This window comes from Chrysemys picta, chromosome 9, assembly GCF_011386835.1.
Source record: "Chrysemys picta bellii isolate R12L10 chromosome 9, ASM1138683v2, whole genome shotgun sequence".
NCBI lineage: Eukaryota > Metazoa > Chordata > Testudines > Emydidae > Chrysemys > Chrysemys picta.
The window spans coordinates 25,991,935-26,114,386 of record NC_088799.1 but is presented as its reverse complement, the minus strand read 5'-3'; the positions used below and the strand labels follow the sequence as shown (position 1 = coordinate 26,114,386).

Genomic DNA, 122,452 nt, shown 5'->3' with positions numbered 1-122,452 from the left:
CCTTCCCTTTGTTGGCTCTTCCACCACCTGAGATCTCTGTCATGAGTATTGTACTTGGCTAAGAGTTTGCTTCCCCTGAAGTCAGTGTTAAACTTCCTATTGACTTTAAATGGTGCAGGATTAGGGCCTAGATGCATTATGGGAAATTTTAGCTGCCTTCTTAAGAATCAGACACAGATAGTTGCACACCAGGCACATAAGACAAGTTTGTGGCTGGTCAAGTGTATGTTTGGTGTTAAAAGGTGTGGGAGGGGGCGGGGAAGAGAGAGGAGAGAGTGTTAAGACAGGGAGGAGAAGGCACCAGCAGCTTTACCCTCTGGTTGTGGCTGGTGCTTAGATAATCAAGCTGGGAAGTGCAGGCTTGGTATTATGTTAGTGCTGCTGCTAGCTTCCCCAAATGGGATGAGGCAAAGTGAAGGTAGGACCATCGCCCAGCCCCTGGTGTGTGTGTTTGGAGATCAGTGGGAGAGGAACCTCAATCCTCATCCTGCAAAATAGAGCCATATTCCTGCTGCGGCTGCGCTCCCTCCTAGCCCCTGGAGGAATTCTGTTTGAGTCAGCAAGAATGCCACTGGGGAGTCCCATGGTTCTGCAGCCCCTCCATGCACCTCACCAGTTCAGCCAATGGCATAAAACCAAAATTGGATCCAAAGACTTTATAAATATGAACATATCGAAAGTTCACATAGCCCTGCTGTAAGGTGGCAGTACAAAATCCTTCCATACAAATATGCATGGGATTGTAGGAGCATATTTTAAACTGCGTATTCTCAAGAAACTAGAATGGTTCCCTCAGGGCTTTTCTGCTCTATCACTTACTTACATATTTATATATGCTTTAACTATTAGATAATTTATTTATTCCTATGGCCATTAAATATTTGTGACTTGAAAATCTTTATAAAATATTCTTGAAAAACAATTACTGCATATACTCAGTAACCATTTTTTAAGGTAAAATACTTCAGAGGATTACAAAGATTCAAAATACAAAAAGTTATGTATATAGTGTCTAAAGTATGCTAAGCACTTTACAGGACATTGAAAAAATATAATTCATGCTCAGACTTTATGCTAAAATACTTTTAATGCAAGCAGATGATTGGATAATGCAAGCACAAGCCAGAACTAAATCAGTAAACTTCTATTTTTGTACTGTCATAACTTTAAAATACTTTAAAAAAAATCAATAGTCAAACATTGTTTCTGGACCTTGAATATCAAACATTTGAATCCGAATTAAGTTATTTCTGCAAGCCAGAAATCCTTGAAATGGTGACTTATAGAAGGCTTGGCGCAACTTCTTCAGCATAAATTACAATGTTCATTCAGTCTGAGAGTTTCCTCTCTTGGTTTTGGTACTGAGAGACTTGCCTCTTGTTACAAATTTGGGAATAGTTTCTGGAAAGCCAGTTGGCTAGTTTAACTTGAAATAATATCTGATGGAGGCATAAGATTGATAGGAATTCTTCCATTATACCACTGGGCTGTATTATTTCTATTTTTAGAACTATACACACTAAACTGAAAATGCTCTATCCCATTTACTTTTAGGAGGCTCCCACGTGAAGAGACTGTTCCTGGCATGCAATATCTTACAAAGATATGTTATTTTGCCTCATTAGCTTGACAAACATTCTGATTACAGAACTTAGATTCAGCTGTCTGGCTGTTTTCATTGTGCTCCTAGCAGAAGAGTCATTAAAAAGGTGCTGCTGGAATATTTCACAGAAATTAGATAGGGAAGACACTTACCTCTTCATTTGTTTTGATTTTTGTTTTGTTTTTATATCTTGTTAAAATACTCAAAGTAAATTGGGAGAAATAGGCCTGAAGATGTAACGGGTAAATAACTTTGCAGTCCCAATGTTAATATTCAATGAGTCCTAGCATTTAATGACTATTGTACCATAATTCCTGTAAAACTGGAAACCAAACAAGCAATAATATAGACCAAACCATGGGTGCATAGATAGCCGAGAGAGGAGGGTTTTGGATTCATGAAGTATTTGTTTGCTTGTATGGTCTCTACTTGCAGGCTGGTGCCCCCTTCTCTCTAGACTCAAAATGGATGGTGTGGTAGACTAACTTTAAAATTAAGTGGGGACAGAAGAGAAATGGGAGCTCTTGTCTAATATAAATGATCAGTCATACTTCAATATACAAAGTATGGCAGAAGATAAGTGTTCTCAAACGTAAGATGAAGAGTAATGCACTGAAGTTTCAGTTCACAAATGCAAGGAGTTCATAACGTACACAAGAGGAGCTAGAACTTATGCTGAATGATGGAGACTGATTTTCATAACTGATTATTAATATAGATGTGCAATTAATACAGCAGGGACAGAATGGGAACAAGAGATGGAGGATGTTGTGCTTTACAGCACAAGTATGTACAATTTCAGCAAGATGCAATTTGACAATGAAGCGTGCATTGGTGAAGTTCTGTAGGTGAGAATATAAGAAACGAAAAAACAATAGATAAGTTAGTGTGTATCTACTATGGACCACAGGGACTTGAGGAAAGAAAGAAAGAAATGTATGTATGAGTAGTTGTAGATAACTATGCAAAGGAAGTGATGGAAGCCTTATTACTTGGGACACTTAAAAATGAACAGGACAAAGCACTAGCAAATATATCCTGGGGGAGAATACATCTGTGCTGCCAGACTAAATGATCCCATGAGTCTTTACTATATCTAACTTCTGGGGGATAAATAGGAATCATTGCTCTCCAGGATTGTTTACATAGAAAGGCGGAGGGTCTGGCTGCTTCCATGGCACCATTATCCCCTAACCAAGGGTCTGCACAGGACAAAGCATTGGAAGGGGCTGACTTGGGGCCACAGTTGGGAGTGGGACACAAATCATTTCTTTCCTCTTACTCCCACAGTTCTACAGAGAATACTTGCAAATGGTAGTATAGCGAAATCCGCCTTTGGGAATGTGTCCCTGGGGATCCCAGGATCTGAAGAACTTGGGGGGTTGGACTACCTGCTTCTTCCATGGTGTGGAATGGGAAACCAACCCTTCCCCCTTAATGGATCAATTTGGAGGAAACGCCACAAGGTTTTTCTCCTCAGAAGGTACAATCCTAGCCTATGACTTTATTATTCTAAGATGTACAATTTATTTTTAACGTAGTTAATGTAGATCCTCATTTGTCCCACTTTCATAAACTTCTTATTCCCATTAAAACCTTATTTGTCCCACTTTTCAGCAAAGCTTCTATTAGTAGAATGTAATAATCAGAAGAGTAACTTTTCCCACAGGGAATAATTGCCCCCTGCTGGCAGGAGGCTTCCCTGCAACTGGCTCCCTGCTGATCAGCCATTTGGTGGCTATCAGAGGAAGGAGAGGGGAGTTTCTTGAGATTGCTGCAGTCAGCAACAGGCACTGCCCTCTGCTGCCTCCTGTATCTCCCCTTCAGCTGGCAAAAAGTTGGTTGGGGGGTTATAAATACACTATTAGATTGAATTCTGTCTTTGAACACACATGCATAACTGATACTGATGTCAAGGGATATTGAGGGCAGAATGTGGGCAATGCTGTATAATACCCTATATCTTTCCTTGTATGAAAATAACTGAATATTGGTTGACCTAGGGTCAGGTTCTGATCTCTAACTGGTGTATATCTAGAGTAAATCCATTTAAGCCAGTGGAGTAACTCCAGTCTTATACTAGTGTAACTGAGATCAGAATGTACTCCTCTCCTCACTTCTCTTCTCCCACACCCTCATTATCTCCTACAGGCAGATGGCTAAAGGAAATGCAGACGTTACAAGCTGGAGACTCATTTCCTTTTGTATGATACTCCTGGGTGGCTTGCAGTCACTGCAGATTTTAAACAGCCAAAATCCTCCACAAAGAACAAAATTATGTTCAAAATCAAAAGCAGCCCTTACTTCTATGAGAGGTCTTTTACCGTCTTTACTCCTACAAGTAGGCTTGTTGCAACTTATTGAACTTCTGGGGAAGGAGGGGCTATTTGAGTGAGTAAGCCTGCAGGATCAGGCCCTAAATAAGAAAATAAACCCAGAAAAGACTTAATTGTTTGGCAGTCAATCTGAATGTCACAATGAATGATGTTTCTAAGGCCTTTTCTGAAGTGCAGTCCAGGTACATTATGCACCCAAGTGCTGTTTAGCATGCTCGATAAAACACTTAGCTTCAACTCAGATCAAAATTCTTGACAATCAATCAACTATCCTTTTTCCAGCTTCTTATTGTTCAAGCAACGGTATAACTGATTTATATGGAAAGTATATATTAAGGAGGTTGGGTCTTGTCTCCACACAAACTTACACCACTTTAACTAAAGTTGTGATTTTTTTTTATGTAGATAATTTTTCTTAATTCAGTTTGAGTTACTTATTTCAATTTAATGTAAAGAGGTAAAAGAAGTGGATTAAGTTAAATTGAAGTAAGCCATTACACACATTGAATCTATTTCCCATGTTAAGTATCCTCACACCTTCTTGTCAAATTATCTGAAATGGGCTATCTTGATTATCACTACAAAAGTTTTTTTTTTCTCCTGCTGATAACAGCTCATCTTAATTAATTAGCCCCTTAGAGTGGGTAGGGCAACTCCCACCTTTTCATGTTCTCTGTATGTGTGTGTGTGTGTATATATAATCTCCTCATTATCTGTTCCATTCTATGCAGCCGATGAAGTGGGCTGTGTTGTCAGAGGCTACCGGTGTGGTGCTTCTGCTTTCTCCTGTTGATATCACTCGGCTGCGTGCGTGTGTTCCCTCTGTGTGCTGCCCCAGCTCTGCGCAGATAGCTGACACAGCAGACCCGACGAGAACCCCCAATGACCACAGAATCTAGTAAGGTACAAAGGCACCTCGGCCAGGTTTATTGCGATCTTGGACACAATTGCAGTTCCCCGTAGATTACTTAGTCTACCGGGCATACTACTAATAGATGCCTCTTGGCAAGGACCCGGCTCAGTGGCGGGACTTTCCACTGCCCCCATGGCCGGACAAAGACACCACCCCAGGGATACATTTTTATACACAGGTACAAACAAGTTACACATCACTCCTGACGTATTGAGGTGCAACCCCTCTTCGTAGCAAGGTACAACCCCTTTACGTAATAAGGTGCCGCCTCGCACCTTGTACCTGTTGGTTCGATCAAAACAACTCTATCCATCATTTTACCCTTTTGCCCCTGTCATTGGGATGTAGGGTGACCAGACAGCAAGTGTGAAAAATCGGGACAGGTGGTGTGTGTGTGTGGGGGGGTAATAGAAACCTATATAAGAAAAAGACCCAAAAATCGGGACTGTCCCTATAAAATCGGGACATCTGGTCACCCTATTGGGATGGGTCGGTCTGTTCCCTGTTATCTATGGAATGTTCTGGTTATAGTGTATCTTGGTACCATGTTTATACTGTAACTATGCTAAATGAATATGTATTTCTGCAACATCAGCCCTTTCCTTGCCAACTTCTGTGAGCAGGGCCTGCCTCTTGCTCACAGCTTAACTTTGCTTCATATTAGCGAAGTTTTGACCATTACTTTAGTTCAGGCCTCATACTGGGCCTTCATTAGGCCTTTACTTTACTACATTGCCTTCACGTACTACAGGCTGTAGCCCATGAAAGCTTATGCTCTAATAAATTTGTTAGTCTCTAAGGTGCCACAAGTACTCCTGTTCTTCAAACCACTAAGTGTCTACACAGAGCTTTACAAAATTGGTTTAAAAACTGAGTTAAATTTGAACTGGTGTAATTTCTGTGTTCTGACAAGGCCTCAAAGTTTTCAATCACAGTTAGCAATATCTACTGCTGCAAATGATTAACTCATAAGACTATTTGTTTTATCTTTTGTAATCCCCTTACAAAAGCATCCCCGAGCAATCTCTTTATGTGCTCAGCAATCTGTACATTCCTATGACGGATGGCTTGGTCTGTCTTACAAATAGGTTTCAAATAAATCCGCACTGAACAGATCACTCTACATCTGAACCAAGTCTTAGACATGGCTTAGACAAGTCAGCTCTGTCTTCTGCCATTGCCCCCGCATATGCTGAATTTATGAGAAGTCCTCAGCTGTGGTTTGGGTCACCACTCATAACTTCCATCTTCTGTGTGAAAACAGGCATGCCATGTAACCATTCCCAGGCTTGGTGTAAGAAAGGGAGCTGTGATTATTCACTGACTCATAGACAAAGTGAGTACAGAAGTGTAAGACATGGGAATGAGACAGTGACATGGACTGAAAAGAGTCCAAGATCAGTAAACTTAGTGAGAATGATGCTACTAGCATAGGATCAGAGATGGGTCAGCTCCTGCTTTGGTGGGAAAGTGAGAGCTAACGGGGCCTCCTTCCTTTGGGCCCACCTTGCAGAGACCAGCCAAAGCTGTAACCTGAGTGGAAGGACTGGTCCTGACTAACACCACTAAACCACAAAGGGGTACAGGAGGAAGGGAGCCAGGGATTCACCCCCTGGCACCAGCCAGCAGAGCTGGCCAACCACAGAGCGGAATGCATGCTGTATTTAATGGGAGTAGCAGCAGGAGATATGCTCATCTCACCGGGGAGCTTCGGGGGTCTTCCCCATCCTGAACACAGGCCCATGCCTGCTGATGCAGTAGTATGGTTAAATCTAGTTAGAAACAAGGTAGTTGTCATCTTATTCTGTGTGTAACTTTTAATTTACTCAAGTGGGACGAATAGTGAGAATTCTTTACAGAGTAAAGAGAAAAAGATAAGCAGCAATATCCTAGAAACTGAACATGCTAAAATTAGACCAAGCGGGAACTCTAATGTGCTTAATCCTAATGTACAGTTCAACACACACATTCCTTTAGAAGTCAAATTCCTTTCTCAGGCACCAACAAACATATAGCTTGCACAAAGTGACTAATTGACTGGGTAAACAGTCATATAATAGTTAGGGAGAAATTTTAGCCCTTTAACAACATTTTTCTATATACACCTCTACCCCAATATAACGCGACCCGATATAACATGAATTCGGATATAATGCTGTAAAGCAGTGCTCTGGGGGGGGGGGACAGGCGCACGGGGGGCTTCACACTCCGGTGGAGCAAAGCAAGTTCGATATAACACGGTTTCACCTATAACGCAGTAAGATTTTTTTGGATCCCGAGAACAGCATTATATCGGGGTAGAGGTGTAGTAACATTTGCCCAAATGACTTCTACAGTAATATAGTAAAGGTCAGGATAAGTTCCTCAGCATGGAAGAACTATGTTTCCTTGCATTGCATGGAAGACTGGGAGGTGTACAAGCAGACATACAGGAAGACTATGCTTTCCTCTGCAAAACTAGCCTAAAAATCTTAATCTACTCTGCATAAATCAGCACAGGAGTAGGTTTAGGATGGAATAAGTGATGAGCATGGGTGTGGGCAGTGACTCTATGATATATGGCTCCACTGATCAATAAGGCCCTGGTTCAGCAAGGTTTTTAAACACAAGCCTAACTGTAAGCATATAAGTAGTCCATTGGTTTCAAAGGCACATGCTAAGTACCTTACTAAATTGGGGGCCTCACTGCTGTGTAGGGACTGAAAGCCCAAGGACTGAATAGCAGCAGTGGATTACTGGGGGTTGACTGTGCTCTTTGTGCCAGTCTGGGAGTTAAAATCCATCCCCACGAATCCCTGTATAATTCCTGTGTACAAAACTTGTTTATTCAAGTGTGTGTGTAGAATCACATAAATGTAGTGCTGGAAGAGACTTTGAGAAGTCCTCTTGTCTATGTCCTCTTTATAACAGTCCTTAACATGTTTGAAGACTGTTATCAGGCCCCTCCTCAATTGTCTTTTCTCAAGATTAAACATGTCAGTTCTTTAACTTTCTTCATAGGTCATATTTTCTAAACATTTTATCATTGTTGTAAAGATGTAAATTTGTTCACATCTTGCTTAAAGTGTGGCACCCAAAACTGGACAGAATAGACCAGCTGAGGACTCACCAGAGCTGAGTAGAGTGGAACATTCCTGCTAATACACCCAAGAATATTAGCCTGTTCTGCAACTTCAACCCACTGTTGATGTACATTCAATTTGTGATCCACTGTAACCTCCTAAGATCCTTTTCAGCAGTACTACTGCCTACCCAGTTATTCCCCATGTTGTATTTGTGGATTTGAATTTTCCTTCTGAAGTGTAGCACTTTGCACTTGTCTTTGTTGAATTTCATCTTGTTGATTTCAGGCCTATTCTGAATATATATATATGGGAGGGAGAGAGAGAGACACACACACCATAGAGTTTACTATTGTATGGATTCATTTATTTTATATTGTCAGTAAACTGTGTCAAAGCTTACTGTATAGATCATGTGTCATAATATTGGTCATTTGGGGCTCCTTTCATATTTGTCCTTGGACTTTTAAAACTTAGTAAATGCTTGGGAATAAGACCAGTGCTGAGAATGTGGGAAGCATTAGAAATGAGACAAACTTTAAAAAGACAGAAAAAATCCCATGGAAAAATAACGAGATAAATGCTGCAGCAGAATTTCATGTCATTTCTGACAGAGCTAGGGACACCTGGCATTTTTGATCATAGAAAAGCAGGAGAAATGTTTCAGACTAAAGTACTGTAAAATTATGCATTTGACTAATTCTTTACTTGATCAATGAAAGTATACTTTGTGCCAAGGTCAAGAGTTAAATAGACATTTGTGTAAAATCAATCATTTACTTCCAAAAATATGATTATTTAAACATTCTGCAGTGGAGAAGTGAAATGTAATCCCAGTTATATAAGTAAGAAGGCCAAATCTCAGGTTGGTTTGTTTTTTAAAACAAAAAACAAGCACCCATTGGGAGCTAGATGCTAACTCTAAAAGTGTATGGATTGTTCTCTTGGCATTGTTCAGTGACTGTTTAGGAGAAGACATCTGTTGCTAGGTTCTAACAGCTATCTTTCACCAGTTTTTTCTGAAGATCAGAAAATTCTATTTGTGAATTGATGCAGAAGCAGAGAAGGCTCTGTTAATCCCCAACAGGTGGATTTATGTTTGCATGAGACAACTTCTGTGGGTATGAAAGGTAGCAAATCAGTGTGTGCAATGTTTTAATCTTTCATTATATCTATATCTCATCAAAAGCTGGAGACCTTGACCTTATCTGCCCCAACCAATGTGTTTTCTCCCTTCCCTCTGCAGCTCCCAAAGGTCAAGAGACTAAAAATTCAAACTAATCATAGTAAGGATTAACTACTAGGAGCATGTCATATTTATGTGATATGACTGCAGGCATGTTTTGTTGAAATGACTGAACTTTTTGTTTTTTACTTTCTTCCTTGGTAAGCTGCTTTTCACCAATGGCTTCCACTTCTCTTACTCCGCTTCTAATCAAAAATGGTTGTAAATGTTGTTGTTCTTTTCCCTTGTGATCTATAAGCCTGCTCTGAATGCGACAGATATACCAAAGGGAATAAAGATCAGGAGGAAACTGAATCTGCTAAGGCCAATAGGTATTTAATAACAGCGTTGTAGACATACAGTACTCAAACTTATGGAAAACCTGATTGAAAGTTAGGAGACTAGATGCTGCAGCAAACGATAATGTAGTTTACCTTGGAGTTTTATGAAGTTTCAAATATACCTCATCCAAGAGGTGGCTATTTGAGTAAAAATCCTAAATAATAGTTTTGTAGGCTATACCAAAAAAGACTTCCCCGCCCCTCCCCCCCCCAAAAGTCTTCAAATTGCTTGAAAGTCATCACATGCTCATCGTATGCAAGGTGAAAATAAGATAAAAACACACTTTCACTTAAGGGGCAGCTTTAAAATTAGGATCTGAAGCTAAATATTTAGGAAGTGCAGAGCATAGTTTTGGTTCAGTTCTGGATAGTGAAATGTATTTCTTTCCTTTTTAAAAAGGGAGCTTCAGTACAGAGTGCCTCAGATCCTGGGAATTACTAGTCTGTTAAATAACTAAAGTTATCATTTCATTTCAAATAATATGAAGCCTAAAAGTCTTTGAATAATCTGTAGCTATCATTAAAATTGTTACTTGGATAACAAACATAAATGTAAGATGGTTTAGATCCAAATGATATTATAGAACTCTCTGCTTCTTGGGACCGGCAATTTCATTTTTATATCTTTACTCCTTTCAATGCCATAAGCCTTCAGAGTTGTAGGCCTGGTCTACACTAGAAACTTACTTCGGTATAGCTGTATCTCTCAGGGGTGTGTGGAAAAACCCACATCCTGAGAGATGTAGCTTTACAGAAATAAGTTCCTAGTGTAGAACAGTGCTAGGTCAAAGGAAGAATTCTTCCATCAACCTAGCTACCGCCTCTCAGGCAAGTAGATTACCTATGCCGATGGGAGAAGCTCTCCCATTAGTGTGGGTAGTGAAGTGCTACACTGAAACGCTACAGTGGCTGCAGTATTTCAAGTGTTGACAAGCCTGTATTTTAAATTATTCCATTAGTGTGATTTTTAAAATTTAGCGAAACATTTTATTTGGAAAAGCAGTATCGTCATAGCTGTGTTGGTCCCAGGATATTAGAGGGCAAGGTGGGCAAGGTAATATCTTTTATTGGGCCAACTTCTGTGGGTGAGAGAGATCAGCTTTCGAGCCAGATAGAGCTTCTTTTCCAGACCTCAAGTAGTGCTCTGTGTGGCTTGTTTCTCTCACCCACAGAAGTTGGTCCAATAAAAGATATTACCTCACCCACTTTGTCTCTTTTATTTTAAAATGGTCATTATTGTTAGATCAAGGATTCATAGTCTTGTGGTTTAATTATGACTTTCGGAGACTATAAGAACTGCCCACCCCACCCCCCAATTTTCCCATGAGGTCGTGCATTTCCTTAATTAATATTTGCAAGACCACATTCTTAAAATGGCCTCATCATGGTTTCTAAATTCATGCATGCAAATCAGACAGATGGACATCAACTAGGATTTGTGCATGCAAATGTGGGTATGCATAGCCTATTTGCATATGCAAATTCAATCATAATTGTACATGCAAATGAGCATCTGCTAATGAAGAAGCTATTTTATGGAGTCTTCAGGTAAGACAATATAAATCCACTAACTATCCCTTACTTTCATTCCTAACCCAGCCCCTGAGAAAGAGACATCCATGCTCTCCTGTGGAGCTACTCAATTGAATCATAGAATCATAGAATATCAGGGTTGGAAGGGACCTCAGGAGGTCATCTAGGCCAACCCCCTGCTCAAAGCAGGACCAATTCCCAACTAAATCATCCCAGCCAGGGCTTTGTCAAGCTGGGCCTTAAAAACCTCCAAGGAAGGAGACTCCACCACCTCCCTAGGTAATGCATTCCAGTGCTTCACCACCCTCCTAGTGAAATAGTGTTTCCTAATATCCAACCTGGACCTCCCCCACTGCAACTTGAGACCATTGCTCCTTGTTCTGTCATCTGCCACCACTGAGAACAGCCGAGCTCCCTCCTCTTTGGAACCCCCCTTCAGGTAGTTGAAGGCTGCAAATCAAATCCCCCCTCATTCTTCTCTTCTGGAGACTAAACAATCCCAGTTCCCTCAGCCTCTCCTCATAAGTCATGTGCTCCAGACCCCTAATCATTTTTGTTGCCCTCCGCTGGACTCTTTCCAATTTTTCCACATCCTTCTTGTAGTGTGGGGCCCAAAACAGGACACAGTATTCCAGATGAGACCTCACCAATGTCGAATAAAGGGGAACGATCACGTTCCTTGATCTGCTGGCAATGCCCCTACTTATACAGCCCAAAATGCCGTTAGCCTTCTTGGCAACAAGAGCACACTGTTGACTCATATCCAGCTTCTCGTCCACTGTGACCCCTTGATCCTTTTCTGCAGAACTGCTACCTAGCCATTCGGTCCCTAGTCTGTAGCAGTGCATGGGATTCTTCCGTCCTAAGTGCAGGACTCTGCACTTGTCCTTGTTGAATCTCATCAGGTTTTTTTTGGCCCAATCCTCTAATTTGTCTAGGTCCCTCTGTATCCGATCCCTACCCTCTAGTGTATCTACCATGCCTCCTAGTTTAGTGTCATCTGCAAACTTGCTGAGAGTGCAGTCCACACCATCCTCCAGATCATTAATAAAGATATTAAACAAAACCGGCCCCAGGGCCGACCCTTGGGGCACTCCGCTTGAAACCGGCTGCCAACTAGACATGGAGCCATTGATCACTACCCGTTGAGCCCGACGATCTAGCCAGCTTTCTATCCACCTTACAGTCCATTCATCCAGCCCATACTTCTTTAACTTGGCGGCAAGAATACTGTGAGAGACCGTATCAAAAGCTTTGCTAAAGTCAAAGAATAACACATCCACTGCTTTCCCCTCATCCACAGAGCCAGTTATCTCATCATAGAAGGCAATTAGGTTAGTCAGGCACGACTTCCCCTTGGTGAATCCATGCTGACTGTTCCTGATCACTTTCCTCTCCTCTAAGTGTTTCATAATTGATTCCTTGAGGACCTGCTGCATGATTTTTCCAGGGACTGAGGTGAGGCTGACTGGCCTGTAGTTCCCCGGATCCTCCTTCTTCCCTTTTTTAAAGATGGGCACTACATTAGCCTTTTTCCAGTCATCCGGGACCTCCCCCGATCGCCATGAGTTTTCAAAAATAATGGCTAATGGCTCTGCAATCTCATCCGCCAACTCCTTTAGCACCCTCGGATGCAGTGCATCCGGCCCCATGGACTTGTGCACATCCAGTTTTTCTAAATAGTCCCAAACCACTTAGTCCACAATCTCCCTATTAGTCCCCAATCTCTCAACTCCCTCCCTCTTTCCCCCATGCTTATCATTAAAACTATATATGGTTTTAAAAAACCGGATGAAACTTTTTCTAAAAATAAAAGGTTGTGGGTTTTCTTTTTTTTAGACCACACTGAATTTTTTTCATAAATTAACAAACAATAATAATAAGTAACATTTTGGCTTAAAAATTGTGTTCCAATTCAGTTTTTGGTTTTCAAAAACTGGGGAAAAAATTACCCAAATCACTTCTTAAACACCTAAAGTTTTGTTGAAAAGCCTGAACATTTTCACACACAACTTTTTTTTAAAGTTACCACAAAAATAAGTAATATTTTACCAGCTCTAATTAACAGTGCCTCTTGTAGGTAGATCTACATCATAAAAAATAAACATAAACAAATAAGGGTGTGCTGGGACAGTCTGGGGAAGGAGTGGAGGCTGAGAAGAGCAGCAAGGTCAAGAGTGTGGAGGAGTAAGGAATATGCTCTAGCAAGCCCTCTGGTACCCTACCTTGTCTAATCCTGGAGCCCCCTTATGACCCGAGATTCTGCACGCTTTCAGAAACAGTCCTGCAGCCTGTAAGAAATTATCCCCTTGACTGGAATTAAACATACAAGGTACATCAAAATAACCAATCTCAGAACATCAGCAGCACACAGCTGGTCGTGGGGGGACCAGCATCAAACTTTTTTTTATAGAGGATAAGGAGAAATTATAGACCTTATTCACAAGAAAGAGGGATCAGAATCTAGAATGAAACCTGTTATTCAGAAACCTGATTTTTTGCAGTCCTTCCTCATGCAAAACTCCTATTGACCCTAAGCATGCAAGAGGGGTACTGGATCAGGCCGTCAGAAAGGAAAAACAGAGACCTAAGGCAATGATAAACTGATCAGCTTTGCTCATTTAAACAAAAGATAAACATATCAAATGCATGCCAATTACTGTCCAAACGGCTTTCAAAACAACAATTTTACATGGCTCTCTATAATTGGATTGTACATCAAAGTTATTGAACTGTCAAAAGTCAATGAAACACTGGCTGAGGAAGGTCCCCAGGAACAAACTCTGCAATTAGCACATCCTGTTTATAGTTTGCATTCTGTTTTCCAATCTGAGCTATTGTTAGCAGCTTGTTTAGTTGGGGAAAAGTTTACGTTTAGGACCAGATTGTGCCCGGCCCTTGAGAGGTTGCAAAGAGCTTTTGCCATTTGCATCTTCTACACAGGGACCTGGCACATTGCATCCTGTGCTTTGAATACAGGACTGCACCTCACTGTGCCAAAGTGGCAAGGAGGAGACAGGGCCTCTTTTATAGACTAGACAGTGGAACTGGAACTGGCTGTCTGCAGAAGGGAGAGCATGCTGAACAGAACTGGGTGAATAACCAACTTTTTGGTTCATATGCAATTTGGGTAAAACAATGTGTTTCAACAAAATTGAAATGTTGTGATTTGATTTTGAGCATTTATAGGTTTTAAAAAAACTAAAGGAGATTTTTGAAACAAAATAGTTTCAAACTGAAAAACTGAAGTATTTCATTTCAAAAAAAGAAGAAAATGAAACATTTAGACTCTTCACCAAATTGTTGGTTTAGAGGGAAGAGGAAAAAAAATTCTGAAGTTGATATGGATTGTGCAATGTTTTGGTATTCCCAAAATCTGCGTTCTTCCCCCTTCCCGCCCCAACGCCCTCCCCCCCCAAAAAGGGCTAGTGTGAAATCTTGCAATCCTAGGCTGAAGGGAATTTTCCCCCACTCCCCAAAGCTCCCCCAAAAATAGTGTGGTTTCATGCAGCCCTGTTAAGGGCCTGTGGCTTGATGGCGCAATCTGGATCCTAGTGTGCATGAAAATCATTACTAATTATTTAACTGTTCCCAGGTTAATAGAAGTCAAAGCAAGGAAGTGAGATTTAGACTCAAAAATGTCAGTGTCTTTTTCGCTGTATCAGCTTGTTCCCAAAGGACAGCTCAGTGGGCAAAAGTAGCACCTTCAAAGAACAAAATTAGACTCCACATGAAATCTATTTATACTCACTGTGTCCAACCTACAGATAAGACATTTGACAACAACTGAATGCTACAGATCCCTCTCATCCAATATCCTTATTCATACAAGGGTTCCTGTTTTATTTGTTTGCTTACTGTAGGATGGTGACCATATAAAACAATGGTTTGCAATTGGCTCTTGATAGATCCTCTTAAAGGTATGCTCCCTGCGGAACATAATGATAAATAAACATTAACATAATAGAGTGTCAAGTACTTATAACCAACCTGCTTACTAAACTAAGTGCTCAATTAGTCCTTGAGGTTCCCTGTGCTGTCACATCTGCCTGTGGGTCTCCCAGGAAATACTGGCACCTTTGCAGACAGGAGGGGGCAAGTCCACTTTTTGTAGTTGTTCCATGTGCTGGGTCTCTGTCTCACCCTGCTGTGATCGTTACCTGTCTGTGACCTCTTGGGCAAAATGGCAGTGTCAGTTACCCTTACCAGTTCCTTATCTCCAGCTCTTCTGGGATTTGGAGAAGTTGTCACCTATTTCTTTGGAGTAGGTGTCCATTTGGTGTGATAACCTCATACATCCATAGACAACTTCTTGTGACACCACTGCTGGTTGTGATGATTGTTTTCCAGAGAACAGATTTTTCCTGTGTCACCAACAAGGGCTCTTTCCCTTGACTTAGCTTGTAGTTTTGGTATCAGTGACAAGCCTAAACAGCTTCCTCAGTGTTGCTGTTCAGTATAAAACATATACCCCAGATTCCTCCTACTTCCTGTCCTCTAAATTCCTCCTGCCTCTTGCACATCCCTGTACATGTCCCAAATCTCTCCTACCTGTCCGCCACACTTTTCTCTGTCCACACCTGCCACACTTTGCCCAGCACACATGCACCAGTTTCTTCCATCCTCCTTCAAATGCACACCCCTAGTTTCCCCCCTCCTATCCTCTTTGTTGAGTAGATCTGATGCAGCAAGTAGCTTTTTGAAAATAACTACACCTCTACCCCGATATAACGCTGTCCTCAGGAGCCAAAAAATCTTATCGCATTATTGGTGAAACCACGTTATATCGAACTTGCTTTGATCCGCCGGAGTGCACAGCCCCCCCCCCCCCCCCCCCCGGAACGCTGCGTTACCGCGTTATATCCGAATTCATTTTATATCGGGCCGCATTATATTGGGGTAGAGGTGTATTTAGGATTAAGAGTCACTTTTTATCATTATTTTTCATAACTGAAAGCTTGTCAGCAGAGACTCATGCATAAAAATCTCCATCAAGGAAGATTCTTTCAAAGTGGCTGCCAACTCCCATTGATCTCAGTGGGACTGAGATCACAGCTGTCCTCATTTAAAGTGCCCTCTGAAAATGGCAGCCACTTTCTACTGTTTCCAGTGAGTGTGAAGTGAGCAGCCACCTTTATTAACAGCAGCCTGGTTGCTCAGTCTCATTGGGATGAATGGGAAATGGCAACCCTTTTTCAAAGAGGGCAGTTCTTTGTGCCATTCTCTCTTCTAGGACATTATTGGGCAGCACTGCTGAAGAAGCTTTCAGTTATGAAGAATAAAGGGGAAATTACCATTACTTCTTTAAAATAAATAGCCTTCAAATGGATCTCTGATGGATAAAATGTCAGTGAGTTTTATAAGAGATTTCTGAAGCATCATTTAGGACGAAAAATGGTGCTAAACTTCGTAAAGGGCCCAATTTTAAATTAGTTTCCACTCTTACTCTTAAACAAATTTAATTGTAAAGTCTCAGAAAATTCATTCAGTATTCAAAAAGTACTGTAATTTGGGGGCAAATATACTGTGTTCTTCATACACAACAAAAAAGTTGAATTTCTGCATTGTGTAAAATTCAACTCCACCTTTATTATGGAACAGTAAGTGATGCTTCCATAATACGCTGCTGAGTTGCTCGTTTTTCTCAGTTAAATATTTTCACTAAATTTGTGTAGCAAAAAATAACCATAAGAGGCCACTGTAGAAAGGGAAAAGCCCTGCAAAGCTTCACAAGCCCAGAGGCCACGTCTACACTACAAAGTTCAGTTATGTTGGTGTAGGGCTGCCAAGTTTGTGTATCATGTGGGTGTGTGCACACTTGGTGGCTTGCATTGGCCCTGTGCTGTACCCACCAGAAGTGCATCAACATTAAGTGTGGTGCATACCAGGTGGGTATCCCAGTGTGCCACATGCTGTTGTCTGGCACAATGCCAGATGGAACACATGTGCAGTACTTTGTGATAATAGCGATTCACCCAGGGATTTCTGGGAGTTCTCAATCAAGTTCCCACCATGCTGTTTTCTCCATCCTGTAATTTTTCACTCCCACAGTCCCATGTGGTGCCTCTCTGTCTCCATCATCACTCTGACAGAAGCATTGATCCTCCAGAGCTTGTAACAGTTCTCATGAGAATTGCTGATACATGATGCATGATTATCCAGTATTTGTAGCAGTGCTCCCTCAAGCTCCACAAAGAGGACTGTGACAAGGAAGATGCGGAGATCTTTGAACAGAATAACTGGATGCTGATGAACATAGCAGAAGGAAAAAAATAATAATTCCATATAGTGGAGTGCCGGTTCTGGGCCTGAGAAACAAGCACTGACTAATTGGATTTCATCGTAATGCATGTTTGGGATGATGAAAGGTGGCTGCACAACTTTCAGATGCAAAAGTTCCTAGATCTGTGTGCCAAGCCCACCCCAGCCTTCTGGCACAAGGATGAGAGCTGTATGGACATCTGGGAAGCGAGTGGAAACTTGCAACACCAGCTTTCTGCTTGTCAATGGGCAATCATTTTGGAGTTGGAAAATCCACAGTGGGAGGCTATTGTGATCCAAGTGTGAAATGCCATTAAATGTCTCCTGCTACACAGAACTGTTACTCTTGGCAATGTACTGGAAATAGTGGAATGATTTACAGCAATGTGGTTCCAGAACTGTGGTGGGGTGACAGACTGCACACACTTCTCTATTTTGGCACCTACCCACCTTGCCCCACAGTACATCAACAGAAAAGGCTTCTTTTCTATGTTATGCATGCACTAGTGGATCACCATGGCTACTTTACTGATATCATTGTGGGCTGGTCAGGAAAAGTTCATGACACTTGCATTTTTAAAAACACAGGATTTCTTGAAAAGCTGCAAGCATGGACGTTCTTTCCTGACCAGTGGATTATCATTAATGATGTTGAAATGCCAGCCCTTTCTGTAGCTGACTGATAGAACTTTATTTTAAAGCTTCCCTCAGCTGCATAGTTCCATGGATGGCTCTTCTAATAGCTCTTGAGTCTGGCTGTTCAAATTCAGCAAACCACCTTCCCCCTCCAGCTGGTGGCAGCTTTTCCCCCTTTGCCTCACAGATATCATGTAGTACACAACGTGGAACTATAACCATTGGATCTCAGTGAGAAAAAAATGATTCTGCATCTGCTAAAATAGTAGCTGAATCTTTTTTGCTCTCTTGCTTTCAGGAAATAGTGTCTGTCTTGTATACTTTAGGTTATATATTTGCCTGCCGCTATGAATTCGGTAATGCTTGATGTATGTTTATAAATATGGTTGGGTTTTGCCTCCTCCAATGCTTGGTGTGAACTAAAAGATACTCTGACTTTCCAAAAATAGAACAGTATTATGTACAAACCAGCAGTTAACAAAATTAATGCGCAAACATAAACATACAAGGGTACAAAAATCTTACAACACTGTTAACGGGGTGAACCTTAGTTTACAATCCCAAGTGAAAATGGAAGTAAACAATGAACATTTATATCCAGGTATGTAACTGATGGTTCAGTGTAGTCCGTTGTGGTTACATATACATTGACCTGTAGTTTCCCACAAGTCAGAATATGTGTAGCTATGTTTCTCCTTGTTTATCCCCTGTGGATTGGTAAGGGTAAAGATGTACATTGTGGTGCCATGTAGTATGTTAGGGAGCAGTGATTATGGAGCTCTCCATGGAGCACAAAGTTGGTTGAGTCAAGGATCTTTGGGCCGGTAGGTCAACCATACTCTGCAGCATTTGTGTTTGTTGCCTGAACAACCCGATTATGTTCTGCTGCATTTTCCAATGCACACCCCAGTCCTTTTGCCTCTCCTGCAGCAACTGCTCTGTCCACTCTTGATCGTTTTTCATGGTCGTGTTATGATGCAGGCCCTCCAAGAACCTACGACAATGGTATGAGGCATAGTGACTTGAAGAATCTAACAGAATGTATCCTCCCTACTTCTCTTCCTTCTCCTCCTGATCAGTCAGACATTCAGAGGTCATGGAGGCAGCACCTCTCCAGGCCACACCTGACTGAGGAGAACAATACTTCTTACCTGCTCCAAGCAGGAGCACATCTAGTAGCTCTGTGTGTTGAGCAGTCGTATGCAAGCAACAAAGGTGAGCTGCTAAGTGTGCTTGCCAATGTAGGTTATCAGGAAAAGGCATTTCAAAAACACACTGGGGTTTTAAAAAGGGCAAGTAGGGTGGGCTTCCAGTCTGTGACCCCTGGGCAGTGAAGGTCAAAATTGTGACCAAAGTGTTGCAGGGAAAGAGGTAGTGTAAGACAGCTGCTGGTGACTGTTAGGGTTGACCATAGTCTGCATCTTTCAGGGAGCCGGTGTTACTGAGTGGTTGTAGCTGGGTACTTACGTTTGCAGGAGACAAACTTAAGTGTAGACACATAACTAGGTTGATGCAGATCAGCTTATGTGGACCTAACTTTGTAGTTAAACCATGCTGGAAAATTGCTGAGCTGTGGGGAAACATGCCATACTGAGAATATGGGATAAAACTGTGGCTGAATTGAAAAGCATACATTTTACCAACTGATACCATAAGCAGTTAACAGCACATAAAATATCAAATGGGAGATTGATGAGTTTGTGTGTCCTATGCCATGGTATGAGAGCCATTCTGCTCCCACAATAGATACTTAAGAGGAATTTTCATAGCCTTTCTATGAGCAAGTTTAATTATAACATTTGTGCCTGCGTGATCTCAGGGTTTTTTTTTTTCTTATTGAAATATAGTATCAGTTTGTACTGATTAATTTTCAAATAATATAAATCAGTGCATTCTTATCTTGTGTGTCACAGCAGATGGCTGACTATGTGCCTCTTAAGGTGATTTAAGGAAGCAAGATGTTATTTCAACTACGGGATTTATTTTGGAAAATGGGTACAGTCTGTGCTATTTTGTCTTTGTAGCTTCTGATCTAGCTCAGGGGACGGCAACCTTCGGCACACGGCCCATCAGGGTAATCCGCTGGCGGGCCACGAGACATTTTATTGACGTTGACTGTCTGCAGGCACGGCCCCCCGCAGCTCCCATTGGCCGGGAACGGCAAACTGCGGCCACTGGGAGCTGCGGGGGGGGGGGCCGTGCCTGCGGACGGTCAACATAAACAAAATGTCTTGTGGCCTGCCAGCGGATTACCCTGATGGGCTGTGTGCCACAGGTTGCCAACCCCTGGTCTAGCTTTTTAAAAAGATATGGTTTGTACCACTTCTACAGTCAACAAATGAGGGTAAAGAAACATGCAACATATACACAATCCACTATCATAAAGTTTCAGACTCTTCAATGTGACTTTTATAACTTAACATTGTACTCCATTTTCAAATGAAATATTGCAGAAACCACCATCCCATGGCTTCCCAACCATAAGTAATGGATAAAAATCCACAAGTGTTTTCAGTAATATCCTGATCATAATGTTCCAAGAATCTCCAAAATACAGGTTTTAGCATAGTGAGTACATTTATCACGTAGATAAGGTTTATGTTCTTTTAAGAAATGGAATGTGCCTGAAAGTGTCAGGCATGTTAAGAAAAGCTACAATAAAGAATTAAGCCGCTGATCCCAAATACTGTAAGTCTGGATAATCACACTTCTGATCTGTGTTTTTAGTTCCAGAGATGTCTATTTCAGTCAGATTTATCTCTGTTCACAAAGCTTCAGGGGTCAGCCCACTTCTATGAATGTAAAGTTATTAACCTTAAAATGCTGAATGGTTAAACAGATAATAGATACTGGGGTTTAAGGTGAAAAGCAAACCCCATCTACATTACTTAAAGCTGCCTACATTCTTGCTCTTATCTCATTTTGGAATTTGTTCTATAGTATCTAATACTATTTTACCCTACAGTCTACTGCAGAACACACAGAAAGCCCCTTTGAAAAATGAGTCCCATACTGTTCCCACTGAAATCAATAACATGTATCAGGCAAGATCCTACTGGCATATCTAACATATTTCCTTGGAGCCTATCTAGTAGGCTATAAACTGACTTCTGAAGATGTGCTGGTAAAGATTAAAAACATTTTTACATGAACTTCATGAGAACTAATTTCTCATACCAGGCATTACACGTTTAGCATTAAACCTGAGCTCTGCCTCAGAGTGAGGTGTGCGAGTGATAAGCTACTGTGCTGAATGTTGATCTAACTAGTCAGGATTGGATCAGGTTTTTGAGACTGCACTGTGCTGGATGGCTTGTCAATGAGAAGACTATCGATGCTAGCAATCCCTTCATTGGGGAGGGACAGTTTTGTGAACAGAATATCTCCTGGATATCAAGATTTCAGCCAACCATTTAGCCAAGTCTTGGCCAAACATTTAGTGAACCAGTTATGAAAAGTTCTGGGGGAAAGGTTTGGAGGAGAGAGAGTGGATCAAACCTCCCTCCACTCCCAGAATGGAAAGATGGTTTCTAGGTTTATGATGGCACAGGAGAGAACTATAGTATTATAAATTGCTATTCCAGATACATGGCATTTATCCAGCTGGCACAGAGTAGACCTCTATGTGTTGCACTTTAGTCACTTTTTTAATCATTATTGGGCAATCATTGTGACTCAGTATGGCCAATTAGGCTTTTATATCTTTTGAAAAGACTATGCAACTGCCTGACGTTTCCTCAGAGCAATACAGAGAAGAGAGGGTGGTGTCAAATTTTACACAAAGCCAATCAATCAGTCACAAACTCACATTTTAACATTTAGTTATGTGCACCTTTTTCCCAGAATATATACAGCCTTGGCTATATGGGTAAGTGACTATCACTTCAGTAAATGACTGCAATTGGAAGAGGAAAGATATATGTATTGGACTGAGTTAACGTGCAAGCTGAGCATGTGCAGGACTGAAGTTTAGAATGGAAAAGAGTCAGGAACATTATCCTGGACCCTCCCACAGCATGTAGAATGGGAGAGGTGGGGACAGTACACCAGAGCGTGCAGCCGCTTTTTAAATTTCCTTCAGAAGATAGAGATGGCAGCAGCAGGGGAAAGAGAGACTCATGTTTATATATCAGTTGGCTGCTTTGTGTATTTCTTTCCCTGCCTAAGTTCCTCTATATAGACCCAGCTGCGGCTTCTTCCTGCTAGTCAACATGTGAAGGGGCTTGGCCTGCCAGTCTCTTTCTCTGGCCTCCAAGGAGAACCCCATGTCCCCCAAAGGCAATAAAGGAGGAGGCCACCCCAACTATCTGCTCTAGCACTTTTACACTCACCTCAAAGGGGAGAGGAACAAATGGAAGATAGGAGTGTGAAAGGAGATGGAGGGAACATGAAAATGGAGAGAGAAAGGAGGGAAAAAGTAGAAGTTAAGATGGTATACGGTGGGTAAAATTAGAAACTCCATTCCAGTTTTAGAGAGATTCTCGATTCTTCAAATTAAATTCCTGTATACCAGCCAGAAGGGAGGAAGGTGCACCTTGCAACATTCCTGCAATATTGCTACCTTAAGGCTGTAGATACTTCTTTTCCAAACGTAAAGGAAGATTAAGTTAACAGGAAAAAATGCTGTGAAAGGAAAGGTTCCTGTCAGAGGGTGAACTCAAAATAGGGAATAGGTAGCCAGAAAGAGTACTCCCTAGTCCCAGGGAATACTGAGATGACTTAATACAAGTCTTATGCTCCCCACTTAGACACTTTTGAAAATCCTACCTGAAATGTCTAATTCTGAGGGCTAGTCATACAAGTATAAAATATCCTGGATTTTCCAAATCCCAAACTTTGGATATTTATAATAATTATGTCCATTTGCTTTACTTATGATGTTGTGCTCACATGGGATCACAATGGGATTTTTTTAAATGCACTATGCATTTGAAGTGAAATTCCAGGGAAAACCCCAAACAAGCAGGTATTCACTACTAGGGTTGGGTAAACATTGCCAGAAAACAAAAACCCAAACCACCTTACAACTATTTGTTTGAATTTTTAAACAAATATATTTTGACTGTTTTGTGCTCTTTTTTTGTCTTTTGGTTCTACAGATACATTTCTGGCAATCATGGTTGAGAAAATAGTGATTTATATTAAATATTGTTAAATATTCACAGCATTCTGAATTCATGTGAGTATTTGTGCTGGAAATATTACTGTAGGAATTGTACTCCTCCAGTCTGGGAAGGTGATGGTATATTTCTTTGTGTTCAAACTCCCCTAACCATTACAATTAATGTTTTGAGTACTTGCAACAAACCACTCATGAACAATCTTGAAATCAGAAATTTCTTAAAGTTTGGCAAATTTCAGATAGCAAATGAATTCAAGAAAATCAATCCTCAAAGGGCAATTCATGGGGAGGTGGGAGAGGTAAAATGAATTGACTAAATGTTATGAATTATTCTCCCATCTCTGTTTAGCAGCACATTTATGTAGTGTCTAGGAAAGGGTGAGTGCTGTTTCCTCACTTTAGCTTACTAGCCAAGCACTTGGTACAGCTGAAGACCCCAGTCCTAAAAAGTATTACACATGTGCTTAACTTTATGTACTGTGAGTATTGAAGGCAGTGGAACTACTCAGGGCAGACAGCATGTGTGCAACCTTTAGAGGATCAGGGCCCAAGTTTGCAGAGTTTGTTTGTATTTTTATTTATTTAGCTAGTTAGTTATTTTGTCCCCTTTCTCTGAAGCATCAGAGATGGCCTCAGAAGGAGACGGTGCACTGGATAGGGGGATTTTGGTGTTCTGAGATGGTACTCAGCATTCTCTCAGGTGCTTGGCCAGCTGGTTATTGCTCATGTGCCCAGGGACTGTGATCACCATAAGTGGGGCTGGAAAGGATTTTCCCCCCATGTCTGATTGGCAGTAACCCTGGGGGTTTTCACCTTCCTCTGAAGCATGTCGGTCTGGATCTCTTGCTGCGATCATCAAGGTAAATCTCTCTCTCTCTCTCTCTCTCTCTCTCAATCAACTCTATGCCATTGCAGGGATCTCAAGCACTGATGAGCCTCAATCCCTCCTAGTCTTACCACTTGGCACATAATAGTCTAGTCTCCTGTGGTATGTAATACTTTTGGTCTAATTCCCATTGTTGGGTTTAGTATGCTGGTGATGGTGGCCTGTGATATACAGGCGCTCAGATTGGATGATCTGGGGTACCTCCTGGCCTTAAACTCTATGATTCTATCATACTTTGCAGTACAGAAGGATTTTGGCTTCTTCCCTATGAAGTATCACAATTCTCATATGCTGTCTGAAGTCTCATAATTCTGATATGTAATGAGGGCAAGTATCTTGGTTTCAAAGCACTTGAAAGACTTTTACTTCAGAGCACCGCTGCAGCATAATCAAGTGGATTATTATAGTTTACATCTTCTCCCAGAGGTAATTGTTTGATTATAATGCAAACTATTTTAATTATCACTAAATTCACGGTGGCTAGAATCAGAGATACCACAATGAACAAATTATATGCCACTTAATCGGAAAGTTCATAACTATGGGCAATGTTTCTATTATTTTGCGAACTGTAACTGTTTGTGTCTCATAATTATAACTGGAAATAAAACCCTATTATGGAGTAATTACATGGACACCATTCACTCTATCTTTCCATTTGCACAAGCCATGCTGTCAGCTAATAGTTTCAAGCTTAAATTTTTTTTTAAACAATAATAAAATCATCACTATATTACTATTGTAACACACCACTCACTCCCCTCATTCTGTTTTGTTAAATAATCAAACTGTCCAATTGGGTAATTAGCACATCAGCTTAATGCTGGAGCTATATAACGGCATTACAGGTGGCATTCTAGCAGGTCCTTTCCTAGATAGCTGGAGCTGTGGTTTGTACTAAATGTGGCAATTTGGAATGCAAAGCAGCACTGGGGAACTGTTTCAGTCTAGTGTACATTTCAGCTGGTACTCTGCGGTTAGCACTTCTGAGAGCTGAGTGATCTTTCCTTTATTTCTTGTATGTACATTTACCATCCATTTAAAGCAATGAAAATAAGTGGCTAGATTTTCCGAAAAGCATTTAATATGCTGAACTTTTGGCTAAATCTGGCCATAAGCCACCTGAGCTGAAAGCCAGCTCCCATTATCTGTCTAGGGTAACGCTGACAGTAACTTAGTAAGGTGTAATTGTCCTCAGGTCGGGGAGTATAATCTAGAATTAATAAGGTAGCAGGAACCCGAAGAAAACTGCTAAACTTTATGCAATTTCATTTTTAACATACATTTAATAGCTGTTCCACAGAGTACTTTTTCAGTGAGGTTGGATTAGAAATGACTAGTTGGCCAGTATTTCTTGATGATTTAAAACTACTTTGGGATGTGCCCAGTGAAATTTACTGGAATTTTACCATTAACTTCAATGACAGAAGCAGGCCTCTTTATTGCTATAATTGTTCTGCCTTCTTTAAAAAAAATTTTTTTCACACAGTTGGATTCTACAATTTTCACAGAGTGAATAATCCTCACTCATGCAAGAAACCCCTTTGACACCAATGGGACCAGCTGGAGAAAGTCTTACTCAACAAATAAGTGTTTCAAGTTTAAGTGTTGAGTTATCTCTTCATTGTAGATGAGATTACAATTTGAATAATAGACTAAATATTATTGAACACAATCATTTAATTCTTCCTGCTCACATTTATAAGATTCCCCCTTCTCTCACCTTCTTAAAACCACCTCTTCAAATAGTCTCTCTTCCCTTTTTGTCATAATTACAGGTGAATTACTTTATTTTAGCGCACTGTAGCATGAAAGCACATTTGGGAACTAGCTTGTTTATATTACAATTTTCCAAGTATAAGCTTACACTCTACTTTGTTCATAGGCTTTGGTCTGACCCTGTGGTCTTCACTGACTAAACTGGGATTTTTGCCTGAGTGAAAACTCACTACATTAGGGGCTCTCCTAATGTAGTTTCATCTTGTTAGCTGGCTGATATTCTGTAACAAAAGCAAACCTCAAACACCACACATCTTACAGGGGAGGAATCACAAAACAGTTCATCTTCGATATTATTCCTATGAACTCCTTCCATCTTAATCAAATGTGCACTGGAAGGCAGGTTACCACCAAAGTCTTAGCGCTGCTGTTGCTCTCTCCTGTGTTACCAGAGCAGCATTCATTAAGAATGACAACCGCTGAAAGACAGCCTTGTACTATTGTTATCGATCAGACCTGGAAAAGCCTTGCTGTGGAAGGAACAGCAGCAGCAAAGCTTTCCTTCCCTTTCCTCCTCTGCAGCTAACGGTGGGTGCGGGGGAGGAGGAAGGGCGTAGGGAAGAATGCCAGAACCTGCTGTCAAGCTGAAGAGACTTTGAAAGAGGTGCGACCACCTGTGTATAATTTATCTAATTGAAGCCAAAACAATGAGTTACCCTGGTGTGAAGAAGGATGGGGAATCTGCTTTCATCCCACTCATGAAAAGAAAGAGAAGAGACACGTGGATCTACTCTATGGCTCAAGTCTGGCTGTGCTCATTATGGTTATGAAGGATTCTTATTATTGCAGTTAATGCCAAAGGACAGCTAATGTCATTCTCACACCAGTACCACTAAAGAACTGAGACTGTGCTCATCAAAGATTTAATCATTAAATCTATGTACATACAAAAATTCAGTCATTTGAATTGGCTACATAGATTAATGGGAAGCTGGCAATATTTCGACTCTTCTTACTCCACTATGGGATAAGCCAGAAAGATCAGACTGAAATTTCACTAGGGGCTGTCAAAGATGGAAGGCTGGTAGGGTGAGACTAATGACTGACTTCACAGGTTTCCCTTGTACAAGATGCAGAAACACAGTAATTGTAGTTGTAAAGAACCACTATACTTACTGTGTTAGGGGCATATCTAATTAGTAATGCACGTTTTAATCATTTGGCACCATTAAGTAATTTAACAGGGGGTGGGGGGGAGACAGGGTTTTGGTCAGCCTCAAGTACATTTTCAGTTCAGTTATTGAACAGCCCCTTATGGGTCACTTTAATGGTCAAATCGTGCCCTCTCATTGGCCTCACTGAATAAGGACAGACTGCAAATTTTGATTCTAAAATATAAAAAGGTAACTTGTATTGGGACTAAGGCTAAAAGTAAATTCAGTAACAATCTGAATTATGTCAATAAAGAACATAGTCTCCATTCTCATGGTCCATTTAGTCTGGGTATCTTGTCTTTGACCGAGACCAATATTGGATATATTATTTATGATAAAGGTAGAAAATACTGATGCACCCGGGTAGTTATGAGACAGGGAAACAAGAAATAGCAACATATTACAACACAAGGGACAAGGCAGTTCTTTCACAACCCCCAAAATATACTTGAAAGAGGCCAATTTCACTTGTTAAATTATTGAAAGTTCTCATTATCTTAAGTTCGCTAGTGCTCTTCCCCCCACCCCCATTAGCCTTCTTGCTGAAGCATGAGTTTTGGTGATTGTAATAACATTGTTTTGATTTATGTAGCTGCACATGTCGTTGGTTAGTTATCCAGTCCTCTTTTTAAAAACAAAAACAGCGCTGATACTGTTTGTCTTGGTGACTTTATGTGGCAGTGAATTCTATGGAGAGAGTTCATGAGATTTGAAATCTCTGCCAAAAAAATAACTGGGATCAGGTGTTGAATGCAATGAAAGTGTATATTACCAGTGGACATAGCTTAATCTAATTTAATTTTGTGGCTAGGGTATACTTTACACTTACCTTAAAGTATTACAACCTCATTTATCTCAAATTTAAAATACAATGAGGCATCTCCTAGCATATTTAGAATTTTTTGATAAAATTTCTGGAATGAAGTGAATATTATAGTATCAAAATTAATTAAAAAGTGTGTTGACCTAGATCCAATTCTAGGTATTACAAACGCAAAACAATAGAGTGGCGCTTGCATCAGCTTAGCTTTTGTTGTGCCTCTATATTAGAAATATAAAAAAGCTGCCTAATTGAATGTCTCTAAGGACTGGAGAAAGTAAAATTTAAGGGAGACCACATGTGGAAGAGAAATATATTTGCAAACACAAAGTAGAGAGTGCAACTTCTTATTGATACTAGCAAAGGAAAAATTCCAGAACTTGCTCTGGTACCGTTAACTTGTTACCAGTCTATCAGTAGACTGTAAGCTCTTTGGGGCAGGGGCTCTCTTACTCGGTTTGAAGTGCCCAGCACAATGAGGCACCAAATCCAAACTGGGGCCTTTAGGCAATACTACATAACTAAGCTAATGCTACAGCATCTTTAGTTGTGCCCTAAGTAGAACTGGGCAGGAGTTTTAAGGAAACACTGTGTTGCAAAATATCAGTTTGTTGAAACAAACTTTTTAATGAGAATATACCAGTTTTGATTAAACTTTTGTTGAGAAGGTTTTTCTGGTCTGGGGTGGAATTTGTGGTCAGAGAGACAGCCAACCAAAATCCCAGTGGTTAGAGCACTGATTTGGAGTAGAGACTTGAAACTGGGTATCTCACATCCCAACCGAGTGCCCTAACCAGCAGGCTAGTGGTTTTGAATATCTTCCAATCTTTCCTGCTGGAACAGTTTCACTCTCTATAAATAATTATACATAGGGCTGGCAGAACTGACTATAGCCCAATGGTTCAGGCATGTATGTGGAAGACCCAGATTCAAGTCTGAGTTTCCCACATCGCAGGTGAGCACCCTAAACACTGGGTTATTGGCTTTTCTAGTGTAGATGTCTGTCTCTGGTTTGTCATGGGAAAAGGTCATGGTCTCCATTTCATGCTGATGCAGAACAGGAAGAAATTTTGAAATCCTTTACTCTTTTCATGGGACCAAAAAAACAGTCTGCCACCAGCTCTAGCTGTAAGATATTGCTATCTTTTCAATATCAGAGTTGCCAACTTCTTGGAGGGCTATCTCATGATTCTTGAATGCTTGGGATTGACAACACTAATACAGACCAGAGAAAACATGTTTTCATGTGGAATTACTTTTATTTTAGATGGGGGGAAACCCCACAAATAAACAAATGCAAAGTCTCCTTGATAGAGAGGGCACAAGGTCAGCATGGGAGACTCACTCTGTAACAGCAGGAATCTTGAATTGGATCTGCTGTGAGACGCTGCAGCCTGGAAATTCTTTAAAAATGTAATGACTAAGATTATGTGTTATAAACCATTACATCACCCCTCCTATAATCAATAAAGATTCCACATTATGTCCAGACATGGCTCTACACCACAGAACACCTAATCTATACAATGATGCCAGCTTTTGATTTTACGATGACTCTGTGGTGTTTTTCTTCCAGCCCCAACTCCTGATGCCATGTGACTGAGAAGCTCAGCTTTAGTTTTTTTAAGAATTAAAGTTTCTAGATGCTGTAGTTGGAAAGAAAAGCTTGAAAACATGAAGCCAGAAGGCAAATAAAAAAGGACCCAACTTTTTTTTATTAAAAAATCTGATGATTATTAATCCAATCTCATGATTTTTTGGGAGCTTGAAGGCTTGAGGTTGGCAATGCACAGAATGCTTCCTCAGAACCAATGGCAGATTTCCAAGTGAAACATATGCAGCAGCACCATTGCAAATTCTACTTGTGTCGGGGGTGGGGGTGTTGGATTCTAACCTTAGCTGTGCACTATGTCCATATGACACTTGGGGCAGCCATGCTACGAGGGGGTAGGGATTGGGGAATAATACAGAAGAACTAGCACGTCAGGTGGATGCCCAGAATCCACAGATTTAGGACCTGATTTTGTTATGAATCCTTAGCCTGCAACCTCATGCAGGCAAGGTCCTGCTCTCCTCTGCCAGGTTCAAATCTCTTTCCCCCAGCAGTAAACCTGTAGCAATTCTTTAAACGTTAAAAACTTTAAACTTGCTACACACAAAAAAAGGTCCTATTGAAGTTAGTGGGACTCTACATGGAGTAAGGGGGTGCTGAGCATGAATGTCAGAATTTGGCCCTTAGCTAGTATTTTGTCTACTCCTGTTTTATATAGATAAGATACAGGGCTTCCATTACTTTCCTTGAAATTATTCTATAGTCTAACATCACTCTGTCTATCTGGAGGTTTTTTTTTCTCAATAGTCATCATAACTTTTCATTTGCGTAGTTTTGCCTTGTTACTATTTATGTCTCAGGTTACGTAAGTCTTGACTGCCAGGTTCAGGAGAAGTCAATATCGGCTTAGGATATTTAGAGGTCTCTGTGTTCTTTGGTTGCTATTTGTTTTAGTTTTTTCCCTTGTATTTCCTGTAAACTATCAATAAATAATGTATAAATATGACTAAGTGAAAAAGCAGTTGAGCGATATGACTGTTATCTGATGCATACATCTCATAGTTTGTTGCTGTGAGTTATGTGGGGAAGCAAATATTTATACCCAAATATCATAGAAATTAGGAAATTAACCAGGAGCTAAGTAGCAGCATAACAAGGGGATGTAGCATGAGTGCCTCTAGTAAAGCTAGCAAGTGTTTCAGCAGATGCTTTCTTCTTTCAAATTCCTCCTCCTTCCTCCCACAAAACTCCTTTCTCCCACAATATTAAAAAATAGGAGGACAGGAAGAGGTTCCAAGTTAGAACCTGTGGGTCTCCTAGTGATTTGTGGTGGTCACCTATTTAGATTACAAGTCTATCTCCAGAAGGGTAAGATAGTATCTTCTATTGGGCACAGCACTTAAATAATAAGCAAATACAGAAAAGTGAAATTTTGGTGGAATCCAACTGCACAAATCATTTTTGAGTGTTGGCAAGTCTCTTCTTCTGCACCCTCCCATCCCCAATTCAGGATAATTTGTACAATCCAGGATTAAATGTCTTCAGTACCAGTTTATATCTGTTGCTTATTAAAATTTTTTAATGACTGTGCTGAGCATACCAGTAGATTTCAGAGCTGTCATGGTCTGTGTAAATGTGTATATTTGTTTTTCGGGTCACTTTGTCATGTATATTTAGAGTTATTTGAAGGGCAAACGCTGACAGAGCAAAACATCTTTAGCATTGTTCCACTACAAGCAGATTCCGTTATGAATTCACAAGTACAATATTACAGTTCTTAGTCATACAATTACCCCTAACCACCACGAGGTGTCCTCTATTACCAAGTCTACTTCTGTAAGTAATGGAGCATTCTCATCATGTCAGAGTATTTGTGCTTTTAGAACAGATGGATTACTTTTAGTACTTAGTACTATTGTAAGTACAAGTAATTTCAGGGTCTAATATTTCTACCACATTACCTCAACTTACTCTATTGTTGACATAAGTGATTTCTACCCCACCGCTGCTTCTCTTGCTCATTCTATCTGTAGTTTTTGCTACGTCTACGGCACCAACTAAAATCCTTGTGATTTCCTAACACCTGGAACTGAGATTTTCAAAATTATCTCATCAGCTGACAACTTCTAAAAGTTGTTAGCCTTTGTGCTGCATTCCTTTGCATTTCCAAATTGAATAATCCTTTATTCTTTCATTGGTTTTCTTGATTTCTACAAAATTCCTTGTCACTGGAATTTTGTCACCATAAACTAATTTGTCACCAATCCTTATTTGTCACAGAAATGTCCTTATTTCCGCATGTACTACCTTCACTTATAATTACTACCTTCACTTATAATTTCTCTGTGAAAGAGAAGGAGAAGCTTAGCTGTTCTATCAAAGTAGTGCCATTGTTTATAATAAAAGGTTTACAGTTTCTCTTGCCCATTAGTTTATAGGTGTGTCTATTATTGAGGACTTTGCCCTGCGAAAACAACTCTATTTGGGCTGGGGGCGGTTTCTGTGTCTCATGGCAACTGCTGTGAATTTATTTTAACCAGTTCACTAACAGTAGGAAGAGTTAAAGGAGACTGCTTGCCAGTAGCTGTTTCCTGAAGTCAGCTGTAGGGCGCAGTGCCATACAGGTTATCACTAGTGACAACAGAGCACTAACAACTATCTTTCTGAGACTGCTCCTCCGCTGAGCAACCAGAATGACCCATGAGTCACAGGGAGGGCAGCTCAATAGAGTGGGAGGCAGTATGTGCTAATGGTCTAAGCAAGGGACTAGTTCCAGCTCTAATACTGACATCTTCTGTCAAACCGCACAAGGCAACGGTTGCACATAGTGAAGTGCTGAGCACGGTCAGCTACGTGGGAGGAGTAGGGAGGCATTCCATGTACCTGCTTTCTCCCCTCTGTTCCTTCCACTCTGTCCCAGCAGGTTGTTTGGAGTTTTGTTCTCCTTCATACCATGAAGGAAGAAAATTGATTCCCCTCCTCTGTGGAAGAGGATTTGTCTCGGGGGGTGGGGAGGGATAAGTGTAAATATGGCTATTAAGGAGAATGATCAGATAGGTGTAATCTAGTTTATTTTAAAACAAAACTTAATGAGTTTGATGCTAAGGACCACGTCTACACCAGACACTTGCCTCTCAGTTTCCCACCATTGTTACATTCAATCTGTGGTAGCAGTTGTTGTGAGCTCGAAGACAAGACCTGGGGCTGGCAATCATCAGTGTTTTACCATGTGCCATCTAGAATTGTTCAGAGCAGGGTTAGACAGTGCTATGCTTAGAACTTCAGCAGTTGGTTTACACAAGTGCTCCTATGGTTGCTACCATGGGAAGAGCTGACTGGTGGTAGCTACTCTGGGAAATTTGAAAGGGGGAAGAAACTATCTATGACAGACACAGCCAATGAAAGATGGAAATCCTTGGAGTCTGACATTTTCTGTCTACTCGGTGTGGACAGTGACAGAGCTAGCCTCTCCCACACCAGCCTATCAACGTATGTCTCATCCTTTACCTGAAGGGGACATCTCTATGAGTAGTTCACTATCCATGTCCCAATTAATCCTTGACCTCTCTATCTTACAACAGGGGTGCCAATGGACTGAAACCACCTACTCTAAAGCTAAAACACCTTTCACTAAAGCTACTGAACAAGCATCAAATAGAAACTAATTCAAATTACTACCAACCCAGCCCAGATTCAAATTGGTTACCTAGAAGTGAAAGCTCTGTCCCATATTCAATTCCTAGAGTCATTTATAGCTTTTAAAAAAGTACATGTGCAAATCAATTTGAGTACCTCTGTGCCAAGTACTAAAAATAGTCCTCAATAAACAGAACCATTACTGCATTATTATTGCTGTTGCTCTAATCCACATGTTCTGCCTTCTGCCATTGCTCTTTTGGCGCAATTTGAAATGAACAGAACAGAACATTTCAATGATAACTATTTTGCAAATAATTTTACTTTCCAGGGGCTGAAGTAAAATTGCAAATAGGAAAAGTCAAACATGATTAACTGAGGTTCTAGCCGAAAGATTTGAAGGGGAAGCTAATAAGCAAAGACTTGTCAATATAGGGACTAAGACTAAGCTCTTCAGACGTTGCACTATTACAAGCAAGGCAAAAATGGAAGCTCAAAAATATATATTTTTTTGGGGCAGGGGTCGACAGCGCTCTTTGTTAAGACAGCCTTTGAGCCTTAAAATTGTGACTAGCCAGTGTGGGGGCAGGCCTTCTGCCCTGCAGGGTTAGGACCACGGAATAATACTGATTTCCTGGATATTTTTTTTTTAAGCCTTCCTTTTCTAACAGGAAATCAGTATTACTCGGTTGCTATTAACTCTGCAGGGCAGAAGGCCTATTCCACAGTGACTAGCTGCAATGATAAGGCTCAAGGACCGTATCTGTATTTATATGTCAGATTTGCATTCCCCTCAGTAATACTAGCTATTATTATACTCAACTAGTAATTACAGATGTCTAGCTGATAGTAAAGATTAAGGAGAGAATTACTCTCATTCAGGAAAGTATTACAAACACATACCAATTTTAATCATAGTAATCAAATGTATTATTTTGCAAGTCATGCAAGTTTTACAAAGTGCTGTGCAGATCTGTCTTAAAGATCCAAATGCTGATCTTAATGCAAAATAAAGTTATACAATTTAGCATAGACAAATCGAAGTAAATGAGTTTTTCAGTGGGAATAAAAAAAGCAGAAAAAGGTAATGTTACAGAGAAATTATTTCTGGATCAGTGGACCAGAAAGAGAGAAAGTCTTGAGTGTGTTGGAGATAATGTGATCTGACTGGAGAGGAAAGATGCAGAAGAGATTGTCCGAGTAACAGAGGAGACAGCCAGGATTAAAAACACTCAAAGGCTAGTCACTTAGCAAAGAGCAAGACCACAACACTGCCATCATAAAGGAACAGTAAATAGAGCAATTTTTGCTATGAAACAGAACAAGGTGGGTGAAAGGAGATTAACAAAGGAGTTGTGATGTTTTGCTGGAATCTAAATAAGCTTTCTAGCAGCACACTTAAAAAACTGTAACTTGTAAGAAGTAAATGATAATGAAATCAACAAGGTGAATGGAAAAGTATCTTTCAGTAACTTTAACAAAGTTAAATGGTAAGTGGGTCAAACAATAACGTTGGATTTGAGTGTATTGGCAATATCAATATAGTGTAGCTATATTAAATCCATAGTGTTTTATTTTTGGTAAGATGTATATCTCCTCAACCTTAATAGTGTCCTAGCATTGGCAGAAGGAAAAATGGTATTGTGACCCAATAAATAACGTATCCTGGATGATACAAGTACTGTCTAACAAACCAATTAGCAATATGGGTTTTATCTTCCCTTCAGCTAAAGTAATGCACAGGTAGAACTCCTATTTAGATATTTAAATGATCTAGGCACCTATCTCTCTCTCACACTATTTGACACTGATTTGATCTATTGCCTTATATACATGGATTGGTTTCTGACTTACTCTTTTCCTTTTAATATGTATTTTTAAAGAATGTAAAGTGTACTAGCACATAGCACTTTGTTTTTTATTTGGGATTTTACACTGCCACCTATTACTGTGAGAGCTAGGCACCTAAATACCTGTAACTTCGATAGTAATGGGTGGCAGTGTAAAATACCTGAAAGAAACCACCTAATTAGTGTACCTCTTGATTGGAATTAATCCTGCTAGTGATTTAAAGCTAATCACAATGCACTTTTCGGAACTGACAGCGCTAATTAGTATTAAACCCCATTTCTATAGAAACAGACTCACTACCACCTTGGCTGCCAAAAATGGCTGAACTGCCTTCATATCTCTAGGCGGGTTCTTGATGAACCACTCTTTCCACTTCCTTGAAAGAAAATATTTCAAAAACATTAAAAAATAACTCTTCCAGCTGGTAGCTGTTTGATACTCTATTTGAAATGAGTGGGAAGTCTAAATCCAGCTTATAGGGGACAGGTGTGTGCAACCACTGATACAAATTGCTACCTTTATTGGCAGTTTCAGAAGGAAAAAACAATGATTGAATGAGGACAGACATTGTACCCTCTCAGCAACAGAAAAAGGTTCCTGAAGGCCAGGGTTGAAAGAGGCCAGCTGTGACACTTTATATGCAACCATTCCTGCCTCATTTGTTCTTTGGATAACTACAGGATTTCAGTCTGAGGAGCTGTCCAGATGAGCCCTTACATTCTTACACTGATAGCATGGCTCAGTGCCTAGGATGCTGAACAGGAACTTAGACTGGAGACCTGGGTTCTGTTCCCAGCTCTATCCCTGACCTGTTCTGTGACCTTAGGCAAGTCACTTCACTGTACTTCAGTCTCTCTGACATAGACATAATAATGATTTCCCACCCCTTGACAAACACTGTACTCAAAACGTTGAATAAAGAGAAAAGGAAGAGGACGTGATGCTTGCCTGGATCTGACTGCAGGAGAATGGGGGATGCAGGGCTGTCCTTATATCTCCTCAGCCAAAGTGAAATTTCACTTGAGGAGGATGGAAGGAGATCCTGAGAGCAAGGACCTAGTCATATCTACCAGGCATGGGGAGCTGGAGAAGCAGATGACAGTGACTGCCACTGACCTTATGTTGAGGGGCTGAGGAGAGAAATGGGACAGATGGGCAAGGCTACCCTAGGATGGATATGACCAGTGTGAGTGTCAGCAAAGGGGACATACGTCACTAGTTGGAGAGGGCTGCTGGCCAACGTACGGTTGGGCCAGCAGTCAGCCCCAACACTGCTCAATTGGCAAAGAGAGGGGAGGAGCAATCCATAAACTAGGAGGGCACTCTGGAGCCACTTTAGATGCAGCACTGCTGAATGGAGAGTGTGAGAGAGCTATGGAAGCCTAACTTATGGGCCATCACTCACCTACTGTACAGTAGTTTTTGTCCTAGGAATGTTTATCAATGATTCTTCTATTGTTGCATATGATAATTATTCTTATTTAACATTTATATTATGACCTCTGCAGTATTATATAGCTTCTAGCCTTTTAAAAAACCAGTAAAGCAAGTTTGGTACTCTCCTTAACTATTTCAGCATCCCTTAAAAACAATACAAATAAAAATAAAACCCAGACACTCCAGGAACCTTAACTTCATAAAGTCAATAAAGCCACTTGGAGGCCAAGACAAACACACCTGAGTGCACTCTCATGAGAGCCACTCAAACTGTCCTTCGGGATTCCTTAATGCTGTTCAAACTGGCAGCCGTGAATTAGCATTCCATCATATTAGATTAAAATTATTGAATGGAGTGACATTTGTTTCCAGGCAGCATATTTGGAAGACCTCTTAACAGCTGTTGTCCTAAAATTCAGCCACTACTAGGATTGATTGCTAGAAGGAGGTAAATGACTAGACCAATGGCTATTTCTTGGATAACGGTATGTGCACTTGGGTGAAATGGACCTTGCTGCCCCAGAGAATCTCCTTGTGACATTGCTATTGTTACCTCTCTGGAGCACCTCTTGGAGCGCTGTCACTTATCTTGCTTGGTGTATTCCTCTGGATTCCTGCCTGGATTCCCTGGGCATCAGTGACTTCAATGTCCTAAACACTCTCCTTCACCAATATGAAAACACATGTAGCAAACCAAACAGCCTTCTGCCCCACCTGGTATCTTACTGCGGTTCCAGGCACTTCATCAACTGAACAAAAACACCAGCTCACTTCTACCCCTATGAGTTGCGATCTCAGCTTCTCTTCCAATTCCCCTTTGTCCTCTGTCCTGTTGTCAGGACACCAAGCCATACATTAATTTCCTTCAAGTCCTGCCCCTTTCTCTAGGGCCCTCTGCAGAAACGAATCCTGGCTCCTGAAGTTTATTCCTCTTCTCCCCACCCCCATGTCTGGTTCCTTCAGTCTCTCTATCCAGGAGGAGGGTTCCACTCTCTGCCTCTTCCCAGGGCCTTCTTCTTAAGAGACCAAGGTGCTTTACACCTGGGTATCCTCTTGCTACTGTTCTGAATGTCTTCCTTTATGGCAAGCAGCCACCTCCCTCCCAGTTGGGTCTGATACTGAACTGAGGCTGACATGCCCTCCAGGTGCAATAGGTGGCCTAATTGGGCTCTGTCTTCTATTAGCCCTTTGTGGGGTTTATACAACCCATCACAGTTGGGAAAACAGCTATAGGAAACCGATCAATCACACTGTGGTCCTTAATACTGGTGGTGGTTTAGGGTATGTCTACACAATGAGCTGGGGAAGAAGAGGTATGATTCCCAGCTCACGTACGCATACTCGTACTGGCTCAAGGAGAGCTAGAATGAGTTTAAATAGTACTGTAGCTGCAGTAGTATGGGCAGTGGCAGTGGAAGCTTGGCTTAGCTATGCCAAATACAAACCTGCCTGAACCTCGTGGGTACATACTTAGCACAGCTAACCTGTGCTGCTGCTGCCTGCACTACCATGACTACACTACTATCTATACGTGCACTAGCTCTCATTGAGCTGGTATGGATATATGTATGTGAGCTGGGAATCACATCTCTAGCTCATAGGGTAGAAGTAGCCTTACTGAATTCAACAATAGGCCTGGTTTGGGTGCAGGAGAGGGAATAATTTACAAATATATAATTTGCTTTGGTGAATAACTAGGTAGTATAGTATCAGAGAGGTAGCTGTGTTAGTCTGGGTCTGTAAAAAGCGACAGAGTCCTGTGGCACCTTATAGACTAACAGACGTATTGGAGCATAAGCTTTGGTGGGTGAATACCCACTTCGTCAGATGCATGTAGTGGAAATGTCCAGAGGCAGGTATAAATATGCAGGCAAGAATCAGTCTAGAGATAACGAGGTTAGTTCAATCAGGGAGGATGAGGCCCTCTTCTAGCAGTTGAGGTGTGAACACCAGGGGAGGAGAAACTGCTTTTGTAGTTGGCTAGCCATTCACAGTCTTTGTTTAATCCTGAGCTGATGGTGTCAAATTTGCAAATGAACTGAAGTTCAGCAGTTTCTCTTTGAAGTCTGGTCCTGACGTTTTTTTGTTGCAGGATGGCTACCTTTAAATCTGCTATTGTGTGTCCAGGGAGGTTGAAGTGTTCTCCTACAAGTTTTTGTATATTGCCATTCCTAATATCTGACTTGTGTCCATTTATCCTTTTAAGTAGGGATTGTCCAGTTTGGCCAACGTACATAGCAGAGAGGCATTGCTGGCACATGATGGCGTATATTACATTGGTGGATATGCAGGTGAATGAACCGGTGATGTTGTGGCTGATCTGGTTAGGTCCTGTGATGGTGTTGCTGGTGTAGATATGTGGGCAGAGTTGGCATCGAGGTTTGTTGCATGGATTGGTTCCTGAATTAGAGTTACTATGGTGTGGTGTGTGGTTGCTGGTAAGAATCTGCTTAAGGTTGGCGGGTCGTCTGTGAGCGAGGACTGGTCTGCCTCCCAAGGCCTCTGAAAGCAAGGGATCATTGTCCAGGATGGATTGTAGATCACTGATGATGATTTGGAGAGGTTTTAGCTGAGGACTGTAGGTGATGGCCAGTGGAGTTCTGTTGGTTTCTTTCTTAGGCTTGTCTTGCAGCAGGAGGCTTCTGGGTATACGTCTGGCTCTGTTGATTTGTTTCCTTATTTCCTCATGCAGGTATCGTAGTTTTGAGAATGCTTGGTGAAGATCTTGTAGGTGTTGTTCTCTGTCTGAGGGGTTGGATCAAATGCGGTTGTACCTCCAGCACTTGGCTGTAGATGATGGATAGTGTGGTGTGTCCGGGATGGAAGCTGGAGGCATGAAGGTAGGCATAGCGGTCGGTGGATTTTCAGTATAGGGTGGTAGTATAGTCTCTCCCTTTCTCTGCAAAGTCACTGAGGTGAGAACTCACCACAATAAGCTTCACCCTGTAATTGTTTAGACAAGTCACATCTTTTGTGTACTACATTGATATCAACGGTTGATGAAATTGATTAAAAAGAAAATGGTCAAGATGTGGGGAGAAGGGTATGGAAGAACAAGATTTCATGCTGATGCCTCCCCTTTTCCCCTCATTCATATGAAGAGCTGGCCACAGCGTCTATATGAGGGGCATAGTAGACCTGGTCATTCCTGGGCTAACCAGCCCTTTTTCCCTCCATGCAGCAATTCTGCAGCAATTCTCTAGAGGGGCTTCATACCCTCCCACTAATATGGGCCTCAGCCTTGCAGCCCTAAATAATGGGCAGCTGTTTGCCCTACTTCCCTGTTTCCCAGGACCACTTCATCTGTTTCATAGCACTGGTGAGACCTACCGCAATGGCTTCCCAGTACACAAACCCCTCCCCAGAATCCTTTTAGAGCCCGTATCTAGAGCTGCTCTCTGGACCTTTTCCAGGGCTTCTTCCTATAGCCTCTCCTGGGCTGCTCACTGCAGGTCCTGCCAAGACTTCTGTCACCTCCATGTGGGGAGAGCCAGATGTCAGTCTGGTGTCTTCCTCCTGGGCCTCTTGCCTGGAGAAATCCCAAACAGCTGCCTGTCACCATGGCTTCTTCCATGTTCTTCTTAAGGCACAGAGAGGCTCAATTGTATTTAACCACTATATTATTTTTATTTAAATATTACTTGACTCTAACACAACAACAACCAGAGTCCAATATTGACCTCAATTCCTAACAGTCCAGCGCTCCACCTTCCAAAATACAGGATGATCTTAGGACTCTGCATCCACCTCCTTAAAAGACAATAGTATCTGCTCCACACATCTTCCCTGGCTCCCTCAGTAGAGTTCCACACCTCCTCTTCCCTCAACCTGGATCTGATCTTGACTGTACCAACACCTTTCCACATACAGTCCTGCAATCACACGGCCTCCTTGTAAAGATTTGGGGAATCTCTCTATACAATTTATGAATACAGTGTGCAATTATGAACTATATGGGTCTGTACCAAGTTGTAAACCCCTTTCTGAAGGTGCAGCCTTTTGTTCTCTCTGTTGTCCTTTCACCTCCACATTGGGCTGAAATTCCAACAAGGGTAGTGGTAAAGGCCTAACAATAGCGGGTCAGTACATCTTGTTGGGCCTGTATTCAAAAAGAAAGCACCCTTGACAAAAGGCTGGCCCATGCCCAGAAGGACTGGTTTAGCAGGGGAGAGATCCTCTTGCTAGGGAGAGGTCTGTGGTTACCTGCTGAGGCTGACCAGGGAGTGATCTGATAGAGAGGTTGGCAGATTATAAAAGGCAGAAGCTATTCTATTTGCTCTCTTCTTTGGCCATTTTTCACCAGGTTAAGATGAAGCTGCTGCAGGACCCAGATGAGTAAAAGGGAGAGGGGAATCCACGTACCCCTGAACACAGATGATTCCCCAAGGACTTCCTAGGGAAGGGTGAATTGGAAAGGGTTTGTACATTAGGGTTTTGTTATTGGCTTTTTTTTTTTAACTATTTTTTTTTTGGTGATTTAAGTAATTAACAACAGCATTGCAGAACCCTGTGCAAAGTGTGTCTGTGTGTGGTATGCTACCCCTACCACGTGCCCCCGAGAGAGTTAAGTTGTAACCCAGAAAGCTCACCCCTTCAATGGGATTCTGGGAGAGGGTATATTTAGGCTCCAGGGGGAGTCTGAGGAGTCAGTAGTGGTTCCAGTTGAGCCACATGGTTAGAGCCCTGCAAACCTGCGGATATCCGCAGGCCATTTTTGCGGATAGTGGATCGGATGCAAATACAACTGTGCAGGGCTCACTCACCAGGGTGCTTGGCCTGCGGTGTCCAGCTCGGGCAGCCCGGGTAGCACAGCGCTCTCAGGGCTGGTGGCCAGCAACCAGTAGCTGGGCTGGATGGCAGGTTGGAGTCGGGGCTGTCCAGCACCTGCTCGCTGTGCCGCTTCCTGTACAGCAACTCGGGTCCCTTGGGCAGCACCAGTGTACCCACCATGGTGGGCGGCCTGGCAGCACTGGCCAAGCTCCCTGTCCTGGGCCTGGCCCGCTGGCTCCTAGGCAGCAGGGCCTGCCCTTGGCCATGGGGATTGGAGCCCCCGGGAGCAGCACGTGATGCGATGCCCCTTCCCTCCAGATCCCCCCTCCGCACCACTCCTTCTCTTTGTGACCCTGCCTCCACGCTGTCCCTTACCCCCAGTCCCCACCCTCATGCTGCCTCTTCCCTGCAAGCCCCACCTCCCCACTCACTCCTTTCCCCCCCTTTTTGTCGCTACCCCTTGGGAGACAGCTTGCTGCTGTGGGTGCGCAGCACGGATCGCAGGTTGGATTGCAGGTTGATCCTGGCGGATGTGGATCAGATGCAGATCCATATTTTTGTATTCACACAGGGCTCTATACATGGTTTCTGCTGTTAGGAGGGGGTTCTAGACAGTGGGGCTCACCCTGTAGTATGCCTAGGGATGCCAAGATGGGGACAGTACCTGGTCTCTATTCCGATTACAGAGGCTTAAAACACCTGGGAGTCACAGCAGTTTGTGGGCTGTGGGCAGGGGGAGCCTGACTAGATCTGTAGCACCCCTCTGAGCCAGTACTTATTTCCAGCTTCCAGTAACATGGTCTCTGGATTATAAATCCCAAGGTCTGTGTGGAAACCAGGGCCAGGTGGCTCATCCAGTTCACCAAAAGACCCAACTCACCCTATGACAGACTTCCTCACCCCACTGCATAACTTCACCAACCATCCATCTGAAATTTTACCTGGCTCTTTTAACCCCAGGTAAAAGGGGTGGTTGTGGGGAAACTAAAGTAATGTCAACAGATATTTTCACCTACATGAAGAATAGCATAATGTATTAATAATGGAGGGGATGCAGAACAGTTACGCCTTTAAAACAGGGACTGAAGCATCAACAGTTACGCCTTTAAAACAGGGACTGAAGCATCCTTTCATCCACTATACGGTTGTTAACTGACTGTGCTCCTGCTTTTAGAAGCAAGGTTAAGGGAAACTTCATCATGCAGTGGGTTGAATTTCCTTGTGTTGGGGGAATCACCATGATATGTAGACAAAGAATGCCCATACACAGGGGAACTTTGCCTTCGGTGATAAAGCGTACCTGGCATCTGCCTAGGTGTGACCTAGTGCCAAATTCCCACTCCTCTTCCCACCCCAAGAGAGGAGAGAATTGGCGAATGAGTGTACGTGTGAGCATGTATTTGAATGAGTTCTGGACACTATGGTGATTGTTGCAGTTGTAAGAACCTAGAGAGAGAGTGTGTGTAACTTAGGGTATGTCTATACTTACCCGCTGGTTCGGCGGCCAGCAATCAATCCCGGAAGTGCTCGCCATCGATGCCGGTAATCCTGCTCTGCGAGAGGAGTAGGTGGAGTCAACGGGGGAGCCTGCCTGCCGCGTGTGGACCCACGGTAAGTACCTTTAAGTTCGAACTAAGATACTTCGACTTCAGCTACGTTATTCACGTAGCTGAAATTGCATATCTTAGTTCGAACTGGGGCTTAGTGTGGACCAGGCCTTAGTGTGCGTAAGAATTTGTGTCTGTTAGTGTGTGCATCTGGGTAGTGCTGAGTGTGACTCAAAATATTACATAGACGTGCTAGACAAACAGATGTATCTTTTAAAAAAGAGTCCTAAAGAAGACTTGTTAAGAAAAGAAAAAAAACTTAGAAAGCATGGAAATTCTTAGGTAAGGTTCTACTTTAAAATGAACATTGGAGATGATAGGTCTTATTACACCAGTGGAATTAATTAGAAGCAATGTCGGGAGCAGTGGGGATTGTTTTTGTTTTAAAAAGAGCATTTTTGACATAAGCAAATACTAGTAAAAAGTGACCTTATATAGGTTTAAACTAGAAACCCCATTTGTAATAAGACTGAAGGCAGGAGAACTAGATCACTACTGGGCCACCATTCAAATCTGAAAATTGTTACCTGATGGCTGTTGAGTGGGCTGCGTGTGAAATGAAGTGCTGATCTATGTCCGGTTTCTAGAAGACAGGTATCTGTACTTTTGAAGACCAATAATCACAAAAACACTTCCAGCTACTACAGTTACCATGCTTTATCTATCAGCATTTGTTTCGCATCCTGTTAACTCTGATGCCTGTGTGGTTGCATGTGATTATTAGAACTGGGAGCACTGGCTGTTGGGAGTCTGAAAGGACAGGAAGGAGTGGGGAGGAGTTGAGGAGGCTGGGAGAGTTACAGAGTGTGCAGCTACAGCTTGGTAAAGAGATTTCCACTGTAAATAAAGTTCTGTTGAAGTTTGTTAATACCTTGCTTGGGTGATACAACAGCCTGGAATCACCTTATGATGGCCTCATGACTTTAAAGCTGCAGTCTGTCTTTGTCAGATCTTAAATGTTGCAGAATACAACATGACACAAAAATTGCCATGATAAGAAACATTAGCTGGGACCATGGTGGCAGTTTCAGCAAAAAGGCAAAGGTTTCAATGGACCTTGGGATTTTTAAAATTTAGAAAGAGAGTTTTGTTTTTGTTTTTTTTACCTAGTAGGTTACAGTGGGAATGTAGTATGGGAAAACTATATAGCTGTTGTTCTGTGAATAAAGGACTTACGCTGTAATGCTGTCAGTTTCGCACCTGTCATGAGTGCAAAAATTCATTTAATGTCTGATTGGAAGTCTGTAGGAGCCTTACATTGACTTAATTGGGCTCTGGACTAATTTCTCTAATGTTAGAAAAGAAAAACAATATTGAAGTCAGGCAATACATTTCCCTTTACTCATTTATAATGAATTTTCTAATTTAAAATAGTTAAATGATCTTAGTCACAGTTACTAAAAAATTCCTCAAGAGCTACATATGTTTTTTGGGATAACTTTCAAGGTATCCAGCTGTTCACAGTCAATATTTGATATTCACCTTCTCTGTAAAGTGCTTTCTGATGTACACAGAGAAGTGCTATATAACCAGAGGTTACTATTATTATTTAATTAATTAGTTAATTTGAAAGCCTCCCTAGCTCTTCTTTTGTTCATTATGGAAAGCTACCTTCCAAATAAATAAAAATAAAACACCCTCTGGCCCACAGACAAATTTCCCCAGTGACCTCATTCACAGATTCTTTGTCTGATGTCTTGCCACTAACTTTGAGAAATCCTAGCCCTATTGAAGCCAGTGGGAAAACTTCTCACCTTCAGTAAGGTGAGAATTTCACCCTCTGACTCTGAGCTGTCTGGTTCTAATGGTTAGAGCAGGGTCTCCAAACTATGGCCCGCGGACCGGATCCGGCCCGGGGCTTCCATTTGTCCGGCCCTCCGACCAACAGGGGAGAAGCGAACAGCTGGGTAGGCACGAGCAGGCAGTGGGAGGGACCACCGGCAGCAGCTCACAAGGGGCACCAGCACAGCTGAGCTGTGCAGAGGGGTGAGTGCCTCTGGGAACCAGTGTCCCCTCAAAAGGGGACTTAGGGGAGAGTCATTGCTGCAGCCGAGCAGCCATGGACCCCTGCCTTAGGAGTAAAAATACAAGCCAGATGCTTAATTACATTTCCAATAAATGGAGTAAAGAAGATGGAAATTAACAATTTCATAATGGTTAAATTTTAACTACATCACTAATCGAACCAAACAGTATTTGTATGATACAAATGTGTGAGTTTTTGGAAATAAAATTTAAAAAAATGTGAAATGATTTTTAATGTATTGACAAATATTTTGTGTGATTTCACAGTACCTGCATCGATTAACATTTATACCTGATTTAGAATTTAATGCAACACTGACACAGTAGAATAGTGTTGGTTTTTTAAATGATTTTGCATATATTTGCATATATTTAATTTCCTTCACAGTCGCTTCGGCCCGCGACGTCCCTTCAAAAATCTAATATCGCCCTCGTCTCATAAAGTTTGGAGACCCCTGGGTTAGAGCATGTCCTGGGAGCTAGGACGCTTTGGGCTATACCCAGCTATGCCAAAACTAGTCTGCGATCTTGAGCAAGCCACGTAAAGTCTGAACCAGGAGGCCTTAAGGTCTGATCCTGTGAGTAGTCCCATTCAGTCCCTAGACGAATCTTTGGATAAGTGGAAATACAAAACTCTTGGAGAGAATGATACATTTAGAGAATTTGTGCAACAATCCACCTTTAATGTTAACTGCAAACTCAATATTAATGAAATTTACTTTAAGGTCAAATTCTGACAAATTGACAAGAATGAACACAGGCTGCTGATAATTACTGCAGAGAACGAGATCAGTTTTGTCGGGGTTTAGTTCTGAAGCAGCAAGAGACACCGTTCATTCACATTTTCCCGTTCTTTCTCCTAATCTGTTATAACCAGTTTAGCTATATCCTTTCCTTGTTATTGCCAAATTTATTATAAAAGTTGATGCTAAGAACATCTGTGTCTAAGTTGCTGTTTTTTATTTTCAGGCTGAAAAGGTCAACCTTTTTTTCCCATTCAGATTAAGCCTGATAAAAAATTAAAGCTAACTATTTAATCAAAGGGTTCAAAATTGCTATTTTGGACTCTTAAAAATTTTATCTTCAAAATTCATGTTGATGTTTTCTCTGGCCTGGGCACACAACACTATCTTTACATCATGGAGTGTTCTACCCATTTCTATAAACAGGGACAGCCCAGCTCTATTGAAAGACATCTGGAAAGCACGGCCGGAGTGTCACTGTGTGACCTCCCCCTCCAAATTGTTCTTCTGTGAGGAGTGGGAGAAGGGGTTGTGTCCCATGTGAGGAAGAGCAGCAGAAACAGAGACAGTAGTGTATACTGGAAGGAATAATTGTATCTTCTCTTACTTAACACAAGTAATAGGAAACATGCTAGAGAGGCATCGGAGCTAGTATGTGCCCCTCTCTAACAAGCCAATGTTAATGCAAGTAACAGGTTTCAAAATGGAACCTTCATGTATTGGGTCTGATATATTTACTACATGTAAGCTTAGTTCAACTTTGTCTTTTGCACTTGTATCTCATTAGCATAATATTCCTGCCGGGTTTTTTGCAATGGGAGTGCTCGTCTCTTCTGACATCTCTCATTCCTAATTAAAATTCCTACTACGTAAGCTACCTCTGTGTTATATTGGAAAGAGAGAAAATTATTCTGGCTCCAGTGTTTTGGGAGAAAAAGTTTCTGATTATGTAATCACCATATTGCCTCTGCTGTTCCTTTGAGGCCAGCCTTCCAGTTTCACGCAGCAGACCTGGTCCTGCTCCCATTTAAGTAAATGGGAGTTTTGCCATTGATTTTGGTAGAAACTGGATCAGGCCTTAAATATTGTAAACCTTATGCTTTGAGTAACTCTAAAATCTGCATTTTTTCCCCTTCTCAGTACAATTTCCCAAATACTGATGTTCATACCCGGCAATGTATAGAACTCAGTTTTATCTTTGATTAAATGGTGTGCATTCTCCAAGTAGCTTTCATTTGCTATTTCAGAATCAGTCTGAATGTGTTGCCTCTGCATCCCTACATGTTCAAAATATATTTCAGCAGGCTGGCTGAATTCCACTTTTATTTTTAAATGCCCTGAATTGAGAGGAAAAAATGTAAAAAAACACTTATGTACAGATCCAGTTTCCATAACCGCAGTGTTCCAAGAACAGATAAGAGAAGCATCCATTTCAGTACCAGTTACAGGAAGATAAAGGACTGCAGTACAGGAATAGGATGTTTTAGCTAGTGCTAGTGAGAGCAAAATGATTGCTGGAGGTGTCACTGCATTGCTCAAGTATCAAAAACAGTCTTCAAAAATATCACTAGATGGCGCCAAAGGCATCTGGTTTTCTTTCACTCACCGAAATAGAGAAAAACACTGGGGAACAGTAGAAAAGAGAGCGAAGGGGGGATGAGGAAAGAAGATGGGTAAGTGGGGACAGAAAGGAGACGGGAAAGAAATTCCAGACAGGTGTCACCAGACATGATTCCTAACATCTTCCTTTCAAGATGCAGCCAAGGAGCGCACAAAACCTCCCTCTAAAGTACATAGGGGAAAAAGCCTCCCTTCTCCTCTTTGAGATACATGCTAATGAAGAAACACAAAAAGTGGGAGTGTGATGTTATGCAGTGTTCTGTCTTCTTGCAGAGTTTTTTCTTATAAAATATGCTTAAGACACAAAGTTTGGGTCTGAATCCAGTTCACCAAGGTGTGTGGGTGGTCAGAGCTTCAATTTGGTTCAGTCCTGGCCTGCCTATAGTGAAATGCATCAAGTGAGGAAAGGGCCCAGTTTTGATCCTCTAGAGCTGAGATGTGCTGTCCGCCACTTCCCGCAGCTCCCTTTGGCCGGGAACGGCAAACCGCGGCCACTGGGAGCTGCAGGCGGCCATGCCTGCCTAAGGTCAATGTAAACAAACTGTCTCACAGCCCGCCAGCGGATTACCCTGGTGGGCCACAGGTTGCCAACCACTGCTCTAGAGGGCTTAATTCACATTCTTCATTTTCCTAAAAACCCAGCTTGTCAAAGACTTGTTTGTTTATACATTGTATATAGAAAGGGGGAAATACTTATTCATGCTTTGATGCAGTGTATTTCTGCAGCCTTACCTCTCAATTCACTTTTCCTCTGACTCTGAGAAGACGTTCATGTCTTTTCCCCAGTACCTGTTTCTACGGAGTAGTTGCTAAGCTGCCTCATTCATTCCAGCTATTACTAGTGGCCCTAGATGTGCTATCGCTCACAGCTGTTTTGCTAACTGACATGGCCCTGGCTGGGTCTGATAGGCATTGTGCTTCAAGCCTTTCAATGTATTTAGTTATGACTTTGAAACACCAGGAGTTTCCATTTCCTGTATTTCTGAGATTCTTCAGTCTCACAGGTTATGTCACTCATCAGGTTTTAACCCTGACAGCTTGGCATTTGGCCTTTCTGTCTGTGACCAGCTGGAGAAGGGGTCATGGCTTCTTCCCAAGCCACTTAAAGCCTACGGTACCTGGATGCAACCTAGGGTGACCAGATCACCCAAGACAAATATCGGGACGTGGGGGAAGGGGGGGTGACGTGGGGGGGGGGGGGGGGCAAAAAAAAAAAAAAAAACCACCCTTCCTCCACAAGCGCTGGAGGGAGGCCCGGGAGACTCAGGGGAAGCGCGGGGCCGGGGTGAGTAACAGTCCGGCCTGGTCCCTTGCAGGCAGGACTCAGTTGGGTGGTAGGGCGAGGAGGGGGGTGGCCCGCGGGGCCAGGCGGCGGCTGTTCTCACCCCTGGCCAGCGGGACTCGGGAGCAGCCGCTGCTGCAGCTCCCACTGCCGCAGGGGAGGAAGCAGCCATGGCGCTCCGCGGCTGCGGCGCCTCCGAACCCCCCGAGCCGGGGCCTGCTGCAGGGACCCAGCAGCGCGTACGCTGGGCCCAGCCCCTGGCCAGTCGCGTCTGGGCTGCTGCCCAGCTGGTGCTATCCCGCGGCGGCCCCGGAGTGGGGGCAGCAGGCCCCAGCCCCCCCAGTCCCGCAGGGGAACGAACGGGGCTGGGCTGCCGATGCCTCCGCCCCGGGGCCGCCGCGGGATAGCACCAGCTGGGCAGCAGCCCAGACGCGACCGGCCAGGGGCTGGGCCCAGCGTACGCGCTGCTGGGTCCCTGCAGCAGGCCCCGGCTCGGGGGGTTCGGAGGCGCCGCAGCCGCGGAGCGCCATGGCCGCTTCCTCCCCCGCGGCAGTGGGAGCTGCAGCAGCGGCTGCTCCCGAGTCCCCGCTGCCCGGGGGGACAACAACAGCCGCCGCCTGGCCCCGCGGGCCGCCCCCCTCCTCTCCCAACCACCCAACTGAGTCCTGCCTGCTCGGGGCCAGACCGGACTGTTACTCACCCCGGCTCCGCGCTTCCCCTGAGTCTCCCGGGCCTCCCTCCAGTGCTTGTGGAGGGGGGAGGAATGGTGAGCCCGGGGAAGAGGTGGGGATTCGGGGAGGGAGCCAATCGGGGGAGGAGGGGGTGGAGTCGGGGCGGGGGGGGGGGCGCGAGCACTTCCGGGCTCTAGGCTCCGGGGCATTTCCTTGTTTGTCCAGTGTCCCGACCGCATGTCGGTCGGGACGCGGGACAAACAAGGAAATATCGGGACAGTCCCGATAAAATTGGGACGTCTGGTCACCCTAATGCAACCTCAAATGAGTAAGTGAAAACTTCATCAAAAGACTGCTGTGGAGCAGGCAGGTGGGGAGGTCCGATTTGAGGGGCAAGGGCTGGGGAAGTATTGGGCTTAATGCTGCACTAAAGCAGTGGTTCTCAAAGTGTGGGTCAGGACCCCAAAGTGGGTCACTACCCCTTTTTAATGGGGTCGCCAGGGTTGGCTTAGACTTGCTGGGGCCCAGGGCCAAAGCCCAAGCCTGAGGGCTTCAGCCCTGGGTTGCGGGGCTAAGGTTACTGGCCCCCTGCCTGGACTAAAGCCCTTGGGCTTTGGCTTTACCCCTCCTCCCCCCCATCCCCAGGTGGCAGGGCTTGGATGGGCTCAGGCTTCGGTCCCTGCTCCTGGCGTCCTGTAGTAATTTTTGTTGTCAGAAGGGGGTCACGGTGCAATGAAGTTTGAGAACCCTGAACTAAAGCAACTGTGTGCCTGTTCTGAGGTACAGAAGGGCCCCTTGACTTAAGGAGTTAGGAGGAGGAACTAGTCAAAGTGAGTATTAATAATATCTATGTAGACTTTATTATATGCTGTCTCAATGTACCAATCTTTAAACATGGTTTGTTGGGTTTTTTTGCAAACTAAGGAGGTGGGATGTGTAAGTGATCTTAAGATATACTGGCCTGTCCCTCTCAACCTGCCACAGCGAACTTAAAACGATACAGAATTAATTTCTCAGGCATACATAGCACCTCAGTTTCATAGTCTGTAAATAGTTAATGGCGGAACAAATGAGACAGCATCAGGTTTGTGTGGAATCAAGGTAAATTTACACCTGGCCTATTGACAAGTCTTACGGAACTTGGGGTTTGAGGCGTAGCCCAAATTAGTGATATTTTCTCTGGTTTCAAGCCCAGTTTTCACCTTTTCCATTGCTCTATTTGTCATCTGCTGGATAGAAGGCCCTGCCACCCTCTCCCCACCCTCATATCTGATGTCTTCAAGTCGTCCTCCTGAGTTCTTCAGAGGCAAGTGCGTTGTCCATACTTCCCTATTCTTCAGCAGCTCCAGCAAATCTCCTTCTTTTAATTCTTCACTGCTACTTTTCTTCACTCTAGTGCTCAAGATGCCTTGGAATATATACTCTGTTAATAATGAAATAGAAGATAATCATGGACATGTTAACAAATACCTATTTAAACAGAAATTTACATTGTGGGTTTATACAGTAGGCTGAAAGAGAATAGAAAGTTTGAGGATTTTTCGGTGGAAGACCCTTGCAATGATACTGGAAAATGTACTTCAGAGGCAGAGGGAGAATGGGTGGGTGAGGCTACTTAGATTGCCTGGCACTGGGCTGTACCCCCTTTGATGGCTCCCTGCGTGTGGCTGTCGGATGGGACTGTGGTGTTAGTATATGGAGGCCATGAGGCCAGTGTTGGGCTTGGGGGAATTGGTTGAGGGCTTAGGTTCCTCAATCTTTGGGGGCAATAGAATACAACGTAGGAAGGAATTATGTGTGTGGCCTAGACCATTAATAGGGTAACTTCTAGGGACCCTTTTAACCAGTTTTGACTTTACAGTGCACTTGGATTTCTAAATGATCTGAGGCAGATGAATGAGGAAGATGGTTAGAGCACTGGTGGTTGAAGTTTCATACCAAGTCAGACAGATTGCATCATAAATATATATATATTTTTAATTCTCAGGTTGTGGTTGTGCAGGAGGCTTTTTGCTTCCACCATAGCATATGCAAAGTGTTGATCAGTAGATTTGTTCTGAGCACTGGACAGTTTGGTTAATGTAAGGGGGTTTTATGAGTCACCATACCCCTAAGGGCAGCTAATCATCAACAAGAGCTCTTACCCATTGTCCCTCTGCTTTGGCTGCAGTGGGTTTCAATAGCCTGAGTTCTTAGCTACTAACTGGTCATGCCCCCACCTGATTGTTTAAGGTAGTCAGGAAAACCCTACCTTACCTCTCTGTGTGATTTCAACTATCCCAGATCCAGTACTTGTCTCTGTGACTAGCCCAATACCTTGTACGTATACTCTTCTGATACCTCCATAATGGATGAACCAATAACCAAGGTATACTTTATTTATGAGGGGAAATATAAAAGCAGCATATAAAGGAAGGGGCAAGATAGATTTGAGGGGTACATCAGTAACATTGTACAACCCCCAAGTAACACTACCCCAGGGTAGATTTCCTTGGATTCATGAGTCCAGTTTATTCTGCACTAGTTGGTTCTGTAATATGGAGGAACCCATGGAGCTTGATGAGTTGTTGTAGGCCTGAATGTGATTGAGTACAGCAAGGTGTTGAGGGTGCTGATTCACTCAGGGCAGTAACCTCTCTGCGCCAGCAATAGAAGTTACTCACAGTGGAAAAAGTCCCCATGACCTAGGGGGCCTCCTTGGCATGTCTAAATCCAGGCACAGGGAAATAGTTGGGAAATCCCCTCCCCATTGTCTTAGTCAGCCTTCTATCCCGCAGTGTTCACCCAATCACAAGGCTCAACACTCTACCCCGCCCATTAATGGCGAGGTGAACACACTGCAGTTTTCCCTATCTCTCATCTGCCTAGCAACAAGCTTGACTCCCTTTTTCCTTGGACCCATTAACTCAAATTACATTAATCCAAGCTGTTTTCACTCAGTGGCAGTGATAGAACTTCCTCATCTTTTGAAGATGCTTCTTGTTAATTTGTGAAAAAGACTGAGTGAGGTTGGACCAAGCCATCTGCTTCCTTGGATGCAGGTTCAGACCCGTTAAGTGGTTTATCTCAACAGCAGCATTGGTACTAGTGCTGTTATTTGCATTGGTTGCTAGTCAGACTCCAGAAGAATGTATTGGAGTTTGTCCTATATTGCTTGGGATCTGCCTGCTTCATAGATTATAAAGCCAGAAGGAACCATATGTGATCATATAATCTGACCTCCTGCATATCACAGGCCATAAGTCTTCCCTGAATTCATTGCTGTTTGAACTAGAGCATATCTTTTAGAAGAACCCCCCCCCCATCAAATCTTGATTTAAAAATTGCCAGTGATGATGAATCCAACACAACCCTTGTTAAGTTGTGCCAAGGGTTAATTATCCTCGCTGTTTAAAATTTGCACCTTATTTCTAGTCTGAATTTGTCTAGCTTCAATGTCCAGCCATTGGCTCTTGTTATATCTTTGTCTACTGGATTGCAGAGCCTTCTATTATCAAGTTCTGTTTCCCATGTAGGTATATATAGACTATGATCAAATCACCCCTTAACTTTCTCTTTGATGAACTAAATAGATTGAGCTCTTTGAATCTATTTGAGTGACGGCAACTCTCACTGTGTAATTCTGCCACAGCTCTGGTCAGTGGAGGTACTTGTTGATCTTCAGGGCATTCAGAAAGGGATGTCTATTTTACCAGGATTATGGGAAAGGTCAGGGACAATAAGGACTGGTATTGGTGGGAGAGGTGGTATATTGTTGGTGTGCTATAGAGTAAGCATAGCATAGTGACTTCCTGTGCAGTCTTTATGCAGTTGTCTTGCCTATGATACTTCCTGCTGGGGCAGCAACAAAGAAGCCCGGTACAGGGCAGTTGCAGGCTCCAGCTATACAGAGTAGGAAGGTTTGTTACTTCAATTCTGTATGTAGTTCTGTTCATAATAAAAGGTTTATCTTTACATCAGTCTGCTTGTCAAGCAAGTACTACAGTTGGGGCTAGATTTTACCTTTGACCATTTTCTGAATTTGAAGCTGAAGAGAAGCTGCTGGATTTTATCCTTTATGTGATTGTTTTAAATCTATGTAAAAAGTGCCCTGAATTAGGATAGGCACATTATGCGATTTAAAAAAATGTAAATAGATGTATAATATTGCAGTGCTGAACATTTTAAGTAGGTCAGATGAACTCTGATAATGGTTTGATATAGAACTGAACATTCTATTGGTTATTAAAATAATATTAGACTCTATTCAATCAATATTACTGAATATTAAAGTGCTTCTAGTGCTATTCACTCTGTCCTTGGAGATTTCTTAAGTACAGTTGTATACACAAGGTTTCATTTGTTTCTGGATAATTGCCCAAAACCAGCATATTCGTGTTATTCAAAACATTTCAGCCACTTCAGGGTTCGTGTCCAAGAATACAATAATCCAGTCAAAATTACTAAAGGATTCATATTGTATCTCTCCAAGGTTGAAAATGTGCCGGGTTGTGTCTGCATTTGTTGTCAAATGTGGGGCAGTAGATTATATACGGAATGGGGAGAGTGTTTTAGCAGAAAGATGGTATATATAAAGGATTTCATTAAAACAAAGCTGAAAATTCATCAGGCCTTTTACAACATACACTGTGATAATTCATGACGTGGGTATTTTTGTCTCTCCTTCTCAGTTTTGCAGAACGTTTAGGTATGAAATTGAGAAGATTCAAGATGTAGAGTGACGAGTCCATTTTCAGACATAAGAAAAAAATTCTAACAAGTCCAAGGAAAAATCACTTACATTATCAGCATTTTGGAGTTTAAACTATAAATAAAATAGGTTGTTTACTAGTAGCTACATCTCAAGTAGATTGTCTGCACAGACGTACCTGTGAGTGCAAATGCCCTTAGTATGAGAGTTTGGAACTCTCTAGACAGCGGTCATCATTACGTGCCACACATGTGCCCTGTATCCAAGCTTTGCAAGAAGGCATGACCCGAGCAACCCCTCAGCTCTTCTTCTGCTAATCCAAGCCTTATGGTGAAAGTGCCCAAAGAAATGGGGAAGGGTGGAACTGTTGCTTATAATCAATGTACTCATAATGCTACAGTTACTTGTAGGTATCCTTTCCTCGTTCAATGAGCCCCATTCTTGGGAGAGGAATAGTAACCCACAAACAAGGCAGGTCTGAGGAGTACTACTTACCTACTTTATTACAGGACTCACTCAATATCAGACTTGGGGCTTGTCTACAATTAGAACACTTCAGCGGTGCCACAGTAGCGCTTAGTGAAGACATAGGTATCACACTGCCCTGGGAGGCAGTAGCTAGAATGATGGGAGAAGTCTCCCATCGACCTGGGCTGTCTACCTTAGGGGTTAGAATGGTTTAACTGTGTCGCGTAGGGGTGTGGATTTTTCACTACGTAGTTAAATTGACATAATTTTCTAGTGTAGACCAGGCTTTAGATTCCACACTAAGAGTAATTCTGCAAACATTTATCACTCAGACTCCAGGTAGAACTCATCTACTTCTGTGATAAACATCGTTCTGAAGTATGCTGAAGAGGCTGCTTTGGGGCTGGTATAATGTGCTCTAAAACCTTCTGTGACTGGAACATCTGCAAGGTCCTAGCAAGTTTGAGTACAAGATCTTTGGTTAATCTCTCAGTAGGGAAAAAGATTGTCAGACAGCGTCGGAGACTTGTGAATGGACTGAGTCCTAAAAAGAAATTAACTTAGAACACTATGACTGAAAAATGGGCAGGAATTTCTACTTTGTAGAGTCTTCATATTTGTATATAAGATGACATATGGATATTAACACTCATAAAAAAAGTAGAGGAATAGAGCAACACAGGATCTGGCATATTGAATTGGATCAATGAGCTGTCATGCCCCCACCAATAGTCTCTGCCTGCTTTTTTTTGGTCCCACCCACACTCTGGTCAAAAATCTTGCTTCCTTGATTCATATTAATACTCCCATTAAAAGCAGTAAGACTACTTGTGCGAGTAAAGTGAGAAGCATGTGGCCCTATTATTTATTTATTTATTTAGACTGCTGTAGCACCCAAAATGTGCTATGCTCAGTCCAAATACAGAGGAAGACACAGCCCATGTCCCAAAGAGTGTAGTATTATAAAAAAGCTGTTAAATGTAGTTATGTTAGAACAGTTTGGTCCTATCCACACAGATGAAAACAAATTATTGTTACATAACCAGTTTTTTTAGGTGCTTTAGCCTAGGTAAAGACATTGGATAAAATTCTGGGGGCCAAATCCTCAATTGTGTAAATGGTTGTAGCTCAGTTTAAGTCAATGCAGTTATAAGAGTTTACACTAGCTGACCAGCTGGTCCAAGGTTTTTACTTGGCTTTAACACAGGCTGTCCCCAAAGCTGGACCATGCCATGTTATAACTCCGCTAGACCACAGCAAAGTTTTATCAACTATTGTTAAACTCATTTGTGTTTATAGTATAAAATATAGCAGTAGTGAAAAACCACTATAGCGCACGTATACAATGATGCATTGCTGTACTAAGAGGGACAAATTCCTTCCTGACCCGCCTGGTGGTAACACACTGAAGCATATAATTTAATTACACATATTCTACCATGTGAAACTAGAGATATTACTCATCATCAAATTATCCAGGCCCCTCTTAATTTCAACTACCATCTTTGACTCTATAATCAGATATTTAAATTCAGTTATCGTAGAATCGCTGGCCCAATCTTGCTTCCATTAAAATGAATGGGAGGCTTCCTGTAAGTCCCTATAATGATATTTCTTGTTTAGATAAACAGATACATGTACTCACCTCTCAGGAAGTGCTCCAGTGGGAATGTTTAACATCCGTATTTTTGTTTGACAACCTGTTTAAACACCCTTACCAAATGACTAATCCCTTTAGTTACTCTGATTTTCTTTGTCACCTTGTTTGGTTAAGTGAACAGTTTTTAAAATAGACAAGATTGTAAATAACACTAGCCAATAGTGCTTGAAACCTTTCTGATATGTTGTCTTGACCCTCAATATCCCTATTGTTCTATCTTCATAGGGGAGTGGATAGTGTTGAATTACATCTGCATGTGTCAGACAGGGTTCCAAGGGTTTCAGTTTCAAACGCTCAAGGCTAGTAGTGCTACTTTTGTTTCAAGATGTAAAACCTCAGACTGCATTTGTCCATACTGTTCCTTTAACTAGATAACCGTGATTAGAGTAATTTGCTTAACTTTGTTCTGAAGATGTGTACACTAGTCGGGGCCTACTTGGTGGATTAGTGTTAATATACAAAAAGAACAGGAGTACTTGTGGCTAAGGTGCCACAAGTACTCCTGTTCTTTTTGCGGATACAGACTAACACGGCTGCTACTTTGTAACCTGTTAATGTACAGTGTTTGTAATGTACATTAAAACAGAATATACATATGGAGCATAGCTTAAAAACTACAGACATCTAAGGGTGATCCATACATTTGAAAGAAATGTTTATAAGATGTTAAGTATTAACAAACCATTAATGTGGGTGAGTGGATCTCATTCCAACTCATTATAGAGATGGTATGAGAGGAAAAACAAGCAAAAAGGGTATGACTCAGCAGCTAGCACGAAACTGAACAAGCAGCACTATTAAAGTTCACACACAAATTCTTCTTACATCAAGTGCTTGTCATGTTTGGGACAGAGGATAGAGGTATCAACCATAAATTGGGAACCACCATCAGTTCTGCTATCTCAACTACATCCTTATCTGTGATTCACATGGTGATGATGTAGCCATACTGGGGCGCAGAATGGACTTCCGTTTTGAACTTTCTCTTGCAAGTCTTCTTCCTTCAGCAAGAGTCCCTCAAAATTTGCATCTTCCAAGTTCATTTGTGGCTGGCCTCATGCTCTACTTCCTTCAACCTCCGCTTTATAAACAGTCTGTAAAAATGTACCTTCTGCACATTGGACATGACCCCACCATGGCAGTTGTGTTGTTCTCAATTGGTGCAAAACTGCAACTTGTCAGGATCTTTTAACTCATGCCACTGAGTGCCTAGTGCAGTGTTTCTCAAACTGGGGTCACTGCTTGTGTAGGGAAAGCCCCTGGCAGGCCGGGCCGGTTTGTTTACCTGCCCCATCCGCAGGTCTGGCCGATCGCGGCTCCCACTGGCCGCAGTTCGCTGCTGCAGGCCAATGGGGGCTGCTGGAAGCGGCGGCCAGTACGTCCCTCAGCCCACGCTGCTTCAAGCAGCTCCCATTGGCGTAGAGCAGCGAACCGTGGCCAGTGGGAGCTGCGATCGGCTGAACCTGCGGACGGGGCAGGTAAACAAACAGGCCCGGCCCACCAGGGGCTTTCCCTACACAAGTGGCGACCCCAGTTTGAGAAACACTGGCCTAGTGCTAGTCCCAAGCCTGGATAAAGTGGGAGGGGTGGGTGATTGCCTGGCAAGTCATCCCTGTAAAACATCTGTAGCTTTGACACAGAGAAGAAAAAGGATGCAGGCTAATTGGGCAAAATTTCAGGGAGTTTTGCTACTTTTGTTTTTCTTTCTTTTTTTTTTAATAAAAAGTTAAGTGCCGAGAATTTCGAATTATCTGTGGGGCTCACACTCAAATGGTACGTTTGATTTTCTGCTAATCATTGGCCCACATTCTCTGGTGATTTATATTCTGTGAAATCCCATTGAAGTAGATGGGACCGCACAGGGCAGATCAGTGCAGAATCTGTCCAGTGAAAAAACAAAGTATGAACTTGATGCAAAGTCTATTTACTGAAGCTAATGAGAGTCTTTCCATTAAAATAAAATTTTGCTCCACATGACTGAGCAACCCAAGAAAGGCATGTCACGAATCCAAGACAGAAGGAAAACAAACACTTGTCAAGGGCAAATAGCGAAAATGCTGATTGTTATATGTTAAAGTCAGAAATAGAAAAGTAAGCATTGTCTTTAACCTTATCAGTATGTTTCGTTCATTTATCTCCCTCCCCCCAGCCAATTCAAGACTTAAATTTATTATTATGTATCCTTTTGCAGGCTACTGTAGATTCACATTCCTAAGGTTAAAACAACCCTGCTGGATCTGGTTCATGGAGGTGATATGAATCAAACCCTGAAAGGGGATGTGAAGGGGCTGGTGCTGAGTCATCCCCTGCTGGCTCACTTTGAGGGTCAATATACTTAGATTTGGGCTATGAAAGCAGCCTTTTTCCTCCCCTTTGCTATCTTCTGGCGAGGAGGGCAATTGGGCTGGGCCTCTTCTAAGAGCATCAGATGAAGCGGGATGATGACTGGCACTATGGTTCTATCATAGCCTTTGGAGGGTTGGAGGAGGACATCTCCAAGAAAACAGAAAAAATAATGGTGATATTTGTAGTGTAGATGGGACCTCTGAATCAGAGTTTTCCAGTAGGATAAATGATGAGTAATTGTCTTTCTTTTTTTGAGCTATCCTGTAAACACTCCTGATGGAAGAGGTCTTGCTTATTACATATCCTATTCGCTGAGGCCTTGCTTCTGAGAATGAAGTTTAAAACACGAATGGGCAGAGAACCAACAAAATAGCAAGTCAGTTGGGCTGGGATTTGTCTAAGTTTTAACATTTGTGGTTGTTTTCCAAATTTTGAAAGAATGTCTTTGGACCTGCAACCTACCTGCTATACAGCTTGGGGTTCCCTTCCTCCCGCCCCCCTCTCCCCCCAGGAATTGTATTTGTATTACAATTTCCAAGTAACTATCAAACATGTGGATCTTTGACATTTTGTCCCTAATGCATTAATTCAGAGATATTAAAACAGCCATTTAACAGTAATTTTTTCAGTGAATTTAGATTGGCACATCCAGTGCCCCCTCATGTTTTCATTTGTAGATATGTCTGGCACTTAGTGTGAATTTAGTATTAACAAAAATGCATGCTTTCAGATTTGTCAACATCTGTCACAATTATGTATTCAATATGATATACAGTGTGTGTTCATAACTGCATTCAGCTAGTAGGTACAGTACAGACAAAGCCAGCCCGATCTTACTTCAGTTTCTAACCTAATAATGAGAAAATACTGCACTCTAGGTTGAGTGGAGTAGCATTTTGTATTAATATCCAGGGAGCTTTTATAAACATAGTAGCTATTTAATCTTTGTTTTAAGGTTTTTTGTTTTTTTTTATGCTTGTGTGACTTATTCCTCTAACAGCACTTGGGGAGCTAAAATCTGTTTAGCTCCAGGTCAAATATTGTATAAAGCACAGAACTGTAATAAAAGCTTGTTCAAGCTACCTGCTTGTGCTTTAGGCTTTTTGGTAACAAGTGGTCCATTTTAGCTAAGGTCCTGTTAATTTATCAGTTCTGTGGCTGCCGTTTTATTCTTTAGACAACCTGCTGCACCTCCCCCAAATTCAGCATTTCTGGAAATGAAATTACCATTTTGTCTTCTGCCTCAGCACCTGGCTGAAGCAGATTGAATGGAAAACAGTTTCCATTGTTTTTCTCCCAGAATGGAGTGTTCTCATTTTCGGTGGGTATGCTCGACCTTTATAAAGATTAGTTTCCCAGATAGACTTCTCTGATGGGGCACCTCACGCCAGCATCCCCTTCTCTCCAGGTAAAGAAATTGAATTATGCCTCTTGCTACCAGCCCAAATGCCTTCCTGCCTCTTCTGGCCCTTACACCTGATCTCCACCTTGAATTCCTGGCCCCATTCCCCTCAGTTCCCCATTCATCTTTACTTGCTACTGCCATGTGCCCAGCCTTTTCTCACTGTAACCACTCAACCCGAAGTGTATGGCCCCTTCCTGCCTATTATTATTACTTCTTATTTGTATCATGGCAGCACCCACCTTGTGCAAGGCACTGTAGAAAGTTATAGTGAGAGACAGACCAACCCTTTTAAGACTTCACAATTGAGAAGACAAGAGACAAATGAAGGGTGGGGGAGAGGGACAAACCTACATATTCTTTACAAATTATTGCAGCAACTGTCACCAGGTTTGCCCTCTACTGAGCCAATATTATTGGTTAATTTTCTTGTAGGAATGGATCTGCAGGGAGGGTTTGCATGAGGAGAAGATAACCCCTTTGTGGACTAGTACAGACAGAGTGTTCCATGTGTAACATGGCAGAAAATATAAAGATGGGCTGGAAGAAACAGACAAATAGGGAGCAGTCAAGGGCTGAGCAGAGGGGCTGACACATTAAGGGTTTGTCCACACTGCAATCAGAGGCATGACTGACTGCAGCACAGGTAGACATACCTACACTAGCGTGGCTAAAAATAGTGTGGGCTGCATGCAAGCATGTACTTGCATTGCTAACCCACACTGAAGCCTGCGCAGCTGCATTTACATTATTTTTAGTCGTGCTAGTTCAGATATGTCTACCTGTGCTGCATACATGCCTCAGATTGTAGTTAAATGGGGGCAGGGGTGGGGGAAGATAGAAGTGAAGACTAATTTTAATTGCATGTGGTGAAAGACAAAGTACAGATGTTCAAAGAAAGGAGTGACTTAGAACAACAGGTAAGGAAGATGCCTGTAGCAACTACATTCAGTATGGGCTGGAGGGGAGGTGATGTGGGTGTCAGAAGGCCAGAGAGAAGGAAGTTGCAGTAATCAAGCTGGGATATGAATAGGGCCTCCACAAGAACTTTTGTTTCTGTCTACACAGCTAAAAGTCAGATTTCAGAAAGTCATGGAGGTCAGAGGAACAAGATTTGGGAACAGCCTGAATGTGTGAGTCTGAGTGACAGGTAGGAGGGTGGTATTGTGTTTGCAACAGAGGAAGAGGGGAATGGCAAAAAGTTAAGAAGCTAATGAAAGAGACCAGTTTTGGTCATGTTCAGTTTTAGTTGATGGCAGGAAATAAAGGCCGAGATGTCAGAGACAGGTTGACATGTGGGACTGGATGGAGGAAGACCGGTCAGGAGAAGAGTTAGCTTTCTGAGTCGTCAGCATAGAGATGAGTAGAAGCCATGTAAGTGGATGAGATTCCATAAGAAAAAGGTGTAGAGAGAAGAGGCCAAGGACAGAGCCCTATGTGATCTTCAGAGGGGAGGAAAGAAGCACTGAAAGAACAATCAGGGAAGTAAGATATAAACCAGAAGAGAACAGAAGCCAAGGGATAACAAGATTTCAGGTGTCAGAAGCAGCAGAGGTCATGAAGTGTCTGAGATTTGGTGGTTATGATTTGTACTTAAAATAACTCATTTTTGCAAATGGTTGCTTTTACTGAATGCAAATCACTATATCCTTTGTGCTGGACACTTTTGTAACATGTGGTAATTGTTTCCACAATTACTCAACTGTATTTTGTCTTTATACCTGTGATGGGGTGTTCCAGGCCCTTTTAGAACCCTGGTGGAGACTTCGTGGTCCTACCACACCCTGCCCCAGAAAAGGAGCAGTGAAGGTGGGTCCTCCAGGCCTGCCTAGAAAGGCTGCAGGGAAGCAGCCAATCAGAGCATGGCAGGCTCAGTTAAAAGGAGCTGCAGGGCTAAGCAGGTCAGTTCTTGGCTGAGACCAGAAGGGATAAGACAGAGGAACCTCCAGGCAAGGAGGCCTGGAAGAAATCTTGTGCAAACAGGGAACAGACAGAGAACCCAAGGAGGGTAACCCTACTGGTAATGGGTTAAGGTGATGGGTCCGAGTGGGAAGCATCCAAGGGAATGCTGCAGCAGCAGCTATTAAAGAAAGTGGCACATAGCTGCTATTTGTAGAGTCCCTGAGTTGGGACCTGGAGTAGTGGGCGGGCCTGAGTCATCCCCAGCCCTCTTCCTGCTCCAGCTGCTGGGGAAGTGGCCTAAACCCCAAGAAGGTGATAAGATTCAGTACTAAAAACCCAAGATCGGGGCTAGAATTTAAACAGGTCCAGAAATGGGGCTGAAGACTCTGGAGAGGGCCAACCATTTGTTGGACTTTTGTTACCCTGGAAAGGGTTCCTTAATGCATTTTGACTGTGTGTGACTTGGCCAGAGGCCTGAGTCACTGAAGACCTGCCTGATGAGGGCAACAGCCAAGAGGGGGTGCCAGGCATGGAGAGAGAAAAGCGTTTAGGATTGCACCCGACTGACAGGAGGCGCTCACGAGAAGTGAGTGCACTCTGTCAATGAGATGAGATGTTAATGAGATTCACTTCAGTTCTTAACACTTTAATTTGGGAAGTGCCATTTTCGCTAGTCTTGCAGTTATTCTTTTTTCTTTGCAATGCCCGCTCCACTTCTCTCCATAACCTTGCTTTGACCTATTGTATCAAAAATAGTTTGATCTCTAATTCATCCATCTGGTCAAATTCACTCACACTAAATTCATTTATGGTTAAACTTTATTGTGTGAGATGGTAACATACTGGTCAATGATCTCACCTGGCAGTTGACTTACTGTAACATAAATATGCATTTCTCAAGCGATATTCTTGAACGCATCAAAACATCATTGAAGGTTTTGAATGGCCTTGTCTAGGTTTCTTCTTCTCCTTCACTACTACTTGCTTCCAGGAAAATTTGGAAATGTTGAACTCACCTTCTCCAAATCTCTGCCAGGTTCCCTTCCAAACAGAGAGATACAAGTATCTTTGTTCCATTTTGGACAACTATCTAGTGGGCATCAAATACCATGTAAAAAGGTGGGGCACACCGGAGCCCCAGTGCATAGGTCAGGATTTAGGAAGGGGAAGGCCAAAACCAAACAAAAACATGTCTCCTTTAAGAAGACCTCCAGTCCAAACCCTGTCTTGGAGAGTTCCTAGTTGACTATTGCTCTAGGAGGCTGGTGGATTTTCACCTCTTTCCTTAGGCATCAAGTCAGGGGAGGAGCAATTTAACAAAACTCATAAGGCCTTTATCTCCAAGGCTTGAAACTGCAGTCAGAAAAACAAGTCTCTAGGGTCCAGGGGCCTGCAACTGTAGGCATAGGTGTGGGTATAAGTCTCTTTATAAAGTCCAGCCCCAAGGGCAGGGTGCTCCTGGATTGCTTTTAGGGTGTTTTGACTGTAATCTCCAATCCAGACTATCCTTTAAAGGGATAGGTACATCTTGTCACACCCAGTAAGAAACTGGTCCCAGCCACGGGTCAAGGTTTAAAAAAAAAAAAAAAAAAAAAACACACACACACACAAAAAACCCATTTTGTGACAGAGGCATCTGCTGACTCCAGTAGCTACTGTTATGGTAGACCATACATCCTATTTTGGCTGGGACAGTCCCTTTAAGTCCTGTCCCTGCCATCCTGACTTTTTTTCCCAAAAGGAGGCATTTGTCCCATTTGTTTTTGCTGACTTGATCAGTTGGCAAGAGCAAACAGGACAAATGACCACTTCTGTCAAAAAAAAGTGGGGTGTGGTGCGGAGGGGGGTGAGTGGAAATGCCAGCCTCCTGCAGGGGGGAGGCAGGATTGGGGGGGAGGGGAAGTAGCATTCCAGCATGTGGGGCCCCGCATGTGGGGCCCAGGGTTCCAGCGACAGGGCAACAGCCTCCTGAGGGGGCCCAGTGACGGGCAACAACATGGGGTGTGGGGTCCTTGGGTGAGTGACTGGGGGTGTCCTGTTTTCTCTTTGGGAAATATGGTCATCCTAGTTATGGTAGGGCTGTGTGGAGAATACAGGGTGCAGGTAAAGCTGAAACTCCTAGTATTTGCAGTTATGGGGGGTGGTTGTGTTTTTTTTGTTTTTTCTGGGGAGGGTTTGAGTTTCAGACAGGCATGTGGGAGGCCACCATAATATGATATTTGCACCATCCAGGACTTGTAATGTTGGAAGACCAGCTTTCACAATATTTTGCTTCTTAAACAACTGAGGCATTTCAAGAACCCATTAAGAACAGTACACGAAATAAAAAAGGCAAATAAACAATACACTTGAAATATAAATAACAGACCATGAACGCACCTCCATAGACAGTGAGTTATGAGAACTGTTGACAAACACAAGACCATGCAATTACTAAAACCTAAGTTGCACCTGAGGTGAAAGGCCAGTGCTTTTATCCACTTAGCTATTAACCCCTACTTTAAAGCACAAGAGTAAAAACCATCTGTTCAGCAGAGGACATGGAAGCACAGAATCAATTAGTGCCATATGTACTCAGCAGAATTGTGATTTGGGAGTCTTCATATGTTCAGGGGCTAGACGATGTCATCTGCATTTATTATTTGCTGAAGAAAATAAATATTTCCTTTGGATTATTTGTCTGAATAAAACTTTGTATTTTGTTCCTGTTGTAATTAATTTAAGCGCTGTCTCCTTAATGGAACACAGAAAATGTCTCACCCATTTATCTATCCTGTAAAAGCAATGTGTCATTTGTGGGCAGAAAGAGGAAATGAGCAATTGAATTGCAATGGGATGTTGCTTTTAATTTTTCTTCTCCTTGCATAACAAACACATCACTGTGTATATATTGGATGTGCTGACTGTTGGACAGTAGTCTGTGAAGTAAATAGTCCTGAAACATGGTCAATTATGTGTTATCTTAGCAATTGTTTTTAAAATAGCATTTCCATTGACTTTGTAAAATATCCATGGGTGTTGCTTCTTGAGGCAACATAAAAGAAACCAAAGCCTTTAAAATTAATCAATAAAAATATAAAATAAATGTATTTTCCAGGACTTCCAATTATGCTACTATATGAAAGTACTTGTGCTATATAGCACAAGTATAAAATGACTAGCTGGTTTGCTAGCTTGAAGTTACATGCAGTATTAAGTAGACGGTGCTCCTCATGTTAATTTCAGCTCCATTCAAAATAGGTGGACAAAAACATTTGCTAATTGGAGAAGAATAAAATCAGTGGGCTTTTAAAGTGCATTAACACAAAGGAGGTTGCCAGCATATTAAAAATAACTATTCAGCAGTGGCTTTTTAAGGTTACGTGCTCACTTATGGTGTCACTGTGTGTTGCAAATAATGAGAGAAAAATAATCTCAGCCCACACAACACTTCTCTGCTTCGTCAGAATAATCTACTGCATTTTATTTCTTTCAGGGTCCAGAGTCACAAACTAGGGGGCTGATCCTGCATTCCTTAGTAAGGCAAAACTCCTAATTGTTGCTTGAGAAGCACACAATAATCTTGCTGTGCTCAGAACATATACGGGAAGCAATGCAGTCACCTTCTACACTCGGAAATAAAAGGCGTTTAGCAGCACTCTGTAACAACAATGCTGTAAAGTAGACAGAGGCAGATTACGATTTATTGGAGCCCTGGGCACAAAGAACATTTGGGCCCCACACAGCCGGGGGCCCAGGAAGTGGGGGGGAGCCATGGCCCTTCCCACATATTTAAAGTGGGAGAGGCATGCCTCCTCACTTTTTAACATGGGCGACAGGTAGCTGTGGCTAGTGAGGGGGCACATGTCCCCCTTCCAGATTTCTCAGGACACCTCTGGCATGGACGCCCAGCAGCGAGGAAGCAGTACTCCCCCTGGCAGTGGTGCTCTCAATGTGTCCCTGCAGCCCAGGGACGAAGGAAGCAGCAGGGTGGGTGGCTGGTTTATCATAGTGCCTGGGAGTCATGGACTAGACCCCAGTATGCTAGGCACCGACTAACAGCTTAGTTCCTTCCCCGCCACGTGGGGCTGCTTCCCTTCCCTGCTGCTGGAGTCCCATGCATTGCCCTGACCACAGGTGCTGGCTTCCTCTGAGCCATGCCTCCACCCACCACTTCCCCCAAGCCTCTGCCCCATCTCTTCCCACCCAGTTCTGCCCCCTCCCCTGAGCTTGCCCTGTCCCTGCTTCTCCCCCTACCCCCAGTGCCTCCTGTATGCCACAGAACAGCTGATCATGGTGGCCAGAAGGTGCTGGAGGGAGGGGAAAGAGTTGATAGGCGGGGTCACCGGTGGACGGGAGGTGCTGGAGTGCAGAGGGGAGCTGGCTACAGATGGCCACTAATTTTTTTGCACCCACAGAGTTGGCCCCTATGACTCACCTCAATGGATGGTCTGCAAAGCAGGGAAGACAAAGCAGCCTCGAGTGGTGGGGGAGGAGCTCAGCTGGCAGACAGCCACCCTGCTGCTTCCTCCTCCTTCCCTTGGGCTGCAGGGACACAGGGAGAGCCTCGCTGCCAGGGGGAGTGCTGCCTCCTTGCTGCTTGGCCTCCCCACCAGAGATGTCCTGAGAAATTTCGGGGGTGCACATGACAGGCACGGAACAGCAGCACAGCCCCTGCTAGTGGCTTCAGCCTCTTCCTGGTGGAGAGAAGTGTGAGGTGGGCCTTACCCCCCCTCACTACAGGACCCTGCCCCCCTGGGCTGCTCTGTGGAGTCCTGGACCCTCCATCTGCCCTAGGTGGTACACCCAGGAGGGTGGGGACATGGGCTGGGGGCTGCTCTCCTGGTCCCCTGCCAGGGCTGGTTCCAGGGTTTTGGCTGCCCCAAGCAGCCCAAAAAAAAAAAAAGCTGTGATCGCGATCTACAGTGGCAATTCGGCGGGAGGTCCTTTGCTCCGAGGAGGAGTGAGGGAATGTCTGCAGAATTGCCGCCGAATACCTGGATGTGCCGCCCCTCTCCGGAGCGGCCACCCCAAGCACCTGCTTGACAAGCTGGTGCCTGGAGCCGGCCCTGCCCCCTGCCTAGGGCAGGTGGAGGGTCCGAGGCTCCCTGGGAGGCTCTTATCTTGGCTCGGCTCTGACTTCTGGTCTCACCAGGGGGCAAGGCCTCAAGGTGTGTGTGTGGGGGGGGGGGACAGGGGCAGGGCCCCAGTTCCAGCTCTGGTGGCCCTCTCCCCTTCTACACAGGTTCTGCTGCTCCTGGGGCCCCCAAACTGGCCAGGGGTCTTGGGCACGGACCCTATGGGCCTGTGTGTTAATCCGCCACTGAAAGTGGGAAGTAATGAAGAGTGCCTTGTCCAGTTGAAAATGCAGGCTGGATGCAATTAAGTAACTCAGTTGGAGTTTGGCCAGAACCCGGGATAAATGTGCCTGTATACACAGACGCTGGGCTATATTAATTTCAAGTGTAAACACCATTGAAATCAATCTGGAGGGATTGTCTTGTGCTATATGTTTGCACGATACCCAGCACACACTAACTGGGGCCTCTGGGCACTACTGTAAGGCTACCCCTGAATGGGCAGGTAGAAATCGATCTCTCGGGGATCAAATTATCGCGTCTCGTCAGGACGCGACAATCGATCCCCGAATCGAAGCTTGTACTCCACCAGCGCAGGTAGGAGTAAGCGCCGTCGATGGGGGAGCCATGGAGGTCGATTTGCCGCCATCCTCACAGCAGGGTAAGTCGGCTCGGATACGTCGAATTCAGCTATGCTAGTCGCGTAGCTGAATTTGTGTATCTTAAATTGACCCCCTGCCCACCCTGTAGTGAGGACGTAGCCTAATTAAATGGCAAAAAACTTCTTTAGTACAGAATTAAGGTTGGCCAGTGATAGCTCAGGCCCTTCCAAAACATCTAATTCAGCAAAACTCAAACTTCTGAAAACCAGGAAATACAGGGTTAAGGTAAAGACCCATGCAAGCTTAACTCTGAGCCCCTGGAGCTGGCAGTAGGCACTGGGAATTATCACCATGTACTCAGCTGCATTCATTGTTTTAAGTGTAGCTGTAGGGAAATAATTTGGAACAGCTTGGAAGATAAGTTTCAGAATAGCAGCCATGTTAGTCTGTATCCGCAAAAAGAACAGGAGTACTTGTGGCACCTTAGAGACTAACAAATTTATTAGAGCATAAGCTTTCGTGGGCTACAGCCCACTTCTTCGGATGCATATACAGAAGTGGGCTGTAGCCCATGAAAGCTTATGCTCTAATACATTTGTTAGTCTCTAAGGTGCCACAAGTACTCCTGTTTTTTTTTTTTTTTGGAAGATAAGGACTATGATTGTGATCTAAAGAGATCTGGGTCTGGCTCCTCTATCTTTGCTATCAAAGGAAAGAGATGCATATGTACTGTGGGGTTCCAGTCTGCATCATTTCAATACAGAATTGTGTAGGTTGTGTACTGAGCAGGGCACTGGGGTTTCTTTGTCATGGATATTGCCATTAGTTAGGTGGAATATGAGAGCAGTCTGTGGATTTAATGATGGGTAGGGAATGATGGGTTGGATATGAGCTCACAGTGCCTGGGGATTCAATGGCCACCACATTCCCTCAAAGCCACCAAGGTCCTATAATACAGTTTTACAGATAGCGTCTTTCTGTGCATGCATTCAGGGTTGTCTACACTTGAAATGCTTCAGTGCATGGGCAGCGAGTTCTATGGGCCCACGGGCCCGGCTCCAAACCTGTCTGAGGCCTGGTCTCTCCCTCGGCCCCGTCTTCCGCCCCAGGTGATCCTGTCCTGTGCGTCCCCCGGGCGATTTAAAATAACCCGGGGCCCCACTCACCACCGGCAGTGCAGCGGAGCTGAGCGGCTTCCTGCCTGCACACTCCACATGGATGCCAGCCCCTCCCTGCAGCCCCTGGGTCGGTGGGTATATGTCCTGCCCCAAGCGCCCCTGAAGCCAATGGGAAGCTGCAGGGGCAGTGCCTGGGGGTAGCAGCACATGGAGACTCCCATCCCACCTTGCCTAGGAGCCTCAGGTAAGCACTGTACCTCCCCACCCCCTTCCAGAGCCTGCACCCCCAGCCCCTTCCCACACACCCCCTCCCGCCCGCAAACTCCCTCCCAGACCCTGCATCCCTCACCCTCTCCTACACCCCCACCCCTTGCCCCAGCCCAGAGCCTACACCCAAACTCTGTTCCAGAGCCTGCACCCCCTCCCACCACACCCCCTCCCATCCCCAAACTCCATCCCAGAGCCTGCACCCCAGACCCCCTCTCCCAACCCAAACTCCCTCCCAGAGCCTTAGGCAGGTGGGGGTGGAGTTTGGGGCACCACCAAAATTTCTACAAACCTGCCGCCCCTGCTGCAGTGTAGACGCTACCTTTGCAAACGGGAGGAGTTCTCCCATTGTCATAGGTAATCCCACCTCTCTGGGAGAATTCTTCTGTCTACAGCTGGCGTTAACGGCTAGATCCATTTAACTAGGCCGCCTGGGGTGTGGATTTTTCACACTCCTGAGTGATGTAGCTGGGTTGACCTAATTCATTAGTGTAGACCAGGGTCAGTATAATCTATTAGTAGTGAGAATAAGTACGTGAGGCTAACTGAAGAAGCTAAACGTTTTTTGAAATTTATGTTTTAATTTGATTTCCTCCCAAAGGGCTGGTGGTTGCCATGCATTCTGTTGGGGACACTGGTGCAAAGATCTGAGCCCCAGTTTAATCTCTCTCTATGAGCAAAAAAAGATAACCTGTTTTTTAGGGGTCTGTATCTTGGTGAAATGGCCCCAAATGTGGATCGCTAACAGAAGCCTATGCCCCTATGAGACACAGCATATTTCAGGACAATCCAAGTACCCATGTAGATTTTAGAGCACATAGAGTCAAGCTTTAAACAGACAGCTGGTCTTAACCTTAACTATAGCAGAGCTCTGGCTCTGCTATACTAATGAATAATAAGAACCTGGGGGCAGTGGAGCACATGCTGTGCTGCTTTTGCAGCCCTGGTCTGTAGTAACAGCCGCTACCACTACCCCACCCTCACCCCAAACAGCGGCGTCGCATTGAATTTTTGCAGAATGACTACACATGTACCCTCTCCCCCAGTGCACCCCCAAAGATTCCATGAACACTTTCATGGACTGAGCCTCCTGGGCCAGTAGTTCTTTGTGCTGTGCAGAGCTCCCCTTGAATAGGTTATCCATGGCATACCTCCCCTTGCATAGGAGAACTACCAGGGTGCCATTGCCTTCCAGGCCTGACATGCCCACAGGGCGAGGGGGAGCAGCAGGATTTGTAGGAAGGCAAGCCCAACTCCACCCTGTGTACTACAGAATCCACATTTTGCAGGCTAGTTCAATCCATCCCTAAAATCTGCAAACAATTCTGCCCAGATGGAATGCAAGGAATGTCATCATAGTCAAACACCACCTCTCCCCAAGAAATGAGTGTGCCTGATTTTAGATAAAAAGAGATTATAGATACAGTGTGAATTCCATTCAAGGCTAGGAGATTTTGTTGATGTGGCAGGCTACACAAGTGTTATCAAAGAGTCAGGCTGTGTCTATGCTACAAATTATTTCCGTATAACTTACATTGCTGAGCAAGCCATGTAAGTTATATTGACCTAAGCACCAGCATGGACAGCGCTATGTCAGAGTGAGAGCTTCACCACCTCTTGTGGAGGCAGGAGTTACTAAACCAATGGGAGAGCTCTCCCATCGGCTTAGAGCATCTTTACCAGAAGTGCTACATTGTAAATGATGTAGTGCAGACATACCTGAGGGGTTTGACTCTTAGGCTATCTGTCAGGGGCATGTACAACCCATCCAGGAGGACACGGTGACACACAGCGTTTGGGGTTTGATCCCTTCTGACCATTTGTCATTACTGGCCATTCCTGGTAGTGGCAGGTTGCTAAGTAGTACAGTGCCATCTCTGCTACCTCTCTGTGGGTATCTAGAATCACGTTGTGATGTTGTGCAGTCTATATGGTTTTATAAAAACATGATAATAAGTGAATATAATGTAACTGGAATATGCTTCATGCAAAAGGTCTCTTGTAAGGTATCATTACAAAGCTTATAATCTACTGAGTGTAGTCATCCTATTTGTATAAATGTACCACTCTTGCATCTAAAACTAGAAATATAAAATATAATTCTGAGGGCCTATTGTAATTATGCAAAGTGTGGGCCATTAATAGTGGTTTGGAATCGTGATGACTCACATTAACCAGGACCATTGTCTGCAGATGGCTGTGTTTTACCTGTGTGTCTTCCTGTATATGCGTGTGCTGGCAAGTGGGTAATGAAGTCTTGCAGTGACATGTGATCATGTCACCTGAACTGGAATCCATCTTTAACCTGGTGCTTTTCCAGTGTGTGTGCGTGTGTGGGGGGAAACCCAGAGGGACAAAGGGTTCCCACCTTATGCAAAAGATATATGAAGGGGTGGAAGAGAACAAAGGAGGAGGGAGAGGAGCCATCATGAAGAATCCCCTGAGCTGGAACAAGAGCTGTAGCAGGGGAAAGAATTGTGCCCAGGCCTGGAAGGCGTCCAGTCTGAGAAAAAACTTACTGAAGCATCTCTGAGGGTGAGATTATCTGTATTCAGTTTGATTAGACATAGATTTGCACATTTTATTTTATTTTGCTTGGTGACTTACTTTGTTCTGTCTGTTACTACTTGGAACCACTTAAATCCTACTGTCTGTATTTAATAAAATCACTTTTTACTTAGTAATTAACTCAGAGTATGTATTAATACCTGGAGGAGCAAACAACTGTGCATATCTCTCTATCAGTGTTATAGAGGGTGAACAATTTATGAGTTTACTCTGCATAAGCTTTATGCAGGGTAAAATGGATTTATTTGGGTTTAGACCCCATTGGGAGTTGGGCATCTGAGTGCTAAAGACAAGCACACTTCTGTGAGCTGTTTTCAGGTAAACCTGCAGCTTTGGGGCAAGTAATTCAGACCCTGGGTCTGTGTTGGAGCAGACGGGAGTGTCTGGCTCAGCAAGACAGGGTGCTGGAGTCCTGAGCTGGCAGGGAAAATAGGAACAGGGGTAGTCTTGGCACATCGGTTGGCAGCTCCCAGTGGGGGTTCTGTGATCCACCCGTCACACACGTTCCATACTTAGACCAGTTTTTAATGTAAGCACATTTTTCTTTGGAGGGGGGGCACGGCAGGAGATGCACAGCAGGTCTGCATCCTGCACAGATTTCCAGAGTGTTCCATGCTTGTTTTACTCCAGTTAAGTTCTAATGTACATCAGTGGAGAGTGAGAGTGGCTATGGACAGACTTCGCTGTGTCTGATCCTGGTCCTCTAATTCTAGTGCACAATGGCCACTTTGAGCCAAAGTAGTTAATCCTGCCCAATAGCAATAAGTAATCACAGGCATCCACCAGCAGTTAAGTTATGGAATACAGATGCCACCCACTTGGATGTACATCTTCATCTTTTGTACCACATGTTCCTCCCTGTCTCCTTGATTTCTACCTTTACTAGATGTGGCCTATTAATTCTGATATAACTCCTGGGCAGTACATACTGTGACATACGTATTATGTGAGGAAACTGAGACATGGAGCAAGTTAATGGCAGAGAGGAGAACAGAACTCTGGAGTCCTGACTCCCAGTATCCTACTCTAACCACTGAATGATGGATAGATGAGATAGAAAGCTGTGTTCATTTTCTATCCATTCATTTTTTTTTCAGCCTTTTATTCCCTTTAGGTTGGAATAAAACTTTGCTATTAAAAAAATAAAGATGAAAAATCCTACCAGTTAGTAGCTGATTAGATTGCATAATCCTGGCTACTAGAAAGGATTAGCATAAAGCATTAGCTGAAAAAAGTTCAAATTCTTTAATGGTTCATTATTATGGACCATAGGAAGAAAATTACACAGCAAATGCTTTTATCCACATTCATTGTAATTGCTGGGCTTGTAACAGATACAGTATAATGACCCCATGTTCTGTTTTACCAAGAGATTAAAACAATAGCTGAACATGAATCCAGAATGAATTGATAAATGCCGATAGTTGGTAATTAATCAAATTCTTACCAGCTAGCATATGTACTCTAGTTTTGTTTTGTTTCTTTCCAGGAAGGACTAGACCAAATCTCTCTCTCAAGCATAGCATTTGTATCCCTAAACCATTACAATTAATCTACTTTTTGCTCAGTCTGAGCTGCAGCCATACTTAATGACAAGTAGGGGAGGGGGGGAAAGCCTGTCAAACAGGATTATTCAAAAGAAAAAAAAACCCTAAGTGGATTTAAAATTGCAACCTGTCATTGCCTTCTGCAAGTCATTTTGGAAGAGCTGAAAACTAGAATAACATTTTATCAAACACAAAACCGAAGAAGGGGAAAAAAAGACTTCTGGTGTGTGTGTGTGGTGGTGGTGGTGGTGGGGTAAATGGTACATTAACTGGAATGGTTACTTGATAGCTCAAAAGGATCAGTGTGAAAATGTGCATGTACCTGTCAGTGAGACATACTGAACTAGCTCCTGGCAGAAATATTGTCATAGGGGTATCAGAGGTCATGAGCAGTTCCTGATGAATGGGGATGGGGGAGGGATGTCTGATGCAGTTTCCATAATCAAAGAAGTACAAGGAAGGGTTGAAGAAATAATAGACTTTGAATTCAATTGTAGGGGTGATGAGAACCTTTGATAATAAAGAAGACCCTCAGAAAACCTTTGAGATCGATTGTTAGTGCAGGGCAATTGTGGTAGGTTCAGAAAGTAGTTTGTGTCTGCCAAATTAGTCTGAAGTCCTTGAGTGCTTTTCTGAATTGATAAACAAGGGTGAGAAAGTCAACACAGTTTTTACAGCTTCCTGAAAATAGCAGATGCTATAGCACAAAACACATGGACTGTCAACTTCAGGTAGCATGGCATAAGTGGGTGGTGCACCCACCATTTTCCTAGCACAATATGTAAACACCATGCACACACCCATGTACACACTGAATCTGGTCTAAACTTACACCTTTCCTCTAATTTAAATAACAACAAAACAAAGCATAAAGCCTATCATCATTATTAATAATAAACATATACATTGAGGTAGGGCTTACAAACCAAGCAAGACTGGGTCCTATGGCCCAAGATGCTGTATAAATGCACTGTCAGTGACAGTCCCTGCTCCAAAGAGTTTATAATCCAAGATTATAAACTCTTTGGAGCAGATTAAATTAAAAGATTAGATTAAATTTTTCTTAAAGTTGGCTGTTCCTAGGGATTTTACCCCTCTGCAGGAACCATGTTTCCCTGCCCCTAGTTCTTTCTGCCTCCAGGGAACACTAAACACTTTGTACTTCTGCATTAGAGTTAGTTGGAGTCACCTGCTCTGGTTTTCCAGAGCGAGTCAGCATAAATAACGACATCTCTGGGTAGGGTTCTAGCACATGACATTAGGGTTATGCAGAAGTAGAGCATTGCTTCTCTATACTAGAACCTGACACCCAGGCTTGTAAAATCAATTGAAATCAGCACAAAAGTGGTGACAGGTTATGAGCTAAGGTCAATCTTTTATGCTATCTCTCTGGTGCTCTTGGAGGTAAGGGTGTGGTGACTGCACTTGATACTTACCAACTACAGTTAGGATATTTTTATACTGATGAATGCAGATGTGACTTTTAGCTTGTGAAATCCATAAGCTCCAGCCAGTTTTGAAGATATCCTTCTCCATAACAGCTAGCTACAAATGGGGGAAAAAAGGATATTTCCCCAAGCTATCAGAAGTAGAAAAATCCCATTAGAAAGAAAGGAAGAATGAATGCACCTACCTTTCAGAGAATGGAAAGATACCGCCTTTAATGTGTGTCAGTTACCAGTGAATTAGATCCGGAGCATAATACAAAATGGACACACTATAGAAAATCCACTACCAACATGAAACCTATTTTTAGATGTATTAAATTTGGCAGTGCTTGTATAGCTTTCAGTCACAACAGAGTTACTGCAACAGGTAATTATATGGAGGTGTATTGTCCATCCACCTACAACTCTAATGGAGAGGTCAGAGTGTTGCTTTAATCACAGAATTGTCTTTTCAAAAGCTGTTCTGCTGCTTTCCGAAAGAACTATTGGTAACTTGATTTTTCTGTGGCTTGTTAGGTATTCCTTGGCAGAAAAGCTGTGTGTCAAATTACAGCTCATTCAAATAAATTTGTGGCAGGGATGGTAGCTAGCCTCAGGTCAGCTCTCCCTCTTGAGACTCTCACGGCAGACACTTGGAATTTATTATATGCTATTTTGGAAGTGCAAGTTAAATGTTTTATATTTGTGTTTGCTGTGCTGAGCTGGTGCCCTTTCTGAGATTTCCATGCCAGGGAATTTTCTGGTTTAATGTTTTCTGGTGATTTCTTAAGTAAATATTAAAAACTATGTAAAATCCCATGTTGGGTGACTGTATTCCATCTAATTAAAAGCAGCTCTTGCAGCTTCAATTGGGTCTGGTGTTTTTCTTCTTCTTCCCTCCTAAACTATTGTGTAGCTTTGTTACGTGCTGTTAGTGGCTACACTACAGTGGTACCGTAGGTGATAAGATTCTTTTCTTTCCTGCCTTGCTCCCTGAGTCCTGGAGCCCCTGCGTAAAGCCTGAGCCTCTAGTGGTATTGGGGAGATACCATCTTTCCTTTTCACAGTGTGGAGTACTAGCTTGGTCTCTCCACTGCTGCTGCTATAGCTAATGGACTGTAGCAGCTACGACCGAGCCTTGCCACCCTGATGAACTTTGGCCAGTATGTCCACATATTGCAGACTCACTGCATTTCTCCCTTCTTTGTCTTATCCCTATCCCGAAGGCTGACTTGGAGCATGGCAGAATCCCTCTCTGTGGTCTGATAGCCCCATCCCTCCCCCCATGTAGGAAGCCAGGGTGGCTGCCCTCCGAGCCTGAGGGTAAAGGGCCGCTCGCTCAGCCTGAGTGGGCGGGGCCAGGCCAAGCTCGCTCCACCCCCCCGGAAGGGGAGGGGTGGAACAGGAAGTATAAAGGGCGGGACTCTTATCTCAGTCAGGGCAGCACCAGGGAGGGAGGCAGACGCAGACCGCGGGCTGCTCCCTTCAGACCCTGCTGCCACGCCAGGGGAGGCCCTGGACCAGTGGAAACCTCACCTGGAGGACGGACTGGGGCTGCCAGAACTGCCCGCTGCCGAGTACCCAGAGGGACTGGAGGAGCCTGAGGGGGAGCTGGAGCTGCCAGCAGCCGAAAACCAGGAGGAGCTGGAGGAGCCTGAGCCCGAGGGGGAGAGGAGCTGCCGACAGCGGACTACCCCGACGCACTGGCAGGACCAGAGGGATTCGGACGAGCAATCGGGTAGGAAGTAGCCCAGGGACAGAGCTGCACAGTGGTGAGTCTATATAGCAGAAGGACCCCGCTGACCCAGTGGCAGGACCCTTGTCCGGCCACTGTCAGGGCCCTGGGCTGGAACGCAGTGGTGTAGGGTGGGCCTGCGTTCCCCTACCTGGCCGACCCACACCGGGACCTTTGCCGGCACTCCCCTGCCTGAGGGGTGCGCTACAGACACTGGCTAGCGTCCTTCCCGCCACTAATTCCCCAGTGGCAGAGGCGTGACCCAGGCCGGCCAGTGACGTTGTAGCTCCCCACCGCCCCCTAGCGGGTAGGTGAACCGACACCAATCACACCCCACTAGAAATGGCCCCCAGGAAATACTCTTTTTGCTAAGGAGGACACCTAGAATGTGTAGAGCCAATGGTACCTCAATCTAACCCACCTGTAGGCGTGAGAAGATTTCCAACCTCATTCAGCCCTTGGCCTCTCTGTTGAGATTGCCAATTAGTGCCAACTATATGGGTGATTTTTTGTGTGTGATGTAGACACTAGTTTCCACTAGTGGAAACTGGACTGAGACCATAAAATTCATGTAATGTAAGCAACTGCATAAATAATGAGATGGTAAGGTCTTTCAGTCAGTGGGCCCCACTCCCACAATACGATCTGAATGGGAGAACCCTGACACCTGCACGGAGTCCCACTGAAGTCAGGTTGCAGATCAGATTGCAGAATCTTGACCCTGAATTGGTTGTGAACCAGTGAACTAGTTCCATTATCAATTGTCTGAGTCATCCAGCCTCCCAAACCTAAGCTTTTAGAGTATTTTATACCTAAGAAAATGAGACTTTAGAAAGAGGGAGACAACAGATGGTACATCATTAATACAATCTGCACATCCGTATTGGTATCTTGATGAAAGAAAGGTTCAAAACTCTCAGACGTCATTAGATTCAAAACTCTCAGAAGTCTCTGTTCAAGTTATATGCATGAGCACGTGGAAGAAGCATATGTAGTTTAAGCTACTGATTTTTCCACTGGAAATTGGAAATTTGTAACCAACCTTTGAACTCTCTTCAGGAGCCTGGGCACTGAGCACTGAAGAGTTAATATCCATTCTTGATCAACTTTTGAAATTCTCTGGAACAGCAAAGGTATCTAAACATGTCTTGTAGCTTTGAGGTACAAGGTGGATCCATGGCATTGAAGGAAAAATAAGGAGGTAGCAGGGAAAATATATTGATCAGGAAATAAGGAGTTACTTCAGTTATATAGTCTAGATTTGCAATTCGTTTTGTGTGAAGGCACAGGGCTTTTGCCTAAAACATGGATGAAGAGCGCCCATTCTACTGTTCTTGTATTATATATTGCAGTTAATTACTTTCCCTGGTCCTCACATAAGCAAACATCCCAGGCCATCAGGATTGAGCCTCCTGAAGTACAAAATATAAATGGGGAATATAGATAATATAAGGAGCTACCTTCTTACTGAAGACAATATTAAAAAAGTACCATAAAATAACCTGGATGAATGAATTTTGGAAGACATTAGACACCTAGTATTTTGTCACAATCATCTCCTTTTCATTTAAAATGTTAATAATTACTGTGCTAATGCTACTCTGTGCTTCTTACTGATTCAGCCCAGGCTTATGTGGGCCGCACAGGGCTCAGGTGGTAGCAAAACACGTACCAGAGGAACAATCTTCAGCTGTAGAAAGAAATAACCTTTATTCAATTGTGTGCGTTTCTGGAGGCAGCATAGGCCAAATGAGGCCATGTCTATACGAGCGAGTTTACAGTGGCAGCTGTACTGATGCAGGTGCGCTGCTGTACAATCACTCGTGTAGCCGCTCTATGCTGACAGGACACCTCTCCTGTCGACATAATAAAACCACCTCAATGAGCAGCGGTAGCTATGTCGGCGGGAGAGAGCGCTGTTCACACTACCAGTGAAACTTATATCACTAAGGGGGGTGGGTTTTTTTATGCCCCTCAGTGACATAAGTTTTGCTGGCATAAGTGGAAATGTAGACCTAGCCTGTTTATTGTCCTGGCCCACTGGGGGCACAATGAAGGTGGCTGGCGAGAGGGTGAGCTGGTTCAATAGCTTTAGCTGGTGGGACTCCTTAACTATAAAGTTTCCACACCTTCATGGCAGAGAATACCTCCCCCATCTTCCTTATGCTGGAGCAGGGGTGCAGAGCAGCATAGCTTCATCCAGAGACTGATACTAAAGAATCTGATTCTGCAAGGTAATCAGCACCTTCAACTGCCACTGAAGTCACTGGGTTGAATCCTTCTCCCTTTGAAGTTAACAGCAAAACTCCCATTGATTTCAATGGTGCACACTTGTGCCCATTGAAAGTGGAGGGCTCAATGTCTATCGAGAGGTGCTGCCCCACATAGGATAGGCCCAGTCTTTCCCATTGACTTCAGTGGTAATTTTTCTGCACGAGTCGAGGCTTCAGGCTCAGACCCTGACAGTGTGACATTAATAGTGTTACTTTTATGGTACTGGACTGTAATGGTGCCAATACTGCATTGTGACGTTGATGAATGGAGCAGACTATAAGGGGAATGGCTTCTATTTACAAACCAAGAGCCTGATTCTTTTTGTTTTGGTTGTCAACGAATGCAGGATTGGGCCCGAACAATTTTGAAGTCATCAGAAATAGGAAAGAAAAACAAAGTTCTAACCATCATCAAAATTTAATTGGATGTCAGAATAATACGCTTTTGAAAGCATGAGTCCAGTGGGCTATTTTAGACATTGGCATATCAATCTCTGTGTATTGTCACTAAGTGCAAATGACTATGTTCTTTGAAAGGGAAAGACATTTTTCATTTTACTGCTGCACTGAAAATGGTCACTTTGACTTTTTTGTTTTGTGTTTTTAAGTTGAGTGGGCAGCGTCTCCTCTGTTTTCTGAAATGTCTCTTTTGTCATTAATCAAATTCAAATGCATGCTTCGGCTGCTCTCTTAAATTCTTATCTGTGAACCACAAAGGAGCAATGGTTATCTGCTGGATATTTGCATTGAGTAGTTCTACTAAAAGAATTACAGATATTGCACTGGAAATGTCTGGGTCACTTTGCCACATGCTATCCCAGATTTCTTATCCCAGATTCCATGTTAAGTGTAATTTAGGCACTGATCCTGCAAATAGGACCATACTTAGCATTTATATAATACTTTGCATATTTAATATAATGTACAAACACTAAGTAATCCAAGCCCAGCTCCTGCAAACACTTGCTTAATCTGAGCATGTCTTTTCAGAATCAGAGTCTTATATGGATACTGAAATACCCCCACCTGATAGATATGTTGTGAGGCTTACCCAAGCCTATCTACATTGAGATTGATGCCACTGCAACATGAAAGGGATGTTTGTTACCTTAGGTTGACCATATTTCCTTATGCTGTATACGGGACACTTGGTAAAAGTACTCGTTTTCAAGTGAGTTCAACGGCAATCAATCAGAACTATGCAGTACAAACGTTCAAATTAACATCAAGTTGACTGAGCCCCTGCTAAAAAGAAATACTGTGTAGTTGGATTCTTTTTACTTACCTTCTTATCTTTAAGGCTATAGGATTCACATGGGGAGGGGTGACACACATACACCCACAGGGAGAGGTGACACACCCACACTCCTGTACACCTCTCTCACACAGGGAGGGTGACTGACCGACCCTCCCCTCCCTGCCTGGTACTCTCCACCCTCCATGCCTGGCGGAGCCCCTGGGACGGACGCGCCTCTCCTGCTACCTGGCACTGCATTTTTCTGAGGCAACATGGGGGGACGGGGTATGGGACGACGCAGGGTCACATGCCCCACTCCCCAGATTTCTGCCAGGGTTCACACCAGAATGTGGCCAGCAGCAGCCTTTCCGCACTGTGCTGGAGGGAAGGGACAGGAGCTGCTTCCAGCCACAGGGGAGGGTGCGGGGAAGGGATGACCTGGCCCATGTCTTTGCAGAGCTCACCCCCTTGTGGCTCGAAGCAACTTGTCCCTTCCTGCCCACACAGTGTCGAAAGGCAGCAAACACCTCCAGGCTGCTGCTAGCCACTCACCAACATAATCCAGCTGCCTCCTGTCCCTCGGCTACAGCACGAGCAGGAAGGGATTAAGCCCTAAGGATGCATTGTGGGGGGGATGGGTGAAGCAAGTGCTAAGCCTCTGCCCAGGGGCTGCTGTGGAGCCTGCAGGGCTGGGGTGTGAACAGGCTGGAAATCGCTTTCCCCCTCGCCACTCCAGAGCTTAGCTGAGGGGCGGAGAGGCTTCCCCGTGCCAGCGCTGTGTGCGGCTCTGGCACATGCAGGGCTTGGCTCCTTCTGGCCAGTGCCCCAGGCCGGAGGGTCTCAGGCTTTCCCAGGGCGCTGGCCCAGCCAGAGGCAGTGGGGGAAGGAAGGAGCCCGCTGGCCAGGCTGTTGGTGAACTGAGCACTCTGACCAGGGGCTGGTCCTCAGCACAGCGCTGGGAGCGGGGGACACCCTGCTGGGGGGGATATGAAGGAGCAGCAGGGCTGGGGGAGAGGTAAAGGGGCAAAGCAGGGAGAGGGAAGCGAGAGGGTGGGCAGCAGCGGCGATATGTAACTGGCTGCCACCTGGCACCTGCCCACACTCACCGGCCGCCACAGCTCACAGTGGGCAGCCAGCAGCGGCCGGAAATGGGATGGAGGGTGGAGCCCTGCTGGCCAAGAGCTGGCACGCAGCAGGGGCTACACTGACGGACCAGCAGGGGGAGTGGCTGGCCCCGCGTGCTGCATCTTCACCCCACCACCAGCCTTGCACACCCATCCCCTAGGGTTGCCAACCATCCCAGTTTTGCCAGGAGTCTCCCGGAATCGGGATCTATCTCCTGGAGGCTACTGAAGCCAAACCGGGAGATTTTAGGTGCTAAAAGTCCATCAGCACAGCTAAAAGTCCCGGAGATTTTAGGGGCTAAAAGTGTGTCCCTGCTTGCCCCAGGGCTGCCTGGGGGGGGGCAAGTGGGGCAATTTGCCCTGGGCCCCACAGGGGCCCCCACGAGAATATAGTATTCTATAGTATTGCAACTTTTTTTATGGAAGGAGCCCCCGAAATTGCTTTGCCCCGGGCCCCCGAATCCTCTGGGTAGCCCTGGCCTGCCCCGGCCCCGCGCTGCTCCTGGAAGCAGCTGGCACATCCCTGCGGCCCCTGTGGGGGACCAGAGGGTCTCCGCGCGCTGCCCCCACCCCGAGCACTGACTCCACAGCTCCCATTGGCTGGGAACTGTGGCCAATGGGAGCTGCGGGAGTGGTGCCTGCAGGCAGGGGCAGTGCGCGGAGCCCCCAGTCCCCTCCCCCAGGGGCTTGCTGGCCGCTTCCGGGAGCGGCACACAGAGGGGGAAGTGTGTGGAGCTCCCTGGCCCCGTTTACCTAGGGGGGGCTCCTGGTTGGCGGCGCAGTGAGGCTAAGGCAAGCTCCGCCCCTGCAGCTCCCATTAGCCGCAATACCCAGCCAATGGAAGCTGCAGAGATGGCACTCTGGGCGCAGGTAGCGCATGGAGACCCCAGCGGGGGCCGCAGGGATGTGCTGGCCTGCCTTAGCCCAGCTGCACTGTCGCCCAGGAGCTGAGGTAAGCGCTTCCGGTCTGGAGCCTTCACCCACTCCTGCACCCCAACTTCCTGTCCCAGGACTAAGCCCCCTCCTGCACCCAAATTCCCTCACAGAGCCTGCACCCCTCACCCCCTCCCTGAGCCTGCACCCCCTTCTGCCCCCCAACCTCCTGCTCCAAGCTCATCCTGGAGCCCCCTTCCACACTCCAAACCCCTCGGCCCCAGCCGGTGAAAATGAGTGAAGGTGGGGGAGAGCAAGTGACAGAGGAAGGGGGCATAGAGTGAGCAGGGTGGGGTCTTGGTGCAGGGGCGGGGCAAGAGTGTTTGGGTTTGTGTGATTAGACTGTTGGCAACCCTACCACCCCCATTGTTGGCCACTGGATCCCTCCTGCCCCTCCCCCCACTCACCACTGGTGGGCAGGTGGCTGGCGAGTAGGGATCCGGCCACCAGCAGGACCCGCCGGTAGTTATGGAGGGGGAGACAGAAAATACAGGACAATTTGCCCGTTTTTAAGAAAAAGTCGGGACATCTGCAGGAGGGCTTAAATACGGTTCTGTCCCTTTAAAAATTGGACATCTGGTCAGCTTAGTGTGTGTTCATGTTAAGCACAACTAGAAAAAATGTTTGTTCCTTGTCTATGCGTGTTAAAGCACAGTTGGTAATCATCGTTGCAGACTCACAGCAGACCTACACTGAAAACGCTATGGCGGTGCAGCTGCAGTGCTTCAGTGAAGATGCTACTATGCCAATGGGATAGCGTCTCTTCTCAGCATAGTTAATCCACCTCTGCAAGAAGCAGTAACTATGTTGACAGGAGAAACCCTCCCGCTGACATAGTGCTGTCTACACAGAGGCTTAGGTCAGTATAACAGCGTCGCTCAGGGGTGTGGATTTTTCACACCCCTGAGTGGCGTAGTTATACCAATGTAAATTTAAACTGTAGACCTGGCCTTGGGCCCTATCTACCCTAGAGAGGTAAATTAAGTGATGTAGCAGCTGAATATCCCATCACCAATAGAATACATCTTCACTTGCCACCCTGAATTGGTATGAGCTCTTGCAGTCACACTAAAAATGCTTTATATTAATTCAGTTGTCGCACTCCTCCCCTGCCACCCCCCCGCCCCACAATGGCTAGAGTGGCGTTTTTACCCAGGCTGGCAGCGGGCTGAGACTCCAGCTGGCAGGATCCGGCAGTGGAAAGCCCACCGCCACTCTAGGGTTTCGGCTGCCGGCTCCTGCCAGCTGGGGTCACAGCCCGCTGCCAGTCTGGGGTTCCTTCACCCAGGCCAGCACCGGGTGCTGAGTGGGACCAACGGCGGGACTCCGGCTGACAAGGGGCCAGCAGTGGAAACCCCAGAGTGGCGGTGGGCTGAGCAGCTCCCATAGACATTCACCTCTTTCAACTGGATTACTTCCAACGGGATTCTTTTTGTAGGAAACTATCTCACCAACACGAGTAACTCCTTCTATAGGTGTTATGCCCTGAACAAAAGACTCTGACTTGATTTATGCCGATGTAAATCAGGAGACACTCCAATGTAGTCACACCAGCTGGAGAACTGGATTTAGGCCTAGCGAACACAGAAGAAGGGATGTTTCCCAAAGAAAGAGAGAGAGAAAAATAACAACAAAACACAAGACCAGGCACCATCTTGAGGGAGAAGTCAGCACAAATGAGTTCATAAAATGCAAAGCAAATGAGTTGTATAAACTAATAGTGTGGTAGGAGTTTCACTTAGGGAGAACCTATCATAAATCACTCAACACTCAGTTTTGCGGTGCAATTTAAGAAAATATTTTTCATATCCTACTATCTGCTTCTCTCTTTTCCACATGGATGGGTGTTTGTATGTACAGCAGCTTTGCAGAATTCTACTCTTCTAGGGCAAGTAGGTTTTTTAAATGTCAGATATATCTTAGTTATTTTTTGTCAAGCTTTATAATAAGGCTAAGTATTACAATGCAGTTACATAGCAATTACAATAAGGTTTTGCTTTTCAGTATGCATTACTACTGATTCATATGATCAGAAGTTGACTAGATGCTTGATTTACTTCGTACCATCCCACTGGTGTTCTTAATACATATTCTGCTGGAAGCCAAGTATGGAAAATACAATGTACGAACACTGTGACTTTTCTCAATGCAGTTTATAATTACATTGTAATTACACTGTTTTTTTTGCTATGTAATTACAGTTAGCTTTTAAGGTTTGATCATTTTATCCATTATCCTGAGAAGAGGTGGGCAACAAGTGTGTTGCTTGGGCTGCTAAGTTTCATGACAGCTCAGTCTTGCCAGGCTGCTGAGATTGTATACAAGACAGAGAATGACAGCTTGGAGTAGGGTGTCATAAGGTCCTATTGCCCTGAATTGAGGATGTTTTCGGTATAGACCTTCTAAAAAACATTAATGTATTACTGGCATGCGAAGTCTTAAATTAGAGTGTATACATGAACACTCGGCACACCACTGCTGAAAGGTTGCCGACCCCTGGTGTATGGTAACAATGTACAGAAGGAACTCTTCACTGGCAAACTACTCATTCGACTGCACTGCTAGTGCCAGACTGTCCCATCTAGACAGTGCATCTAGAGCAGAGAGAATACATATGCACCAGCAGCAGACACAATTTTCTACACTCTGGCACTCTGGGTCCTAGTGGCGCCCCCCCCCCAGTCTGGCACCTGAGGTGGCCGCCTCAGTTTGCCTCATAGTAAGGCCAGCCCTGTGCCTGATCTCTTCATTAGAAAGATGGCACTGTAGTGCTTCACATTGGGAAAGATCTGTTTGCAAGCAGAGGATTAGCTTAAATTCTGCAAAATGTATTGGAAATACATCAACTCTACAAGAAAACCCTAAGTCAGTATTATGTATTTATACAGCACCAAAGGTGTGAATGGTACTTTGCAGATAAACAAAATGGTAGGTCCCTGCGCTGAGAAAAACACAATCTAAATTAGACTTAATGCAGAAAAGGACATCAGTAAACAAAGTATAAGGGAGGAAAATGGGAGGACACTAGTTATAATAGAGAGAGAACATGAAGCTTGTGTAACGTTGTGTACTCATCATGTATGCTATAGGATGGAATTTTCATAGTGAATATTTTCAGTGTCCCAATCATATTACCCATTGAACAGCTTGATGCTTCAGAAGTATATCTCCATTATTATTTGATCTCTCTAGTTGAAATGTTGGTAGATATCATGACTCTGATTCATTCATAAATTTATTTTCATATGCACAGTTAAACATTGCCAGTATTGCAAGTATTGTCATACCTTAGCTCTTTTTGGTCCTACTTTAATTTTGCTCACAGATAAATCTTTTAAATCTACATAGAAAATGCAGAGTTTTCTTTCATCAACTTCTTTGAACAGCTCTCGTTCCAATATCAGTAAAACAAGCAACTCGATCCAGAGGCAACTTTATGACCTCAACACCTGTCCCATTGGCAGGGCCAGATGGAATGTGCCAGCTTTCTTCTCCTGAGTAACTGCTCACTTGCTTGCTCTCTCTCTCTCAGCCAGTGGTGCCATTTCAGTTTGGGGGGGAGCACTTTAATCGTGATTCCAGGGGCTACTTAGGCACCTGAAAACTAAACTAGAGTTTTCTTGCAGATAACTTAGATACAGTGTTCCTATCACTAATTTCTAAGTCCTATATAAAGAAAGAAAAAATATATACAAACACCAATTAAAGCCATATTTTAAGTTTATATGCAAATTTAGAACAATTAGGAGATAATACAGCAAGATATTCCCAATCCCAAACCTTGAGGTATCAGTTCTGAAGCCTTAACACAGATATCAGAAACACAAGTTTGATACATTATACACTATCTTTAGTAGCGAGAAATAAAATATGCTGACTCACTAACATTTGACTCCATCATTATTATTAGTATCAGACTTGGAACTGCATTTATTTTAATACAAATTTTAAGTATTTTATAGCTATAACTAAAATATAATTTGAAAATAAGCGACCTTCATTTGCACAGTGTCTAAAGTTGTGTTTAGCTAACTATTCCCTGCCACTACCTCTGATTTTTGAGGTGTATCAAAGCTAGGGGTATTTTTGTACAGACCAAGCTCATCAACAAGAATAGGATACGTCTGCTTTGATTCAATGTTCACCTCTCCTCCTTTACCACTGCCTGTTGCACTGAGATAATAGGTTTTCAGATGTTGGGTTTTTAAAATTAATTAGTAGAAAAGTGGGAAAAGTTAATTACGTATGATTATAGCTTTATTTTAATCTAGGGCTTGGGTTTGTCCTGATGATGGGAGAAAATGGAGTTGTTACTTCTAACAGGAGAGAATCAGTATCTGACAAATTAGTCAGCAGGTAAGTTTTTTTTTTTTTAAGTCATCCAACAAGGATATATATCATTAAAATTATGAGCAGTCTTGCATCTGTAATTATGATCTTAGGACCAAGTAGCATGCCCATATTGGGTTGGGCACTAAGTAGGGGGTGGGCGCAAAGAACCTGCCCCACTTTCTGCCGCTGTGCAGAGGTTGGTGCAGAATTGTGAGGTTGGGCACCATCGCTACCACTGTACACCAAGAGCATAAGGACTGTGTGAATCTGGCACGCATGGTGGGAGTATCCACAGTAACCTACCTGTAGTGGGAGGGAAGGGGATGGGGCAAGGGCCCAGTCACCACTGCACCAACTAGCACAGCTTGCACGTTTCTAAAAGTTGTAGAGGTAGCCATTCTCCTGCTTCACAATGCCTCCAGGATCTTCGGAGCAGCATATAGCGCAGCGTAGGAGAGTGGACTCACTGTTGCCACACCCCTCATGGCAGGGCAGGCTCTCTTCATCTAGCACCACATGTCAACAGCTGCTCTGGCCCCGCAGTGGTCTGCCCCCTGTCAGAGCTCCAGCCATTTTAAATTTTTCCCCTTCTGCGGTATGTCCCCCAAATGGGGAGTGTCCCACATGACTGTAGTTGTCATCAATCTGCCCGTTGAGGGCACCTCTTTCGTTCCACTCCTCTGTCAGAGTAGTGGCCCCAGGGCCTCTCCCTTGAATCTTTTTCTCAAACCCAAAAGAGAAACAAAATCTAAGATGAAAACAATTTAATCCATCCAGGTCCTGCCCTTTTGTCAGTGCTCACTACCAGAGTGTGCTCCACCCCAGTGACTTCTCTGTATCTCCCCAGGTTCCACTCTACTACTCAGAGAGGGACTTCAGAGTTTTTTCCCTCTCTTCCTGCAGTCTCCTCCCAATTTGTGCTTCCTTTCTTTATACATTTCTCAGCTCCTTCCCCAGCTGGGCTTTATCTTTAATTAAGCCTGGCTGACCTTCCAGGTGCAGCCAAGTAGCATAATTGGCCTCTCAAACCCAACTTAACCTTCTTGTTGCCCATTTGGGGGTACACATCCCACCATGCACAGTATATGGCTTAAACCCCAATTTAGCTCTTAATCCTATACTTATTTTTATCAGCATGTTGGTAGTGAGCAGAATTGGTTGAAATGAAATCTGATATTTATTGCAATATCTTCTGATAGAAGCTGGATAAATATCTGACCAATAATAACAATTTATAGTTCTGCATATTAAGGTACAGATGGTTTCAGGGCACATGTGTATCACTACAGGGGGATATTTTTCTACCATGTTCAGCATTACTCAAGTGGCTAAGTGCACAGGGTTGCCATCCCCTAAAGCATTGAGTTTTGGCTTCTGCCAGAGGCAGGGTACTGGATTTGATGGATCAGTGATCTCATCCTGTAATGGTAAATCCTTTGCATCTGTGAATCAGAGGTTACTGGTAAGAACAATCATAGCATACGATATCTGGCTTCATTTAGATAAAGTCAGGACCACACCTACCTTATGCAAAGTTCTAGATATTACCTGTGCGCCCTTGCACTTAGTCTTCCTTAAACAAAGCTGTACAATGCAAATAAGGCCTTAGTCCCTTATGCTCCCGAAAGGGCCTTCTTTCCTGTGTATATATGGAACAGAGAAGAGGGCAAATTCATCCTTGGAATGACTCATTTTATCTGTGGTATTTATAGTCCAATAATTGTAGCATCTAGGTGCTGACTTCAAAGCAGTTATGCCAGGTATGCATTTGGCACAGAGAATTCAAATATGACTCATACATTACAGTAATCGTTGCTTATTGCACTCCATAAAAATCTTGTCACTAAACTTTACCTTTATCCTATGTGTGACCTAGTCAGCTGAGAGATGCCAAGAACAATCAAATTATTTTTTCTCCTAGACGTCAGCAGCCTCACCCAAACTAAAAGAAAAGAGCCCTAACCAGTAAGACATGCCTTGCAGGATAAGGGAATTAAACACTTCTGTTTCCTGTGAACCTGAGAGTTACACCACATGGAATAACATATTAGTGACTTTTCCTCTGCCAGCCTGTTCACTTCAGATCAACATCAATGTGTCTCCTGATGATGGAGGATTCTTCATATGAAAGCCATCAAGAGGAATACTAAAAAGACCTTAAAAATTAACCTGTTGTGACAGTGACAATATATGGGGAAGTTAGGCCAATGGAGCCATGCAGGACAAGATTCCACAGATCTACAGCATCCTTTCTTCTAAGACCCCAAGGAACCATGAGGTTCTAAACCCCCCAGCCTCCTCCTATCTGAGGTGGCTAGATACTGCAGTGCAGGGCCCTGTAGAAAAACCTTTTCCTTGTAAGTATATTAGATAAGCTAAAGTAGCTTTTCTGAAGCAGCAAGGAGAATGCCACTGGGTTTACTTATGAGGTTTTTTTGCAAGAAGGATCAATTTGACCTGTGCTAATAAAAAATCCAACTGTGGTGATACTTTTCTTGATGTGGACAGCTGTTGATTAGGAAATGTTCAGTAACAGTGAGGGTGATTAACCACTGGAACAAACTACCAAGGATAGTGATGGATTGTCCATATCTTGCTGTCTTCAAATCGTAGAAATGTAGGGCTAGAAGAGGCCTCAAGAGCTCATCTGGTTCAGCCCCCTATATTGATGCAGGACCATGGATATTGTCCATTGTTAGCTTTCTTTCATCTTTCTCTTGCACCTAATTTATTTATAGAACCTCTTCTTATTGCCTTTTATGTCCCTTGTTAGCTGTAACTCATTTTGTGCCTTTGCTTTTCTGATTTTGTCCCTACATGTTTGTCCTATTCTTTTGTGCTCATCCTTAGCTGTTTGCTCATGTTTCCACTTTTTGTAGTATTCTTTTATGATTTTCATAAAAAGCTCCTGATGGAAGTTTACTGTTCTTCCTACCTTTCCTTCACATTGGGATAGATTGCTGTTGAGCCTTTAATATTGTGTCTCTGGGAAACTGCCAGTGCTTCTGAAGAACTTTTCTCTCAAGACTGTGGATACTTTTCTGGAAGATACACGTTAGTCAAACACACATGACTGGGCTCAATACAGAAGTAAATGGATGAAATTTTATGGTTCATGTTATACAAGAGGTCAGACTCAATGCTCTAATAGTCTCTTTTGGCCTTAAATTCTATGAATCTATTAAATGAACTGATCACTAACCTGTTTCTGAGCAATCATTAGATGGGTAATTACTTTTATTCACTAATTAACAAGTTGAGGTGGATTCAGACTGACAATTTATTCCATTACCCTGAGCCATCAAGTTCTCCCACCTGTAACCTTTAAAGGATTTTGCCTTATAAGTATATTTCTCACTGCTATATCTACTTTTAATTTCTAATTCAGCATGAGACTTTTAATTCACTGCTGCAGAGAAAGAGCCTTCTCACAAAGACAGGAGAGAACCCAGTTAACTTCTGCACAGATAAAAATAGAAATTCCCTCTGAGCCTCTAAATTGTAGTTTGTTTAAAATGTCAGAACATCTCATCTATTTAATTTTTACCATGAAGTTCACAAAGTACTGTACAATGACTTCTTCATGGGCAATCAGAGATCCCAAAATGAGCAGGCTAATTGATACAATTAATTATAATGGATCCAAGGTGCAAAGGGGCAATGACTCACAGCAAATCTTGTTTGTTGGTTACAAATGGACCACGTTTAAAAGAAATCAGTGCTATCCACATGAACATATCAGACAAGGAAGGAATGTAATGTGTGGAGTTTATTCCCTTCGGGTCTCATGGGTCAGATCCTGAAGTTACGTTACTATACCATGTTTACTCAGGTAAAATTCCCTTTGAAGTCAAAGTTTACATGAGTAAAAATTTCAGCACCTGGTTCCATGGGCCTGATTCTGAGCTTTTACCAGTTTTACATGATTGAGTTGAGTGGAGTTTTTCCTGATTACACACAGATTTTGTACTGGTATTCCTATGTTGGGTAGGGGAGTGATGCTTATTTTTAACTAATATAGTTAATACAAGTAAAACCCCTAGTGTGGATGCATTTATACTGGTATTAGTGTGTCTTATCCCAGTATTCCTGTTCGGGAATAGCTGTGCTGGTATAATTAAAGTGGTACAACTTTTGTACGTAAACAAGGTATAAAGTGTTAATCCTGCAGATAACTGTGTACAGTGGGGTTCAACATAGGGACAAGTGGTCTGCCCATGTGGAGCCAATGGCTGGATTAGGGTTTAAGTGAGATCATAGTAAATTCCTAGTTCGGTGTGTGATGATAGCCATCTTTCTGTCAAATTCTCCCAGGGCATGTGGGTCTCCATTCTCATGAATGACAATATGAAAACTGGCTTATAGATCAAGTATCATCAGCATCATTATTTCTTTTCTGTCCACTGTCATAAGATCATCCATCAATGCAACTGACATAGTTTATGAGCCATGGTTTGGCCTGAAGCAAGACTGAGAGGGGATAGCAGCCGAGCCCAGGTGTTGCAAGGGTTGATTTGCTACCACATTCATGTTAATTTTCCCAGCAGTGGGAGTCTTGAGAGTCCAGATGGTGTTTAATGAGGTTGTTGGTGATACAGTCAGCCAAGATAATCCCCTCTAGCCTTGACCAGCCAGAAGCGGCATGCGTCTAAGTCACAAGCCGTGGCACTTTAACTCATGGTTGAAAGAGCATGGTCCAGTTGTCAAAGCACAGGACTAGGAATCAAGAGACTTAGATTCTATTGTGACTGCCAACAGACTTGCTGTATTATTTTGGGCAAGTCACTTAACCTCTCTGTTTCTCTATCTGTAAATAGGGGATGCTTCGTAGAGGTGTTTGTAAAGTGCTTCAAGCTCCTCAAACAGAAGGTGCTAATCAAGTGTAAAGTATGATTATGGAAACTTGATTGTTTTAATTTACCTAACGTAATGAAAGAACTCTTCAGGTTACAAATTCTTATGTCATTTTACTACATATAAAAATGAGATGTAAGTTTCAGAGTTGAAATAGTGCCATCCTTTCAGTGTGCTTCTCACTTGCCTGATTAAGGGGATTATTTAAGTAATGTTAAAATGGTTTTCACAGATCTATCACGTGGTCATCTCTAACAGCTGCCAAATCTGGCACAATTATTCCATAAACCTCCATTGCCCAGGTGGCCATATAGTATGCAGAGGTTTTACTGATCTTGCAGCCTTTCCAATATATTAAAAGCCAGCTCAGTTGACTAGACACTTCCTTTTGTGTAGATGAGGAAGCTGGTTTTCTCTTGAGTGTGCCTTGAACTGCCACTGCCTTCACTGAGAGTTAAAGGTGCACAGCATCTTGAAGGATCAAGCCCTAAGTATTTTACAAGCTTATACCAAGCGACTAAAAATGGTGTGCAGATTTTGTGAGCCTCTGCCAGATGATATCTAATAATGACATCGTTCTTAATGAAATCATGTAGCAGCAAGTTCAGACAGTGAACAAAATATGCTCACATGGGAACTTGCCATCTTGCACTGCTCTTACAACATCGGATCTATTGTCAGTGAGTGATCATAAAGGCAGGGGAAAGACCTTGGTTGTTAGACCATACATTTGTTTGGTTTTAAAGCTTAGATTGTATGCTGACTGCTGTGTGATCATTGTTAAGCCCAGAGATGCAAAGTGCAGCTTGTTTTCAATAGCCACTGTCAGTAGAGTAATGCCTTGCAGTCCATTCTGAAGTCTCCTTAAAAGTTAACTGTTTCCTTGATTTGGCTCATGAGTATTATGGGGGGAACACTTTAAGGCAGGGCAGTGAACAATCAGTCATTCAGCAAATCCTTCTTGATCTGTCAGAAGAGAACAATGGGATTTATGTAAATACCCTTGAAAGCACAAAAGATACAATTCATCCCTGGTGTAACTCCATTGGCTCAATGCAAAGTAATGTTGCTGAATAGGCATCTCACTCTTACAGACCTCTAGATTGCATTTATTTATATACTACTTTTAATACCAAAGTGCTGGATAAGGTTTAGAAATGTAACCCAACAACAAATAGTAATCACACTGTTAATTGGTAGCCCCTTAGTGAAAATGCAGTATTGAGGAGGCCAGGAGTATAAGTAAGGTAAATGTATTACAGAACATCATATTGGGTGGAAGAAATGAGAGACTTTGTGAGGAGATTTATAATGAAAAAATACCTGACAAAGTGAATAAGCTGGGCTGAAGGGCAACTGCCAGAGAATTGGAGCTAGAAGGAGAAAAGAGTTGGTTAATATTTTAAAAATTCAGTTGCCATTAGGGCTGGATGAAAATTTTCTATTGACGCTTTTGTGACAGAAAATTGGGTTTGTGACTAAACAAAACTTTCCATGGACGGTGTCTGATGGCCACAGAAAATTTTGACTGAATTTTTCATGAAAAACAAAAAAGTTTTCAGTATTCAGCTGAAACAAATTATTTTTTCATTGAAAATTTCCACTAAAAAATCTGTGTCTAAGTTTAGTGCTATGTATTTTGATTCTCCCTTCCCCCCCACCCCTAAAATTGAGGAAATGGGTTCCACATGCCCCTTTCATCTACCAATCCCTTGTTTATGCCCCCACCACTTTAGGCTCTACATAAATGGCCCCGTTCTTCAGGTTAATGATTCATCAGCACTACTTTGAAACTTAACCCACCTTATTTTTTAACGGTAATCCCAAGCATTTTACTCACCATTGAAATGCAACCAGGTTTTGGGTGGGATAATATCTCCAGTGTTAGAGGGTTACCTTCTGCAGTCAGAAAGTGACTACATGATATGACTCCAAGAACAATGGTGTTAGCTGAGAAAAAGTTCTGAGCCCGTCAATGATTACAAATGCTCGTAGGATTGCCAATTTTGGTTGGACATATTCCTGGAGGTTTCATCACATGACAATCTTTAATTAAAGATTAATCTCTAATTCCTGGAGACTCCAGGAAAATCCTGGAGGGTTGGCAACCTTTATGCCACAGGCAAAAGATGAGAACATCTACTATAGCAGGGGTGGCCAACCTGTTTGGCACGTGGCTCACCAGGGTAAGCACCCTGGCGGGCCGGGACAGTTTATTTACCTGCTGACGCGGCAGGTTTGGCCGATCGCAGTCCCCACTGGCCGCGGTTCGCCATCCTGGGCCAATGGGGGCAGCGGGAAGCGGCGCGGGCAAGGGATGTGCTGGCCACGGCTTCCCGCCACCCCCATTGGCCCGGGATGGCGGACCGCGGCCAGTGGGGGCCGCGATCGGCCGAACCTGCCGCGCCAGCAGGTAAATAAACTGGCTCGGCCCTCCAGGATGTTTACCCTGGTGAGCCGCGTGCCAAACATTGCCGACCCCTGCTATACAAGGAGCCGCATATTAACTTCTGAAGAGCTTGCATGTGGCTCCGGAGCCACAGGTTGGCCACCCATGTACTATAGTGACTCCTCATACAGTGTGACTCAGAAAGAAAAGCATAACCTACTGACCCACAAACCACTTGGTGCAGCACCTGAATTTTGCTTGGAGGTATCCCATCCCACTCAACTTATGAGATACAAGATCACAGTCCAAGATAATATGGCTGCAGGCCTTCATTTGTCACTGCCACTTGATCAGAGGGGTCCAATTAGGGGAAACTTGTTGCTGTCAGTCATGAGTTACAGGAATAAAATAAATATTTCAGAAACTGCAGATTGGGAATTCTCCGAATCATGTTTTGTTGTGCCTGAATGTTAGTTCTGCAGCTGCCTCTATGCTAGCAGTGCAAACATTGCTGTGTAGAACAGATTTAATTTTTTTATTAAAGCTAATGTTAAAAAAATTATATAATACATAGGTTGGGAAAAGAGTGTCTGTACATCTGGGTATAGTGCTTAGATTATCCACAAATACAAAGTTAGTTTTTAAAAGTCATATGATACATAGAGTACCTAATCAGCAATAACCCAAATTTAGGTGAATAGATTTAACAATACAGTTTAGATATTAGAATCCGAATACTCGGGTACATCACTCATGAAAAGTTGTACGGAGATTTGGTTGTGGAAAGCAGAATATATCAATGGGTGGAGATTGTCCCTCAGTAATTGAGAATTAGGTTGGTTTACTAAAGATTAAATTTCTCTATAAAAGGTATTTTGCTATATTTGGAATCTTTATTCTTGGACTTCATCAACTTTTCTTCAGGCTGATTACAATTATTTTTGTTAATGTACAACAGAATTGTTTCCATGCAAGTGCTGATTAATGTTACATATACGGACCAACAAGCTGACAAACTAATAAAAACGTTTCACACACATCAACATATAACTTAACTGTTCCTAGTTGGGATGGATAAATGCTCTATTTGCATTTGGTCCCCTCAATAGAATATCTAGACATCAAACACAAAATTAATTTTTATCTACAATGAACCCCAATCTCCATCACTTCTTGTTTCAGCTACTGGTCCTGTCAATAGGGATTTTTAATATTCATGAGAAATATAAAAATAGAACTGACCCTTGCTAAGGAATCTTCCCACACAAACTACATAGCCATGAGCAAGTATAAACATACTTCTGGGCATATGCATAATAAAGAAATATAGTATAGCATTGTAATACCAAATCCAAATGAGCGCAAATGAAAGGTGTATTGGCAGGATAGGCTATTTTTACAGTGTAGTTAAGATCTGGGGGCATCATTGTTTGATTGGAGGGTGTGTATTACATCAGATTCTGAATCTGGACTGGTGCTATTTTTTTCTTTTAAATAACAAAAATATTTTGCCTTTCTTACACCCAGTACAGCTCACTATGATGTCTTGAAAGTGAGACTTGAGCATACAGTATACAGCATTTGAAAAGGGGAATCTTCTTTAAGAAAGGAGCAACAGTTAAGGCTGCCCTTCCCAGTGACACACTGGATTTGCAAATACAGATGGGCAGGGAAAGGATGACTCTGCATTAATCAGCTCTTACTCAGGAGATGGCTGGCGAAAGGGAGAGCTCAGTTGAATCAGGAGAGAAACCAGCTCACACTACAAACATATCAAATTACAGCCCAATGCAGTAACTTTGGTCTGAGTCACTTATCGGTTTATCTGGTTGGCTACTTTCTGATTATCTATGCTGTTGAGCAAACAGAGCAGTTTCACTTAGGGGCAACTCACTCCCAGTGAGGTAAGCTAAACAGGAACAAGGCTCTTATTCTGGATTCAGAATAAGGGTGTCCATCAATGGAGTTAATCGGAAATAATGCAATGTGTGGACAAGCTCTGAGATGCTAGATAGAAATGTGAGGATCCCAGCTGTGAGATTTCCAGTGCAAAATCATTGTGGTTTCTTTCCCTCCCTTTGATCTGAACATATTGTAATATAGAACATGTCAAGCAGTAAGCACACTACTTAATTGCACAAAAGTGCATCTTTTAAACATGATTTTCTAGGCAGGATCATGGAAGCTTGGCAAAGGGGTGTTTTTATTATGGTGACATCCGGTACCATTTGGTTGAGTTCTGCCCGTATTTCCATTATAAACATTTGGTTTGGTTATGTAGAGGGAGGGGAGATGGAAGGCACTGGGAAAAGTGTAAAACATGAGGCTGGATCTGCAAAAGGGCTCAGGGACATCTTTGCAAGTATTTGGCAACCACAATTGGGGCCAGATTTTCAAATGAGCTCAGCACCCATTCAGGTACCTACATAAGGACCATAAGTGTTCAACACCTAGCTACTCCCATTGTGACACTAAGGCCAGCTCAACAGCCAATATGTAAATCTAACTCACTGTGTTTGCCAGTAAAATTCTCAGCCCTGGGACACGACAAACTTATGTCAGCATAACTAACATAAAATCCACACCCCTGAACGACGCAGTTATACGGACTGAACTCCCGGTGTAGACGGTGCTATGTTGATGGAAGGGCTTCCTCCGTGGACATAGAGTTACCACCTCTTGGGGAGGTGGAAGGAGCTCTTCCATCGCCATAGGTAATGTCTTCACTAAGCACTACAGTGGCACACACCACTGCAGTGCTGTAATTGTAGACAGTCTGAGAACAAGGTACACTCCTCAGGGTAGCGGCTATATCTCATACAGTGCTGAGCACACTCCCACCACTTAACTATAACAGGCATATTTAAATAAAATGGAACCAAAGTTGCCGCTTTGAGACACAAAGTGTTAGATCTTTTTCTGTCAAATAGTAATTTGTGTTCCTAATTAATACCTCCAAAGTGTGAAGTGACCCAATCCATTTGAAAGAAATAGAATTTGAATGTATATAGAACCCTTCAAACTCACACCATAATACTTTATAGTAATGAGTTTGAAACTGAGAATGGACCCTAGGGCCAGATCCAATGCCCTTTAAAGTCAAAGGAACTCTTTCTGTTGACTGTAAGGGGTATTGGATTTGGCCCTATGTAGGCAAATGCAACAACATTACATGCTTTCATTCTTCCACGTAAATGTGCTGTAGGCTTTGCAGGGGGGTCTTAAAACAGGGCTTAATGTGATAGTGTATACTAGAATATCTGGGTAGGAGAGCACAAGTTAAAGAGCGTAAGCCTCAAATCTGCATTCATTTGATTTGTGTGTTGCTATTTTACTTCAAATTAGGACTTTTAAAAGTCTCCCCAATAAGAATAAGGGTAAAACTCTGCTCTCTCCTACACCAGTACCTCCTCCCCATTGCCATCAGTAGGACTGCAAGCGCGTAACTGAGGGAAGAAATGGGTTATATGTGTTTTACTTTATTTTCCGCAGCATTTCTCAAATGCGGCCACCCAGGGGCTTTTCTTGTGGCCACAGCCTCCTGGGCAGTGACTGGGGAGGGAAGAGGGGAAAGCAGGGGTTGGGCCCTGCCCCCCAGCTGGAATCACAAACGTCAGAGAAGCAGGCAACCAGTGAGTTCATCCACCCTCCTGGTTGCAGTGAGGCTTTGGCTTCGGGCTTCAGTCCTGGAGTGGCAGGCAGCAGGCTCTGGTTGTGGGGCTTCAGGCTCCAGCCCTGGTCCCTGGCTGTGAATGCCAGCCCTCAGCTTGCCTCTCCCTGTATCATCCCTGCCTGGCCCCCCATTCATCCCCCCTGGTCCCCTCTGACTCCCTACCTGCCTCCCCAGCGAGGGCTTAAGATGTCTCCTGGCTTGCCAGAGCTGAGTAAGTCTGCTGTGAAAATTTATATTTGTATGTTTGTTAATATCACTTTTCACAGCCTCCCACCTAGCTAGTAAGTCTGCTGTGAAAAGTGATATTAACAAACATACAAATATTACTTTTTGCAACAGCAGACTTACTACCTGGCAAGTTTTTTTTTAAAAGCAACCAAAAAAAGCAAAGACAAGAATGTGCAAAGCACCTTATTTGTATTTCTATTCTGTTTAGGTCCTGTAAAGAATAGAAACAACTGTACATTATTTTTATCATTGAGTCTGCAAAAAAAATTTTACATAAATAACTTACAATGATTTGGATATGTATATTTTCATATTTATCTGTTTTTCTTAAAGTTAATTAAGTATTTTACGAAAAATTGTCAGAGTGGCCACCAGAAACAGCTGGTGGCCAGATTCTGAGGCCACCAAAAAATTTGTTGTCAGAACCCATGTGGAGAGTATGTGTAACAAATTTTTAACAATAAAATGTCAGTTTCTATAATTGGCAGACAATCTGTTATTGGGGTAAGCAGCCCTAAGCTCCAATTTAACCTGTAGTAAAACTAACCAATTTGTGATTAATTCAGTTATTTCTCTTCTGGTGGGGATAACTACGGCTGTAAAGGGGCCTTTGGAAGAGAGCAACCACAGTAAGTGTCACAACAGGCCTCAATCAATCAGTAAATAAAACCTTATAACACTGAAACGTGTAATAAGTAACCAACCATAGAATGGACTAATAAACAATGATCTCTTAAGGGACGAGGCCTTTTTATAGACTTAACTGAGGATGTTACTTAAAAAGCTGAGGGAATCCTATGAGATCAGATCATACATACAAAGCCCAAAAGTAATGTTATTGTTTATAAAGTAATTAATGCACAAATACTTTCTATTATAAAACACAAATACTTAACAAAAAGCAGATTTTTAATGCTCAAAAGCTAATAAAATATTCTATTTTTATTTTAATCAACCTGCCAGTTATCCTAAGAAGAAAGGTTCCTCCATGAGTGAAACAAGCTATAATGATTTGCTGCTATAGATTCATCTACACTAGGAACTTCTGCCAGTACAACTATGTCAGCCAGGAAGCACACCTCTTCACACCCATGACCAACACCAGAATGTCAGCAGAAGTCTGTAGTATAGACCTGGCCTCAATATTTGTAGCTCTACAAGATGTAGAGAACTCATAAGCCTTACAACCTATTGTCCTCTTGAAGGAACAACCTGAATCACTCCTATTCAACTCAATGTGGGGTTAACCGTGAAGCCTAATTTAATTTTCCGCATGAAAGCCAACAATTTTAATCTTTTTATTATGGACTGTTGAATCAAAAACCTCCTACTGTGCTCCCCCTCCCCCAAGTATGACTGGAAGCATCTGCTGCATCCTGAAGTTATATAAAATAGTTGAGTATCAGGGGGTAGCCATGTTAGTCTAGATCTGTAAAAAGCGACAGTGTGTCCTGTGGCATCTTCTAGACTAACAGACGTATTGGAGCATAAGCTTTTGTGGGTGAATACCCACTGCGTCTGACGCATGTGGTGGAAATTTCCAGAGGCAGGTATAAATATGCACCACATGCGTCTGACGAAGTGGGTATTCACCTACGAAAGCTTATGCTCCAGTACGTCTGTTAGTCTATAAGGTGCCACAGGGCTCTTTGTTGCTTTTCATAAAATAGTTGGTGTTGCAAGTGTTGAATATGAAAATAATCAACTGTTTGGTATTTTTGTTTATTTAGCTAACTAAGGTGCTTAATAATATTCTTACTTCTTCTAATGGATCCATGCACAGGTTCATGGGTCTGTATATCTGGAGCTCACTGCAGGATTGGTGCATATTTTTCAGAAGATGCTGAAATACAGTATGATATTACCTACCTCAAGAAATCAAAAAACATGACTCAAACCCTCAAAACAATGAGATTGCCCCCCCCCCCCCCAATCTTGAGGCTTTTAAAAAAAAGTCATATCACGGTGTGTTTTTTTTAGTCTGTCTTCTGACTTTTTGGCTCCCCTCTCTTCTGCCAATGTGTGTGTAATTTCAGGTTGAAAAGTCAATTTTCCCTGCACACAAATGCATGCCTGTCTGTGGCTGCTCAGGTGGAGACTCCCCTTACCTTCTCCTCACCACTGATAGAGTAATAGGAAATGGATAGCAGTTCCCATATCTTGACCCAGCAATAACATTTCTCTGACTCCTGCTATTCCAGGACTTCTCTCTACCTGGGTCCCAGCAGCACTTTCCTGACTCCCACTGCACTAGAACTCTCTCTTTGGTATCAGGCCATACATGACAGCAGAGCTCAGTGGCAGGGCAGATGTGTCTCCTCAGCCCTAAGGCTCTCACACAGAGCTCTGCCCATGTGCCCAGCCATGACATTGGTGGGACTGGACTTGCTTCTTGCATCATTGCAAAAGCTCCTCGTGGAGGCACCAAAATCCCATGACTTTTGATTAGTTCATGAGAGTTGGCAACACAACACTGCCTCCCCCAGCTGCTCTGAAGGGGCTCCTCTTACCCATCACTACTGCCAGGTTGGGGGAGCTGCCATTCTATTTCCTCTATCTCCCACCAACCCATAATTGTCCTCTGCACCCCCCTCAGCCTCGTTCCTGTCCCCACAGTACCCTGCTCCCCCCTACTCATCCCATCCACTTTCACAGTGTCCCTGCTGCTCCTCACAGTCCCTGAGTCCAATCCAATCCCCTGAACCACAGAGTGGCAGGTATTTTCTCTGTGGGCCTGGGTTTAATTTAATTGAAAAGGATGAGAGGTGGCAGCCAACTTTATTAAGGGTAGCCTCACTTTCACTTGCAGACTGTAGGGAAATGGTGGCTATCTTGATGGCTTCATCCCTCTTGACAGTAATAGATGAACATTTTGAACATGGGAAAAATCATGAGTTAGCGCCTTTCATGATGGTTTCATGAGACAGGTAACAAAACACCCCCAAATCACTAGAGCCACAATTAAAGTTTGCACTACTCCTTGTATCACATGGATAAATATAGGAGTTTCAATTTAATTAGTGTTTCATAAAATGAACAAACTACCTTGAATACAGCTATTATCCACTTAAATCTCTGAACTGTTTACCCCCCTCACCAACTGGTCTCCAAGAAGTGGCTAGTAATTAGCTCAAATTAATAAACTTAATAACTGATTAGGGCTCAGCAAACAATTGCCTCCCTTTAATTCAACAATGTAAGTGCCATTTGTTACTTTGGTTGCCCTTTAGACATAATATATCTTCTCTTTCAGAAAAAGTGGGATTTAATAGCACAGTGCAGAAAGGAAAAAAGTATGCTGTATCACAATGTTATTCTATCATTAAGGAACAAGTCCAAACACACACATGGTGGATTTTGAGCTAAAATTAAAATGTATTGTCCAGTTTTTATAAATCTTCTACTATTTCAACAATATATTGCTAATTAATTAATTGTTAATTAATTCACGCTTGGAATCCTGAGGAAAGAGATAAGCAAGTCCTTATTGTACAGAATGATCTCCCAGGACACTGGAAAATTGTGGGAAGTTTTTCCATATTGATGGATTCTACAGAGAAACATAAGGCCAAATTCAACCCTAGAATAAGCCAGCACAACTACCATTGATTTCAGTGGGAGTTGTGCCATCATATTTCAGTGCTGGATTTGGACTGCACCATCAATGTAAACTAGCCTACTTCTTTTTTGCCAGGCTCACACCACACAACTTTGTGATACCATTAGTTATTTGGGACCTAATTAAGGAAAGCATCCCTATGCAAGAAGCACTTAAGTATGTGCTTAAATGCTGTCCTAAATAGAGAGAGACTTAGTATGTACTATTTAAATACTTTCCTGAACCCAGGGTCTTAATCCTCACACTAACTCCCACTGCTGATAATATGCATCCATGAGTAGAATTTTGCTGTGTTTCTAACTTACTGCATGGCTACACAAGGCCACTAGAACAGGATTAAAGGAGGGACTAGGAGACAGAAGACCTTGGGATCTCTTCCTGACTCTGCCATTGACTCACTGTGTGAAGGCCGAGCTAGAAAACAAGAGTTTTGCAACGGAGTTTAAAGAGGAAATGTGAGAGCCAGATCCACCTAATAAACATTCTCTAGGGCAGGGGTAGGCAACCTATGGCACACAGCCTCGGGGAAGGAGAATGTCAAACTGGAGTGGATGGAAACGATCCCACAGTTGAGACCCTCCTTCCAAATGATGTCATGGTGTTGTCTCTCATTGAGGATACCCTTCCAGGGGAGGGAACCCCAGTTATTAGAAAGAGACAGGTAATAGTAATGAGAGATTCGATTATTGAAAAATAGATGGTTTGTGATGACTGGGGGAACTGCATCATGAATTGCTGGTCAGGTGTGAAGGTTGTGGATCTTGTGAGACATCTAGACAGACTTATATGCCGTGCTGGGGAGGAGCCAGTGGTCGTGGTACATGTAGGTACCAATGACATAGGGAAGGGAAGACAAGAGGTCCTGGGTACCAACTTTAGGCTGCTAGGTAAGAGATTAAAGTCCAGGGCCTCCATGGTAGCATTCTCTGAAATGCTTCCAGTTCCACACACAGGGTCAGTTAGACAGCCAGAACTGCCAGATCTCAATGAGTGGAAGAGAGTGACGATGGTGTAGGAAGGAGAGTTTTAGGTTTATTAGGAACTGGGAAAACCTTTGAGGAAGGAAGAGCCTATACAGGAAGGATGGGCTCCACTTAAACCAAAATGGAACCAGATTGCTGGCATGTAAAATTAAAAAGATAATACAGCAGTTGTTAAACTAAGGGCTGGGAGAAACCCAACAGGAGTGGAGAAGTACACGATTCGGACAGAGATATCCATTAGGGGAGGCTCTATTAAGAGGATATTCTGTATCCTAACAAAGAGGTCAGGATAAAAGTTGATAAAGTACAGGTAGGAACTGAAGAGAAACAGTCAGATAAGTGTCCCATTCAATTACATCATGTGAAGGCAGAGAACTAAATATTGACAAATTTTATAAGTGCTTGTATACAAAAGCTAGAAGTCTAAAAATGAATGAACTCAAGTGCCTGGTATTAAATAAGGATATTGATATAAGAGGCATCACAGAAACTTAGCAGAATGATGATAATCAGCCAGATATGGTAATACCAAGGTACAAAATATATAGGAATGACAGAGTAGGTCGTCCTGATGGGAGAGTGGCAATTTATGTGAAAGAGAGCAGAGAGTCAAACGCATTAAAAATCTTAAATGAATCAAACTGTACCATAGAATGTCTAAGGATAGAAAAATTCCATGCTTGACTAATAAGAGTATAGCAGTAGGAATATACTCTTCTTATATTTATATATTCTCTTATATTATTATAGCAGTAGGAATATTCCAGGATGGTCATTGTAATTGTGAAATGCTCAGACTAGAGAAGCTATAAAAATAGAAAAGTCGATAATAATGGGGGATTTCAACTATCCCCATATTGACTAGGTACATGTCACCTCAGGATGGGATGCAGAGATAAAATTTCTAGACAACATTACTGACTGCTCCTTGGAGCAGCTAGTCCTGCAACCCTTAAGGGCAGAGGCAATTCTGAATTTAGTTCTAAGTGGAGCAGAGGATCTGGTCCAAGAGGTGGATATAGCTGAACTGCTTGGGAACAGTGATCATAATGTAATTAAATCCTGGGGGGGAGGAGGAGGAGAATACCAAAGGAGCCTACCACTATGGCATTTAATTTCAAGAAGGGGAACCTCACATGGACATTTTTTTAAAAAAAATCCATAATAGAGGCTCAAAATAAATGTATACCCCCAAATAAACAACAACAAAAGCAAGAGGAATAAAAAATGCCACCATGGCTTAACAGAGTAAAATAGGTGGTTAGAGTCCAAAAGGCATCTTTTAAAAGCTGAAGTCAAATCCTACTGGGAAAATAGAAAGGAGAATAAACTTTAAGTCAAGTGTTAAAGTGTAATGAGGCAGGGCCAAAAAAGAATTTGAAGAGCAATTAGAAAAAGACACAAAAACTAACAGCAACCAAAAAAAAAATTAAGTATATCAGAAGCAGGAAGCCTGCCAAATAATGAGTGGGGACTGGTCCACTGAGGTGCTAAAGGAGCACTCAAGGAAGAAAGGGCCAGTGCATCGAAGCTAAATTAATTCTTTGCGTTGGTCTTGCTGCAGAGGATGTGAGGGAGATTCCCACACCTGAACCATTCTTTTTAGGAGACAAATCTGAGGAACTGTCCTGGATTGAGGTATCAATAGGGGAAGTTTTGGAACAAATTGATCAATTAAAGAGTAACAAGTCATCAGGACCAGATGGTATTCCCCAGGAATTCTGAAAGAACTTGGATATGAAATTGCAGAACGACTAACTGTGGTAGGAAACCTATCACTTAAATCAGCCTCTGAACCAGATGACTGGAGGACAGGTAATGTGATGCCAATTTTTAAAAAAGACTCTAGAGGCGATCCTGACAATTACAGTCCAGTAAGCCTAACTTCAGTAACAGGCAAACTGGTTGAAACTATAGTAAAGAACAGAATTATCAGACACATAGATGAAGATGAACATGACTTGTTGGGAAGAGTCCACATGGTTTTTGTAAAGGGAAATCATGCCTCACCAATCTGTTAGAATTCTTAAAGACGGCCAACAAACATATGGACAAGGGTGATCCAGTGGATGTACTGTACTTAGACTTTCAGAAAGCCTTTGACAAGGTCCCTTACCAATGGTTTTTAAGAAAAGTAAGCAGTCCTGGGATAGGAGGGAAGGTCCTCTCATGGATTAGTAACTGGTTAAAAGACAGGAAACAAAGGGTAAGAATAATTGTCAGTTTTCAGAATGGAGAAAGGTAAATAGTTGTTCCCCCAATGATCTGTAATGGGATGAGTGTTGTTCAACATATTCATAATTGAGCTGGAAAAAGGGATAAACAGTGAGGTAGCAAAACTGGGTGACTGGGCAACACACTGGCAGATGAAATTCAATGTTGATAAATGTAAAGTAATGCAAATTAGAAAACATAGCTATACATACAAAATGATTGGATCTAAATTAGCTGTTACCACTCAAGAAAGAGATGTGGGAGTCATTCTTAATAGTTCTCTGAAAACATCTGCTCAATGTGCAGTTGCAGTCAAAAAAGCTAAGAGAATGTTAAGAAACATGAGGAAAGGGATAGACAATAAAACAGTAAAAATCAAAATGCCACTCTATAAATCCATGCCACACCCATACCTTGAATACTGCATGCAGTTCTGGTCACACCATCTAAAAATATATATATTAGAAATGGAAAAAGCACAGCAAAGGGCAAAAAAATGATTAAGGGTATGGAGTCCACACCAAGGGTTATATTGGTATAACTACATTGGGGGAGGGGGGGAATCACACTCCTAATTTGAAATAGTCATACCAGTTTAGAATCTACGTGTAGACCTGGCTTTAGGCCTACAATTTTCAAAATTGTGTAGCTGAAATTAGCACCTAATTTAATAGAGGCTCTTGGTTGCCTATAGGTTTAGGCATCCAAAGCAACATAAACTAAACTCCAAAAAGGCACTCTTATTCCTGAGTAAAACTGTCTATGTGGGGAGTTATGCTGATATAACTATTGCAGTATAATTTTACTAGGGGTATGTCTACACTGGAAACTTCAAAGTGCTGCCGCGGGAACGCTCCCACAGCAGCACTTTGAAGTGCGAGTGTGGTCACGCATGAGCATTGGGAGAGAGTTCTCCCAGCGCTCCTGTTAATCCACCTCCATGAGGGGATTAGCTCCGAGCGCTGGGAGCAGGGTTTCCAGCACTCCGAGCCTGTCTACACTAGCACTTTAAAGCGCTCAGACTTACTGAGCTCAGGGGGGTGATTTTGCACACCCCTGAGCCAGCAAGTTAGAGCGCTATAAAATGTAAGTGTAGACAAGCCCTAATATAATTATGCTGGTAAATTTCCCTATGTAGACAAGCCCTTAGTCCTTCAAAGCACTCTTCTGTTGGCATAGCTGTGTCTACACTGGGGATTTTGTTGGCATAGCTGTGTTAGCTAAGGGATGTAGTTTTTGTCACACCCTGACCAACATAACTGTGCCAGCAAAACTTCGTAGTATAGGCCTGGCCTTAGTCACTTTCATTGTGACTCTGCAGCTTGAAATAAGAAGGAAAGGCAGCTCAGTGCATCTAATGTAATCTCTGTCAACCAACAGCAGTTAGTCCCTGTATCAGTGTTGCTATGCAGGCCACATTAAAGGTCCCATTGATCTGTATGAATAGGAGTCCTGATTTGGAGTTGTGGTGGGCACAGAAATACGGCTTATTTATGTGGTTAAGGAGAGGTAAAGTATTGGGATATTCCCAATTCCTATTGCCATCCACCTTGCAGAACCAAAAATAAAGTCAAATAACTTGGGGAGTTTTCCTTAGTGTTGGACACTAGACCACACTGGGAGCATCCCAGTGATACAAAGTCCCTGGATCCTTTCCTCCATGTTTGCTTCCTATTTGTGGGCAAAAAAATTGTAAGAATTATGATATTTTAATAACAGGTCATTTGGGGAGGAGCTGTATCTCTAGAACCTTTTGATAAAATGGACTCAAATTTGCACCAAACTCTACCCAGGCACCTGAAATGGTAATTTTCAAACCAATCTGGCTATGTATGTGAATAGCTTTAAACAGAAGCCACACTGCAACCTTAACTCTGGTGCCTCTATCCCTGCCCTATGATCAAAGGCAGTTTAAAAAGTGTAAATTTGTCTGTTTCCTTTAAAATCATCCAGGTGTCTTGAGTTAAATATTAATAGGCTCAACTGATAACATGAAAGGCAGGGGGATGACCTAATGAGTGTGGTTTATGTTTGGGTTTCTGTGAAACACATAGGATGCTATTGACATATAAGTTCTCAATAAACAAAATGCATTATTATTTCATCATTAGCAATTAGGCTTTGAAGATAAAAACTTGTTGAATTCAATGAGTAGTATCTGGTGGGGATATAATTTGGACCTTTGCTATTGTTTCCCTGGAGATACCATCATATAATAGTCACTAACTTTACATATATAATTTGCAAATCTATGTACTTAAATTTATTAGGATTTACACAAGGTATCCACCATTTGTGACAGTGAGACGGAAGGACATACTGAGAGTTTATCTACAATGTTTTTTTTGCTCCATGTTAACTATATGGATGTAAGTGCATTAGCGCAAAACTCTAGTGGGGATGCATTACACCAATGTAAAAAATGACTTATACTGGTGAAGCTTCCCTGTTTTCTAATTTACACCAGGGACCTCTCTAATCCCTAGGCAGCTCAGAATCTGGCTGATGCAAAGGTAGTTTAAAGCCACTTTTCTCCTTTGTCTTCCATGAGACACAGCATAGTATCTCTCCCCCATTTTCTTCATTGGGAGTTTCAAGTGTGCAAAGAGTGCAGGATCAGCAACAATAGCATCATAATGCAGCCCCGTCTACGCTGGTTTTAGAACTGTGTTTACACAAGCAGCAAAGAGTCCTGTGGCACCTTATAGACTAACAGACCTATACGTCTGTTTGTCTATGGCCTGGTCTACACTACGAGTTTAGGTCGAATTTAGCAGCGTTAAATCGAATTAAGCCTGGACATCTTCACACGGCTAAGTCCCTTTTTTCGATTTAAAGGGCCCTTTAAACCGGTTTCTTTCCTCCACCTCCGACGAGGGGATTAGCGATAAAATCGTCCTTAGCGGGTCGGAATTGGGGTAGTGTGAACGGAATTCGATGTTATTGACCTCCAGGAGCTATCCCACAGTGCTTCATTGTGACCGCTCTGGACAGCACTCTCAACTCAGATGCACTGACCAGGTAGACAGGAAAAGACCCGCGAACGTTTGAATTTCATTTCCTGTTTGCCCAGCGTGGAGAGCACAGGTGACCACGCAGAGCTCATCAGCACAGGTAACCGTGATGGAGTCCCAGGATCGCAAAAGAGCTCCAACATAGACCGAACGGGAGGTACGGGATCTGCTCACCATATGGGGAGATGAATCAGTGCTAGCTGAACTCCGCAGCAGTAAACGAAATGGCAAAATATTAGAAAAGGTCTACAAGGCCATGAAGGACAGAGGCCATAACAGGGACGCACAGCAGTGACGTGTGAAAATTAAGGCGCTAAGACAAGCCTACCACAAAGCCAGAGAGACAAACGGAAGGTCCAGGGCAGAGCCGCAAACATGCCGCTTCTACGCGGAGCTGCATGCGATGCTAGGGGGTGCAGCCACCACTACCCCAACTGTGTGCTTTGACTCAATCAATGGAGAATCACGCAACAGGAAGCGGGTTCGGGGTACGAAGAAGATGAGGATGAAGACAATGAAGATATCTCACAGCAAGGAAGCGGAGAAACCGGTTTCCCCAACAGCCAGGATATGTTTATCACCCTGGACCTGGAACCAGTAACCCCCGAACTCACCCAAGGCGTGCTCCCAGACCCTGAGGGCACACAAGGGACCTCTGGTGAGTGTACCTTTGTAAATATTACACATGGTTTAAAAGCAAGCGTGTTTAATGATTAATGATTAATTTGCCCTGCCAATCGCGGCAAGTACAGCTACTGGAAAAGTATGTTAACATGTATGGGGATGGAGCGGAAATCCTCCAGGGACATCTCCAGAAAGCTCTCCTTCATGTACTCCCAAAGCCTTTGCAAAAGGTTTCTGGGGACGGCTGCCTTATCCCATCCGCCATGGTAGGACACTTTACCACACCAGGCCAGTAGCACATAGTCTGGAATCATTGCATAACAAAACATGGCAGCGTATGGTCCCAGTGTTTGCTGGCATGCAGACAACATCCATTCCTTATCACTCTTTGTTATCCTCAGGAGAGTGATATCATTCACGGTCACCTGGTTGAAATGGGGCGATTTTATTAAGGGGACATTCAGAGGTGCTCGTTCCTGCTCTGATGAACAGAAATGTTCCCTGCTGTTAGCCACGTGGTGGGGGGGGAGGGGTGAAGTGATCATCCCCGAGAATTGGGTGTGGGGGGGGGGGGAAGGGGGGTTAGTTGGGTTTGTGCTGCATGTTAAGCCAGAAACCGCAGCCCCTCCTTTTACACTGCAAACCCATTTTAAATGGCCAACCCAATGGGTGCTTGGTATGGGAAATGAGGGCGCTACTGTTTGAAACCATTCCCACATGTTAAGAAGGTTAAAAAAGCCAAAAGACTGTGGCTTACCATGGCTGCCTGCAAGCCGAAATCTGTTGCCTGGCACTGCGTGAGCGATCTCTCACACCAAACCGACGGGCTCTCAATATAAGAGGAAAAATGCGACCTTGTAACAAAAGCACATGTGCTGTGTAATGTGAACAGCAAAATTTAACGTGAAAGAGTGTACCCATTGTTCTCTAAAATGTGTCTTTTCTTAACCACCTCTCCCTTCTCCTCCACCAGCTGCAAATGTTTCTCCTTCACAGAGGCTAGCGAAGATCAGAAGGAGAAAATGGCGGACTCGGGATGATATGTTCTCAGAGCTCCAGATGTCCTCCCGCACTGAAAGAGCACAGCAGAATGCGTGGAGGCAGTCAATGACTGACTACAGAAAAGCACAATATGAACGAGAGGAGAGGTGGCGGGCTGAATCTCGGGCTGAAAATGATAGGTGGCGTCAGCTTGTAGACAGAAGGCAAGAGTCGATGCACCGGCTGCTGGAGCATCAAACTGATTTGCTCCAGCGTATGGTTGAGCTGCAGGAAAGGCAGCAGGAGCAGAGACCGCCGCTACAGCCCCTGTGTAACCAACAGCCCTCCTCCCCAAGTCCCATTGCCTCCTCACCCAGACGCCCAAGAACACGGTGGGGGGGCCTCCGGCCACCCAGTCACTCCACCCCAGATGATTGCCCGAGCATGGGAAGGCTGGCCTTCAATAAGTGCTAAAGTTTTAAAGTTTTAAACTGCAGTGTGTCCTTTTCCTTCCCTCCTCCCCCACCCCGGGCTACCTTGGCAATTATCCCCCTAGTTGTGTGATGAACTAATAAAGATTGCATGAATGAGAAGTAACAATGACTTTATTTCAGAGTAGCAGCCGTGTTAGTCTGTATCCGCAAAAAGAAGAACAGGAGTACTTGTGGCACCTTAGAGACTAACAAATTTATTAGAGCATAAGCTCTAATAAATTTGTTAGTCTCTAAGGTGCCACAAGTACTCCTGTTCTTCTTTTTAATGACTTTATTGCCTCTGCAAGCGGTGCTCGAAGGGGGGAGGGGAAGGTGGGGTGGTTGGTTTACAGGGAAGTTGAGTGAACCGGGTGTGGGGGGGGGGGAGGGTTCATCAAGGAGAAACAAACTGAAGTTTCACACCGTAGCCTGGCCAGTCACAAAACTCGTTTTCAAAGCTTCTCTGATGCCCACCGCACCCTGCTGCACTCTTCTAACCGCCCTGGTGTCTGGCTGCGCGTAATCAGCGGCCAGGCAATTTGCCTCAACCTCCCATCCCACCATAAATGTCTCCCCCTTACTCTCACAGATATTGTGGAGCGCACAGCAAGCAGCAATAACAATGGGGATATTCTTTTCACTGAGGTCTGAGCGAGTCAGTAAGCTGCGCCAGCGTGCTTTTAAATGTCCAAATGCACATTCCACCACCATTCAGCACTTGCTCAGCCTATAGTTGAACAGGTCCTGACTACTGTCCAGGCTGCCTGTGTACAACTTCATGAGCCATGGCATTAAGGGGTAGGCTGGATCCCCAAGGATCACGATAGGCATTTCAACATCCCCAATGGTTATTTTCTGGTCCGGGAAGAAAGTCCTTTCCTCCAGCTTTCGAAACAGACCAGAGTGCCTGAAGACGCGAGCATCATGTACCTTTCCCGGCCATCCCACGTTGATGTTAGTGAAACGTCCCTTGTGATCCACCAGGGCTTGCAGCAGCATTGAAAAGTACCCCTTGCGGTTTATGTACTCGGTGGCTTGGTGCTCCGGTGACAAGATAGGGATATGGGTTCCGTCTATCGCCCCACCACAGTTTGGGAATCCCATTGCAGCAAAGCCACCCACTATGGCCTGCACGTTTCCCAGAGTCACTACCCTTGATATCACCAGGTCTTTGATTGCCCTGGCAACTTGGATCACAGCAGCCCCCACAGTAGATTTGCCCACTCCAAATTGATTCCCGACTGACTGGTAGCTGTCTGGCGTTGCAAGCTTCCACAGGGCTATCGCCACTCGCTTCTCAACTGTGAGGGCTGCTCTCATCCTGGTATTCTGGCGCTTCAGGGCAGGGGAAAGCAAGTCACAAAGTTCCATGAAAGTGCCCTTACGCATGCGAAAGTTTCGCAGCCACTGGGAATCGTCCCACACCTGCAACACGATGCGGTCCCACCAGTCTGTGCTTGTTTCCCGGGCCCAGAATCGGCGTTCCACGGCATGAACCTGCCCCAGTAACACCATGATTTGCACACTGCTGGGGCCTGTACTTTGTGAGAGGTTTATGTCCATGTCAATTTCCTCATCAATCTCATCACTGCGCTGCAATCGCCTCCTCGGCTGGTCCTGGTTTTGCTTTGGCATGTCCTGGCTCTGCATATACTCCAGGACAATGCGCGTGGTGGTCACAGTGCTCATAATTGCTGCAGTGATCTGAGCGGGCTCCATGATCCCAGTGCTATGGCGTCTGGTCTGAAAAAAGGCGTGAAACTAGTATCTGATGGACGGAGGGAGGGAGGGAGGGGCGAGTGACGACATGGCGTACAGGTACAGGGAATTAAAATCAACAAAGGTGGCTGTGCATCAGGGAGAAACACAAACAACTGTCACACAGAATGGCCCCCCCAAAGATTGAACTCAAAACCCTGGGTTTAGCAGGCCGTTGATTTCACGGAGAGAGGGGGAAGCAAATGAATACAGAACAAATCTGGTCCATCTATTTTTTACATCTTAAACTGGTAGCCAATGGTGCAGCATGACTGATAGCCCTCGGCATCTTCTGGGTGCTTGGCAGAAAATAGTGTACTAAGACTGATAGCCATCATCGTCAAGACGGTTCAATAGGACTGAGCATGTCTGCCCAGATGCCCATGATTGAACTGCAATATGACGACAATGGATATCAGTCTTAATACACCATCTACTGCCAAAAGGCAAGGGGCTGCTGTTGTGTAGCAATGCAGCCCCACGTCTGCCAGCACCCAGATCGCCGATGAAGGCTACCAGTCATACTGCACCGTCTACTGCCAAAAGGCAATTAGTCAGCTGCTGCTGTGTAGCAATGCAGTACCACGTCTGCCAGCACCCAGATGACATATGGTGACGGTGAGCTGAGCTGAGCGGGCTCCATGCTTGCCGTGGTATGTTGTCTGCACAGGTAACCCAGGTAAAAAGGCGCGAATAGATTGTCTGCCGTTGCTCTGACGGAGGGGGAGGGGCCTGACGACATGTACCCAGAACCCCTCGCGACACTGTTTTGCATCATTCAGGCACTGGGATCTCAACCCAGAATTCCAATGGGCGGCGGAGACTGCGGGAACTGTGGGATAGCTACCCATAGTGCAACGCTCCGGAAGTCGACGCTCGCCTCGGTACTGTGGACGCGGTCTGCCGACTTAATGCATTCAGAGCATTTTATGTGGGGACACACACAATCGGCTGTATACAACCGATTTCTATAAAACCGGCTTCTATAAATTCGACCTAATTTCGTAGTGTAGACATACCCTATAAGATGCCACAGAACTCTTTGCTGCTTTTACAGATCCAGACTAACACAGCTACCCCTTTGATACTTGTGTTTACACAGTTCCTGCTAAAATGGTTTTAACATGAGTTTGGCCAGCAAGTGTGGAAAACCCCCACCCATTCCAGAATGCTGTTTTTAAAAATGGGTTTGTCAGTTTGTCTCTGATTGCACTGACCAGACTGATCAAGTTATAAACCAATTTAAGAAGAACTGCATTTAAACAAGTTCTTAAATGGGGCTGAGCCTAGGATAGAGAGGGTTAATTGGATAAAAACTGAGAATTGTTAAGAATGGCCAATACACACAAAGCAAAGATTGGAAGGTGCTAAAATAACCAGTGATGTTTTTCTTAAAACTACGAATGTCTGACTGACAAAAAGTACAAAGGAACGACTTCTGCAAACAATGGCAAATAGCCAGTGTTTCTTTGCCTCAATCACAGTCTGAATGAGTTGTTGTTAACAAGCAACAAAATGCAAAGTTTCAAACATGTGGCAGTTGTCATTCTTGGGCATTAATTATTCAAACTTCAGGTGTGGTGTGTAACAGAAGTTTAAGGTGCTTAGAATAAAATGTCTGAGTTAAAAATTCAAACAGCTGCTTGTCTTTAAAGTAGGATGGGAACGAGTGCTGTGGGTATTGTGTGGGTGGCCCTCTGAGAAGAGGGAGGACTCAGCCATACCCACATAAGCAGATGGGGGTTCCCTGCACCCCAGCAGGGGACTCTATGTGGCAGCTGCTCACCCCACGAAAGCTGGGAGGGTGGCAACAAAGTTCCCTATACATATCCCCATAGTCCTTTGCCAAGTGGCAGGGAGAGCAGCTTACTTGGTATGAAGCTGCACTTGCTCACAAGGAGTGGGGTGTGTGATCCTGACCTAGTGACCAGACACCCATGCTCCATGATTCAGAGAGGGGCAACCACCATTCCTGCTTTTAATTCAGGGTATGAAACCACTAACTACCCATGCTCACATTGAAACATAGGAGGGCCAGGTTTCCTGCTCTCTCCCTGCTCCCTCAAGAGGAGAGGAAAATGAACTTGAGCTCTAGTAGTAATTCATTCTGCAGAGAGAGTGTGTGGGGTCTTCCCGGGCCTGGGTCCCAGCCCCTTCCTACAGGTGTTGTGAGGCCTCCCTTTTCATGCCCCAGGATTCCCCCTCCTCCCCACCCCGGTCAGGTCAAAACAGGAGTAGTCAGGCAGCCTGGGGCCTTCGCAATTACCTGCAGCAGTGAGGGCTAGGAAGAGAGATGGGAATTACCTCTGTCCCCACAGCCAGGTCCCCTGCACCTCTCCCAAGGAGCAAAATAACCCAACTGAGCTGCCTGTCTCGGGTTGTTCTAGGCTGTCCAAACCGCCTCGTGCCCACCACGTGTGTTTTAGGTGGGTGACCCCTGGGGTCCGGGCAAAGCGGTAAGCCACAGCCCTCCTCCCCGGCGGGGGTGCCTAGGGCTGCAGCTTGTCCTAATGCCACCCTAGGACTAACCCGAGGCGGGGGTTGTATTGTTGGGCGCTTCCGGGGAAGGGCCTACCCCCCCTGGGCCGCACCAGATCCATCCTCCGCCGCCGCTTCTGCCCCCTTTGCAAAGTATAAGTATCCGCCAAAACTCCTTCATAGGCGGGGCAGAAAGACAGACAGCGGCTCATCGGCCAATCATCTTCCTCCCTCTGGAGACCCAATGGCGGAAGAACTCAAACCTCTGAGCCAATGAGGCAGCGCGGCCTGACGGGCACTAGGCGGCAGCCAATCCGAACAAAAGGGCGAGCGGGGGCGCGTGTCCTTGTGTGGTCTCCCCCCTCTCCAGAAACCAATAGCGGGGGGAGGGCGTTAGCGCGAGCCAATGGGTCCGGGCGGGCTGTGAGCGGAGCTGAGTGCGAGGCTGTGGGGAAGGAATGGCCCGTGGCGGCGCGAGGCGGCACCGCGGGACTGGTGCACCACGCGCTGGCTGCCGGGGGGCGATGAGAACTCGCGATTTCCTCCCCCGCCCCGCTGGCAGCTGCCGCCTCCCCGTCTCCCAGGGCTGCTGAGGCTCGGGCACGGCGCCTGCCTGTCAGAGGGGCTCGCGCTGCCCTCGCGTTCTGCCGGGGCTCGGCCGCGGCTGCCTGGCCCACGAGCCTGCCCGGGAAGCTGAGCACAGCCCTTGCCGCGCGAAGGGGGCTGGCGCTGCCCGGGCGTTAGCCGCTGCTCACTCCCCCGCCGGCTGCTTGCTGCATGCTCACCCCGCTCCAGTGAGAGCCGCGGCGGGGCGGCTTCTCTCCCCTCCCTCCTTCCCCGCTGACTGGAGGTGGGAGGGAGAGAAGAGACCCAGAGAGGAAGGAGCCGGGTGTGCGGAGCGGAGCCATGCGAGAATACAAAGTGGTGGTGCTGGGCTCGGGCGGGGTGGGCAAATCCGCCCTCACCGTGCAGTTCGTGACCGGCTCCTTCATCGAGAAGTATGACCCCACCATCGAGGATTTCTACCGCAAGGAGATCGAGGTGGATTCCTCCCCCTCGGTGCTGGAGATCCTGGACACCGCCGGCACCGAGCAGTTCGCCTCCATGCGGGACCTCTACATCAAGAACGGGCAAGGTTTCATCCTGGTCTACAGCCTGGTCAACCAGCAGAGCTTCCAGGACATCAAGCCCATGCGGGATCAGATCATCCGGGTGAAAAGGTACGAGAAGGTGCCCATGATCCTGGTGGGCAACAAGGTGGACCTGGAGGGCGAGAGGGAGGTCTCGTATGGGGAAGGCAAAGCTCTGGCCGAGGAGTGGAGCTGCCCCTTCATGGAAACTTCAGCCAAAAACAAAGCTTCAGTGGACGAACTGTTTGCAGAGATTGTCAGGCAGATGAACTACGCTTCCCAGCCCAACGGGGACGATCAGTGCTGCTCGTCCTGCGTGATCCTCTGAAAGGGCGTGGGGGGCAATGTTGTCGTTCGCGAAGGTTTACAACAAAAAGAAGCAGCAATGTGATCGCTCGAAACAAAGATTGGAAACAACTTTGCATACACAAGGATTCCAGGCTGCAGCAGCAGCTGCTGCAGTGATCAGTGTCATGGGGTGGGTGTATTGTTGGAAACGTGGCTTTTTCAGCATGTACATTTCATCGATTTTGATTGTTGCATATTTCCCGTAAGTACCATTTACAGATTGCTGTATTGGCAACTGACACCAGTAAGAAAAGTTTCGGCCTGGAGAAAGGGGAGCTTGTGAGCGATCGTTTTCTAACTGGAAGAGTTAAATTACACTTAAGGAACTGAGGGGAGCAGTAAACGAAGAAACCATTGCAGAGAGGGGGAGAGAAATCTTTCCGTGGACGTGTGGGGGTAAAACTAAGATTGGTGCTCTCTCTTCTTTAGCCAACCTTGAATGCACCCTGTGACTATGATATTGATTCTGAGGATTTCTATGCAAAGTTGGATTATTGTTACAGTGTATCCAATCTGAAGTATTGCACATCTGAACTGGGACTTTTAATAACACTGATGCCAATACAGTGTGGGGTGCCAGAACGTGTCTGCTGATCATTTGTGAAACTTTCTATTTTGTTTACCTGCTGTATCGGATGGGAGTTTGGGGGAGAGCGGTAGTATTTTTTTTTTTTAATCAGCTGTGAAAATGTTACAAATCTGCACAATATTTTTTTAGTTGTGTTTTCTTCTTTTCTTCAGGGGGGAGGGAGGTTTGTGGTGGTGGTTTGTTTTCCTTATTTTTGGGTTGGCAATAACTGATTTTGATTAGCTCTCTAAAGTACAAAGACTTCCTAAAATGTGATACAGGGCCAACAGCAACCCTGTGTCTGTAGAGTGCCTTCAAAACTCAGCTGTTCCAGCCGGTGCCAACCTGTGAAAGCTCCACAGAATCCCATTATCTACTACTCCAGAAACTACTTAACAGCTTCCTTTCAGTAATCACACTGAACAAGCCAGGACAAAAAGGCCTATTGTTTAGTGGAATTTATTTCTTATTTCCATTTGAGCCTTTTAAATGTCATTTCCATGTCTTGCAAATTTGGACTGCATTTAATTCAAATTTACAGGCATTTAGTTTTTTGGGAGGATTTCTTTTGTTTTGGTTCTATGATGTAGGATGTACCTCCAGCCAGCAAAGAGAAAAATCTTAATGTTGTGATGTACCAAGAAAATTCTAACAACTGTAACTTTAATTCCAGACATGCGTTTAATGTCTATCCGTTTTAAGAATTTTAATACAAATGTTTTGTTTTTTTAAAAAAGAACAGCAAAACTGTGTTTTTTTTATTTTAATGTATTGTAAGGAGAACTGACTTTAATATGCAATCATGGCAGACATATGCTTTTTAATCATGATATTTGTCTAACCAAAATAACAGTATGTTAAGAACGGGGGAAGGTAACCTAAAATCATGAGGCTAGGGAACGTTTCTATTGTATCTACTGGTAATGTTGGAAACAGTTGAATAATTATATTTAGGCCCTGATGCTACATGATGCTGTACGTGGGCAGAATCCTACACTTATATAAATGCTTGTTGAAGTCATTTGGGCTCTATGCAGAACAGCTTGCAGGATTAGGATCTTATTTTGTAATTTTAATAATAACATGGTTTATTGGAGTATAGGTGTTGAGGGTCAGCTGTTCATAAACTTCAAGACTTTACTAATTTACTGAAAAAGATACAGCTTTTAAAATTATGCATTAATACTGTGATTCCTTAACATTTCAAATGTAACTTGCAAAGGAGGGAAAGATGGGCTTGTGCCTATTTCTTCCCACACCCTCTTGAATTTTTTTTTTTTAAATAAGAAGGCCTGAAAGGCATTTATTCCCCCCAAATGTGTGGGGTTTTTTGTTTGTTTTAAACTCATGATTTGTCTGTCCAGGAAGACTTATGGGAACTAATGAAATTATGACATCACAAGAAACCAAAAGCTGAGCAATTGAGGAAGTTGGGACTTTTAGTCAAACTGATTAACACTTAGGGTGCCTAATTCTTCTCACTCCTAATTTAAACCTTGATCATGAATTCACTGTATCCAATAGCAAAGATCCCGTTGACATCAGTTGTGCAGGATCAGGGCCTTACACAGGTGTGACTTCATTGATTTCAATCATTGAAGTGACTGTTGTACTTCAGCTGAAAACTGGGCGTTTTGTTTTTCTCTGATTTATAGCATCTATTTAATTCCTAATACCTAGCCAAAAAAACTTGGGAGAAATGATGCCTTAAAGATTAAACATCCACCTTCATCTGAGCTCACAATATTTCACTTCTCTTAATTCCCCAAGAAGCTTTCCTGCCAAACTAATATGTCTACAGTTAAAATAAGTTTAAAAAAAAAAACAAAAAACACCCGGATGAAGAGAGCTACAAACTCTTCCCCTCCCCACCTGGTGTGTCGTCCCCGTTGTCCCCCCCCCCTCCCCCCCCCCAAGAAAAAAATCGCCCTGGATTGATTTCTTTCAGGTCTTCTTTATATAATACATCAAAAGGTACAAACTCATTTTAAAAAGAACAAAACAAAACCTCACTTTTGCAGTTCACCTTTAATAACTTTTTTTTTTTTAAAGCTGAATAAAAAAATCTGTTTGAGGACTTTAAAATCTGACGCCATCCTGAATAGCTGTTTTTTATTATTAATATAAGCCACATCTTAACAGGAATTTTTCTTAAGTACTAAGGTAGGCTTATTGCAGACATCTTGCATTAAAGTTTGAAAGCATATGTTATATATGTATCTTGGCCATTGCTAGTGGTCCAATCCTGTCTACATACTACATGCTTTCACCCAAGTGCTGAGGGCCTCTATCCCCCAAAACTCACTGACCTCAATGGTATTTAGAAGGTTTTTCAGCACCTTATAGAAGCTGGCCTTGGGTGATTACTGGGTGATCTCTGGATAACTTGTTCAGTAGAGTTATCTTCATAATTGCTGCTTTCAACATAATGAAACCTGGCAAATCTTCTAGTTTTCCTAGCAGTTATTGACATCTAAAATTGAAGCTAAAAAATTTCAAAATACCTCATGGTTTCAAATTGCTTCATTTTTGATTGTGTGTGGTCTTTTTTTTTTTTTTTTTAAAAGAAAACCTGACTAAGTAATGATGCAAGTCTGTGTGTGTATATATAGCATACACCAGCTCAACATAAATTCCAGTTTTAGCTTTGGCCTAGCAGAACAGGTGAAGGTCTTTTAATATATGTTGCTCCTTGCCAAAGGGGTGTATGCGTTAAGTAGTAACACATGGCATGGGTCTAATACAATGAGTACAAATATATAAATGTTCAAAAATTACATTTTCCCCTGGTTGGTGAAGACACTACAGAAAGAAGCACTGGGTAGCTAGACCTTGCAGAGAATCCAAACTGCTGTATCCTTCACTAAACATAGGCCTGGTCTATATACAAAAACTACTTTAATTATACAAGTACACCGCCTCTTTACCTCCCCTCCCACCAGTGTGGATACAGTTATCAGCGTCAGGGTGCTTTACACTGTTATGTCTTATTTCTCTTCCCTGTGGGAACAAGCTATACCAGTAAAATGTACCTTTTATATTGTTATGTACCTGAATCCACAGTAGGGGTTGTGAAAATTTAATTAATTAATTGGGTAGAAAAATCAAACCCCATATATCCTATTGTCCATAATGACTGCATTTTTAAAGACCATGCCAAATACCTGAGCATGTACCTTTACAGGAAAGTACGTTATCTTTGAAATATCAGTCTCTATGATCACTGCAATTATGCAATGTTCTAGAGCTAAGTGCAGCACTTGTGTTGAAGGTTTACAATAGGATAATCAGACCTTATAGCTGACCATAATTCTACAGCCATGAAATCTAATATTGCCTACAAAAGTTTTGAGGACTCTGTTCTCATTAAAAGAATGTGTGACTGTTTTTTGCAAAGGACATTAAGGACATTTTAACCTCTTGGTTGGTGTCATTTTGACAGACATTGCAGGATATCTAATTTCAGCTATGAGTGGCAAAAAAAAAGGTTGTTTTTTTTATTTTATTTTTTTCTGTAAGAAATCTGTGTGACAGTGAATGCCACTTGTTCTCTTAGGTCCTGCTCTTCTTGAAATTCATAGCAAAACTCCATGATTTTTAAATAGGAAAAGGACTTTGGTCCCGAAGTACTTATGAATATAATGTCATTTTTTTGACTGCTGTTTGAAGCTCCCCTACTCTGCAGATTCGAATAGCAGGAAATAAAAAAAATTAATACACCCTCACTACATCCGCTGAAGCTACTATTTTGGGTGCTCTGCGCATGTGATCACAAGATCTGGGACTTCTGGTGCAATCAATTATCATGTGGGCTGTGTACAGTGTTGAAATACTATTTAAAGGTAGCTAAACTGTTCAGTAGCTTATAAAGCCTACCTCCAAAGGTGTCATTTATACTAAATGCCATCACAAAAATGTCTTTCCCCAGTATTACCGTAATGCAGTGACCCTACAGCAAGCTTTGTGTAGAAATTCAGTGCTTGTCAAGCTCTCTTATAGAAAAGGGTTTATTTTCTTTATTCACAGCCACAAAGCCACTCAAACCTCTGAGTCCTGGGAATAGCTCCCTCCCCAAAAGAGAATCTCATACCTTACCCACTGTAGCAAATTCAAAATCAGGCTTTATTTCAAATAAAAAAAACACTGAAGTGAGGAGTAACCAAAATTTTAGAAATTGGAGAAGGGGATTTGGGGTGTGGGTGGTAGCTAGAGAGTAACTCTCCAATATTCGTATTTGATCATCCCTTAAGTGCCATAAGGTTCATACTTTGTTTCCTATTTTATAAAATAAATAGAATGGGTAGAACAGAATATTTGGACTGACTTTCTAGCTTTGGACCTGATTGTGTTCCCAAGAAAGCAATGGGGAGAAAATTCCTATTAAAAATCAATGGAAGTGGCATTGAACACTTTCCCTTGTCCCCGTTTTCAGCTTTACTGGTTCCTTTGTGCAGCCAGTCACTTTCAGGTTGTTAAACACACAATGAAATCTGACCCTTCTGATCAGACAGGTTACAGTGTAACTGTTTACATGGTGTAGAATGTGTGGACAGTCATTTGTTAGACTCACTAGTAGTCTCCTCAGAGGAAGTTAAAATATATACTCAAATGCACATCAGATCCTACTTTTAAGGCAACTGATGTCAGAGTGTAGTGATTAGGTAGGTGACACTCTACAAATATGCATCCGAAGAAGTGGGCTGTAGCCCACGAAAGCTTATGCTCTAATAAATTTGTTAGTCTCCAAGGTGCCACAAGTACTCCTGTTCTTTTTGCGGATACAGACTAACACGGCTGCTACTCTGAAATCTACAAATATGCTTAGCAAGATTCTGTAATAGAAGTATATTTTAGCGATAGTACCTAATTGAAAGAGACTCCTATTTTAATAAGAAAATGTGTATATTGTATAGTGCCTTTGATCAGAGGATCTGAAACTGATTTACTAATATTAAGTCTCAACGCTGGAAACAACTATTCGATGGTGTTACCATTTTTTTTCTAGTGGTGGTTTGGGCAAAGAATGAAAAATGGATAAGAATCAGTAGCTTTATTTTACTAATTCCTGACAAGAAAATATTTTAAGGCAATTGGTTTCTAAAAATGTAGCCTTGGGGTTTTTTAAAATAACTTTGTCTTTCAAATTGTATGTACAAGAAATCTTTTGTAGAAAGTGTGGTGTTAATAGATATATGTCCAGGCAGCAGACAAAGTCCAGGTGTGCATATACCTCAGTGACTGCAACTTCTGCAACAGATTTTGCAAGATCTAGATTAGACATACTGATCACAATCATGTATCAGAGGGGTAGCCGTGTTAGTCTGAATCTGTAAAAAGCAACAGAGGGTCCTGTGGCACCTTTGAGACTAACAGAAGTACTGGGAGCATAAGCTTTCGTGGGTAAGAACCTCACTTCTTCAGATGCAAGACTTGCATCTGAAGAAGTGAGGTTCTTACCCACGAAAGCTTATGCTCCCAGTACTTCTGTTAGTCTCAAAGGTGCCACAGGACCCTCTGTTGCTGATCACAATCATGTTATTTCACCTTTTTCTGCCTTCTGGAGATAGTGCACATTCTGTTCTAGTATGATACTGGGTTGAAACAAAAGGATCATCTTGTGAGTATTCATGTTTGGAATTGGATTGCTGGATGGGAGACTGATTCTAAATGAGATTAAATGGTTCTTATCAAGTGACTATTGCAAAATAATGAAAATGCTTACTTGTTAATGTTCCCTATCCCATCCTTCTCAGTCATGAAGTGGGTCTATGTATCTCATGATTTATTTCTTTAGGTTTCTAACTATTTCAGCCAAGATAAAAGTGAGTGGAACTTTAAAAGGTTGAGTATATTTTCATTCATCTACAAGTCCTAACTACTCCCTGACACATCAGTGGCACAGCTACAGGCTGAGCTGTAGGCATTAAACTACAGCTAGATGCTTTGTGTTCAATAGGACTCTATCAGTAAATGAATAAAATGTTACACCAACATTTCAAGAGTGGCCACTGGCAGTTTTTGGTACCTGCAAGTGTCTCAAGTTAGGCCAAAATTGTTGGTCAGTCTTGGAAATGTAGCTGCTGCTGCTGGCATTTGATTTTGGTGTGGTGACACTGGACACAAGAATTTAGAGATGTTTATTACTTAATTACCTTGAAGTGTGGTCTAGTGGGCTTACTGGGAGATAATAAATAAGACTTAGTGTTTCATGACCATTTAATAAGTAATCCTGAGGTAGGTAAAGGTTATTTTCCAGTTGAAACTGGGTAAGCCCATTAACATCTTGTTACCTCCAGAGGACTTAGAAAGTCTGGCAGAGATGGAAATGAGGGTGGGGCACAGGGATGAGAGACAGAGAGCAAGGGTATGGTTCAGTAGCTGGGAGCAAGGCATTCCTGACTTGCACAACTGAAAGGGTAACTGGGCCCCAGGGTGTGTTTCTCCCAGTCATGTGCCTAACTCTGCTCAGCTGACTTACCATATGATTCTTGAGAAGTCATTTGGTTTTCCTCTATACCTCAGTTTCTTCAACTGTATAGGAAAATAAATTCTGATTTCAGTGAATTTTTATTAATTTCCTCGATCTGAGGATTTGGCCTAGTAATTGGTAGTACAAAAATACGAGGAGAAGGTCAAATAAAGCAAGGAACACGGATAACAGAGGAGGTGCCTAGAAAAGATGATCCACTACTTCAAAGTGGATGCAATTGGTGGTTTTTTTGTTTTTCCCCCAAAGTAGTTGGTCTCAAATTTACTCAAAATCTTGCTCTTTAATGAAAAGCATCAAATAACAAAGTGGTAAACTTTGTATAACCATCTCTAACACCTAAAATCAGAAAAGATATTTAAAAAGTGACTTTGGGTTAGAGAAAGGACATTCTGCTGATTATGTGCTGGTTGTTAGGCATTGTAAATGAATTCCATGCATATTACTGAGGAGAGACTTGATCTGTATTTGAGGTTGTAATGCCTGTATTGCTAAGGGTTTATAAAAATCTCCATGGAATACGAACTCATAGACATGATAGCCACAAAGTAAAGTTGTTTGCAAGGTAGGCTGTAAGGCCTTCAGTAAATAATGATTCATCTGAGTTACTTTAGTAGTAGCCTGGAGAAAGAATCAAGAAAACCCTTCTGCCTTTAAAACTAAGGGAGTATAAATAGTATGGATGGTAAATGGTTTTTGTTCATAAGCTCAAATGCTTAAAATGAGCAGAGTAATATATAGCCCTTTGGGGATGAAAGGGACCAATTATTTCTCCTCTTCACTGCCGGGTGTATTCTGGGGTTGCTATTGTATTTCCTTGTCAAGAGTGAAACAAAAACTGCATGATTGCTGTTACCGTTACCACCACCACCACCACCGTTTCATAAAGTGGCTAACCACATGTAAACGCTCACTGTAAGCTCTGGCGTTCTCTTTTTAATGTAAAGGGTAAAAAAGCCCCAATAACAGTGATATGTAACTATTTTGTTGCATACTAAAACCTAGCAGTTGAAAGGGTGGGTCACTTCTGAACTCTCAGGACAATGCATCATTTTCAGCTATATACTTAAGTTTAGAT

The 122,452-nt window shown here is 43.4% G+C and overlaps 1 protein-coding gene and 2 long non-coding RNA genes across 3 annotated transcripts; 2 read left to right on the top strand and 1 right to left on the bottom strand.

The window, feature by feature from the left end:
* The first annotated feature begins 1,705 nt into the window (after positions 1–1,705).
* LOC135973662 (uncharacterized) lies at positions 1,706–87,599 on the top strand. Its single transcript, XR_010590604.1, has 3 exons — positions 1,706–3,086; positions 85,493–85,577; positions 87,475–87,599. It is a non-coding gene; the product is annotated as an uncharacterized LOC135973662 (long non-coding RNA).
* Positions 87,600–91,248: 3,649 nt separating this feature from the next.
* LOC135973661 (uncharacterized) lies at positions 91,249–92,375 on the bottom strand. Its single transcript, XR_010590603.1, has 3 exons — positions 92,248–92,375; positions 91,731–91,780; positions 91,249–91,373 (listed from the first exon to the last, which is right to left on the bottom strand). It is a non-coding gene; the product is annotated as an uncharacterized LOC135973661 (long non-coding RNA).
* Positions 92,376–113,240: 20,865 nt separating this feature from the next.
* On the top strand, positions 113,241–116,204 carry RAP2B (RAP2B, member of RAS oncogene family). The gene has a single exon (XM_005286960.5). It carries the CDS (start codon positions 113,748–113,750, stop codon positions 114,297–114,299), a length of 552 nt encoding a protein of 183 aa, XP_005287017.1. The 5' UTR covers positions 113,241–113,747; the 3' UTR covers positions 114,300–116,204.
* The last annotated feature ends 6,248 nt before the right edge of the window (positions 116,205–122,452 follow it).

Coding starts and splice junctions, on each gene's coding strand:
- RAP2B (XM_005286960.5), top strand. CDS start 113,748: ATGCGAGAATACAAAGTGGTGGTGCTGGGCTCGGGCGGGGTGGGCAAA.